This window comes from Erythrolamprus reginae, chromosome 9 (genome assembly GCF_031021105.1).
Source record: "Erythrolamprus reginae isolate rEryReg1 chromosome 9, rEryReg1.hap1, whole genome shotgun sequence".
NCBI classification, from domain to species: Eukaryota; Metazoa; Chordata; class Lepidosauria; order Squamata; family Dipsadidae; genus Erythrolamprus; species Erythrolamprus reginae.
This window is the reverse complement of record NC_091958.1, coordinates 47,969,617-48,113,795: the sequence shown is the minus strand read 5'-3', so window position 1 is coordinate 48,113,795 and position 144,179 is coordinate 47,969,617. Positions and strand designations below refer to the sequence as shown.

Here is a 144,179-nt window from a genome sequence, read left to right as displayed (position 1 = left end):
TGTTTTCTGGACTTTGTTTGTTGATTTTTCATGCCTTTGAAACCAAAGCAGAGCAATGCGTGTGTGTGTGTGTGTCGCTTCGTTGGAAGAAGAAGGGGTGTGAAGTTTCTACACAGCTGTTAGCTAAGTACTTAATGACTTCTTAAGGGAAATTGTACAGACTACCCGGTTGTTTTGGGACGAGTGCTCTTTGCAATACAAAAAGAGTGCTTAGTTTATTTTGACTTTTGTGATAAAGAACATTGTTTTGAATTTTCAAATGTGTGTGTGTCTGAAATTTGTACCCTTGAATTTTCTGGAGGCTCCTACCAGAGAGCCCGGCAGAACATTTACAAACATTTCTATTTAAGAACCTGGTCACAGAACAAATTAAGTTCTTAAGCAGAGGTACCGATGTATTTCTTCTCTCAAAATTCACATAGGACAGGGCTGGATATGGGTGGGACACTGATGCTTCTGTAGATACCTGGAAGCTGAGCCAAGGAGATAAAAACCAACTCTTTGAATTGGATCCAGAAACTGCTAAATCTGCAGCTCCCAGGAAGCAAACAAGCCCTTCTGTTTTGAACTGAAGGAAACCCTCGAGGCATCTTCAAAAGCAACCCTACGGAGAGCTCATCGCTATAATCTAACCATGACAAGACAAAGGCCAGTTTGAGAACCCACACACAAGTTGTGTTTCCTTCCAATAAACCATCATCAAACAACACACCTTCTCCCAAGTGGAGGTTTTTACAAGGGCTTTACCAACAGCTGAATTTATCTAGCTTCAAGGAGGAAGCAAACACACCAGGATTAAGTCGTAAAACCCAACCAAATATCATAAATGCAGACAGGAAGACTCGGCAGAAATTTCAAGAAGCCTCGTAAATTCATGTTAAACCACGGAATCATTACCTAACAGGGTGATTCCAGCAACCATACCAAGCCATGTTTGTTCTCTCTTTTTTAAAATCTTTTTAAAAAAAATATTTTTATTGATTTTATAGATATGGTTACATAAAACAAACATAAAACAGTGCACAGTGCGTGTGCCCATCACCCGACTGACAATAACCATCACCACCACCACCAATTGCGGAGGGTTCAAATATTTACTAGTTTATATATACAGTGATCCCTCGATTATCGCGAGGGTTCCGTTCCAAGACCCCTCGCGATAATCGATTTTTCGTGATGTAGGGTTGCGGAAGTAAAAACACCATCTGCGCATGCGCACCCTTTTTCCATGGCCGCGCATGCGCAGATGGTGGAGTTTGCGTGGGCGGCGGGGAAACCCCGATCTTCGTCTGCTCGCTACTGCTGCGGACGCCCAGCAGCTGATCTGCTTGGCGGCAGCAGCGAGGAGCCGAATCGGGCTTTCCCCTTTGCGTGGACGGTGGGGAAACCCCGATCTTCGTCTGCTCGCTGCTGCTGCGGCCGCCCAGCAGCTGATCTGCTCGGCAGCGCAGCAGCAGCGAGCAGATGAAGATCGGGGTTTCCCCGCTGCCCACGCAAAGGGGAAACCCCGGCTCCTCGCTGATGCCCCCGCTCGCCCCGCCCGCCCGCCACCCGCCAGCAAGAGGGGGAGAGATAGAGAAAGAGAGAGAAGGAAAGAAAGAGATGAGAGAGGGAGGAAGAGAGTGTGAGAGAGGAAGAAGCAAGATAGAGAAAGAGAGAGAGAGAGAGAAAGATGAGAAAGGAAGGAAGAGAGTGACGTCATCGGGTGGGAAAAATCGCGATATAGCGATCGCAAAAATCGAAGGATCACTGTATATATATTTCCTTGGCTCTACTTTGCATTTGTTATTATTGAAAGAGAGATTGGAGTTTATTTTTCACATTTGCGTCACAGATTCTACTCAGCATATAACCTTTCACCTTATTCCATCGTGCCATCAGCTTCTCCAGTTTATTTTCATCCAAGTTGTTTAATCTTATTTCCATAATTTCAAAATGAATGTGATCCACCATGTACCAGTACCAGTTCTGTAGTGTCCATTTTATAGACTCTTTCCAACCCAATACCACTACCGCTTGAGCGCTTTCCAATGCTGCAGTTTTTATTTCTTTAAAATCTCTTAGTTCTCTTTGTTTAATTAATATCGCTGTTTCTTTTGTAATTATCCAATTAATATTTAACATTTTATTTATTTCGTTCTGCACTTCCTTCCAAAATTTCTGAATTTCTACACACTCCCAGAACATATGCATGAAAATTCCTTTCTTTTGGCAACCATGCCAACAATTACCTTTCTATTTCCCCTGGAAGTGTGCAAGTTGTGCTGGTGTATAATATCATTTATGTAAAATTTTTCTTCATGTTTGTTCTCCAAAACTACGGTAAGTGGCTTCTGGCCCCACCCAAACACCTTCATTAAATGACACTGAAGGATAATAAATGGAATTAATTTATTGAACTTTTAAACCGCCCAATTCCTTGCGGAATGTTAATGTTGGTTAGTTAATCATGCCCAAATCCCTGGAGATCTTGCTGTCACATTAAACAATGATTTGTTAGGTACCATACAATAATAAAACCGACTGTTATTTTTAGGGAAGGACAAACAGCGATCAGCAAACAGAAGATGGGGTACGTGGGTGGCCCTTCTTTGAGATGCTACATGAAAGGGGTACGGTTAGGTGCTTAGTTGTAGAACTAATATTGTATTAATATATTAATTGGTATTCATAAGAACCTAAGAAGAGCCATTTATTTATTTATTGGATTTGTATGCCGCCCCTCTCCGCAGACTCGGGGCGGTTAACAACAATGATAAAAAACAACATGCAACAATCCAATTTAATAAAACAACTAAAAACCCTTATTATAAAAACCAAACATACTATACATAACTTGTAATGGCCTAGGGGAAGGAATATCCTAACTCCCCCATGCCTGGCGACAAAGGTGGGTCTTGAGTAATTTGCAAAAGACAAGGAGGGTTGGGGCCGTTCTAATCTCTGAGGGGAGTTGATTCCAGAGGGCCGGGGCCGCCACAGAGAAGGCTCTTCCCCTGGGGCCCGCCAAACAACATTGTTCGGTCGACGAGACCCGGAGAAGGCCAACTCTGTGGGACCTTATCGGCTGCTGGGATTCGTGCGGTAGAAGGCGGTTCCGGATGTATTCTGGCCCAATGCCATGTAGGGCTTTAAAGGTCATTACCAACACTTTGAATTGTGACCGGAAACCGATCGGCAGCCAGTGCAGGCCGCGGAGTGTTGCAGAAACGTGGGCGAATCTAGGAAGCCCCACGATGGCTCTCGCGGCTGCATTCTGCACGATCTGAAGTATGGTCTTCTTAGGCCAAAGCCCATCGAGTCCAGCATTCTGTGCCACACAGTGGCCCACCAATTGTCCATGGGGATCTTGAGCAGAAAGAGAAGGCAAGAACCTCCCTTTCCCTTGACCCCCAACAAATGGTACTCAAGGGAATCCTGCCTGCCTCAACCAACATAGAGGTGGCACTTGGACATCCGTTCAACCATGGGTAGTCATACTTTAGCCCAACATTTCTGTTGGCAAGCAAGTGTTGGGGAACAGGCTGTTTCCAGCCTCCAGAGGGTGTCTGGGGGGGAGCTATTTTTGCCCTCCCCAGGCATTGAATTATGGGTGTGGGCACTCACGCATACGCGATAACACACTTTCGGCACCCAAGGAAAAAAAGGTTTGCCATCACTGATCTACTATATAAACTATATGTGTATGTACATACACACACAACTCTTCTAAAATTATACACATTCAACCTCATTTACTGCAATAGGAAAAACATACCCAGAGCCCAGAAGGGGAAAAAAAGAAAAAGAAATTCAAATTTTTTCTACCGCTTCTGTGTACCTAACCACATTTTTCCTACTGGTTCTGGGTACCTGACCGTACCCGTAAGAGCCCACCCCTGCTTTTGCCCCTGGGCAGCACAACTGGCGTGAGAAAGCGCCTGTCACGCTCCAGAAAAGACCTGTCCATCACTGCAGAAAGATCAGCTTTCTAAGAGGTGGGTGTGAAAACCCAAAAGCCCAGTTCCCTCAAAACACCGGCAATGAAAAAACCAACATGCATCGGAGTCATTTCCAATGCCGAGTTCTTCTGAATTATTCAGGAGCTCTCCTTCTCCCCACCTCTCCACTCCACCCCCCACCCACCCCATTTTAATTCACCTCCCTTTCTAGTTTCTCATCAAAACCAGCAGCAGTTTGCAGAGTTTTTAAATTGTCTTGATAACCCTCCGGGAAATGTACCAGCCGGGTGGCAACGGAATACAAATGGGAAAGGGGGTTTGCATCAAGCATAGATCCGCCATAGATCATCGGATACCCGGCCTTTTTTTTTGGGGGGGGGTGTTTGGGAAGGATACGTTGTGGAGCAAGGGCAGTGAAGGGCTGCAAATTTTTTTACTACAACACTGTTGGGTGTGGCTTATTTTGTGGGTGTGGCTTGCTGACCACATAAGAAGGTTTGCCTATTTGCCGATGACTCTAAAGTGTGCAATAGGGTTGATATTCCTGGAGGGGTCTGTAATATGGTAAATGATTTAGCTTTACTAGATAAATGGTCAAAGCAATGGAAACTGCAGTTTAATGTTTCCAAATGTAAAATAATGCACTTGGGGAAAAGGAATCCTCAACCTGAGTATTGCATTGGCAGTTCTGTGTTAGCAAAAACTTCAGAAGAGTAGGATTTAGGGGTAGTGATTTCTGACAGTCTCAAAATGGGTGAGCAGTGTGGTCGGGCAGTAGGAAAAGCAAGTAGGATGCTTGGCTGCATAGCTAGAGGTATAACAAGCAGGAAGAGGGAGATTGTGATGCCCTCATATAGAGCGCTGGTGAGACCACATTTGGAATACTGTGTTCAGTTCTGGAGACCTCACCTACAAAAAGATATTGACAAAATTGAACGGGTCCAAAGACGGGCTACAAGAATGGTGGAAGGTCTTAAGCATAAAACGTATCAGGAAAGACTTCATGAACTCAATCTGTATAGTCTGGAGGACAGAAGGAAAAGGGGGGACATGATTGAAACATTTAAATATGTTAAAGGGTTAAATAAGGTTCAGGAGGGAAGTGTTTTTAATAGGAAAGTGAACACAAGAACAAGGGGACTCAATCTGAAGTTAGTTGGGGGGAATGATCAAAGGCAACGTGAGGAAATATTATTTCACTGAAAGAGTAGTAGATCCTTGGAACAAACTTCCAGCAGACGTGGTTGGTAAATCCACAGTAACTGAATTTAAACATGCCTGGGATAAACATATATCCATCCTAAGATAAAACACAGGAAAGGGCAGACTAGATGGTCCATGAAGTCTTTTTCTGCCGTCAGTCTTCTATGTTTCTATGTTTCTATAACCAGGTGGGAGTGACTTGACGATCATGTGACTGCGGGGTGGCTTAAAGGTCATGTGATTGGCTTAAAGGTGGCCAACTTGATGTCACTCACGTCAAGGGTTTGGGTTAGGATTAGGGTGCCTGGCCTCTCCTCGTAAGACGAGCCATGCTGAATCAGGCCAAAGCCCATCGAATCCAGCATTCTTTTTTAAAATTTTATTTATTTATTTATTTATAAAAGGCTTTATTTAAACAGTTAAAACACAGAATCCATAAACATACTTACAATCATATATAGGCATAGATTAAATAGTAAAGAAATAGATTGTCTAGGAATTAATTTTATTAATTAATTGTCTAGGAATTAATTCATTTTGTTTATCAAGTATTTGTTCATAAGATAGTATTTTGGGGGGTCTAATGCGTTTGGATATGTTACTGCCTCTACTGGAGAGAGCCATTTTGGTAACCAAATTATACTAATTTTTCCTAATCTGTAACCATACATCAATCAAACTGTTCCTTATATAATGCTGTTTAAAGTATTTGAGTCCAGCATTCTGTGTCACACAGTGGCCCACCAATTGTCCACGGGGATCTTGAGTAGAAAGAGAGGCAAAACCCTCCCTTTCCCTTGACCCCCAACAAATGGTACCCAAGGGAATCCTGCCTGCCTCAACCAACATAGAGGCGGCACATGGACATCCATTTCAATAACCACCAATACACTTGGCATCCATGAATCTGTCTAATCCTGCCTTGAAGCTATCCAGGCTGACAGCTGTCATGACCTCTTCTGGAAGTGAATTCCATAAACCAACGACCCTCTGGGTGAAGAAATATTTCCCTTGACTTGTCCTCACTTTCTTACCTGTGAGCTTTAGGGAGGGCCCCCTCGTCCTAGTATTGTGTGATAGAGAAAATATTTTTTCTCTATCCACCTTTTCTATCCCATACATGATTTTATACCTTTGCCGTCAGACATGGGGGAATTAAGACATCTCCCCCTGGGCATGTTTAAATTGTGTATGGTATGCTTGTGAGTGTGTCTGTTAGTATATGGGGTTTTCTTTTAAATCTTAAATGTTTTAAACTTGCTCGGATTATTTATGATTTGTTTTCTCTGCTGTGAGCCGCCCCGAGTCCTCGGAGAGGGGCGGCATACAAATCTAAATAATAAATAAATAATAAATAAACTTCGATCAAGTCACCTCTTAAATGCCATCTTTCAAGGCTGAAGAGACCAAGGCGTTGCAACCTGGTTTCATAAAGGAGGTGCTCCATTTCCTTGATCATACTTGTTGCCCTTTTTTGCACCATTTCCAGTTCCATTATATCCTTCTTGAGGTGTGGTGACCAGAACTGTACAGAGTACTCCAAGTATGGTCTCACCATCGATTTGTACAGAGGCAATACAACACTTACTTCCTTGCCTCAAAAAGATGCAATTCCCCTATCTATTTACAATTACTGAACATCCAAAATATACTATTTAATTCTATGTATATATGCCATATGTAATACATACATATTACACACAGGCACACAAAAATATACATTGTTTTTTTCATTTTCTTTTTTAAGTAGAGTTTTATTTATAAACATATTTGTGTAGCAATTTTTTTCCAACACCCTGAGCTACAAATATTCTATCTATGGAGAGAAAGTTCAGCTGAGCACCAATCCTTCTTAGAAACATCCATTCTACCGTGCTATGTCCATCTACGACGTTTCTGCAACACTCCGCGGCCTGCACTGGCTGCCGATCGGTTTCCGGTCACAATTCAAAGTGTTGGTCATGACCTTTAAAGCCCTTCATGGCTCTGGACCAGAATACCTCCGGAACCGCCTGCTACCGCACGAATCCCAGCGGCCGATAAGGTCCCACAGAGTTGGCCTTCTCCGGGTCCCGTCGACCAAACAATGTCGTTTGGCGAGCCCCAGGGGAAGAGCCTTCTCTGTGGCGGCCCCAGCCCTCTTGAATCAACTCCCCCCAGAGATTAGAACAGCCCCCACCCTCCTTGTCTTTCGCAAATTACTCAAGACCCACCTTTATCATCAAGCATGGGGGAGTTAAGATATTCTTTCCCCCTAGGCCATTACAAGTTATGCATGGTATGTTTGTGTGTATGTTTGGTTTTTATAATAAGGGTTTTTAGTTGTTTTATTAAATTGGATTGTTACATGCTTTTTTTTAATCATTGTTGTTAGCCGCCCCGAGTCTGCGGAGAGGGGCGGCATACAAGTCCAATAAATAATAAATAAATAATAATAATACTTCTCTAAGGTAATGGTATCTTCTTCAAGTTGACCTTGTCTTCTGCTGAGTCCGTCTTCTTCAAAACAATATGGACCATGTTGTTCTTCCATGGATCATGTTTGGTTTTCCTAGCCTGACCTTTGACCCCGGGGTTCCCAGACAAGTCTCCCCTCCAAGTACTAACCAAACCTGACCCTGCTTAGCATCCACGCTCCAACCAGGTCCCTGAAGCGCTCCCACCTGCAGGGACATGAGTCAGCAAAGAATAATATTTACAGATTGCCACTTTCCGGCTGATTCCACAATGGATAAAAGCAGGGGGTCTTACCGGCAAGGTCAAACACACCTGAAATTCCAATGAGGGGAAAGCAAAATGTGAGAGCTGCAGGGCCCAGGGAGACTTTTTAAAATGTCAAGGTGTGAGGAAGATAAATGAAAGCTCTCAAAATTGAAGGCAAAACACATCAGCAGTTGTCTACAAGTCAATACTTGCTCATGAATAATATATTCTCTCTCCCTTTCTGTCAGGGGAGGGGGAGGCCTTTCGCAATCAGGGCTGTTTTCAATCAACAGGGGCATAAGCCTTAACCAGCAGCTTTTGCAGGCAGAGCATGGGGCTGACTACAGAGGGAGGGGGAGGGAGGAAGAGAGAGAGAGAGAAGGAGGGATGGGATGTGGGAGAGAGAAAAATGGGAGAGGGAGAGAGGGAAGGAAGGAAGGAGGGAGAAGCTGAGGCAGGGGCAGAGGGAGGGGACAAGGATAGAAGGAGGGAGACAGGGAGAGAGACAAAGAGGGAGAGAGAGGTGGAGAGAGAGAAATGAGAGAGGGAGAGAGGAAAGGAGGGAGAAGTAGAGGGAGGGGTGAGAGAGACACAGGGAGAGAGACAAAGAGGGAGAGCGAGGGGGAGAGAGAGAGGGAGAGAGGGAAGGAGGGATAAGTAGAGGGAGGGGTGAGAGGGAGACAGGGAGAGAGACAGAGAGAGAAGGAGGGATGGGATGGGGAGAGAGAAAAATGAGAGAGGGAGAGAGGGAAGGAAGGCAGGAGGGAGAAGGAGAGGGGGCAGAGAGGGAGGGGATGGGGATAGAAGGAGGGGAGAGAGAGACATAGGGAGAGAGACAAAGATGGAGATAGAGGGGGATAGAGAGAGAAATGAGAGAGGAAAAGAGAGAAGGAGGGAGAAGAAGAGGGAGGGGCGAAAGGGAGAGGGAGACCAGAGAGAGACAAAGAGAGGCGGGAGAGAGAAAAATGAGAGAGGAAGAGAGGGGAGAAGGAGAAGGAAGGGGAGAGAGGGAGGGAAAGGAGAGACAGGGAGAGACAGAGAGAGGGAAAGAGGGGGGGGAGAGAGAAATGAGAGAGAGAGAGAGAGAGAGAGGGAAGGAGGAAGGGAGTAGAGGGAAAGGCAGAGAGGGAGGGAGAGAGGGAAGGAGGAAGGGGGAAGAGAGAGAGAAATCAAGGATGTCTGCATTCATTCACAGTAACTACAGGGAACTTAGAGAAGAGAAACCGCCAACAGAAAACCCAATAATTCCAGGCTGTCTGGTGATAGCAATCAAACCAACCACTAGATAGACTCCGTTATCACCCTGGCGTCCCCAAGCCCACTGGCAAAATCCTGTCTGCAGGGCTTTCAGAAGTATCAAGTGTTGGTCCATCTTATCTCTGCAGGGATGATGCATCCGATCAGGTAATCAACTCCACCTAAATGAACGAACCGTGTTGGGGCAGAGTGAGTTTTGCGCACACCGGAAGATGACCCAACCAGCTAGCCACAGTTAACCACTATACCTAACCGAAGTCTTCAATGAAACACAGCAGCAGGCTTTCATGTAAATATATATATATATTACTTTTCTTCTTATCAAACTGCTTCTCTAAATAAACTATCACTTACATTTAACCACTCTACTGAACTATCCACAATATTAGTATATAACTCTTATAACTTCTACCAATGCAACCATTAAGCACTAACCACAAACTATTATTACAAAACCACCCACTGTATAAAACCACTCTCTGTAACAAACCACTCTACATTTGAGATTGGTTTTGTGTCGAAGGTTGGTTTTGAGGTGGTTAGAGGAAGTAAGGCGCGCGCTTTCCTATTCTTTGTTTGAGGAGGTAGGGATGTCCATTTGTTGTTGTGGGGTGGTGGTCTGGTAGGTGTCAGTTTGTTGAGGTGGTGGGTTTGGAGGAGAGGGATGGTTGATGTTGGATGTTAGACCGGAAGATGTAGGGAGGATTATGGGTTTTGGGTTTGATGCATTCCATGCGGTAATCTATGTAGAGGTTTGTTTCACCAAGTTCATAGCGTCTCTTGAATTCTGCCCGTAGTTCGCGAGAGCGATATGTTGGAGGAGAGAAAGGTCTGGTCTGGATCAGTGTTCCCTCTAATTTTTTTTGGGGGGGGAAGTATAGTGTCTGAGCGGCAGTCCCTTCGGGACTGGGCGGCACAGAAATAATAAATACATAAATAAATAAATAAACAAACAAAAAACCCACCCTGTTTTGCCTCCGAGAATTTCAAAATAAAATCCTGTACTGTGTGTCTATAACAGTGAGCTCATAATAGGGCAACTCTATCAATATCAAAATGCCACTTAAATAGTTGAGCTAGTTTCAAACTAGATTTTGATTTTCTTTCTCTCTTCCTTACTCCCATTCTTTTTCTTTCTCTTTTCCTTCCTCTCTTTTTTCTATCTGTTTCTCTCTCTTCCTCTCTCTCTCCTTCCCTCTCACTCTTTCCCTCTCGGCTTCTGGGCAGGTTTGGAAAACTCTGAGTTGATGACGATTTTTAAGTGAGCGATTGCTCACTGCTCAGCTTAGAGGGAACTATGGTTTGGATCTGAGTTTGTTGAAAGATTTGTTATTTCTGGCAATGTGGTTAATGGTTTTGATGAATTGCTGTTTTATTTGTTCGTTTTTGCATACCACTCTGCAGAAGCGGGGGGCTATTGAGCCATCGTTATACCTGTGCTCAAGTCCATTTCTAGTGACTTCCAAAATGTCTACTATAACAAACCACTGTATTACAAACCACTCAGTACAATCCACACCCATGTGTTGTGGTTAGCTCTGGCCCAGCTCCTGCCCCAAGGACTGTGGATGTGGGGGAGACATCCACATGCTGCAGGCCTGTTTTGCCCCCGGTGGAATCTGCTGATGAAGGCTCCTCTGACCAAGAAGACATGAGTGACAGGGAGGAGGAGAGTGGGGCAGACAGCTCAGAAGGAGATCAATTATCTAGCTCCTCCTTGGATTCAGAACAAGAGTTAATGATACAGCCACACATGCGGAGAGCGGTGCATAGGCAACAACTACTGAGAGATTATTATTAAAGAAATTGAGGCCACCTGTTGTTGGGTGGGGCTGTGGTCATTAGTGAGGCTGCTATAAAGAGCAGCCTGTGGGTTTGGCCATTGTGGAGGATTATCTGATCGTTGTGTTTCATGCCTGCTTTGCTGACTTTGACCTTTTGGGTGCTGATTTTCCCCCGCTTTGAAACTCAACCAGAGCAAAGTGTGTTTCACTTTGTGAAAGAAGAAGGACTGTGAATTGCCTCACAGCTGCAAGCTAAGTATCACAGAACTGATAAGGGACTTGTACAAATTACCAGTTTGTTTGGAGACGAGTGCTCTTTGCTATACCAAAAGAGGGCTTAGGTTAAATGAATTTTCATTATAAAGAACAGTGTTTGGAATTTTCAAACATATGTGTGTCTGAAATTTGTACCTGTGAATTTTTGGGAGGAGTCTACCAGAGAGCCCGACAGAACACCCATGCAAGGGTGTTACTTCTTAAATATAGGTTACAGCCAATCAGGTTGCAGCACAATTAGCAAACCCATCATTCCATGCTGATTATGGCTTATATCAGCCTCTCCCATGGTTACAAACCATTTACAGTGATACCTCATCTTACAAACGCCTCGTCATACAAACTTTTCGAGATACAAACCCGGGGTTTAAGATTTTTTTGCCTCTTCTTACAAACTATTTTCACCTTACAAACCCACCGCTGCTGCTGGGATGCCCCGCCTCTGAACTTCCATTGCCAACGAAGCACCCGTTTTTGTGCTGCTGGGATTCCCCTGAGGCTCCCCTCCATGGGAAACCCCACCTCTGGACTTCTGTTGCCAGCGAAGCGCTCGTTTTTGCGATGCTGGGATTCCCCTGCAGCATCGCACAAAAACACAGAAGTCCAGAGGTGGGGTTTCCTATGGAGGGGAGCCTCAGGGAAATCCCAGCAGCGCAAAAACGGGGGCTTCGGCCTGACAAAAGGGGTGAATTTTGGGCTTGCACGCATTAATCGCTTTTCCATTGATTCCTATGGGAAACATTATTTTATCTTACAAACTTTTCACCTTAAGAACCTCGTCCCGGAACCAATTAAGTTTGTAAGACAAGGTATCACTGTACTTGCATTGTGATATTACCTTCCGAAATAAACCTATTCTGACAAATTTTAGGCTATCAAGAAAGGTCAACTGACTTCGTCCAACCGGTCCATGGGATGATCAGGTCACCACTCCACCTGTATGAACGAACCGTCCATGAAACCTTGCAGCACGAACTCAGCTTTCCATGCGGATAATATAAATGACTTCCTTTAATTGCCTTCTGCGGGTGTATCACTGAACTGTTTTGACTTGCCCAGAACTCATCATCTGTCAAAAAGATATTTTGCAGCCAAGCAGATAGCTTAATTGGATATTTAATTTAACTGTTGAAGCTTTGTTCTTTCCTATTTCACATTTTGTTCCTTAATTTCTTAGGTTATTTTTCCCCCCGTCTCTTTCCTGAGCTCGTCATTTTACTCTTTTGCTTTTTCACAAATGATTCAGGACTTGGAATGAAAGATGCTTGCGTTTCTAACTCATTTCGGAGACCATAATTTTCTCCTGCCTTTCTCCACTATACAAGGCACAAATGAGAAATGTCAAATTAATTATATTCGTCTTCATTCATCAGGCTCTCAAATGAATCCTCAGGCGATACGATGGGGCTGTTAAAACAAAGTTAGAAGGGCGAATCTCTCGAGGCCAATCGCTCAGTTGAACGTACAAGGTGACTAATAATATTTTAGCAAACACCTTGTAAAATGAAAGATATAAACAAGGCACTTAAAAAACTCTTCCCCGCTAATAATAAAACTGTTAACATTTAAAAGCCCGGCTAAATCTCATAGCTGTTCTTGTCAAAAAATAATAATAATGTATTATCAATAAAAAAGGATATAGTGATGAAAAACAGCCAACAGGAAAACAGTAGATTGAAACCATCAAAAGATCCATCAACCCTTCAATAATAAAAGAGGGGGGAAACTTTGCAACTTAATGTTCAGAAGGGAAGTGTTTTTAATAGGAAAGTGAACACAAGAACAAACAGGCACAATCTGAGATTAGTTGGGGGAAAGATCAGAAGCAACGTGAGAAAATATTATTTTACTGAAAGAGTAGTAGATGCTTGGAACAAACTTCCAGCAGACGTGGTTGGTAAATCCACAATGACTGAATTTAAACATGCCTGGGATAAACATATATCCATCCTAAGATAAAATACAGGCAATAGTATAAGGGCAGACTAGATGGACCATGAGGTCTTTTTCTGCCGTCAATCTTCTATGTTTCTATGTGAAGTGCAGATTTCTTAGCAGAAGCTTAAAGCATTTTTTTAAAAAATTTGCACAGAAAATCCCTTGGCAGGGGTATCATGGTTTAATGTCTTCATAAAGGCCTTTCTGGACTGGATTTGTCAGACAGTGTTGGGATAAGCAATAGCACTTAGACTTATATACAGCTTTATACTGCTTTACAGTGGTTTCCAGAGTCAGCCTCTTGCCCCCAACAGTTTGGGTCCTCATTTTACCGACTTTGGAAGGATGGAAAGCTGAGTCAACCATGAGCGGGTCATAAAAGGAAGGAAGGAAGGAAGGAAGGAAGGAAGGAAGGAAGGAAGGAAGGAAGGAAGGAAGGAAGACAGGAAGGAAGACAGGAAGACAGGAAGACAGGAAGGAAGACAGGAAGACAGGAAGGAAGACAGGAAGACAGGAAGGAAGACAGGAAGACAGGAAGGAAGACAGGAAGGATGGAAGGAAGGAAGGAAGACAGGAAGACAGGAAGGAAGACAGGAAGACAGGAAGGAAGACAGACAGGAAGGAAGGAAGGAAGGGTAATATCAATATATTCAATACTGTATATACTGCTCAAAAAATAAAGGGAACACTCAAATAACACATCCTAGATCTGAAGGAATGAAATAGTCTCATTAAATATTTCGTTTGCACAGCTATTCCATTTGCACAACAGCATGTGAAATTGATTGTTAATCAGTGATGCTTCCTAAGTGGACAGTTTGATTTCACAGAAGTTGGATTTACTTGGAGTTATATTCTGTTGTTTAAGTGTTCCTTTTATTACTATTTTCTTTAGCAGTCTATATCAATATACCATTTCACTGTGTTTTTACAGCCCTTTCTAAACCATTTACAGAATCAGCTTATTGTCCCCAACAATCTGTCTGTCTGTCATCCATATATCTATCTATCATATATCATCTGTCTATCTACCCACCCCTGTCTGTCTGTCTGTCTGTCTGTCTATCCATCCATCTATCTATCTATCTAATAAATAAATAAATCATCTGTCTATCATCTGTCTATCTTTTTAATTAAAAAATCTTTATTATTTACATTAAAAGAAATACCAAAGAAAGAAAAGGGGGAAAAAAGAAACCACAAAAAGGACATAAACAAAAACGAAGACAAAACATGATCTATATAAACATATAAATAACATCATAGTTACAATTATATCTTGAACACTCAATGTTTTACACACTTACACACAACCTACTTGCTGGTATTGCTGCTACAGCTTTCTAATTTTAGTTTTGTTTTATCAGCCTATTAATTTTACATTTGCATTGGTATTGTCTTTGTTTTATATATTGGACATACAGAACAGTGTATTTAGTATCTATCTATCTATCTATCTAATCTATCTATCTAATCTATCTATCTAATCTATCTATCTATCTATCTAATCTATCTATCTATCTAGTCTGTCTATCTGTCTGTCTACCTATCTATCTATCATCTATCTATCTATCTAATCTATCTAATCTATCTATCTATCTATCTATCTATCTATCTATCTATCTAATCTATCTATCTATCTATCTATCTATCTATCTATCTATCTATCTATCTAGTCTGTCTGTCTATCATCTATCTATCTATCTATCTATCATCTACCTACCTACCTACCTACCTACCTACCTACCTATTTGATTTTTATGCTGCCCAACTCCAAGTATGGGTTTCCTTTGTTCCCAGAAACCTAAATTCTCTCGTCTCAGCAATGCTTGGCTTCAAACTTACAAGATCACGGACACACACAAACACAACCATTTGTTAGACAGGAGTTGTGAGGAGTGTGGCAAAGGGGCAGAGTGTTTAAGAATATATCACTCATGGGCGGGGATACGGATTTTCTGCCTGTTTGCTTCCTGGGATTTCGGTGGGAGTCCGAAGTTTTTATTTAGGTTCTTTTACACCGTTCAGCACATTTGGGGGCAAACACATTGTGTGTATGTGTGTGTGTGTGTCCTGACTCCAACATGATGGGAAACCGGAAGACTGATTTTCAAGCCAGGAGAATGGAGAAGAAATACCGGAGCCACTAAAAAGAAAGAAAGAGCTTCAAGGTTGACTGGCCCTGTTATAAATATCCCCATCGACGCTAGGACTTGATTTTAATTTATTTTATAGCATGTATGTGTGAGATCAGCACATTGGCAACGGAGGAAAACACACGGAATGTACACAGGATATTTATATCCCCTGGCATATGGCAAATGGGATAAAGAGCATATGAAATTGAATAAATTACTCCAAATGGGGTACTTGTGGTTTTATTGTCAACTTTTCTCATAAAGCAGCTGCTCCTTTTTTGAAGTCACGCGACCGCTCACCGCATTCCCCATTTGCCATCCGATCTGCACACAACCCTGGGCTTTCCATTGTGTAGCCGATTCAATATTTGTCCGCTTGTATTCTCTGACATTTCAATATTTATCATTATTTTTATTTATTTATTCATTTGTCCAATAGACAAATACATAGGAAGAAAAACAGACATGTAGTAATATATACAGGGGTAAAAGTGAACTTAGAGGAGAGGATATATGAAAGAAAGAAAATATATATGATAAGTGAGAAAAAGGAAAGACAATTGGACAGGGGACGAAAGGCACACCAGTGCACTTATGTACGCCCCTTACTGGCCTCTTAGGAACCTGGAGAGGTCAATCGTGGATCGTCTAAGGGAGAAATGTTGGGGGTTAGGGGTTGACACAATTGAGTCCGGCCATGAGTTCCACGCTTCGATAACTCGATTGTTGAAATCATATTTTTTACAGTCAAGCTTGGAGCGGTTCGTATTAAGTTTGAATCTGTTGCGTGCTCTTGTGCTGTTGAGGTTGAAGCTGAAGTAGTCATTGACCGGTGGGACATTGCAGCATATGATTTTGTGGGTAATACTCAAATCGTGTTTTAGGCGCCGTAGTTCTAGGCTTTCTAGGCCCAGGATTGTTAGTCTATTTTCGTAGGATATTCTGTTTCGAGTGGAGGAGTGAAGGGCTCTTCTGGTGAAATATCTTTGGACATTTTCAAGGGTGTTGATGTCTGAGATGTGGTATGGGTTCCAGACAGATGAGCAGTAGTCTAGGATGGGTCTGGCAAAAGTTTTGTAGGCTCTTGTGAGTAGTGTGAGATTGCCTGAGCAGAAGCTGCGTTTGTCTGCTTGTATTCTCTTCTTAGAACACCATACGAAACTAGACTTACAATCCTGGGGCTAGAAAACTTAGAAGTAAGACGCTTTAAACATGATCTAAGTATTGCCCGCAAGATTATATGCTGCAATGTCCTGCCTGTCAACGACTACTTCAGCTTCAACCACAACAACACAAGAGCACATAACAGATTCAAGTTCAATATTAACAAACTCCAAAAGGAAAACCAGGAAGTACAATAGATTCTAATAGATTCTTTGCAATAAGTGGCACTTTCTTTGTTGTTTTTTAATAGCTCAAGTCCTTCATTTCCAGCAATGACTAGATTATTAAAAGGCAGTTGAAGAGGAGAATTTGTTTATGTTCACCCTTGCTATGTACCATAACCCTCTGACCCACCGCCGCGGTTTTATATTTATAGCAATCGGTTCTCTTTATTAATATTCATGGCTGTCCATTTTCTCCAAGCGTTTCACAATTCAACACACCAATCCAGCACGTGTCGGGTCTGCATCTCATCTATATTTTAGCATGAACAAATAGCATCGCATCTCAATTTTAAGCCTCGATCCTAACATTTTTTCCAAAAGTAGGGGAGGCGGGAGAGGAGCGGTTTTGGATGGAAGCTCAAACGTTGTTCCGGATCGTTGGCATGGAATTCAAAGTCGCTCATAAAGCCAATCTTTTTTATTTTATTTATTTATTTATTTTTAAGCCTTGAGAGATGGAAGACCTCCTTTCTACAGAGAGTGGTTTGAAAATTTATTTGTTTATCCAAAGAAGGAATCCAGAAGAGATTTCTGCCCAGGGAAACCATAAGGGGTGATAGATAATTCACTTCTTAATGCATCCAAAGGATTCTGAGAAGAAATAAAAGGGGGGGGGGAAAGAGGATGATAGAGGAAGAAGAAGAAGAAGAGGAAGAGGAGGAAGAGGAAGAAGGAAAAGGAGAAGGGAGGAGGAGGAAGAGGAAGAAGAGGAGGAGGAAGAGGAAGAAGGAGGAGGAGGAGGAGAAGAAGACGACGACATAGGATATAGATACATAGAATTAAATAGTATATTTTGGATGTTCAGTAATAGTAAATAGAGAGGGAAATTCTATCTCTTTGAGGTGAGGTGAGGCCAGGCACCCTAACCCAAACCCTTGACGTGAGTGATGTCAAGTTGGCCACCTTTAAGCTACTCACGTGATCTTTAAGCCTTCCTCGGTCACATGATTGTCAAGCCACTCCCACTCGGCCACAAGCCACACCCACAAAATAAGCCACACCCACAGTGTGATAGTAAAAAGTATTTTGCTGCCCTTCACTGATGTGGAGGCTCAAGGAGGCGAAAAATGGACCTACCAAAAGTTTGGGAAGGCCAGAGCTTGGGGAGGCCGTTTTTGCCCTTTGGAGGCTCGAGAAAAGCCTCCGGAGCCCAGGTAGGGCAAAAATGCCCCTACACACCATGGTGCAGGAGGCTGACTAGGCCACGCCCACCATGACCACGCTCACCCAGCAACCGGGCAGAGAACCCCTTGCTAAAATTTTTGAAGCCCATCCCTGGTGTATTTGTCTTTCTATATCTCCCCCTCCTCTCCCGATTTACAAATATTCCAAACACACAGCTTCTTGGGCTGCAGGAAAAAAAAAAGTCATTAATTTGTTTACAAATAAGATAAATCATAACAAGGAAAGCAGAGAAATCTGAGTCTGTTCTGCTGGAGGATAAATGAACGGGGATTTCATTCAGACAAGCTTTAGAGAAACAATGAAATCTGCACAGCCTGGATTAAAAGCAATTACGAGGCAAATTGGTTTTGCTGGCGATCGAGCTAATTAATCCAACACCCTTAACTCAAATTGGTTGACTTTTTAATTACCAGATAATCTCACCCATAAGGCAAGTGTTTCTTATTCAGTCTTGTCTTTGACAGGCTTGTCTGTTTAGAGCAAAAATAAGAGACCCCGATACCCTCCAGATGTTTACAGTGCAGCTCCCATAGGCCTTTGATCATTGGCTTTGATTTGAAGCACAACCCAAAAATATCTAGAAGGCTGTTGTGGTCTTATAAGGGATTCTAGTTGTAATTCTGTGTCATGGATAAGCCACTGAGAAATGTTGTGCCATTCACAATCACGGGATGAAAGCATTAGAAGAGACCTCGGAGGTCTTCTAGTCTAAGATTAAGAATTCTTTATTGGCCAAGTGTGATTGGACACACAAGGGATTTGTCTTTGGTGCCTATGCTCTCAGTGTACATAAAAGAAAATATACATAGAATAGAATAGAATTTTATTGGCCAAGTGTGATTGGACACACAAGGAATTTGTCTTGGTGCAGATGCTCTCAGCGTACATAAAATAAAATATACATTTGTCAAGAATCATGTGGTACGACACTTAATGATTGTCATAGGGGTCAAATAAGCAATGAAGAAGCAATATTAATAAAAATCTTAGGATATAAGTAACAAGTTACAGTCATACAGTCAACATGGGAGGAAATGGGTGATAGGAATGATGAGAAAAACTAGTAGAATAGAAGTGCAGATTTAGTAGAAAGTCTAACAGTGTTGAGGGAATTATTTGTTTAGTAGAGTGATGGCGTTCGGGGAAAAACTGTTCTTGTGTCTTGTTGTCCTGGTGTGCAGTGCTCTGTAGCGACGTTTTGAGGGTAGGGGTTGAAACAGTTTATGTCCAGAATGTGAGGGGTCAGTAAATATTTTCACAGCCCTGTTTTTGACTCGTGCAGTATACAAGTCCTCATTGGAAGGCATGTTGGTAGCAATTGTTTTTTCTGCAGTTCTGATTATCCTCTAAAGTCTGTGTCAGTCTTGTTGGGTTGCAGAACCAAACCAGACAGTTATAGAGGTGCAAATGACAGACTCAATGATTCCTCTGTAGAACTGGATCAGCAGCTCCTTGGGCAGTTTGAGCTTCCTGAGTTGGCGCAGAAAGAACATTCTTCGTTGTGCTTTTTTGATGACGTTTTTGATATTAGGTGACCATTTTAAGTCTTGAGATATGATTGAACCTAGAAATTTGAAGGTCTTTACTGTTGATACTGTGTCTAGTATTGTGAGAGATAGTAGGATGGAAGGGTTTCTCCTAACGTTTCTACATTTTTGAGTGTGTTCAGTTCCAGATTGTTCCAGTCGCACCACGAACGAGCCCAGTTGTTGAACCTCCCGTTTGTATGTGGTTTCATCACTGTCTCGAATGAGACCCATCACTGTTGTATCGTCTGCAGACTTCAGTAGTTTGGCGGGGCCTAGGGGAAGAGCCTTCTCTGTGGGGGCCCCGGCCCTCTGGATTCAGCTCCCCCGGGAGAGTCACACTGCTCCCACCCTCCTCGCCTTCCGTAAAAGTTTAAAGACCTATCTGTGCCACCTGGCTTGGGGCCATTAGACCCTATCCCCCTGGCCGTTGAGTGTAGTATGTCTTGCTGCGTGAATGGGAATGAATGGTTTTAAAGGTTATTAGAGTTTGTAAACTTTTTAGCTGTATTAATTGGATTTTTTAGATATGTATATAGAAACATAGAAGTCTGACAGCAGAAAAAGACCTCATGGTCCATCTAGTCTGCCCTTATACTATTTTCTGTATTTTATCTTAGGATGGATATATGTTTATCCCAGGCATGTTTAAATTCAGTTACTGTGGATTTATCTACCACGTCTGCTGGAAGTTTGTTCCAAGGATCTACTACTCTTTCAGTAAAATAATATTTTCTCACGTTGCTTTTGATCTTTCCCCCAACTAATTTCAGATTGTGTCCCCTTGTTCTTGTGTTCACTTTCCTATTAAAAGCACTTCCCTCCTGGACCTTATTTAACCCTTTAATATATTTAAATGTTTCGATCATGTCCCCTCTTTTCCTTCTGTCCTCCAGACTATACAGATTGAGTTCATGAAGTCTTTCCTGATACGTTTTATGCTTAAGACCTTCCACCATTCTTGTAGCCCGTCTTTGGACCCGTTCAATTTTGTCAATATCTTTTTGTAGGTGAGGTCTCCAGAACTGAACACAGTATTCCAAATGTGGTCTCACCAGCACTCTATATAGCGGGATCATAATCTCCCTCTTCCTGCTTGTTATACCTGTAGCTATGCAGCCAAGCATCCTACTTGCTTTCCCTACCGCCTGACTGCACTGCTCACCCATTTTGAGACTGTCAGAAATCACTACCCCTAAATCCTTCTCTTCTGAAGTTTTTGCTAACACAGAACTGCCAATGCAATACTCAGATTGAGGATTCCTTTTCCCCAAGTGCATTATTTTACATTTGGAAACATTAAACTGCAGTTTCCATTGCTTTGACCATTTATCTAGTAAAGCTAAATCATTTACCATATTACAGACGCCTCCAGGAGTATCAACCCTATTGCACACTTTAGAGTATCGGCAAATAGGCAAACCTTCCCTACCAAACCTTCCCCTATGTCACTCACAAACCTATTAAAAAGAATATACAATATATTGTATATTGTTTTGATATCTTGTGAGCTGCCCCGAGTCCTAAATAAATAAATAAATGAATGAATAAATAAATGAATAAATAAAAATAATAATAAATAAATAAATAAATGTGCTCTTTTAAGTTCAAACGGACTCCAAGTTTTACTTTCCTAGATCCTGAAGGGAAGCAGATCCGATGTGGGCTGGATCCAACCACATCATAGGTCGGATCCAGCCCATGGGCCTTGTGGTTGACACCCCTGCTCTAATATATCAGGAGAAATCAGTTAGGGTTTTTTGGTTAATTATCATCTTCTGCTAATCCTAGGTTAAATTCCCCTTACTCCCCAACACTATAGTAGCTAACACTAGTACGTAAGCAATTTCTCATTTCTTCTCCTTCCGAGATTCAGTACTGAAAGGTTCAGTATTTAACACATACCACTCTACTACGCCCTGGTCCGACCACACCTGGAGTACTGTACTCAGTTCTGGTCACCACACTTCAAAAGAGACATTGAAATTCTGGAGAAGGTGCAAAAAAGAGCAACCAAGATGATTAAGGCATTGAAAACCAAGACTTACGATGTGAGACTGAGGGAACTGGGCATGGACAGCCTAGAGAAAAGGAGGGCCAGAGTGGACATGATAGCAGTCTATAACTATACAAGGGGATGTCATAGAGGGAGGGGGGATTACTTTATTCTCCAGGGCACCAGAGGGCCGGACGAGGAACAATGGCTAGAAGCTGACCAAGGAGAGATTCAACATGGAGATAAGGAGGAACTTCCTGACGGTCAGAGCGATCAACCAAAGGAACAACCTACCAGCGGGCATTGTGAACTCCAACACTCTGGACGTTTTTAAGAGAAGATTGAACTGCCACTTGACTGGTGCACTATAGGGTTCCTGCTTGGGCAGGGGGTTGAACTCGATGGCCTTCATGGTCCCTTTCAACTCTAACAATAAATAAAATAAAACCTTAAATTACGAATCTCTGAAAACTGATACCTTTCCTGAGAGCAGAATTGTGTCACCACCATCTCGATGACCAGCAGAAATCATAAAATAAAATCATGTTTTTCCTGCTCTAGCAGACTGCTGAGATCCTAAGCCAATACGCATGTTGAACTGAGTGATTTTTATTTTTTTTTTGCAACACAACAATGGCACAAATTGATCTGATTCAGCCAAATCCCCAGTAGTGTCAAAAACCAAGCCAGGATTAATAGCCAAAGATTTGGGGACAGCAACAAACTTAGCTAGAGGAATTTATCTCTGTTGAAGTTCTTCCATTTAGAAGACAAACGCTCAGCTCTCAAAATTGGATGGTCTCACTTCTCTACAGCCAACTTAAAGCTTTTAATATTTCCCCAGTGTGATGTTTTGTTGAATTGCCAGTACAGTTGGCTGGATGCATTTACCCGTCTCCACAGCCAATTAAAAAAAAAAGTAATATAGTGGTACCTCTACTTACGAACTTAATTTGTTCCGTGACCAGGTTCTTAAGTAGAAAAATGTGTAAGGAGAATCAATTTTTCCCATAAGAATCAATGTAAAAGCAAATAATGTGTCTGATAGGGGACCCACAGGGAGAGTGGAGGCCCTGTTTCTTCCCAGGAGATTCCTAGAGAGGTCCCACGGAGGCTTCTCCCTGCCTTTTCCGGCCCTATTTCTTCCCAGGAGATTCTTAGAGAGGCCTCATGGAGGCTTCTCCCCGCCTTTTCCGGCCCTGTTTCTTCCCAGGAGATTCCTAGAGAGGTCCCACGGAGGCTTCTCCCTGCCTTTTCCGGCCCTATTTCTTCCCAGGAGATTCCTAGAGAGGTCCCACGGAGGCTTCTCCCTGCCTTTTCCGCCCCTGTTTCCTCCCAGGAGATTCCTAGAGAGGCCCCACGGAGGCTTCTCCCTGCCTTTTCCGGCCCTGTTTCCTCCCAGGAGATTCCTAGAGAGGCCCCACGGAGGCTTCTCCCTGCCTTTTCCGGCCCTGTTTCCTCCCAGGAGATTCCTAGAGAGGCCCCACGGAGGCTTCTCCCTGCCTTTTCTGGCCCTGTTTCCTCCCAGGAGATTCCTAGAGAGGCCCCACGGAGGCTTCTCCCTGCCTTTTCTGGCCCTGTTTCCTCCCAGGAGATTCCTAGAGAGGCCCCACGGAGGCTTCTCCCTGCCTTTTCTGGCCCTGTTTCCTCCCAGGAGATTCCTAGAGAGGCCCCACGGAGGCTTCTCCCTGCCTTTTCTGGCCCTGTTTCCTCCCAGGAGATTCCTAGAGAGGCCCCACGGAGGCTTCTCCCTGCCTTTTCTGGCCCTGTTTCCTCCCAGGAGATTCCTAGAGAGGCCCCACGGAGGCTTCTCCCTGCCTTTTCTGGCCCTGTTTCCTCCCAGGAGATTCCTAGAGAGGCCCCACAGAGGCTTCTCCCTGCCTTTTCTGGCCCTGTTTCCTCCCAGGAGATTCCTAGAGAGGCCCCACAGAGGCTTCTCCCTGCCTTTTCTGGCCCTGTTTCCTCCCAGGAGATTCCTAGAGAGGCCCCACAGAGGCTTCTCCCTGCCTTTTCTGGCCCTGTTTCCTCCCAGGAGATTCCTAGAGAGGCCCCACAGAGGCTTCTCCCTGCCTTTTCTGTTTACAGTTTCAGAGGCTCAGAATACTATCATATAACTCTTATTACTGCAAGTACTAAGCACTAACCACTAACTACAAACCACCCAGCACAAAACCATTCTGTAACAAACCACTCTATAATAAATCATTCTCTACTATATAGGTTACAGCCAATCAGGTTGCAGCACAATTAGCTAACCCATGATTACATGCTGATTATGGCTAACATCCGCCTTCCCATGGTTACAAACCATTTCCTTGCATTGTAATATTACCTTCGGAAATGAACTTATTTCTGACATGGCACAGAGATAACGCAAACAGCTGGCCATTCAAACTGGCCCATTCTGTGCTCCAAATCTCCCCCGAACAAACCTCAAACAGCCTCTGGTTGCAATTAGTCCAACCAAGGCTGCACGGCAATAAAGCCCAAATTTATCTAGCAAAACAAGCACAAAGCAAGGAGTTCAGGGGGCAAAAGATACAGATAAACAGTCCAGAATGCCACACAGGAATGCGAGGATTCTTGGCAAGTTCAATCAGGAATTCAACCTTTGTTCCTGACGAATGCCCCTCCCCATAGCGTCTCCTTAAGTCTCTTTCCCCAGGTGTGGCTGGGGAAGCTGGGCGGGGCACTCTCCTCATGAGTTGCCTCCTCTGTCTGAGCTGATCCCTACTCTTCTGCCCTCTCCAAGCCCCTGTATGGGGCTTGTATGGTGGATCATGCTTTTCGGATGAGCTCTGTTCCTGCCTGCCTGGATGGATGGATGGATAGATAAGATAGATAGATAGATAGATAGATAGATAGATAGATAGATAGATAGATAGATAGATAGATAGGATAGACAGACAGACAGACAGGATAGATGGGTGGTTGGGTTGGATGGATGGATGGATAGATAGATAGATAGAGACTAGATAGATAGATAGATAGATAGATAGATAGATAGATAGATAGATAGATAGATAGAGACTAGATAGATAGATAGATAGATAGATAGATAGATAGATAGATAGATAGATAGAGACTAGATAGATAGACTAGATAGATAGATAGATAGATAGATAGATAGATAGATAGATAGATAGATAGATAGATAGATAGATAGAGACTAGATAGGTAGGTAGGTAGGTAGGTAGGTAGAGACTAGATACAGACAGACAGACAGGATAGATGGGTGGGTAGGTGGCTGGGTGGGTGAATGGATGGATGGATAGATAGACAGATAGACAGACAGACAGACAGACAGACAGACAGACAGACAGACAGACAGACAGGATAGAGAATGATAGCTGGAAAGAAGGAAGGAAGGAGAGAGAGAAATAAATAAAGAAAGAAAGAAAGAAAGAAAGAAAGAAAGAAAGAAAGGACTTCCTGTATTCCCTCTACCTTTAGCAAGCCATCCAATTCAGATTTAGCAATTATTTCAGCTTTCAATGTGATGTCTACCACCAACCCGCCTCTCCAAGCTGACTGCTAGGGTCCCCTGTACATGTTTATTTTAGACTCCGGATGAATCATTTATTAGCGCTCTGCCAACCAACTCACATTTTTAGCATCACCCAGAGAGCCCAGCTCGGTCCCTGTAACTAAATGAAGAAAGGATAGAATCCGAAATGGCGGGCTTAACTAAAATTAGCCCCCTAATTATATTTTATCTTGGCATACATCTAATCAAAATCAATAGCGAGTGGCACATTTACAGCCAGGCCATTTAACGGGAGGTAGTAATCTCTCCCTTTTGTAAATAATATTTATTTATTTATTACTTTCGGGAGTTATTAATGAGGGAAAGGCAAGACCCCTATTCTGAACAGTTTTCAGTGTTTCGATCCATGTACAAGAAGAGAATAGAGAATAGGGAATGCCCTCATCACCTCGAGGCTCGACTACTGTAATGCTCTCTACATGGGGCTACCTTTGAAAAGTGTTCGGAAACTTCAGATCGTGCAGAATGCAGCTGCGAGAGCAATCATGGGCTTCCCAAGGTATGCCCATGTTACACCAACACTCCGCGGTCTGCATTGGTTGCCGATCAGTTTCCGGTCACAATTCAAAGTGTTGGTTATGACCTATAAAGCCCTTCATGGCACCGGACCAGAATATCTCCAAGACCGCCTTCTGCTGCATGAATCCCAGCGACCGGTTAGGTCCCACAGAGTGGGCCTTCTCCGGGTCCCGTCAACTAAGCAATGTCGCCTGGCGGGACAGAGGGGAAGAGCCTTCTCTGTGGCGGCCTCGGGAATCAACTCCCCCCAGAGATTAGAACTGCCCCAACCCTTTTTGCCTTTCGTAAACAACTTAAAACCCACCTCTGCCGCCAGGCATGGGGGAATTGAGATCCTCTTTCCCCCTAGGCCTTTACAATTCTATGCATGGTATGTATGTATGTATGTTTGGTTTTTATATTGATTGATTTTTAATCATCAATACCAAATGACTATTGTACACTGTTTTTATTGTCGCTGTTAGCCGCCCCGAGTCTCTGGAGAGGGGTGGCATACAAATCCAATAAATAAATAAATAAATAAATAAATAGAGAATAGGGAGAGAAGAGAAGAGGAAGAAAAGAGAAAATAGAAGAGAATGGATAAGAGAGAAGAGAGAAGAAGAAGAGAAGAGAGAAGAGAAAAGAGAGGGAAGGGAAGAGAAGAGAAGAGAGAAAATAGAACAGAATAGAATAGAATTCTTTATTGACTGTCTGACTGGACACACAATGAATTTGTCTTTGGTGCAGATGCTCTCAATGTACCCCTCAATTTCCGGTCATAATTCAAAGTGTTGGTTATGACCTTTAAAGCCTTTCATGGCATCGGACCAGAATATCTCCGTGACCGCCTTCTGCCGCACGAATCCCAGCGACCGGTTAGGTCCCACAGAGTTGGCCTTCTCCGGGTCCCGTCGACTAAACAATGTCGTCTGGCGGGACCCGGGAGAAGAGCCTTCTCTGTGGTGGCCCCGGCCCTCTGGAACCAGCTCCCCCCGGAGATCAGAACTGCCCCCACCCTCCTTGCCTTTCGTAAAGTTCTTAAGACCCATCTCTGCCGTCAGGCATGGGGGAACTGAGACATCTCCCCCGGGCCTATACAGTTTATACATGGTATGTTTGTGTGTATGCTTGCTTTTAATAATGGGGGTTTTAGTGTTTTTTAAATTATTAGATTTGTTCTTACATTGTCTTTGTTATTGTTGTGAGCCGCCCCGAGTCTACGGAGCGGGGCGGCATACAAATCTAATAAATAAATAAAATAAAATAAGGCTAGTTGTTCAACCTCCCGTCTGTATGTGGTTTCATCATTGTTTCGAATGAGACCAATCACTCTTGTATCATCTGCAAACTTCAGCAGTTTATCAGATGGAGAAGCCTCCATAGGGCCTCTCTAGGAATCTCCTGGGAGGAAACAGGGCTGGGAAAGGCAGGGAAAAGCCTCCATGGGGCCTCTCTAGGAATCTCCTGGGAGGAAACAGGGCTGGGAAAGGCAGGGAAAAGCCTCCATGGGGCCTCTCTAGGAATCTCCTGGGAGGAAACAAGGCTCGGAAAGGCAGGGAAAAGCCTCCATGGGGCCTCTCTAGGAATCTCCTGGGAGGAAACAGGGCTGGGAAAGGCAGGGAAAAGCCTCTGTGGGGCCTCTCTAGGAATCTCCTGGGAGGAAACAGGGCCGGGAAAGGCAGGGAGAAGCCTCCATGGGGCCTCTATAGGAATCTCCTGGGAGGAAACAGGGCCTCCACCCTCCCTGTGGTTTCCCCAATAATAATAATAATAAGCTCCCAGCTGCAGCCTCCCAGGTGCAGGGACAAGATGTCCTTTAACCTCCGAGATAGATATGTTATTATGACTATATATCTCCCATGCTCTACACAATTCCCCCTCCCAATTTCCCACAGTGGCAAGTCGAAAGACCCAATTCAAAGGAAGGCTTCCTGGCCCGACAAACAATATGGTTCATGTTCTCAATGGTGATGACATTGGACTGAGAAGCTGAAATTTGCTGAAAACTGGACACTGCATTTAAAATTTTCCATTTCTTGGTGAGAAAAACAGCTCCATGTTTTTCCTTTGCTCTGCGGTGGAAGGCATAGCCAAATCGAAAGAAGAAGATTTACAAATGCACAGAGTGTCCCAGGTGTGACTCAGTGCTCACATATCTGACATACAGAAAGCTCTCCGTTCCATAATTCATCTTTCAGCCTCCAGGAAAATTATCCAAGAGTGGGAATTTTGCATCTTTGGGGACAGGCCCTGAGAGAACTATAAATTTTTATTTATTTATTTCATTTGCAGAAAGCAGACACGGTATTAAATCTAGTCTCGGTGGCATGGCATCGGGATAGACTGTAGATATTTTTATTTTTACGCAAACAGAATAACAGAGTTGCAAGGGACCGCAAAGGTCTTCTAGTCCATGTTAAATGTTAAAAAATGGGGGTTTTTTTTAAAAAAAATTCAAACTGCAGTGGTTCCAAACACCAAATACAGTCATACCTCGTCGTACAAACGCCTCATCATACAAACCTTTCGAGATACAAACCCAGGGTTTAAGATTTTTTTGCCTCTTCTTACAAACTATTTTCACCTTAAAAACCCACTGCCACCGCGTTTTTGCGCTGCTGGGTTCCCCCTGAGGCTCCCCTCCATGGAAAACCCCACCTCTGGACTTCTGTGTTTTTGTGATGTGCAGGGGAATCCCAGCAGGGGAATCCCAGCAGTGCAAAAACGGGTGCTTCGCTGGCAACGGAAGTCTGGAGGTGGGGTTTCCCAGTGAGGGCAGCCTCAGTGAAATCGCAGCATCGCAAAAACACAGAGGTCCGGAGGTGGGGTTTCGAGGACTTCGGTGTTTTTGCGATGCTGCGATTTCACTGAGGCTCCCCTCACTGGGAAACCCCACCTCTGGACTTCTGTTGCCAACGAAGCGCTCATTTTTGCGATGCTGGGATTCCCCTGCAGCATCGCAAAAACACAGAAGTCCGGAGGTGGGGTTTCCTATGGAGGGGAGCCTCAGGGGAATCCCAGCAGTGCAGAAACAGGCGCTTCGGCTGGCAAAAGGGGTGAATTTTGGGCTTACACGCATTAATCGCTTTTCCATTGATTCCTATGGGAAACATTGTTTCGTCTTACAAACTTTTCCCCTTAAGAACCTCGTCCTGGAACCAATTAAGTTTGTAAGATAAGGTATCACTGTATCTCTTTCACAATATACTGTATTTTTCAGAATATAAGACACACCTTTTTCCCTCTCAAAGAGGGTGGAAATGTCGGTGCCCTAACCCCACCCCCCACCCCCGCGTGATTTGATTTGATTTGAATGCCACCCCTTTCCTTGGACTCAGGGCAGCTCACAATATGTCACAACAAACAGTATACAAATTACAATTGGATCCAATTACTATAAATATTTATTATTTATTATTTATTTATTATTTAGATTTGTATGCCGCCCCTCTCCGAAGACTTGCTAGTTTAAAGCATTATAAAAGCTAAATATCAAAAACAATTCATTCATTCAATACAAACCAAGCATAGTAAGCATTCAGTGGCTTTTTTGTAACAAACGGGCCCATTTTTCACAAAAATGGGCTGTGCAGAGAGTTTGGGAGGCCTGCAGAATGCTCCTGCGGTTGGGAGAAGGCAAAAACACTCCGGTTTTTGCAAAACAAAATGTGCAAAAAACCAGGCCAAGTATCCAAAATGAACACAACGTAATATACAGAACTAAAGAAAACAACCACGCAATTCTACACACTAGATACAAATACCTAATATTAGGTCACTTGATAGTGATAGTCAACAATATGGTTGACAAATTATGTCTTCTATATAACAAATAAATATATGTATATAGTGAAAAAAAATATTAACTGGAGATGTAACTATTTATGTGCATATATAGAACACCACTGAAACTGAATATGTTTTATATGTTGTTTAGGTTTATATGCTCATTTGTCTGTCTATCTTGTTTTTTTCTCTCTGTTTTTTCCTTTGTATGTTCTGTTTGTTTAAATTGTTTTTCTTTTCTTTCTATTTTTATATGTAGAAACTTAATAAAGATTATTTTTTTTTAAAAAAAGAAGTCAAATAAACAAACAAACAAACAAATAAGAGAGAGAGGGAGAGAATTGTTACAGCGACCAGTTAGGTCCCACAGAGTGGACCTTCTCCGGGTCCCGTCAACTAAACAATGTCGTTTAGCGGGACCCAGGGGAAGAGCCTTCTCTGTGGTGGCCCCGGCCCTCTGGAACCAACTCCCCCCAGAGATTAGAATTGCCCCCACCCTCCTTGCCTTTCGTAAGCTTCTTAAAACCCACCTCTGCCGCCAGGCATGGGGGAACTGAGATATTCTTTCCCCATAGGCCTTTACAATTTTATGCATGGTATGTTTGTATGTATGTTTGGTTTTATAATAAGGGTTGTTTGTTTGTTTTTTAGTTGTTTTAATATTGGATTGTTACATGCTGTTTTTATTACTGTTGTTAGCCGCCCCGAGTCTACGGAGAGGGGCGGCATACAAATCCAATAAATAAAATAAAATAAATAATAAATAAATAAATAAAATGGGGCAAAGCTCCCTAAACGCCTGCCTCTCTTAGCAACGGAAATTTAGGGCCCCAATTGTGGCTGTAAGTTGAGGACCACTTTTATTTATGACTTTATACAGTTTACCGGCTCTTCCAATTTAATTTTTAAAAAATCATTCTGATTTTATTGTACGTTGCCCAGAGTCACATTTATGAGACGGGTGGCTGTGTAAATTTGACGAATAAACCTATCGAAGAGGCAAGCTTTCGGCCGTGGTGAGGAAGGGGAGAGCAACAGCTGTGGCCAAGACTGTAAAATAAGCTTAGCATCATTTTTGGAGGAGCAGGGGGGAGGGAGAAAGATGTCTGTAGCAGAGATCAAGAACGGCTTTTGATCCCCAGAGGTTTTTCAAGAGCAGTAACAAATTGGATTTCTTTCCTTTCCTCTATTAAGCTAGTAGAATCCCTGGGCTGCTGCAGTCAATAATAAATTTGTCCATTCACAGACCTGGTTATCCTGGTGTTCGGAGCTGAGCCGTGGGAGAAATCATCTGCTTACACATTTGTGCACTCACAGACACACGCACATCAAATCCGGGGTTTTTTTATGGGCCTCGGCCAGCGTAGGGTGTCATGATCTCAGGGGGAACCTCATTCCAGAGGGCAGATGCTGCAACAAAGGAGGAACATTTCCTGGATCCCAAAAGGTGCCACTGTTTCATCAAGGGGTGTAGGGGAGGGACTGTCTGAGCCAGGGGGAGGAGTCAAGAGGTTTAGAGTCTCTACATCAGAGGTCTTCAAACATGGCAACTTTAAGACTTGTGGACTTCAACTCCCAGAATTCTCCAGCCAGCATAGCTCTAGTCATAGCTGGCTGGAGAATTCTGGGAGTTGAAGTCCACAAGTCTTAAAGTTGCCAAGTTTGAGGACCTCTGCTCTACATAGTCACAAGGTGGAGGGGAGGGGAGAGGAGGAGAGTGGAGAGGAGAGTGGAGTGGAGTAGAGTAGAGTAGAGTAGAGTAGAGCAGTGTTTCCCAACCTTGGCCACTTGAAGATATTTGGACTTCAACTCCCAGAATTCCCCAGCCAGTGAATGCTGGCTGGGGAATTCTGGGAGTTGAAGTCCAGATACCTTCAAATGGCCAAGGTTGGGAAACACTGCAGTAGAGTACAGTAGAGTAGAACAGAACAGAACATGGATTAGGGTAGGGTCAGGTCGGGTCATGTTGGGTAGGGTAGGGTAGAGTAAGAACATAAGAAGAGCCACGCTGAATCAGGCCAAAGCCCATCGAGTCCAGCATTCTGTGTCCCACAGTGGCCCACCCATTGTCCATGGGGATCTTGAGCAGAAAGAAAAGGAAAAACCCTCCCTTTCCCCTGACCCCCAACAAATGGTACTAAGGGAACCCTACCTGCCTCAACCAACATAGAGGCGGCACATGGACATCCGTTTCAATAACCACCCATACACTTGGCATCCATGAATCTGTCTAACCCTGCCTTGAAGCTATCCAGGCTGACAGCTGTGACCTCTTCTGGAAGGGAATTCCATCAACCAAGGACCCTCTGGTTGAAGAAATATTTCCCTTGATTTGTCCTCACTTTCTTACCTATGAGCTTTAGGGAGTGCCCCCTTGTCCTAGTAAGAGTAGAGTAGAATGGAGTGGAGTGGAGTGGAATATAATATAATATAATATAATATAATATAATATAATATAATATAATATAATATAATATAATATAATATAATATAATATAATATAATATAATATAATATAATATAATATAATATAACAATATAATAATATAATATAATATGAACATGAACATGAATAGGAATAAAATAGAACAGAATAGAATAGGTCAATCGGAGAGACTGCAAATGACAATGCACTTGAGATAGAAGACAAAACAGAAGACAGCTGGAAGGACTATAACAATCATACCCAAGCCTTTTCTGTTTGTTTAACTTGATATAAGACACATCTTTATCCCCCCCTAAAAGAGGGTGAAAATTTGGGTGGGTATTATACACCCAATGTAGCCCTGGCCAGCCTCTCAAACAGAGATTTCAGAGGCTGAAAACAGCCTCTTGAGACGCTGGCCAGGGCTACAATAGAGGTTTCACAGGCTGGGAAAAAAACCCTCTGAAATGGAGGTTTCCCAGGCTGAAAAAGCAAGGCACAAAATGCACCACCAACGAACTTGTTGCTGAAGTTCACCTCTGAGAACAGCTGATTGAGGGTATTCAGGGAAGCTATCTACCACCACCACCACCCATCAGCTTAGAAACATAGAAACATAGAACACTGACGGCAGAAAAAGACCTCATGGTCCATCTAGTCTGCCCTTATACTATTTCCTGTATTTTATCTTTGTTCTGTCTGGGTCACTCCGGAAGCCAATACCAACCCAAAAAGAGAATCCAGACACACCGGTAAAAGGCAAAGGCAGTTTATAAAATTCAAGAAAAACACAGGTAACAGAAAAAGTCCTTACAAACAGGAAAACGCTGTATCTTCAAATGTATCCACGAAGGCAAAAGTCCATGCAGCAATACAGGATTCTTGCTGCCAAGACGAGGCTGTAGATAGCAGACCTACACCTCCCCCAGGTCTTCCAAACTGCTGGGCCAAAAGCCAGGAACAGAGACGGCGAGAACAAAGCAGGACACAGTAAATCCAACTGATAACACTCCACATGGCTTCAATGGCTTGCCTGCCTTTTAAACCCTGCTAAGGAGGACCACACCCAAGCCCAGCTGTTCCTAATTCAGTGCTGATAATACTTCTTTAATTGCTCCTTTCTTTGATCTGAACGTCTCTGTCACATGTCAATGACGGCTTGTGCTTCATCACCTAATGACTCCAAGCCTACTGGCTGGGGAGAGCCCCCTCCCCCCCCGGGGCTCTCATGCTGTTCTCCTTCGTCCCATTCCTGACTTTCCTCTCCCTCGTCCGACTGTTCAGCCCCCTCCTCTTCGCTGTCATCCTCCTCCGGGCATGGAGCTAGCAGAGACACAGCCGGTCCCTGAGCAGCCTCAGGCTGAACCACAACAATCTTACAATGGATATATGTTTATCCCAGGCATGTTTAAATTCAGTTACTGTGGATTTACCAACCACGTCTGCTGGAAGTTTGTTCCAAGGATCTACTACTCTTTCAGTAAAATAATATTTTATTTCTTATTTCTTATTTTCCTCTCCAAAAACTAAGGTGAGTCTTATACACCGATGCATCTTATAGTCCAAAAAATACAGAAATTTTACAGTCATGGGTGATGAGAAAAAGGATGGAGGCGCCTCTGTTTTGTGATTTTGACTTCGTAAAGTGGAGGGTTGCCATATTTTTCCCCCTTTTTATCTCTGAAAGGTTGCTGAAGATAGAGAAGAGTATATGTGCCGCGTCCTTAACATAAATTTCGCTCTCTGTATCACTCATGAATTACAGACAGTTTAATGTCAATTCATCATGGCCTTTAGCGGTAAGAAATTCATCTTGTCTTTGTAATTGGGGGAAGCTGTAAATAATCATCATCATCATAAAAAAGAATGAACTCTGGGAGAGTGAAAAGTACGCGGTTAAGGAGGAAGGCGCCAACAACACACTGGGTTATTTCTGCGGTTGTCTACTAGGACCTGCTGTCTGCCCGAGTGTGACTCACAACACGGTCAACTCAACAGCTTTCTTTGTAGTAATTCATTAAAAAACACGATTACAACACAACAGAGTTGGAAGGGACCTTGAAGTTCATCTAGTCCAACCCACTGCTCAGGCAGGAAACTCTATACCAGTGATGGGAAAACTTCTTTTCGTTTATGTAAAAGCAATGGAAACTGCAGTTTAATGTTTCCAAATGTAAAATAATGCACTTGGGGAAAAGGAATCCTCAATCTGAGTATTGCATTGGCAGTTCTGTGTTAGCTAAAACTTCAGAAGAGAAGGATTTAGGGGTCGTGATTTCTGACAGTCTCAAAATGGGTGAACAGTGCAGTCAGGCGGTAGGGAAAGCAAGTAGGATGCTTGGCTGCATAGCTAGAGGTATAACAAGCAGGAAGAGGGAGATTATGATCCCACTATATAGAGTGCTGGTGAGACCACATTTGGAATACAGTACTGTGTTCAGTTCTGGAGACTTCACCTGCAAAAAGATATTGACAAAATTGAATGGAGTCCAAAGACAGGCTACAAGAACGGTGGAAGGTCTTAAGCACAAAACGTATCAGGAAAGACTTCATGAACTCAATCTGTATAGTCTGGAGGACAGAAGGGAAAGTGGGGACATGATCGAAACATTTAAATATGTTCAAGGGTTAAATAAGGTCCAGGAGGGAAGTGTTTTTAATAGGAAAGTGAACACGAGAACAAGGGGACACAATCTGAAGTTAGTTGGGGGAAAGATCAAAAGCAACGTGAGAAAATATTATTTGACTGAAAGAGTAGTAGATCCTTGGAACAAACTTCCAGCAGACGTAGTTGGTAAATCCACAGTAACTGAATTTAAACATGCCTGGGATAAACATAGATCCACCCTAAGATAAAATACAGAAAATAGTATAAGGGCAGACTAGATGGATCATGAGGTCTTTTTCTGCCGTCAGTCTTCTATGTTTCTAAGTTTCTATGTACACTGAGAGCATCTGCACCAAAGACAAATTCCTTATGTGTGCAATCACACTTGGCCAATAAAGAATTCTATTCCATTCCATTCCATTCTATTCTTTTTCCTGTTGCTGTTCCTATTCCTATTCTAGGGGTGGCGCAGCAGGTAGAGTGCAGTACTGCAGGCCACTGAAGCTGTAGATCTGTAGGTAAGCGGTTCAAATCTCATCACCGGTTCGAGGTTGACGCAGCCTTCCATCCTGGGTAAAATGAGGACCCGGATTGTGGGGGCAATATGCTGGCTCTGTTAAAAAATGCTATTGCTAACATGTTGTAAGCCCTGAATCTAAGGAGAAGGGCGGCATAAACATGGAATAAATAAATACAGTAATCCCTCGCTACTTCATGGTTCATCTTTCGCGGATTCCCTATTTCACAGGTTTTCCAAGGGGGCTTAAACCCATTGAAAATTTAAAATCCATTAAAAATCCATAAAATTCTTCTACAGTACTACTGCACTCTATTAAAGAAACTGGTAGGATATCACATGTAGTTCCAGCTGAGAAACATTATAGAATGACTGTTTAAGGCAAAGGGCGGGTTTTAAAAGTCCAAATACTCATTACATATATTAAAAAATATATGTACTCTACTTCACGGAAATTCGTTTTTCACGGGTGGTCTTGGAACGCATCCCCCGCGAAAAACGAGGGATCACTGTAAATAAATACAGTGATACCTCGTCTTACAAATGCCTCGTCATACAAACTTTTCGAGATACAAACCCGGGGTTTAAGATTATTTTGCCTCTTCTTACAAGCTATTTTCACCTTACAAACCCACCGCCGCCACTGGGATGCCCCGCCTCCGGACTTCTGTTGCTATCGAACCACCCGTTTTTGCGCTGCTGGGATTCCCCTGAGGCTCCCATCCATGGGAAACCCCACCTCCGGACTTCCGTGTTTTTGTGAGGCTGCAGGGGAATCCCAGCAGGGGAATCCCAGCAGTGCAAAAACGGGTGCTTCGCTGGCAACAGAAGTCCAGAGGTGGGGTTTCCCAGCAAGGGGAGCCTCAGTGAAATCGCAGCATCGCAAAAACACAGAGGTCCGGAGGTGGGGTTTCCCATGGAGGGGAGCCTCAGGGGAATGCCAGCAGTGCAAAAACGGGCGCTTCGGCTGGCAAAAGGGGTGAATTTTGGGGTTGCACCCATTAATCGCTTTTCCATTGATTCCTATGGGAAACATTGTTTCGTCTTACAAACTTTTCACCTTAAGAACCTCGTCCCGGAACCAATTAAGTTTGTAAGACAAGGTATCACTGTATTCTATAGATATGGCCGGAAGTGGACAAGCCTTTCAACGTGAGCCCAAGCAAGGGAGCTGCGTTGCCAAGTGCTTCTTGCAGGAACAATTTTCCAAATTTATTTCGGGGGTTGGCATTTCATGCCTAGCCCACTCTGCTCCCTTATTAACTCACTATAAATAAAACATTAAAAAAAAAAAAAGAATAAAGAAAGAAAGCATCCCTCTGTTGTTATAATGCGTGGCTGGCCATCCATCAAAAATTTGCTCCTGGAGTTATTAAAATCCATCGCGGAAGCAAATCTACGTAAGAACCTGTCTGGTGGACCGCCAAGATGCCCACCTCACAGGAACACCTGCTATATTTAGTGGTCTTAAGATGCTTCTTTTTCTATCTCTCCCCTCCTCTGTTCGTGGGTTCTATTTTCGGGCACGGCTAAAAACTTTTATTGGGATAACCAGTCCATGGTACTTCCGGAAAAAGAAGAGTCCACATTGGTAACAATAACAATAACAACAACAACAACAATAATAAGCACATACATACCAAACATGAAATAATATTATTATTATTATTATTATTATTATTATTATTATTATTATTATTATTATTCATTAGATTTGTATGCCGCCCCTCTCCGAGAACTCGGATAAACACAAGAGAAGTACAACTCTTGTGTTTATTAGGGGTACAATTAAAGTGTTGGTTATGACCTATAAAGTCCTACATGGCATCGGACCAGAATATCTTCGGGACAGCTTTCTGCCGCACAAATCCCCGCGAGCGATTAGGTCCCACAGAGCTGGCCTTCTCCGGGTCCCATTGACTAAACAATGTCGTCTGGCAGGACCCGGGGGAAGAGCCTTCTCTGTGGCTGCCCCGGCCCTCTCGAATCAACTCCCCCCAGAGATTAGGACTGCCCCCACTCTCCTTGCCTTTCGAAAGCTTCTGAAGACTCACCTATGTCGCCAGGCATGGGGAAATCAGTATACCCCTAGCTACTATGGTTTTATGTATGGATTGTTAGTTTGTATGATTGTTTTTCTTTTTATAGTGAGGGTTTTAAATTGTTTTTTAATACAGTGGTACCTCGAGATACGAGTTTAATTCGTTCCGGACCTGGGCTCTTAAGTCGAGCAGCTCTTATCTCGAACGACTTTTCCCCATAGGAATTAATGTAAATAATTTTAATTGGTTCCAGCCCTCAAAAAACTCACAAAGTTAGTCTAAATTATGCAGAAAGACATGTTTTTAATGAAGAAATGTACATGTACATATAAATGAATAATGAAGTTTCTTTCACTTAACTTGTAAACTTTCTTAAACTTTTAAATTTACATATGTTCAACTTCTCTGCCACCCAATCCTGTAGGACAGAGGTCCCCAACCCTTTTTGCACCAGGGACCGGCTTTAAGCGATCAAGAGAGGAATGGGTGAATGAATGGACGGAGGGTGGGAAGGAAGGAAGGAAAGAGGGAAGGGACAGGAACAGAGGAAGGAAGCAAGGAAACTTATGAAAGGGGAGAGTAAGAGAGGAATGAGTGAAGGGAGGGAGGGAGGGAAGAAGGTGGGAAGGAGAAAGAAAAGAAGAAATAGAGGAAGGGAAGGTAAAAGAGAGAAAGAAAAAGAGCAAGAAAGAAAGCAAGAAAGAAAGAAAGAAAGAAAGGGGGAAGGGACAGGAACAGAGGAAGGAAGCAAGGAAACTTATGATAGGGGAGAGTAAGAGAGGAATGAGTGAAGGGAGGGAGGGAGGGAAGAAGGTGGGAAGGAGAAAGAAAAGAAGAAATAGAAGGGAAGGTAAAAGAGAGAAAGAAAAAGAGCAAGAAAGAAAGCTGCAAGCACCTCCCCGAGCCCCCCAGGCCGGCTGCAACCTTTTAAAACACGCGCGCCGCTTCGCAGCTGTCTCCTGAAGCCGAACGCGGAAGTTAGCGTTTGGCTTCAGGAGACAGCTCCTTGGCGCTTGTATCTCGAATTTGGGCTTGTAAGTAGAACAAAAATATCTCTCCCCTCCCAGCTCTTATCTCGAGTTGCTCTTAAGTAGAGCAGCTCTTATGTCGGGGTTCCACTGTATTAGATTTGTACATGTTGTATTTTTGTTTTGTCCTCGGATAGGGGCGGCATACAAATCTAATAAATAATAATAATTATTATAATTATTATAATTATTATAATTATTATAATTATTATTATAATAATAATAATTATTATTATTATTACAAGGGTTCAGGGGTTAAAGATGCTGAGGTTGTCGGCTTTCCAGCGTTCGAGGCCCAAATGCCACACGTTGGCGTGAGCTCCCATTCCTTGTCCCCTTGTCCCCTTATATAGAGCGCTGGTGAGACCACATTTGGAATACTGTGTTCAGTTCTGGAGACCTCACCTACAAAAAGATATTGACAAAATTGAACGGGTCCAAAGACGGGCTACAAGAATGGTGGAAGGTCTTAAGGATAAAACGTATCAGGAAAGACTTAATGAACTCAATCTGTATAGTCTGGAGGACAGAAGGAAAAGGGGGGACATGATCGAAACATTTAAATATGTTAAAGGGTTAAATAAGGTCCAGGAGGGAAGTGCTTTTAATAGGAAAGTGAACACAAGAACAAGGGGACACAATCTGAAGTTAGTTGGGGGAAAGATCAGAAGCAAGGTGAGAAAATATTATTTCACTGAAAGTAGTAGATCCTTGGAACAAACTTCCAGCAGACGTGGTTGGTAAATCCACAGTAGCTGAATTTAAACGTGCCTGGGATAAACATATATCCACTGTAAGATGAAATACAGGAAATAGTATAAGGGCAGACTAGATGGACCATGAGGTCTTTTTCTGCCGTCAGTCTTCTATGTTTCTATATTTCTATGCCCACCTAGCAGTTCAAAAGCGTGGAAATGCAAGTAGATGGATAGGTACCACTTCAGTGGGAAGGTAACAGCATTTTGTGGTAGTATATCCATGCTGGCCACATGATAATCTCTGGCTCCCTCAGCTAGGAAACAGAGTTTAACAACACTTTCCAAACTCTGGAAAAAGTACAGAAGAGAGCAACCAGAATGATAAAGGTTCTGGAAACCAAAACATACGAGGAACCTGGTTGCAAGAACTGGGCATGGATAGTCTAATGAAGAGGAGGTCGAATGGGGGACATGATAGCAGTCTTCAAATAATAATATTAATATTAATATTAATATTAATAATAATAATAATAATAATAATAATAATAATTATTATTATTATTATTAATTAGATTTGTATGCCGCCCCTCTCCGAAGACTCGGGGCGACTCACAACAGTAATAAGAAACAGTGTAACAATGGGACAAATCTAATAATAAAAAATATATAAAAACCCCAACAATTAAAAAGCATACAGCACATACATACCAAACATGAAATATAAAAAGCCTGGGGGAGATGTCTTAGTTCCCCCGTGCCTGGCGATACAGGTGGGTCTTGAGTAACTTGCGAAAGACAAGGAAGGTGGGGGCCGTTCTAATCTCCGGGGGGAGTTGGTTCCAGAGGGCCGGGGCTGCCACAGAGAAGGCTCTTCCCCTGGGGCCTGCCAAATGACCTTGTTTGATCGACGTGACCCGGAGAAGGGACCTTATCAGCCGCTGGGATTCGTGTGGTAGAAGGTGGTTCTGGAGGGGTTGCGACAGTGAGGAGGGGGTCACACTGTTTTCCAAAGCACCAGAGGGCCAGACAAGGAGCAACAGATGGAAGCTGACCAAGGAGAGATTCAACCTAGAAATAAGAACTTTCTGACGGTGAGAGCGATCAACCGGTGGAATGGCCTGCCTGTGGAGCTTGGGAACGCCCCAACACTGGAGACCTTCAAGAAGAGGCTGGACTACCATATGTCTGGGATGGTATAGGGTCTGCTGCACCAGCAGGAGGCTGGACTATAAAACCCACAGGGTCCCTTCCAATACAAATTATAAACAAATAAACACCCCCTAGAGTTGGACACGATTGGGCAAAAAAGATGCATCTATGATGTGCAATACTTGGAACACGATCGAAACGCCATCGAGACGGTCACAAAATCTGTTTTTGTACGGTCCACTGTTAATTCCTTCCATCAAGCCCTTTCATTGTTTCCCCTTCCATCTTTCTCTCCACTTTGGCCCCAACTTTGAAAGTGGGTGGGAGTTGGAGGGAGAAAGCGGTAGTTGCTTTCCATCCATCCATCAATGCTCCTGAAAGAAACATCTACTAACCGTCAGAAGGTATCGACCAGGCATCAATAAGTCATCAGAGCCATTGGCGAGCCATCAAATTAGGGAGGAAAGAGCTTTGACACAATGCTAATAATGGAATTATTGTTAGTGGTTGCGGAAAATGTCAAGGCACATTTTTTGACTTAAGCAAAACGGGCTCCCTGAGTGGGAAAGAAATGTTGATTATTTATGGCTCTTGGAAGGCAGTTAGGCTAATTTCTGTTTAAATGACAAGCCACTGTCAGACCCCATTAAAGTTGTTTATTGATATTTCTATTACACGTTTCATTTTTCTTCGCAGTTCAGGGTGGCAGAAGTGATATATGGGGTTCCTAGCCAGTGGTGGGTGGGGCTTGGTGGGCATGGCTGGGTGGGCGTGGCAGGGGAAGGATACTGTAAAATCTCCATGCCCACCCCACCCCTGGGGGAGGATAATATAAAATCCACATTCCCTCTCCACTACTGGGGAAGGATACTGCAAAATCTCTATTCCCTCCCCCCTCCAGGGGAAAGATACTGTAAAATCTCCATTCTCTCCCCACTCCTGGGGAAAGGATATTGCAAAATCTTCCTTCCTTCCTTCCTTCCTTCCTTCCTTCCTTCCTTCCTTCCTTCCTTCCTTTTTATTTTTATATTTATTTTTTATTTATTTATTTTTATTTATTTATTTTTATTTTTTAATTTTAATTTTAATTTTATTTTTTTTATTTTTTTATTTATTGTTAGAGTTAAAAGAGACCATGAAGGCCATCGAGTTCAACCCCCTGCCCAAGCAGGAACCCTATAGCACACCAGTCAAGTGGCAGTTCAATCTTCTCTTAAAAATGTCCAGAGTGTTGGAGTTCACAACGTACGCTGGTAGGTTGTTCCATTGGTTGTTCCATTCTCACCCATTCTGGGGAAGGATACTATAAAATATTCATTCTCTCCCCACTCCAAGGGAAGGATACTGCCAAATCTCCATTCCCTCCCCACTTCTGGGGAAAGGATATTGCAAAATCTCCATTCTCGCCCATTCTGGGGAAGGATACTATAAAAACTCCATTCCCTCCCCATTCCAGGGGAAGGATACTGCCAAATCTCCATTCCCTCCCCACTTCTAGGGAAAGGATATTGCAAAATCTCCATTCTCACCCATTCTGGGGAAGGTTACTGCAAAATCCCCCTTAACGTTTCTTGGCGCCGAATATTTCTTCCAACACATACATACATCATTTCCCCAAAGCCTAACTTCTCCGATCCTTAATCAAATAAATGGAATTTAGCTCCTCTACATCAGGTGCTTACAGGTCTGTGGACCGATAGGAGGTGATTCTCTGATAGGATCTGACATTTGGGCACTGAGTCACAAATGGCTGGATTTAGCCGTGATTTTAATCACCTGCCTCATCCCCCAAACAGGATAACACCGAGATCTCGACAAAAATCAAAACAAGCACCGATCCGTTGGCTTCCTCTAATACCCCAGCCAGGAATTGAAAGGGGGGGGGGGTTTAACCCAGCAGCAATCTTGTCCAGGTGGAAGGAAGAATAAAAATAGTGCCAACTGTTAAGTACGCCGTTCCCCATCTCCGCTTCTTCATCAGATAACTTGCGCTTATGAATATTTGGGGTTGGGTTTTTTTTTAATTTAGCTGTGCGGTGATTTCCGCTGTTCGCTCAGCAGTTGTCTCGCTTCCCACTTCCGTCAAAAGCCGCTAATGCTGGCTGCCGCCTTCCGAAAATCAGAGTCGGGCTTTATTATGATTTTTATCTGCACCTCGACTCAATATTCTGCAGCTCCTGGAGCGCTCAATATAATAATCTAATCCTCGGATGTACTAAGATGCATTTACATCCCCTGGTGTTCCAAGAGGTATTTGCATCTCAGGGAAAAGAGAAAAAAATAATATTCCATTTAGAGGAGGCTGAAAAATCTGGATCCAATTTTTGTTTTACCTTTGGGGTAAAACAGAAGGCTATCAGAAGGCTTTCAGAAGGCTTTGAAAATAGATTTTAGGAGTTCAGGCCTGCCTAGATCTAAATGACCACTAAAGGACAGCAAAGAGGTAGGGATTTCTGCGTTGCTTTGCTGCCATCTGGTGGTCATAAAGAGTTTTGCAGGTCAGAATTGGTAACACGTTCCCAGGAATGGGAGAGACGGCTTGAAACCCCATTTGGCCATTCAAAAATCCACGAAATAAGAAAAGATCTCAGGTAATTGACCCTTCCTGCTTGGATAATTTTTGACTATATTCCCAACCTCATTGCTTTTTACCCTCCAGGTGGAGAAGAAGATGCATTCAGAATATTTATTATTTTTATTTATTTATTTATTCATTCATTTGTCCAATACACAAATACATAGGAAGAAAAATAGACATGTGATAATATAAAAGAGGGTGAAAGTGAACTTAGAGGAGAGGATATATGAAAGGAAGAGAATATATAAGATAGGTGAAAGAAAGGAAAGACAATTGGACAGGGGACGAAAGGCACATCAGTGCACTTATGTACGCCCCTGGAATACTGCATTCAGTTTTGGTCTCCACGATGCAAAAAGGTTATTGAGACTCTAGAAAGAGTGCAGAGAAGAGCAACAAAGATGCTTAGGGGACTGGAGGCTAAAATATATGAAGAACGGTTGTAGGAACTGGGCTTGGCTAGTTTAATGAAAAGAAGGACCAGGGGAGACATGATAGCAGTCTTCCAGTATCTCAGGTGTTGCCAGAAAGAAGAGGGAGTCAACTTATTCTCCAAAGCACCTGAGGGTAGAACAAGAAGCAATGGGTGGAAACTAAACAAGGAGATAAGTAACTTAGAACTAAGGAGAAAATTCCTGACAGTCAGAACGATGGATCAGTGGAACAGCTTGCCTCCAGAAGTTGTGAATGCCCCAACACTGGACGTTTTTAAGCAGATGTTGGATAACCATCTGTATGAAGTAGTGTAGGACTCCCTACCCAAGCAGAGGGTTGGACTAGAAGACCTCCAAGGTCCCTTTGAACTCTGTTGTTATTATATTGAGATGAGAGGGATCTTGGAATCTTAGTGGTAAAGGTAAAGGTTCCCCTCGCACATGTGCTAGTCGTTCCTGACTCAAAGGGTGTCAATTGCAAACACAGAGGAGGGTGTCAATTGCAAACACAGAAGAGGGTGTCAATTGCAAACACAGAGGAGGGTGTCAATTGCAAACACAGAAGAGGGTGTCAATTGCAAACACAGAGGAGGGTGCCAATTGCAAACACAGAAGAGGGTGCCAATTGCAAACACAGAAGAGGGTGTCAATTGCAAACACAGAGGAGGGTGTCAATTGCAAACACAGAAGAGGGTATCAATTGCAAACACAGAGGCAGGTGCCAATTGCAAACACAGAAGAGGGTGTCAATTGCAAACACAGAGGAGGGTGTCAATTGCAAACACAGAAGAGGGTATCAATTGCAAACGGGGGTCACAGAGTTAGCCGTTCCAGGGGAACGAGAGACCGTTGCTTAATAACGGTCCCTTGTTCCAACTCTGTGAGCCCAATCTTGGGTACTGGTGATGAGTGTAACTCTGGCCCTGGACTCAGGTTGCTGCTCCTTAATGCCAGGTCGGTGGTAAATAAAGCTCTCCTCATCCGGGATTTGATCCTGGATGAGGAGGCCGACCTGGCATGTATCACTGAAACCTGGCTGGGCCCGGAGGGAGGTGTTCCTCTCTCCGAAATTTGCCCAGCTGGGTTTCAGATATGGCATCAACCTCGACCCCAGGGAAGGGGGGGAGGAGTGGCTATTATAGCCAGGGAGAGCCTTTGCCTACGTGGACTCATTGCTCCGGAAATTGCGGGTTGCGAGTCACTCTTGATGAGGTTGGACTTAGGGGTTCAGGTGGGCTTATTTCTCACGTACCTGCCTCCCAGCTGCGTGTCAAAAGCCCTGCCTGTGCTACTCGAGGAGGTAGCCGGGTTGGCGGTGGAGTTCCCCAGACTCATTGTCTTGGGGGACTTCAACCTGCCGTCACTCGGCGAAACCTCGGGGTTGGCACAGGAGTTCATGGCCACCATGACAGCCATGGACCTGACTCAAGTAGTACGGGGTCCAACTCATGAGGGGGGGCACGCACCTGACATGGTATTCCTTTCCGAGCAACTGAGCAATGGTCTGAGACTAAGGGGCTTAGAAGCAGTGCCTTTGTCATGGTCAGACCATTTTCTACTACGGCTTGACTTCCTGGCTCCAATCCTTCCCCGCAGGGAGGCGGAACCAATGAAGATGTTCCGCCCCAGACGCCTAATGGATCCAGAGGGTTTCCAGACGGCGCTTGGGGTTATTCCAGAGGCACTCATCCACAGTTCGGCAGAGTCTCTTGCGGAGGCCTGGAATACGGCTGCTGCGGAGGCTCTCGACCGGATTGCGCCTTTGCGACCTCTCCGTGGCGCTAGACCCCGTAGAGCTCCATGGTTCAACGAGGAGCTCCGGGAGTTGAAACGCCAAAAGAGACGTCTAGAGAAGCGATGGAGGAAGAGTAGGTCTGAATCTGATCGAACACTTGTAAGAGCTTTTATTAAGACTTACAAAGTGGCGCTCAAGGCGGCAAGATGCGCGTACCATGCCGCCTTGATTGCATCAGCGGAATCCCGCCCGGCCGCTCTGTTTAGGGTGACCCGCTCCCTTCTTAACCAGGGGGGAGTTGGGGAGCCCTTGCAGAGTAGTGCCGAGGAGTTTAACACGTTTTTCGCTGATAAAGTCGCTCAGATCCGGGCCGACCTCGACTCCAATTGTAAAACAGAGTCGGCTGACAACGAGTCAGTCGAGGTGACTGGGGCACGTACTTGTCCACCTGTCTGGGAAGAGTTTGATCTGGTGACACCTGATGAAGTGGACAAGGCCATTGGAGCTGTGAGTTCCGCCACCTGTTTACTGGATCCGTGTCCCTCCTGGTTGGTCTCGGCCAGCAGGGAGGTGACACGGAGCTGGGCCCAGGAGATTACCAACGCTTCCTTGGGGAGGGGAGTTTTTCCATCACTCTATAAAGAAGCGCTTGTGCGCCCCCTCCTCAAGAAGCCTTCCCTGGACCCAGCAGTACTTAACAACTATCGTCCAGTCTCCAACCTTCCCTTCATGGGGAAGGTTGTCGAGAAGGTGGTGGCACTCCAGCTCCAGCGGTCCTTGGAAGAAGCCGATTATCTAGGTCCCCAGCAGTCGGGCTTCAGGCCCGGTTACAGCACGGAAACCGCTTTGGTCGCGTTGATGGATGATCTCTGGCGGGCCCGGGACAGGGGTTTATCCTCTGTCCTGGTGCTCCTCGATCTCTCAGCGGCTTTCGATACCATCGACCATGGTATCCTTCTGCACCGGTTGGAGGGGTTGGGGGTGGGAGGCACTGTGCTTCAGTGGTTCTCCTCCTACCTCTCTGGCCGGTCGCAGTCGGTGTTAGTGGGGGGTCAGAGGTCGACTCCGAGGTCTCTCCCTTGTGGAGTACCCCAGGGGTCGGTCCTCTCCCCCTTGCTATTTAACATTTACATGAAACCGCTGGGTGAGATCATCCAAGGACATGGGGTGAGGTATCATCAATATGCCGATGATACCCAGCTTTACATCTCCACCCCATGCCCAGTCAACGAAGCGGTGGAAGTGATGTGCCGGTGCCTGGAGGCTGTTGGGGCCTGGATGGGTGTCAACAGACTCAAGCTCAACCCGGATAAGACGGAGTGGCTGTGGGTTTTGCCTCCCAAGGACAATCCCATCTGTCCGTCCATTACCCTGGGGGGGGAATCATTGACCCCCTCAGAGAGGGTCCGCAACTTGGGCGTCCTCCTCGATCCATCTGACATTAGAGAACCACCTTTCGGCTGTGGCGAGGGGGGCGTTTGCCCAGGTTCGCCTGGTGCACCAGTTGCGGCCCTATCTGGACCGGGACTCATTACTCACAGTCACTCATGCCCTCATCACCTCGAGGTTCGACTACTGTAATGCTCTCTACATGGGGCTACCTTTGAAAAGTGTTCGGAAACTTCAGATCGTGCAGAATGCAGCTGCGAGAGCAGTCATGGGCTTACCCAGGTATGCCCATGTTTCACCATCACTCCGCAGTCTGCATTGGCTGCCGATCAGTTTCCGGTCACAATTCAAAGTGTTGGTTATGACCTTTAAAGCCCTTCATGGCACTGGACCAGAATATCTCCGAGACCGCCTTCTGCCGCACGAATCCCAGCGACCGATTCGGTCCCACAGAGTGGGCCTCCTCCGGGTCCCGTCAACTAAACAATGCCGGTTGGCGGGCCCCAGGGGGAGAGCCTTCTCTGTGGCGGCACCGGCTCTCTGGAACCAACTCCCCCCGGAGATCAGAACTGCCCCTACTCTTCCTGCCTTCCGTAAACTCCTCAAAACCCACCTTTGCCGTCAGGCATGGGGAAACTAAATATCTCCCCCTGGGCACGTTGAAGTTATATATGGTATGCCTGTATGTGTGTATGTTAGTATTGGGGATTCTCTTAAACTTGTAATATTTTAATTAATTAGATTGTATTGGATTGTTTTTCACTTGTTGTGAGCCGCCCCGAGTCTTCGGAGAGGGGCGGCATACAAATCCAAATAATAAATAAATAAATAAATAAATAAACACAGAGGCGGGTGCCAATTGCAAACACAGAAGAGGGTGTCAATTGCAAGCACGGAGGAGGGTGTCAATTGCAAACACAGAGGAGGGTGCCAATTGCAAACACAGAGGAGGGTGCCAATTGCAAACACAGAGGAGGATGTCAATTGCAAATACAGAGGAGAGTGTCAATTGCAAACAGAAGAGGGTGTCAATTGCAAACATAGAGGAGCATGTCAATTGCAAACACAGAAGAGGGTGTCAATTGCAAACACAGAGGAGGGTGTCAATTGCAAACACAGAGGAGCATGCCAATTGCAAACACAGAAGAGGGTGTCAATTGCAAACACAGAAGAGGGTGTCAATTGCAAGCACGGAGGAGGGTGTCAATTGCAAACACAGAGGAGGGTGCCAATTGCAAACACAGAGGAGGGTGCCAATTGCAAACACAGAGGAGGATGTCAATTGCAAATACAGAGGAGAGTGTCAATTGCAAACAGAAGAGGGTGTCAATTGCAAACATAGAGGAGCATGTCAATTGCAAACACAGAAGAGGGTGTCAATTGCAAACACAGAGGAGGGTGTCAATTGCAAACACAGAGGAGCATGCCAATTGCAAACACAGAGGAGGGTGCCAATTGCAAACACAGAGGAGGGTGTCAATTGCAAACACAGAGGAGGGTGTCAATTGCAAATACAGAGGAGAGTGTCAATTGCAAACAGAGGAGGGTGCCAATTGCAAACACAGAGGAGGATGCCAATTGCAAACACAGAGGAGGGGCCAATTGCAAATACAGAAGAGGGTGTCAATTGCAAACACAGAGGAGGGTGTCAATTGCAAACACAAAGGAGGGTGTCAATTGCAAACACAGAGGAGGATGTCAATTGCAAACACAGAAGAGGGTGTCAGTTGCAAATACAGAAGAGGGTGTCAATTGCAAACACAGAGGAGGGTGTCAATTGCAAACACAGAGGAGGGTGTCAATTGCAAACCACACCACAAACTCTTAGGAGTAAAACTGAGCGACCTGGTACTCTAGCCTCCTCAAAACAGAAGGGATTAATCTCAGTGCATTTTGTTTTCATTACCAAATAATTCAGGCGCATCATTATAAGTGCAGCCCGACGCCATGCGCGCAGGGCCCGAGCAGCACATTTCAGCTGAGATATGCTAATGACCCACTTGAGAACCAAATGTTGCTTTTCCTCCCTTATCATTTTTGCTTCTCCCGGCTCTCATAACTCGGATGATTCTGTGTACAAAATATTTGCAAACAGGAGGGCGAGTATTGGGAAATCACAGCACTGACATTCAATGCATTGTTTGCTCCTAGTTGCTGTAGCTTTTGCTTGCTTGCTTGATAAAACACGAATCGAGTATCGGGGCTGCTAAATTAGCCATTTTGCAAATAACTGAAAAAGGCGAGATAGGGATTAGCGTCTCCCTGCTAATTCTGCATTTCAAAGATAAACAAGACAATGCAAATATTACCAATTAGACAGTGTTCAAAAAGTAAACACTCCTGAACATTGAGGAATATGGAAATGAGCTGAGAACTGGAAGGAAGTGGGGTGGTTTAATCCTTTGGGATTAAAAACAAAGTGTATCCTGCAATATTTGTCATACTTAGAAACCCAGGAAGATTAAGACTGGGGATAATTGAGACAAGAAAATTTACCATATGCTCTACGACAGTGTTTCCCAACCTTGGCAACTTGAAGATATCTGGACTTCAACTCCCAGAATTCCCCAGCCAGCATTCGCTGGCTGGGGAATTCTGGGAGTTGAAGTCCAAATTCAATTCAATTTATTAGATTTGTATGCCGCCCCCCTCCGAAGACTCGGGGCGGCTCACAACAATAATAAAAACAATATTCCAGTGAAAACAAATCTAATATTAAAAAGCACATAAAACCCTATCATATTTTTAAAAAGCAAACAACATATACATACCCAAACAAAAATATAAAAAAGCCTGGGGGAAAGGTGTCTCAACTCCCCCATGCCTGGTGGTATAGATGGGTCTTGAGTAATTTACGAAAGACAAGGAGTGTGGGGGCAGTTCTAATCTCCAGGGGGGGAGTTGATTCCAGAGGGCCGGGGCTGCCACAGAAAAGGCTCTTCCCCTGGGGCCCGCCAAACGACATTGTTTGGTTGACGGGACCCAGAGAAGGCCAACTCTGTGGGACCTTATTGGTTGCTGGGATTTCTTGCGGTAGCAGGCGGTAGCAAATATCTTCAAGTTGCCAAGGTTGGGAAACACTGCTCTATGATGTTACAGGAACTGGGCACGCTAGCAAAACCTGGCTGTTTTCAGTGGTAGAGGGCAACAGGAGGTCATCGTGACCAAAAAAGGAGCCTCGATGAGTGATGTCAAACTGGCCACGCCCACTCTCCCGAGGTCAAACACAACCCTGATGCGGCCCTCCATGAAATCGAGTTCGATGCCCCTGATCTACAGCTATAATCTAATTTGAAAACAGATTTGTTGGGTTGCTTGTTTGGTTGAATGCTTGGCTGCATAGCTAGAGATATAACAAGCAGGGAGAGGGAGATGGTGATCCCGCTGTATAGAGCGCTGGTGAGATTCCACATTTGGAATACTGTGTCCAGTTCTGGAGACCTCACCTACAAAAAGATGTTGATAAAATTGAACAGGTCCAAAGATGGGCTACAAAAATGACAGAAGGTCTTAAGCATAAAACGTATCAGGAAAGACTTCATGAACTCAATCTGTCTAGTCTGGAGGACAGAAGGAAAAGGGGGGGACATGATTGAAACATTTAAATATGTTAAAGGCTTAAATAAGGTTCAGGAGGGAAGTGTTTTTAATAGGAAAGTGAACCCAAGAACAAGGGGGCACAATCTGAGGTTGGTTGGAGGAAAGATCAGAAGCAACGTGAGAAAAAAATATTATTTGACTGAAAGAGTAGCAGATGCTTGGAACAAACTTCCAGCAGACGTGGTTGGTAAATCCACAGTAATTGAATTTAAACATGCCTGGGATAAATATACTGTATATGCATCCTAAGATAAAATATGTCACATGCTTTGGCTGAATTTGCAAATTAAGGGAGACTAGGATAGATTTATTTCGGCCTTATTTTGGCCTCATCAGCTAGCCATACCATCACTCATATATTTATATATATATATTCGACACAAAAAACATGTAACCCTTCCCTGGTACAGAGCCAAAGAGATGTGTATAGGTGGGACCTGTTAGGAGATTTTTAAAGCTACTTCCGTTATTTACCTCTACTTGTAAAATAATTATTGATCAAAGCGAAGGCTAAAAATGAATTAAAACCATGCTCGGAATGCTTCTCTGCAGGACCGAATAGCTAATAGGGAAGATAGAAGGTAGATTTGGCGCGTGCGTGGACTTGCAGTGGTTTTTCCGCTCGGAACAATTTTAGCCAGCCTCAGTTGTATGAGAAAGCGATTTCACTGATGGTTTTTGCATGAACATGGAGTAGCCTTATGCTAACGACAGTGATTCATAGCCAAAAGTGGAGCGCAAGATATTGCCGGCTTCTGAGCCTTTCCTGGTATTAAATTATGTTTTCAAATGACACCGGCTCCCTTTGCAAAGCCGGGCGAGGAGGATGAATGAAGTCCCTTGCCAATTGTTTTATCTCGGAATGCAGTTTTGATAATGACACGATGACCTTGGCGGAGCCGAAGCAGAGGCAGAAAGCGAGTAATTTATATGTGCAAAGGAAACACGCAATATACAAATCCAGGCAAGAGATCAAGAGAACTGCAGATGAGCAGTGATTGTCGTCTGTGTGTGCGGGTGTGTATGCGGGGGTAAAATGCTACTGGTTTGGCTCAGTATACTGATACTGGTACCAGTAATGGTTTCCAGTATATCGGTATATTGGGTATACCTACTGTTCTGCCGGGCTCTCTGGTAGGAGCCTCCCGAAAATTCAAGAGTACAAATTTCAGACACACACACACGTTTGAAAATTCAAAACAATGTTCTTTATCACAAAATTCAAAAGAAACAAAGCACCCTTTTTGTATTGCAAAGAGCACTCGTCCCAAAACAACCTTGTAGGCTGTACAATTCCCTTAATCAGTCCTTAAGTACTTAGCTAGCAGCTGTGAAGAAACAGCCCTCCTTCTTCCAACGAAGTGAGATACACACACTTTGCTCCGCTTTGGTTTCAAAGGCGTGAAAAATCAACAAAGTCCGGAAACAGCAAGGCACGGTCCTGAAGTACTGCGATCATATAATCTTCCACAGGTGGCCTCTCTTATCTCCTGTAATATGTCCTCAATTGGTCTCTTCTACGCATAACTCTGCGCCTGCATGGGTCCAAGACTTCTGCATCTGAATCGGCCAAAGATAATGGAGATTGACTTCCTGGGCTGTGTGCCAAGCCCCCCTCTTCCAAGTCACTCCCACCTTCTTCGTCCGAGGAAACTGCACTACCTGACTCTGTCGGCAATAAAACAGGCCTATGACACGTTGATGTTTCCCCTGCCTCCACCTCCACATTCCTTGGGGCAGGAGCTGGGCCAGAGCCAACCACAACACCTATACTGGTACCAGTAATGGTTTGCAGCTGGTATGGCTGGGATTGGGACTCCGACAGCGGAAATGGAGATGCACATGCATTTCCCTGCCCCCGACGCATGCGCGCATGCGCCCACATGATGTCTGTCTTCTGCGCATGTGCAGACAGCAAAATCTTACGTGAGATCGCTCTTGTGCGCAAGATTTTAATTTATTGGGATTCGATTTGTTGTACGCCTTGTTTTATATTGTTTCTCGTGAGCCGCCCCAAGTCTTCGGAGAAGGGCAGCATACAAATCTAAATAATAATCGTTATTCTAATCCTTATCCTTATTTTGCTGATTTACAGGGGTTTTTTGCTTTTGCGCATGTGGGGAAGAAAATAAATTGCCAAAAATAGGTGAAATCTCATGCGCGAGAGCATTATATTTACCAATTAGACAGTGTTCAAAAAGTAAACACCCCTGAATATTGAGGAATATGGAAATGAGCTCAGAACTGGAAGGAAGTGGGGTGGTTTAATCCTTTGGGATTAAAACAAAGTGTATCATGCAATATTTGTCATACTTAGAAACCCAGAAAGATTAAGACTGGGGATAATTGAGACAAGAAAATACAGTACTGTATATCATATATACCAAAAAGAGCCGGGGTGGCGCAGCAGGTAGAGTGCTGTACTGCAGGCCACTGAAGCTGACTGTAGATCTGAAGGTTAGCGGTTCAAATCTTATCACCGACTCAAGGTTGACTCAGCCTTCCATCCTTCCGAGGTGGGTAAAATGAGGACTCGGATTGTGGGTGCAATAGCCTGGCTCTGTTAAGAAGTGCTATTGCTAACATGTTGTAAGCAGCCCTGAGTCTAAGGAGAAGGGCGGCATAAAAATTGAATAAATAAATAATAATAAATAAATTATGTGCGAGTCTACGGAGGGGGCAGCATACAAATCTAATAAATAAGTAAGTAAGTGAGTAAGTGAGTAAGTAAGTAAGTAAGTAAGTAAGTAAGTAAATAAATAAATAATCACATGAGATTTCGCTTGCTGTGCATGTGCCGAAGTGGAATCTCGTGTGGGCGCGGCCACCGGGTGCCCAAGCGCCCACAATGGTCCCAGAGAGCATATCGGTAGTGGCCAGTAAGTGCAACCTCCACCTGAATGGTACCACTGGCTGCTGGTGGTTTGGAGAACTGTTAGCGGGAGCAGCGCAAGGCTCCACCCGGACGCTGCTATTTTCTTTTTGAAACCCTCTGCATAGAGGTTGAAAAAGCCTGTGTGTGAATGGAGTAAGGGTCAAAAAGCACGCACACATGTGCGAGTGAAGCATGCACTTCCGAACCGGTAGGAAAGGTACATAGATTTCACAAGACAGTCTGGCTACTACATCATGTGCTGATGCTGGCATTCAAATCCCGTGCTGGCTTAAGCCACTCCAGGGGCAGGGTGGAAGGGAAATGAATTTTGCAGCGAGGAGCAATGGTGTGTTTTAAATTCGTAGGAAATAGAAAAGAGAAATATTATTTTGCAGTTGTGAAATCTGCCCGCCAAGCTAAAGCGGCATTCCCACAACATGCAATGGACAGTCGAAATTTGGGGAGTCCGTCCATCCGTCCGTCCGTCCGTCCATCCATCCATCCATCCATCCATCCATCCATCCATCCATCCATCCATCCGCTAATTAGGGAGCACCTGCAAGGAAGCAGGATTCTCGTGGACTTTCTAAAATGAGATTATGATGATTTCATTGAACCCAAATAGAAACATAGAAGACTGACGGCAGAAAAAGACCTCACGGTCCATCTAGTCTGCCCTTATACTATTTCCTGTATTTTATCTTAGGATGGATATACAGTATGTTTATCCCAAGCATGTTTAAAATCAGTTACTGTGGATTTACCAAACATGTCTGCTGGAAGTTTGTTCCAAGGATCTCCTACTCTTTCAGTGAAATAATATTTTCTTCTCACGTTGCTTCAGATCTTGCCCCCAACTAACCTCAGATTGTGCCCCCTTGTTCTTGTGTTCACTTTCCTATTGAAAACACTTCCCTCCTGAACCTTATTTAACCCTTTAACATATTTATATGTTTCGATCACGTCCCCCCTTTTCCTTCTGTCCTCCAGACTATACAGATTGAGTTCATGAAGTCTTTCCTGATACGTTTTATGCTTAAGACCCTCCACCATTTTTGTAGCCCGTCTTTGGACCCCTTCAATTTTATCAATATCTTTTTGCAGGTGAGGTCTCCAGAACTGGACACAGTATTCCAAAGGTGGCTTCAACAGCGCTCTATACAGCGGGATCACAATCTCCCTCTTCCTGCTTGTTATACCTCTACCTATGCAGCCAAGCATTCGTAAAGTTCTTAAGACCCATCTCTGCCGTCAGGCATGGGGGAACTGAGACATCTCCCCCAGGCCTATACAGTTTATACATGGTATGTTTGTGTGTATGTTTGCTTTTAATAATGGGTTTTTTAGTGTTTTTTTAAATTATTAGATTTGTTCTTACATTGTCTTTGTTATTGTTGTGAGCCGCCCCGAGTCTACGGAGAGGGGCGGCATACAAATCTAATTATTATTATTAATAATAATAATAATAATAATAATTTCTACTTGCTTTCCCTACCGCCTGACCGCACGGTTCATCCTTTTGGAGACCATCAGAAATCACTACCATTCCCATCTCATCCCAATTCTGGTCGTAACTGAAGGACTACTTATAGACAACTAAGCTAATCACGTTAAACATTTGATGCTAGGCTTCAACTTCTAGCAATGCAATCCTGGGGGTTTAGGAGCGTTGGGACTGCCCGCTTGTCGCTCTTCCCCATTCCTCCTCCCCAATATTCTGAGAAATTAAAACAGCAATTATCATCGCTTCTCGTTATCAAACCTCCAGTGCAGTGCAAAGCGAAGAGGACGGCTTTTTTCCAAACCCATCTTATTTCTAATCCTTTTATCCCTAATATTTTGCATATTGCTTCCTTCCTTCCCAGGAGCAAACCCTGATTTGTTTGTTTGGAACGAGCGCTGCGCATTAAGAGGCGATACGATTACCGCTGCCTAAAATCCACACGAGGCTGCTAACTAAAATGGATCTGTGAATTCATTTGTTTTCATTAAAGCCAGACAGCGGGAAAGTGATGTCACAGGAGGAAGATTAATTTGCAAACTGAATAAATGGGGAAAATGGAGGGAGGGAAGAGCAGGGAAGATAAATGCTCTGATTTGACTTACCCAATTCCTGCAACCGTTCTTCATATGTTTTAGTCTCCAGTCCCCTAATCATCTTCGTCGCTCTTCTCTGCACTCTTTCTAGAGCCTCAACATCCTTTTTGCATCGTGGTGATCAAAACTGAATGCAGTATTCCAAGTGTGGCCTTATCAAGGCCTTATAAAGTAGCATTAACATTTCACATGATCTTGGTTCTATCCCTTTGTTAATGCAGTCTAGAACTGTGTTGGCTTTTTTGGCAGCTGCTGCACATGGCTGGCTCATATTTATTTATTTATTCGATTTTTATGCCGCCCTTCTCCTTAGACTCAGGGCGGCTTACAACATGTTAGCAATAGCACTTTTTTTAACAGAGTTAGGCTATTGCCCCCACAATCCGGGTCCTCATTTTACCCACCTCGGAAGGATGGAAGGCTGAGTCAACCTTGAGCCGGTGATGAGATTTGAACCGCTGACCTTCAGATCTACAAGTCAGCTTCAGTGGCCTGCAGTACAGCACTCTACCTGCTGCGCCACCCCGGCTCATTAAATGGTCGTCCATTAGGACTCCAAGATCACTTTCACAGTTACTATTGTTGAGTAAGGTATCACATATACTGTACCTGTGCATTTTGTTTTTCTTGCCTAAATTTTACTTTTTTCAGCATTGAAAATGGTGTTTCACCCTATGACACCCTATGAAAATGTTCACCCTATGTGTTGTACGACATGATTCTTGACAAATGTATCTTTTTCTTTTATGTACGCTGAGAGCATATGCACCAAGACAAATTCCTTGTGTGTCCAATCACACTTGGCCAATAAAATTCTATTCTATTCTATTTCATTTTGTTCGATAGCACCCAATGTTCAAGTCTGCCAAGATTCTTCTGTTATCTGGAGCCTATCTCCTGGAGTGTTGGGTATTCCTGCCAGTTGGTGCTATCTGCAAATTTGATGAGTTCCCCAACTATCCCCTCCTCCAAGTCATTGATGAAGATGTTGAAGAGTACTGGGCCCAAAACAGAGCCTTGGGGTACTCCAATGCATACTTCCTTCCATGTAGATGCAGTTCCATTGATCATTGCATGTTGAGTGTGACTGGTCAGTCACTTACGAATCTATCTGGTGGTGTTGCTGTCTAACCCAGTCTTCGGAGAGGGGTGGCATACAAATCTAATAAATAATAATAATAATAATTATTATTATTATTATTATTATTATTTTCCTACTTTATCTAGTACTAGGTTATGGTTTACTTTATCAAATGCCTTACTAAAGTCCAAGTAAATTGTATCGGCAACATTCCACTAATTTTGCCACTTTGTCAGAGAATGCAATACGATTAGTCGTACGAGTTGCACGAGAAAGTCTGCGGAGAGGGGCGGCATACAAATCAAATAAATAAATAAATAAATAAATAAATAAATAAATGATTTGTTTTTGACAAACCTATGTTGGCTTTTGGTTATTTACTTTGTTTGTTACTAGGTATTTGCTGATTCCTTGCTTATGTTTTCCAGAATCCTCCCTAGTATTGAGATCAGGCCTGATAGGTCTGTATAGTTTCCTGGATCTATTTTTCCCATTTTTTGAAGATGGCCAGTACATCAGCTATTTTCCAGTCCTCTGGCAGTTCCCCAGTGCTCCAGGATCGTTTTTCAGGATCTTTTTCCTCCCACACAATCGTTGCAGCATCCCCATCGTCACATGATCAAAATTCATGTGGTTGACATCTGACTCATAGTTAAGATGGTTGCAGTATACTGGGGCGACATAATCCCCTTTTGCGAGAAGCCAAAGTCAATGAGGGGATAGACTCACTTAATAACTGAGTTACTAACTCATTCACTTGGTGGCTGTGGCACCAAAACATGGTACAACGGGGCAAAACACACTTAATAAATGTCTCACTTAGCAACAAAGACTGGGGGCTCAATTGTGGTCGTAAATTGAGGACCACCCGCATTCTCTAATCCTTCTCCTTCAAGATTTTATGTCAGCCCTACTGTTAGTATACTGTGTAGTATACTGGTTGGGTGTTGCTATACAGGAACTAACAATGTCGGTTTGTATAATGTAAAGACTGTACCTTTAAGAAAAGTTTGCAGGTTGGTCATAAGGAACCAAGACTGTTCCTCTTGGGGGGGGGGGAGTTATTTGTTAGAGATATATTTACTGTGTGCTATATTGTTGATGTGTGTGTGGTTTGTAAACTATTAGTCGTATTATACAGGGGATGGACAAAAAAATGGAAAAGGGTTCGGAAAAGTGGAAGTGTTCGGAAACTTCAGATCGTGCAGAATGCAGCTGCGAGAGCAATCATGGGCTTCCCTAAATATGCCCATGTCACACCAACACTCCGCAGTCTGCATTGGTTGCCGATCAATTTCCGGTCACAATTCAAAGTGTTGGTTATGACCTATAAAGCCCTTCATGGCACCGGACCAGAATATCTCCGGGACCGCCTTCTGCCGCACGAATCCCAGCGACCAGTTAGGTCCCACAGAGGTGGCCTTCTCCGGGTCCCGTCAACTAAACAATGTCGTTTGGCAGGACCCAGGGGAAGAGCCTTCTCTGTGGCGGCCCCGACCCTTTGGAACCAACTCCCCCCAGATATCAGAGTTGCCTCCACCCTCCTTGCCTTTCATAAAGTTCTTAAGACCCATCTCTGTCGTCAGACATGGGGGAACTGACACATCTCCCCCGGGCCTATACAGTTTATACATGGAATGTTTGTGTGTGTGTTTGCTTTTAATAATGGGGTTTTAAGCGTTTTTTAAATTATTAGATTTGTTTTTTACATTGTTCTTGTTATTGTTGTGAGCCGCCCCAAGTCTACGGAGAGGGGCGGCATACAAATCTAATAAAAGAAGAAAGAAAGAAAGAAGAACATGTTCAAACATTACGATGCCAAAAAGTCAAGTGTTTCCATTTTTTGTCCCCCTTTGTATGTGTATTGATTATTTTGCCCCTTGTAAATAATAATATAGTTATATATATTGATACTAAGTCTGATTCATTGTTCGACTAGCCCACATTCCTACATAAACTGTGTTTGAAAGTGTGTTGAAGGGTTAATACCTAGATATACTAACAACTACACACCCAGTCCAGAAAAGAGGCAAACCGATTTGTTATCTTTTGATTTGATCAATTGCGTAGGGACATTCTTTTTGAGTACGCCCGACGGTTATGTTGGACTAGGATCCGGTGACATGTTCCTGTCATTTTCAGCCCAACCAAACATAAAAGGAGAAAAACAGGCGCTATGTCATTTGTTATCAGGAGCTCCCCAGGTTTTTTATTCTTTCTAAAAAAATGCAGCTTAGATCCAAAATGTCACTCTCTGCATTTGAATAAAAAGTATCCACACACCCTGTCCTTGGCAGCGATTTTGAGCTCGATGTATCGCATCATCTCCCAAAAATTGCCGCAGCCAACCTGAACGGTCGCGAAGAATAAAACTCGTAACGGATTCGAAAACACAAAAGGCCTGTGATTTGATTCTCCGAGACAGCTGTCACGATTCGGTTCAACTGAATTTTGCAAATCGGTTTCAAGCTTGTAAGGATCATTCTGCCCATTGTGGCAGCGACAAAAGACCACAAAACCTCCGTCCAGTTTGCCGAGTCCGTTGTTTGAATCATCTCAACCTGACGTTTTCAAACAGCCGCCGGACGAGTGAATCACGCAATTTAAAAAAAAATAAAAAATAGGGTTCTTAAGAAACATAGAAGACTGACGGCAGAAAAAGACCTCATGGTCCATCTGGTCTGCCCTTATACTATTTCCTGTATTTTATCTTAGGATGGATATATGTTTCTCCCAGGCATGTTTCAATTCAGTTCCTGTGGATTGACCAACCACGTCTGCTGGAGGTTTGTTCCAAGCATCTACTACTCTTTCAGTGAAATAATATTTTCTCACGTTGCTTCTGATCTTTCCCCCAACTCACCTCAGATTGTGCCCCCTTGTTCTTGTGTTCACTTTCCTATTGAAAACACTTCTCTCCTGAACTTTATTTAACCCTTTAACATATTTATATGTTTCGATCACGTCCCCCCTTTGCCTTCTGTCCTCCAGACTATACAGATTGAGTTCATGAAGTCTTTCCTGATAAGTTTTATGCTTAAGATCTTCCACTATTTTTGTAGCCCGTCTTTCGACCCCTTCAATTTTATCAATACAGTATCTTTTTGTAGGTGAGGTCTCCAGAACTGGACACAGTATTCCAAATGGAGTCTCATGTAGCGGCATCACAATCTCCCACAAACTGATTCTTCTCCAGATTGGCGATTTTTTGTTTTGACAAGACTTGGGAGGACATGATTGGCATTCCACATGCATTCCTCCCAGCCTCCTCCATCTACCAAGATTTATGTACTCACAGTATGATTCAAAAACAGCAGAAATGACTGTAAAATAACACAGAATGAACTTGCTCGCTCGGGAGCTGAACAAAAACACCTTTCATTTTTAGCACTACAACATTGAAACTCCACCCTTCTTCCCCACTGGCCCCCTGACGTACCAAATACATCACTTCAGTATTTAACCCATTCCTCCCCTTAATATCTTCTTCCAAACACCTGTTCCTTACATTTTTGGACCCTTCTGAATTTAGGATTCACCCAGTGAACGTCTGATTCTTCCTCACTAGATTCTGGACTCATAGCAACATCCTCTGTGTGGCTGGCCTCCCACCTATTCTACTACCTGTAACCCAGGGCCACACTATCTGTATCAGAGTCCTCAAGTTCTTCATCATCCTCCAACTGACCAGGAGTATGTACAACGATAACCAGTGATGGGCTACCAAACTTTTTACTACCACCCTGTGGGTGGGGCTTATGCATTTTGTTTCAACAGCTTCCAGTGCAAACTGGGTGGAAAGAAAATTATAAATATGCAAATGAAGCAAATTAGGAACAAGTAAGAACGAGAATGCCTGAAAATGAAGACTCGAACCAGACCGAGTTGGAAGGGAAAACGAATTTAATTGGCCATCGTTCTTTCAAACCTGACCATAATTTATGGCCTCCCAACACTGCTTTTGATGACCGAGGCTTTCTCTTCAAGGGGCTTCTGTGACATTCAAGATACTCCTTGTAAAAAAATTATACCCGTGATAAACCAACTCCGAGTCAAGGTGTCCAGTGCAAAGCATTTCTTTGCTGTAACCCAGAGTCTCACTTTAGCAGCCAGGCGAAGAGAGGAGGAGTGAGTAAAACCAACGCAACTGAATGGGACATCCGTTCTCACGTCCGTCTGGTCTTCTGTTTCTTGGCTTGCCTCTTGATATCCTCGAGGCCTCCTGTGTCGGCCCCGGCTTGTCCCAGAGCACAAACCCCCTGGAGACGGCTGGTTAACTGAAGCAGCAAAGGAATCAACTGGGGGAAGAGAAAACAGGCTACTTTTCGGACCAGGGAAAGAGGAATTCTGTTGGGACTCTGACAGTATTCGAACTGGTTCAGTTCGAATGCTGCATGACTGAAGTTCAGAAATTTTGGAAGGATGTGCGGAATGAAATAAACAAAATGCTAAACATTAACTGGATAATTGCAAAAGAAATAGCGATATTAATTAAACAAAGAGATTTTAAAGAAATAAAAACTGCAGCATTGGAAAGCGCTCAAGCGGTAGTGGTATTGGGTTGGAAAGAGTCTATAAAATGGACATTACAGAACTGGTATTGGCACATGGTGGATCACATTCATGGAAATAAGATTAAACAAGTTTGATGGAAATAAATTGGAGAAGCTGATGGTACGATGGAATAAGGGGAAAGATTATATGTTGAGTAGAATTTGTGTCGAAAATGTGAAAAATAAACTCCAGTCACTCTTTGAATAGTAAACAAATGCAAATTAGAGTTTAGGGAATTTTTTTTAAAAAAGAACATAATTTAGTAAATATTTGAACCCCCTGCAATTGGTGGTGGTGGTGATGGTTATTGTCAGTCGGGTGATGGGCACACGCACTGTGCACTGTTTTATGTTTGTTTTATGTAACCTCATGCGCAAAACCAATTATATATATTATATAAACCAATTAAATATATTATATATTATATATATTATATAATTATATTATATAAACATACACACAGTAATACCTCATGATACGAACTTAATTGGTGCAAGGAGGAGGTTCGTAAGACGAAAGGTTCGTAAGACGAAACATTGTTTCCCATAGGAAACAATGTAAAGTCAATTAATCCGTGCAACCAAAAACCCCCCCACAAAAAAACGGCTTTCGGCGACTGCTGGGAAGCCGCGCGGCTGTTTTAAAAGGTGACAGCCGGCCTGGGGTGCTGGCAAGCCCCCCAGGCCGGCTGCGACCTTTTAAAACAGCCGCGCCGCTTCCCAGCTGTCTCCCGAAGCCGAACGCGGAAGTTCGGCTTTGGCGTTCGGCTTCAGGAGACAGCTGGGAAGCGGCACGGCTGTTTTAAAAGGTCGCAGTCGGCCTGGGGGGCTTGCCAGCACCCCCCCGAACCCGGGGTTCAGAAAAATTTTGCCTCTTCTTACGAACTTTGTTCGAGTTACGAACCGGCGTTCGGGAGGCTTCTGGGAAGCCCCGCCGCCCGGCTGTCACCTTTTAAAACAGCCGCGCGGCTTCCCAGCAGTCTCCGAACGCCGGTTCGTAACTCGAAAAAAGTTCGTAAGAAGAGGCAAAATTTTTCTGAACCCCGGGTTCATATCATGAGTTGTTCGTAAGACGAGGGGTTCGTATCTTGAGGTACCACTGTATATATATATAAAAAGAATGCTGCATGACTGAACGGAACATTGCAGATCCGTTTTACTAAAGCGCGATGTGCAATTAAACACAAAGAGTGTTGTGAAAACTATGGTTTGAAGATGTAAGGTCTTATACACTGCTCCAAAAATTAAAGGGGACGCTTAAACAACACAATATAACTTCCAAGTAAATCAAACTTCTGTGAAATCAAACTGTCCCCTTAGGAAGCAACACTGATTGACAATCCATTTCACCCGCTGTTGTGCACATTCAACTTTGCACAGAACAAAGGATTCAAGGAGAATATTTCGTTCATTCAGATCTAGGATGCATTATTTGAGTGTTCCCTTCATTTTTTTTTTGAGCAGTATATATTGAGCTACCCCAAAGGGGAGAATGTTAGGACTCTGTCCAAAATAATTGGGTTGGCAATATATATAAAGCAACGATATGTGTTATAACTGAGCTATGTCTATTTAGATGAGGTGTTGCAGACTGCCACAAGAGGGAGGTAGAGTTCATAGCTTATTTCTCTGAGTCACGCTCTCTGATTCTCTTTGTCTAAGCTACTCACTGTTAATGGCTATTCACTGTTTGCTTTGCTCTGCAATTCTCTGCATGCTCTGTATTGTAGTCATGTATTACAGCTAAAATGTATTTAAGCTAGACACCTTTGTTTGCTGATTATGACAACTATGTACTTAATATCGGCATCAGACCAGAATATCTCCGGGACCGCCTTCTGCCGCACGAATCCCAGCGACTGGTTAGGTCCCACAGAGTGGGCCTTCTCCGGGTCCCGTCGACTAAACAATGTCGTCTGGCGGGACCCAGGGGAAGAGCCTTCTCTGTGGCGGCCCCGACCCTCTGGAACCAACTCCCCCCGGAGATTAGGATTGCCCCCACCCTCCTTGCCTTTCGCAAACTCCTTAAAACCCACCTCTGCCGTCAGGCATGGGGGAATTGAAACATCTCCCCCTTGCCCAGGTAGTTTCTGTGTATGATTCGATTGTGTGCTTGTTTTTTATATATTGGGGTTTCTTTGGATTTTTAACCTAAAACTGTAATTTAGATTGCTAAATATTAGATTTGTTACTATGTATTGTTTTTTACCATTGTTGTGAGCCGCCCCGAGTCTGCGGAGAGGGGCGGCATATAAATCCAATAAATCTAATCTAATCTAATAAGATTTGGATTGTTATTCTGACTATTGTGTGCATGACTTTAGATTGTTCATATGAATATGTTATTTCTCAAAATAAACTTTAATTCAAGTTAGTATATCTGTGTGTGGCTGAGTAGTTATTCACAACTAATCTAAATGGTTGTGTGTGTGCACAACCTTGGTAAACAAGGATTATTCTGCTTCATACATTAGCAAATTCCACCCAAAAGACCAACATGATACTATGATACAAGTCACCCACCCACATCACAAAGCAGTGAGAAAGCTCCTTCAGGTGTATTAGAATGTGGGGTCCTTGGTGATATCTGAACTTGATTGCTCTCTTGCAGACGTTTCATCGCCCAACTAGATAACATGATCAGTGCCGCAGAGGATAAGAAACAGAGCAAACTCACGCTGAGATTTAGCCGGTGCCTGCGATTGGCCAAACCCACCAAAGACAATCATCCCAAGCACAGTTCATCTAGCCAAAACTCAACCCCAGCATCAAAATGTTTGTAGCTTGGTACAAAACAAAGGGAAGCCATGCTAGCAAAGTGATGTTCATTGGGTCCCCAAGAAGGGCCAGCAACTCAGCGCAAAGCCCCAAGCACACTGACATAAGTCACACAAAAAAACCTCAATATTACCTTCTCGTGGTTGTAACCAGCTAACAAAAGCAGCAGAGTCAACGGAAGAGCGATGTAGGATCCTTGGGCAATATCCTGCTCTGGAAGTTTTCTCTGAAAAGGAAAGCAGCTGTAGTTTTAGAATACTTTTGGTACCGTGTTTCCCCGAAAGTAAGACAGTGTCTTACTTTCTTTTTACCCCCAAAAGCCCCACTACGTCTTACTTTCGGGGTATGTCTTACATTGGAAAAAAATTGAAAGGGTTGCGTTCCCGAAGGTATCTCCCCAGAGTCCAGAAGGGCAGCCGCGGGACAGGAGCCTCATGAGCCCTTTTCCAAGTTCAACCTCAGGGCTCCAAGCGGCGTGCACGCGTGGAGCCGCAGACGCATGTCGGGGAAGCGTGTGTCTGGAGGGGAGGAGCCGCTCTGCGCAGTTGGGCAGCCCCACCTGCCTGCCGGAAAGGAGGCGGGCGAAGGAGGGCGCAGCTCCGGCCGCTTGCCTTGGAGCCGGTCGGCCTCGCTGGCCGCTTGCAGCCGAGCCTCGGCAGGACTCGGTTGCTGGAACGAGCGCCTTCGCTGCAAGCCGCCGCCCGCTCGGCTCGCTTCGGACCAGCGCCGTCCTTCCTCTTTGCCAAGCCGGGGAAGAGGCGGTGGTGCCGCGGCGAGGCGAAGACGAGGGGCACGCGGGGTGCTTGGAAGCGACGTCATCGGGCTCCCCCCCCCCCCGGCAATACCCCCGTGTTTCCCCAAAAGTAAGACATATGTCTTACTTTCGGGGTACGGCTTATATTAGCCGACCCCCCTGAAACCCCCGATACGTCTTACAATCAGGGGTGTCTTACTATCGGGGAAACAGGGTAGTTAAGGGTCCAGAAAAATCCCAACCTTGACAAAGACAGTAGAAATCAACAAAGACATCGTATCTGTCTGGGGCAAACAATCAGGACTATCAGTTAAGGTGCAATTCAGAATATTTATTTCTTAAGTACAGTGGTACCTCGTGACACGAACCCCTCGCCACACGAACAATCCGAGATACAAACCCGGGGTTCGGAAATTTTTTGCCTCTTCTTCCGAACGTTTTCCGTCTTATGAACCCGCCGCCCGAACGCCGAACCCAGAAGTTCGGCAAAAGTTCGGGTGGCTGCCAAGAAGCCCGGCCGCCCGGCTGTCGCTTTTTGAAACAACCGGGGGGGCTTCTCGGCGTCCTCCCGAACCCGAACGCCAAAACCCCGAACTTTTGCCGAACTTCTGGGTTCGGCGTTCAAAAGAACGCCGAGAAGCCCCCCGGCTGTTTCAAAAGGTGACAGCCAGGCGGCGTGGCTTCTCGGTGGCCACCTGAACCCGAACTTTTGCTGAACTTCCGGGTTCGGCATTGGGAGAACGCTGAGAAGCACCCGGCTGTTTTAAAAGGTGACAGCCGGGCGGTGGCGGGTTTTTTTCTTGCACGCATTAATTCGTTTTACATTGTTTCCTATGGGAAACAATGTTTCATCTTACGAACTTTTCGCCTTACGAACCTCCTCCGGGAACCAATTAAGTTCGTAAGACGAGGTATTACTGTATATATGCAAGAATCTATTCAACTAAAGTTCAATATTAAATTAGCACCAGATAAGGGTCAAAGGAATTCAAGAGAGGATTAGACTTGAACCATTTTGTGAGAACGTAATGACGGTAGGCTGATGACAAGCTTAACTCCACCACCACCCCAGCTCTGCCTGCCCTTCTACAATTATGATATTGACTTTATTTGCCTGAATAAGACATGGATCCATTGGCTACGTTCATTTACCATGGCGAGCCACTAATTCTGGGAGTTGAAGTCCACAAGTCTTAAAGTTGCCAGGTTTGGGAACCACTGCTATAGAGCAGTGTTTCCCAACCTTGGCAGCTTGAAGATATCTGGACCAGCGAGCCCACCAGGGGCAGGTTGCTCTTACCTGCCTACCAGTGTGCTGTGCATGCATCATAACAATTCACACATCCTCATACAATTTTTCTTCTGCACATGTGCAGGAAGCAAAAAAACCCGCCTAAATTTCATGGGGGGGATGTTCTTGCGTGCGCGATTTCAGTGAATTAATTCCGTGCAAAATTGCCAAAATCGCACACACACGAGTGTCCCTCGTAAGATTTTGCTTTAGCGCATGCAAATTTAAAAAGAGAGATGGCGCCACAGGACAGAACGGTAAAGACAGTACCGGAGACGTTGTGTGCAAATTGCACAATCTGCGGGCCGCTACTAGAACGGAGCCCCGAGGCGCACCAGAGGGAACCCACCACAGCCGGGGCTGACTTCCAGTTCTCTTTCCTCCTCCTCCCTTCCAGAAATTTGCAGAACCTTACCGCAGGATTAAAAACCAAGGTGATGTGCTTGTGGTATCCAATGGTGGTGAAGGAAACTTGAGGTAGGGTGTAGTCATACTGGGACTTGGACAGCGTGGAATCTAAAAGCACCATATAATTCTAGCAGAAAAAGAACGAGAGAGGAATAATAAAAACAAAACAAAATCCACTTAACAAAAAAGAAAGGAAGACCACAGAATCTGAATCACAGATGTTCTTCTTTTTTTAAAATTATTATTATTATTTTAAATTTTTTGTACATAAATAATAAAACAGAGATACAAATAGACAAGTAAAAACAAAACAAACTTGACTGTAAAAAATATGAGTTGTCGAAGCGTGGAACTCATTACCGGACTCCATAGTGTCATCCCCAAACCCCCAACACTTTACCCTTAGATGATCTACGGTTGACCTATCCAGATTCCTAAGAGGTCAGTAAGGGGCGAGTACAAGTGCACTAGAGTGCCTTCCGTCCCCTGTCCTTTTGCTCTCCTATATCTCCTACACCTTTCTTCTATTCCTATATCTCTTCTTCTATTGTTTCATTGATATGTTCTATTCCTATATCTTCTTTTCTATTCTTTCTTAGATATATTTTACTATGAGTATCTCCTCTATAACTTTCATCATGTATTTTACTATATGTATATAGATATATATACCCAATTAAACCCTCATTGTGTATTGGACAAAATAAATAAATAAATAAATAAATAAATAAATAAATAAATAAATAAATAAATAAATAAAGTAAAAACAATAAATGAAACAAAACATATAATTAATTACAGACATTTGGGAAAAATAATTTCCCCACTTTTTGAGACTATTTGATCAGAGAAATTTTTCCTCATAAGTTGATATTCTTTTGTTAACGTACTGCTTTGCTTTACATATAATTTTCTAACTTGTAATTTATTTATTTTATCATTGTCCTTTTCCCTAGCCAATTGTAAAGATTTCCCCATATCTTATAGTATTCTGTGTCTTCTTTTCCTTCTAATTTTTTGGACATTCTGTCCATCTCTGCACATTCTAGTAGCTTTCTAATAATTATGCCTTCTTCTGGTATTCTATCAGCTTTCCATTGCTGGGCATAGGGTATCCTAGCAGCTGTCAATATATTTATTTATTTATTTATTATTAGATTTGTATGCCGCCCCTCTCCATAGACTCGGGGCTATGGATGGCCAAATACCTAATTTCTTTTTTAATTTTTGTATTAAAGATGCCCAATAAATATAGTTCTGGGGTTTTTTTTTCAAATTCTTGCGATGTTATTTCTTTTAACCAATCTGCTATATTATTCCAATACAGTGATACCTCGTCTTACAAACGCCTCGTCATACAAACTTTTTGAGATACAAACCTGGGGTTTAAGACTTTTTTGCCTCTTCTTACAAACTATTTTCACCTTACAAACCCACTGCCGCCGCTGGGATGCCCCGCCTCCAGACTTCCGTTGCCAGCTGTTTTCGCACTGCTGGGATTCCCCTGAGGCTCCCCTCCATGGGAAACCCCATCTCCGGACTTTCGTGTTTTTGTGATGCTGCAGGGGAATCCCAGCAGGGGAATCCCAGCAGCGCAAAAACAGGTGCTTCACTGGCAACAGAATTCCGGAGGTGGGGTTTCCCAGAGAGGGGATCCTCAGTGAAATTGCAGCATCACAAAAACACAGAAGTCCGGAGGTGGGGTTTCCTATGGAGGGGAACCTCAGGGGAATCCCAGCAGTGCAAAAATGGGCGCTTCGGCTGGCAAAAGGGGTGAATTTTGGGCTTGCACGCATTAATCACTTTTCCATTGATTCCTATGGGAAACATTGTTTCGTCTTACAAACTTTTCACCTTAAGAACCTCATCCCGGAACCAATTAAGTTTGTAAGACAAGGTATCACTGTACTTCTTAACCTCTGGGCAAGTCCACCATTGATGGTAAAATGTTCCTTTTCTTTTTTTACATTTCCAACACAATGGTGAGACTTTCGGGAACATTTTAGAAATTCTTTCCGGAGATAAATGCCACCTATAAAACATTTTGTACTGGTTTTCCTTGAACGATGTTCTTCTAAGTACCCTGTTTCCCCCCAAAATGAGACATTCCAATTGGGCTTTTGAGCGCATGGCAATCTCCCATTTAAATATATTTTAAAAGACAACTGAGATGAAAACAGAAGGAAATTATTCCTGCTTCCCTCTGCAGAGACGGGTCTATTCCTCAATAAAAATTTCTTACAAATCCCCCCCCCCCCCCCCTTTCTTCATTATGTATGGCAATTATTACCTCTCCATCACGGAGCAGAGGTGGAAAATGAAAGAATAAAGACTGGCCAAGTGAGACCGTGTGAACGGGATTGTCCAAGTTTTCGCTTTTGTAAAGTTTCACCTGGGGGGGGAAAAAACACACACACACACGCACACACAAACACACACACGGTTATTGTTAAATGAGAAGTAGGGGGTAGCCAAATGCTAACACATCAGCTGAAATGAGCATCGACACAATCATAAAGCCAGGGTTGAAATTCATTATGTTCGGACAGGTTCAATAATTCAATTTAATTTGTTACATTTATAAGCCGCCCAGAGTCCAACAGGAGTTGGGAATTTAAATCACGTAAATTAAAACAATAAAAATTAAAACAATATAAAACAGTTTAAAAACCCCTATGAAACATTCATCATTTTTAGGTCGGAGCTAGATACTTTTGCTCAATCACGCCAGGCCTGCTGGCAAAACCAGGCTTTTAAGGCGTTCTGGCAAGCCAGGAGGGAGGGGGCAGTACGGATTTCCGGGGGAAGCTGGTTCCCGAGACCTGAAGCCACCACAGAGAAGGCCCTCCCACACGGCCCCTCCACTCAACATTGTTTAGCCAAGAGGGCCTGGAGAAGGCCAACCCAAATAGAACCTATACTCCGCCAGCTGCACTGGCTTCCTATTGGTCTCTGGACACAATTTAAGGCTTTTGTTATTACCTATAAAGCCCTACGTGGCTTGGGGCCTGACTATTTACAGGACCATTTTACCATACAGTTTATGCATGGCATGTTTCTGTTTGTTTTTGCTTTTTAATAAGGGGTTTTTAGTGACTTTTAAATTATTAGATTTGTTATACCTTGTTTTACTGTTGTTGTGAGCCGACACTCAAAGAGACACAAAGGTCCTAACTGGAAGCTCCCCGTTCAATTCTGGAGCCGACGGGAAGTAAAGTTCCCCCACCATAGAGTCTCCTCCTATCATGGTGTCCTTCATCATCCGACCGGAAATCGGAAATCTGGTTCCCCCCCCATCATAGTTTCCTCCTAGAACAGCATCTTTTCCTCTGCTGACTGGTAGTCTGGTTCCCCCACCACAGAGTCTCCTCCTAGTGTGGCATCCTTCCTCATCCAACCTGAAATCTGATTCCCTCCACTATAGAGTCTCCTCCTAGAGTGATATCCTTCCTCATCCGACTGGAAATCTGGTTCCCCCACCACAGAGTCTCCTCCTAGTGTGGCATCCTTCCTCATCCAACCTGAAATCTGATTCCCTCCACTATAGAGTCTCCTCCTAGAGTGATATCCTTCCTCATCCGACTGGAAATCTGGTTCCCCCACCATAGAGTTTCCTCCTAGCATGGCATCCTTCCTCATCCAACCTGAAATCTGATTCCCTCCACTATAGAGTCTCCTCCTAGAGTGACATCCTTCCTCATCCGACTGGAAATCTGATTTCCCCCCCCACCATAGAGACTCCTCCTAGCGTGGCATCCTTTTCCCTCTGCTAACTGGTAGTCTGGTTCCCCCACCATAGAGTCTCCTCCTAGCGTGGCATCCTTCCTCATCCAACTTGAAATCTGATTCCCTCCACTATAGAGTCTCCTCCTAGAGTGACATCCTTCCTCATACGACTGGAAAACTGGTTCCCCCACCATAGACTCCTCCTAGCACAGCATCCTTTTTCCTCTACTTGTCCTAATGGAAAACCCCATCAGTTATGGAGCCGACTGGCGACAGAGAGCCACAGCAGAGGGATGAAAGAGCCACATGTGGCTCCAGAGCTGTGGGTTGCCGACCCCTATGCTAGCTATAGCTAACCGCAGCTCCTTAAAGAAACTTCATATTTTTCCTTCCAATCTCTAGTAGCAATTAGCAAGTTCAGTGAATGCTCCCATGCAGCAAATAGCTGAATATATTTATTCCCAGTTTAGTTCAGTGTTATTATTTTTTTTGTCCTTTCTACACTTTGGGGGAAAAAACCCTAGACAATTCCACTCGTACTTAACTCACCCATAAAGTAGGGAGGTACTCGGAAGGGGTGATCACATTTCCACTCAGATCAAATTGGTTGATTTGGCGAAAAGCCACAATGTTCACATTGTCAACGTCATCGCTGCCGACCTACAATTTGGGGGAGGAAAGGGGAAGGGAGAAAGGATTATGGGTCAAGAAGGGGAAAGACTCACGAGAAGAGGAACCCCGGTCAGGTTGCACTCGCCTCACCAGGTTTGCAATCAGAAAGAGTATCTCAACTCCTTGGCGGTTTGTGGGGGAAATGCCCGTCCCAATAAAACCCCTTTTATTTAATTTACAATGAGTCAATGAGTTCCTTTCCAGACAACAGTTTTTCAAGATCTGTATAGAGGGTTGGGGAGAGCACATTTGGAATAATACTGTGTCCAGTTCTGGAGACCTCACCTACAAAAAGATACGGATAAAATTGAACGGATCCAAAGACGGGCTACAAGAATGGTGGAAGGTCTTAAGCATAAAACGTATCAGGAAAGACTTCATGAACTCAATCTGTATAGTCTGGAGGACAGAAGGAAAAGGGGGGACATGATCGAAACATTTAAAGATGTCAAAGGGTTAAATAAGGTTCAGGAGGGAAGTGTTTTTAATAGGAAAGTGAATCCAAGAACAAGGGGGCACCATCTGAGGTTAATTGGGGGGAAGATCAGAAGCAACGTGAGAAAATATTATTTGACTGAAAGAGTCGTAGATGCTTGGAACAAACTTCCAGCAGACGTGGTTGGTAAATCCACAGTAACTGAATTTAAACATGCCTGGGATAAACATAGATCCATCTTAAGATAAAATATAGGAAATAGTATAAGGGCAGACTAGATGGACCACGAGGTCTTTTTCTGCCGTCAATCTTCTATGTTTTTATCTTTCCCAATTACAGACCTTTATCAGGGTTTGAGAGCAGCCAAGCCAATATCTTTCAAACTCCACACTATAACAGACCATAATTGGCATGAATGCAGGAACAGATCTTCACCCAAATGAACTAATTGTCTCCTGCAAACACCCCCTCCACAGGGAGGGTGGAGGCCCTGTTTCCTCCCAGGAGATTTCTAGAGAGGCCCCACGGAGGCTTCTCCCTGCCTTTTCCGGACCTGTTTCCTCCCAGGAAATTCCTAGAAAGGCCCCACGGAGGCTTCTCCCTGCTTTTTCCGGACCTGTTTCCTCCCAGGAGATTCCTAGAGAGGCCCCAGGGAGGCTTCTCCCTGCCTTTTCCGGACCTGTTTCCTTCCAGGAGATCCCTAGAGAGGCCCCACGGAGGCTTCTCCCTGTCTTTTCCAGACCTGTTTCCTCCCAGGAGATCCCTAGAGAGGCCCCACGGAGGCTTCTCCCTGCCTTTTCCAGACCTGTTTCCTTCCAGGAGATCCCTAGAGAGGCCCCACGGAGGCTTCTCCCTGCCTTTTCCAGACCTGTTTCCTTCCAGGAGATACCTAGAGAGGCCCCACAGAGGCTTCTCCCCGCCTTTTCCGGACCTGTTTCCTTCCAGGAGATCCCTAGAGAGGCCCCACAGAGGCTTCTCCCTGCCTTTTCCAGTTACAGTTTCAGAGGCTTGGGTTTTTAAGTGGAAAATGGTTCTTGAGAAGAGGCAAAAAAAATTCTTGAACGCCCGGTTCTTGTCTAGAAAAGTTCATCGCTCTTAGGTAGAGGTACCACTGTATAAGTCTAAATGCTATTACTATTGGTATTGAGTCTGAAAAATGGAAATTATATCTCTTTTGGAAGGGCCGTGGTAATTGAAATGATTGCTAAGCGAGCAGTTTTAAGTTCAGAACGACCTGTAACTGAAACATAGAAACATAGAAGACTGACGGCAGAAAAAGACCTCATGGTCCATCTAGTCTGCCCTTATACTATTTTCTGTATTTTATCTTAGGATGGATATATGTTTATCCCAGGCATGTTTAAATTCAGTTACTGTGGATTTATCTACCACATCTGCTGGAAGTTTGTTCCAAGGATCTACTACTCTTTCAGTAAAATAATATTTTCTCATGTTGCTTTTGATCTTTCCCCCAACTAACTTCAGATTGTGTCCCCTTGTTCTTGTGTTCACTTTCCTATTAAAAACACTTCCCTCCTGGACCTTATTTAACCCTTTAATATATTTAAATGTTTCGATCATGTCCCCCCTTTTCCTTCTGTCCTCCAGACTATACAGATTGAGTTCATGAAGTCTTTCCTGATACGTTTTATGCTTAAGACCTTCCACCATTCTTGTAGCCCGTCTTTGGACCCGTTCAATTTTGTCAATATCTTTTTGTAGGTGAGGTCTCCAGAACTGAACACAGTATTCCAAATGTGGTCTCACCAGCATTCTATATAGTGGGATCATAATCTCCCTCTTCCTGCTTGTTATACCTCTAGCTATGCAGCCAAGCATCCTACTTGCTCTGTGCTGTACTTCTGGAACGTTCTTTTGAACAGCGATGATGATTTCCTAAACCCATTCATTCACTCACTCAGTCACCCATTCCGTTCCTCCATCAATTTATAAAAAGAACAGAATACCTGAATAGCAGAATACTGTGGGAGAGCTCTTTCGATGTGGTCATTGCCCTCGGCTTTCAGTTGAATGTGATACAGGCAGGACGGCTTTTTATGTATGAAATTAAGGAAAAACAACAACACAGATTAACATTCCCAAGGTTAAGCATTGTCACAAGGATGTACACAACGGCTTTCGCACCAGCCAGGACTTAAAACTGCATCACAACTTACTTACTTACTTACTTACTTTATTTATTTATTTGTATGCCACCCCTCTCCGAAGACTCGGGGTGGCTAACAACAATATAAAAGGACAATGTAAACAAATCTAATATTAAAAGACAATCTTAAAAACCCCAATTTAAAGAACCACTCATACATACAAGCATACCATGTATAAATTCTATAAGCCTAGGGGGAAGGGAAAATTTCAATTCCCCCATGCCTGACAACAGAGGTGGGTTTTAAGGAGCTTGCGAAAGGCAAGGAGGGTGGGGGCAACCCTGATATCTGGGGGGAGCTGGTTCCAGAGGGTCGGGGCCGCCACAGAGAAGGCTCTTCTCCTGGGTCCCGCCAAACGACATTGCTTAGTCGACGGGACCCGGAGAAGGCCAACTCTGTGGGACCTAACCGGTCGCTGGGATTCGTGCGGCAGAAGGCGATCCCGGAGATATTCTGGTCCGATGCCATGAAGGGCTTTATAGGTCATAACCAACACTTTGAATTGTGACCGGAAATTGATCCGCAACCAATGCAGACTGCGGAGTGTTGGTGTAACATGGGCATGCCTTGGGAGGCCCATGATTGCTCTCACAGCTGCATTCTGTTGAACACAATGTTAAGTTGCTGGATTCCCCTGATGCTAATCTACAAATCCACATTTTGTCATATATACGTTGTTAAAACAGGTCATAATCCATATCTATTACATTTTATATTTGCCATTTCTTACACTTTGTGTTATATTAAACTATGTACATTCGCATATGTGAAACAAACATGATTCTATAGAGCAGTGTTTCCCAACCTTGGCAGCTTGAAGATATCTGGACTTCAACTCCCACAATTCCCCATCCAACATTTGCTGGCTGGGGAATTCTGGGAGTTGAAGTCCAAATATCTTCAAGTTGCCACGGTTGGGAAACACTGCTATAGAGTATAGTAATTAATCATAAATCTTTTTTTCATTTATCAATATAGTATTATTATTATTATATTATTATAAAATGCTTGTTTTTATCTATACTGCTGAAAAAAATAAAGGGAACACTTAAATAACACATCCTAGACCTGAATGAATGAAATATTATTGAATATTCCATTTGCACAACAGCATGTGAAATTGACTGTCAATCAGTGTTGCTTCCTAAGTGGACAGTTTGATTTCACAGAAGTTTGATTATATTCTGTTTTTTAAGTGTTCCCTTTATTTTTTTGAGCAATGTATACATACACTGATGCTCTCTATTGTTATGTTTTGTTTTTATTCCAGATCCATTTGTTTTCTTTACTTTTTATTCCCTTGATTGTGTTCGTCATTTCGTCAATTTCCGCGCATCTATAGATTTTTTCCATAATTATTATTATTTATTATTATTATTATTATTATTATTATTATTATTATTATTAATTAGATTTGTATGCTGCCCCTCTCCGAAGACTCAGAGCGGCTCACAACAAGAAACAGTACAAATCCAATACATTAAAACAATTTAAAACCCTTAATATAAAAAACAATCATACATCTCATACAGACCATATATAAAGCGGAAATTATTTATTTATTTATTTGTTTATTTGTTTGTTTATTTATTTATTTAGATTAGATTTGATTTGTATGCCACCACTCTCCGGAGACTCGGGGCTGCTAACAGCAATAACAAGACAGCATACAATAATAATCCAATACTAAAAACAATTTAAAGCCCATTATTATAAAAACCAAACATACATACAGACATACCATTTTCAGGTGGGGTCTGATCTTTTTGCCACATTTGTGCAATTGAGTTTCTTACCGCAGGTGAGATTATATGCGTCGTATGAGAAAAGTGTTCGCTTGCTATTTTTAAGAGACTCACCAGCAGACCCCGCAGCCGGAATCTCCCCTCTTCATCGGTGACAGTGTCTTCTCCGTAGATGGCACACTCCCCCTGTCCTACTGCTTCCACCGCAATCCCTTGCTCGGGTTCCCCGTTCAGAGAAGCAACGGTGCCGTAGCAGCTGGAGAAAAGAGAGGAAGGTAAGGCTCAGGTAACACCCTTGAATTCAAAACTTGGTGCGGTGGTTAAGGTGCTGGTCTAGAAACCAGGAGACATTGAGTTCAGCTTTACGCTTGACTTTGAGCCCTGAACTGGCAGAAGCTCACGTTCACTGACCTGTAAGCCGTACGGTAACCAACGATGGAGATTTTAAGATTCTGGCCTTCCTGAACTTCAATCATCTGGGATGAAGGTTCAAAGCGAAATTCTTTCATCATTGGCTTGAAGTAGTACTGCCCAGGACTCTGCGAAAGGAGAACCATCTGTTGATTATTATTCCCCTCCTAACCTATTTACACCGCAGAATCAGGGAGGTGTTTTTTAAAAATATATTTTTTATTAAATTGTGTTAAAAAGTATAATCAAAAACGTATATACATTTGTATATTTGCAATATTTGCAATACACAAAAAAACGAAAGAAAACACAAAAACATGAACATCAAAATCAAAACGAGAAAAATACGAAAATGTACAACAAACAATTACAAAAATACAATTACAAAAATACAAATAACATTAAAAAAATATCTCATCAATATTCTCTTGAGAGGAGGAAATTTACAATCTTTTCTGATATCAAATTATTTTCTGGTGAGTAAAAACCATCGGCATTCACTATTGTTCTTTTTGGTTATCAATATCTTCTTTGTTGTTGTTGTTTTTTTAACAGCCTTCTGTACACTCTTTGTTAATTAATTTAGTTACATAAAGATTTTGTCTCCACAAAAACAGTTGTATATACATCATATCTCATTTTTCTGTCAATAAATACATATCTTAACACATTGTTATTACAGTGTTCCCTCGATTTCCACGGGGGATGCGTTCCGAGACCGCCCGCGAAAGTCGAATTTCCGCAAAGTAGAGATGCGGAAGTAAATACACTATTTTTGGCTATGAAAAGTATCACAAACCTTCCCTTAACACTTTAAACCCCTAAAGTGCAATTTCCCATTCCCTTAGCAACCATTTAGATCATTATTCACCATGTTTATTTATTAAAGTTTATTAAAAAAAATATTTATTAAAGGCGGACGAAAGTTTGGCGATGACATATGACGTCATCAGGTGGGAAAAACCGTGGTATAGGGGGAAAAACACCCGAAGTATTTTTTAATTAATATTTTTTGAAAAACCGTGGTATAGACTTTTCGCGAAGTTTGAATCCGCGAAAATCGAGGGAACACTGTATTGTATTTTAATTTAAACTTCTATTTCTCCTCTTAAACCAATCATAAAATGAGTTCCATGTTTCATAATAATCGGAGTCTTCTTTGTTTTTTAATTTTAAAGTTAAAGCATCAAGTTCTGCACAATCCAATTTTTGAATGAATGAATGAATGAATGAATGAATGAATGAATGAATATTGCTACTTTTCACCATCTCCTAACTTAAAAATCTATCTGGCTGGAGGTCATGACCGCCTGGGTCAACCTTTCAGAAGGAGAAGCAACTGGTGGATTTTCCCCACCCTTTGATGACCGAGTCAAAACTACACATATAAAAGCCATACCAAGTTGGCGAAAGTCAGCATGCCGTTATCCTGAGTCAGGAGGTTGGAGCGAAAGGTACCACCGCTGAGCGAAAGGAGAACTCCTGCAAGGGGATGACCATCTTCAGATTTAATCTGTCCAAACGAAAAACGTAAGCGACAGGCTATCAAAGTTGGCTCAGGGCAACCTAAGCGGTTCCAGATTAAAGGATTAAAAAGAAAGAAAGAAGGGAGGGAGGGAGAGAGGGAGGAAGGAAGGAAAAGAAAGAAAGAAAGAAAGGAGGGAGGAAGGAAGGAAAAGAAAGAATGAAAGAAAGAAAGAAGGGAGGGAGGGAGGAAGGGAAAGAAAGAAAAAAAGAAAGAAAGAAGGAAGGAAGGAAGGAAGGAAGGAAGGGAGGAAGGAAGGGAAGGGAGGAAGGGAGGAAGGAAAAGGAAAGGAAGCATACTGCTCCTTTATTTACTTCTTGGCGCCTCTGGGGGCCATACCCACGGCAGTTAATTTTTTATAGATGGCGACAAACTATATTTCTATATGTGTAACATTTTTTTTTTTGCTAATAACGAAAAAGGAAGGGAGACTGGTATAGATCTATTTCAAGCTATTTTGCTTTCATCAGCTAGCCGTACCCTTACCGGGATTTGAACCTGGGGATTCTTCCTGTAAGATATGTAATATAAAACAGACAGACATATATAGATACAGATATAGATATTTAAAATTTGATTTGATTTGAAGCAGGAGGGGGGAAAGGCAAGCAAGGTTTTCCTCAGATCTGGACAAGATTTACCTCAAAAGTAACCCCAGCAAGAGCAAAAGCTTTGAAATCTCCAACGGTCTCCTCCACAGCGCTCAAAATGAAGCCTTCTTTCTGAGCGGTCACGGTGTATTCCAGGTCACTGTGAAGCGGTCCCACACTTTGGGGGCACGGGGGGGGGAGGGCAGGGTTGGGAAAGAGGAAGACAAAGCAGAGAATTCTCAACTGAGGAGGGAGGAAACAGCTATCCAAAAAAAACCATCGTGAGGCAGGCAACACAATTTCCCCAAAAGTCTTCCCGGTGAGATCTTTATTATTATTATTATTATTATTATTATTATTATTATTATTGTTGTTGTTGTTGTTGTTGTTATTATTATTACTACTATTATTTATTGGATTTGTATGCCGCCCCTCTCCGCAGACTCGGGGCGGCTAACAACAGCAGTAAAACAGTACAACAAAATCCAATACTAAAAAAAACAGTTAAAAACCCATTATATAAAAACCAATCATACATACAAACATACCATGCATAAAATTGTAGAAGCCTAGGGGGAAAGTGTATCTTGGTTCCCCCATGCCTGGCGGCAGAGGTGGGTTTTAAGCAGCTTACGAAAGGCAAGGAGGGTGGGGGCAATTCTAATCTCTGGGGGGAGTTGGTTCCAGAGGGTCGGGGCCGCCACAGAGAAGGCTCTTCCTCTGGGTCCCGCCAAGCGACATTGCTTGTTTGACGGGACCCGGAGAAGACCCACTCTGTGGGACTTCCTAATCCTGTGATGGTGAAACTAGCGCACGCGTGCCGGAAGTAGCATGTGAGGGAGTTCTAAGTTCGCTTCCTTCAGCACTTTGTAAGTACAGGGGGTGGACAAAGAAATGGAAACACCTTGAAAATCCTCCAGATTTGTGAAGCTCCCTTCGAACAGTTTTTGTGGAAACTGGGTTCTGTACGTGTCTATTGAGCTATGCAGTGATTTTAGGAGCTGCGGTCTTGCGATCCGCTCTAACAATTCACTTTAGAGTCCGACGGTCTCTCTCAGACAACTTCGACTTTCGACCAGACCTGTGCTTGGCTGAGGAGGTTTTCCCTTCTCTTTCAAAAGCAGTCATGACTTTTGAGACGTTATCTCTTGAAACGCCAAATATTTGGGCCCTTTCTGTTACACTAGCGCCTGCCATTCGAGCGCCAACAATTGGGCCTCTTTGAAAGTCTGAGAGCTCTGCCATTTCTAGAAGGTTATAAACAATTTCTATAAATTTCTGTTTAAAAAAAAGGTAGTTTAAAAAACCATATCAAATAACAGAATTTTTTAAAAAAACATTAAAATATGTAAAGTTTTTGTTGATTTGAACATGTTCAAACATTATGCCAAAAAGTCAAGTGGTTCCATTTTTTTGTCCACCCCCTGTACTCATTCATTCATTCATTCATTCATTCATTCATTCATTGGATTTTTATGCCGCCCTTCTCCTTAAACTCAGGGCAGCTTACAACATGTTAGCAATAGCACTTTTTAACAGAGCCAGCCTATTGCCCCCACAATCCGGGTCCTCATTTTACCCACCTCGGAAGGATGGAAGGCTGAGTCAACCTTGAGCCGGTGATGAGATTTGAACCACTGACCTTCAGATCTACAGTCAGCTTCAGTGGCCTGCAGTACAGCACTCTACCTGCTGCGCCACCCCGGCTCTATATACGGTGCCGAAAAATAAAAATAAAAAATCCCCCTCCCAAAACAGCTGAAAACAAGATGGCGACACATACAGAGTGCCAAACACCCCCCCCCAAAAAAAAATCCAACACAAAAAAAAAAAGATGGTGGCACCAACCACACACCGGCACCCACAGAACTGGCTCCATGATGTCATCGTGACATCACTGGTAGGTTGCTACTAGTTTGGGCAAACCGCTCCAAACAGGATTTAGGCCCAGCTACAGCAAGTCCTCGTCCGTCCACTTGGGCGTCCTCCTCGATCCTCAGCTCACATTAGACAAACACCTTTCAGCTGTGGCGAGGGGAGCGTTTGCCCAGGTTCGCCTGGTGCACCAGTTGCGACCCTATCTGGACCGGGACTCACTGCTCACAGTCACTCATGCCCTCATCACCTCGAGGTTCGACTACTGTAACGCTCTCTACATGGGGCTACCTTTGAAAAGTGTTCGGAAACTTCAGGTCGTGCAGAATGCAGCTGCGAGAGCAATCATGGGCTTCCCCAAATATGCCCATGTTACACCAACACTCCGCAGTCTGCATTGGTTGCCGATCAATTTCCGGTCACAATTCAAAGTGTTGATTATGACCTATAAAGCCCTTCATGGCATCGGACCAGAACATCTCCGGGACCGCCTTCTGCCGCACGAATCCCAACAACCAGTTAGGTCCCACAGAGTTGGCCTTCTCCGGGTCCCGTCAACTAAACAAAGTCGTTTGGCGGGACCCAGGAGAAGAACCTTCTCTGTGGCGGCCCCGACCCTCTGGAACCAGCTCCCCCCAGATATCAGAGTTGCCCCCACCCTCCTTGCCTTTCGCAAGCTCCTTAAAACCCACCTCTGTCGTCAGGCATGGGGGAATTGAAATTTTCCCTTCCCCCTAGGCTTATAGAATTTATACATGGTATGCTTGCATGTATGATTGGTTGTTTAAATTGGGGGTGGGTGGGTTAAGATTATTTTTAATATTAGATTTGTTCACATTGTCTTTTTTAAAAAATTGTTGTTAGCCGCCCCGAGTCTTCGGAGAGGGGCGGCATACAAATCTAATAAATACAAATACAAATTTACCTGTAGGATCCTTTATCATCCGTGAAGACCGTAATCAGGGGGGAAGGCGCTCCTTTTTCAGAAATTATTATCTCAACCCCCTCCAATTCGGGGTGGATCTGTCCTTCCAGGAAAAGGCCTGCTTTGCCGTGTATCTCTATCATCTTCCCAGGGCAGCTCTCTGAAACAAAGGCAGAGAGAACGATGGCGGTGGAGCAGTAAAAACCTACGGCAGGCACTAATAAGAGTGTCAAATAAGAATTACTAAGCTTCACTTACTGTTGAAACACACTGAAAGTTCATTGGGGAGAAGAGGGGCGTTGCGCTAGATGTGGAGGCCGAAAATGAGGCGCGGGGAGATGGCAATAAGCTACGGCAATCCCTGCAGCCCGAAACAGCTGATTGCCGGGAGAACAATCCAACCGACAATCAGCTGCTTGTGTTAATCAGGCTGTGCTGAAAGTGAAACAGGCTGTTTGCTGCAAGAAGGCAAATTGCTGGGTGGCAGAGGCAGATTTTCCACAACCCCCTTGTTTTCCTCCCCAAAAACTACGTGCTTCTTATACTTCGGAGTGTCTTATATTCTGAAAAATACAGTAATTACTCGCTTGATTCCACCTCTTGGCTCTGCCTGCTCTTCTCCTACAAGCGTTGAACTACAGTTCCAATTGCCTTACGGACAGCTTGGCCGAAGTAGAGGGATGCTGGGAGCTGTAGTTGCAGGTGGAATATAGCCTAGATTCCCAGGAGGGAAGAATTGCATACCAGAGGAACAATATATAAGAGAAAGAAAATGAAGTTTGGCAAAAGTTCAGGTTTGGGTGGCCGCCGAGAAGCCCCGCTGCCCGGCTTTCACCTTTTGAAACAGCCGGGGGGCTTCTCGGCGGCCTCCCGAATGCCGAACCCGGAAGTTCGGGTTTGGCGTTCGGGTTCAGGAGGACACTGAAAAGCCCCCCGGCTGTTTCAAAAAGTGAAAGCTGGGCAGCAGGGCTTCTCAGTGGCCACCCAAACCCGAACTTTTGCCGAACTTCCGGGTTTGGCGTTCGGGAGGCCGCCGAGAAGCCCCGCCGCCCAGCTGTCACCTTTTGAAACAGCCGGGGGGCTTCTCGGTGGCCTCCCGAACGCCGAACCCGGAAGTTTGGGTTTGGCGTTCGGGTTCAGGAGGACGCTGGGAAGCCCCCAGCTGTTTCAAAAAGCGACAGCTAGGCGGCGGGGCTTCTCGGTGGCCTCCCGAACCCGAACTTTTGCCGAACTTCGGACGCTGGGAAGCCCCCCGGCTGTTTCAAAAAGTGAAAGCTGGGCAGCAGGGCTTCTCAGTGGCCACCCGAACCCGAACTTTTGCCGAACTTCCGGGTTTGGCGTTTGGGAGGCCGCCGAGAAGCCCCACCGCCCAGCTGTCACCTTTTGAAACAGCCGGGGGGCTTCTCGGTGGCCTCCCGAACGCCGAACCCGGAAGTTTGGGTTTGGCGTTCGGGTGCAGGAGGACGCTGGGAAGCCCCCAGCTGTTTCAAAAAGCGACAGCTAGGCGGCGGGGCTTCTCGGCGGCCTCCCGAACCCGAACTTTTGCCGAACTTCGGACGCTGGGAAGCCTCCTGGCTGTTTCAAAAAGCAACAGCCGGGCGGCGGGGGCGGGTTCGTAAGACGGAAAACGTTCGGAAGAAGAGGCAAAAAATTTCCAAAACCCGGGTTCGTATCTCAGGTTGTTCGTATGGCGAGGGGTTCGTATCATGAGGTACCACTGTATTATTAAAATGCCAAGTTTATAAGAACAAAAGAGAAAGTTTTAATATGAAATATAAACATATATTTTCTTGCACGATAAGATTTGTAAAGTTTTTTCACTGGAAACTTCTGACAAGAGTGGTAGGAGCTCCTATATTTGTGGTATGTTTGTTGGTGTTTTGAAAATACTGCAGAATGACTGCCAAGACTTACCACTGCTGACCACAGTTTCGATGGAAGGAGGGTAGAAAAGAAGCTCTTTAGAGGATGGCGTCACTGTGATTTTCTCTCCAGATCTACAAATCACACAATGAGAAGGTAGGCCTTTAAGACTATTGAATCCAAAATTTCCAAAGACTTGTTGTACAACTCCTAAATTCATAGCTGGTGAACATGAGTTTATTCATTACCTTTGAAATTGCATAGCCCCCCAAATTTAAATGGCAACAGCATTTGGAGCCTCATACCAGGTTTACTATAAAACCAGTGATGGTGGAGTGTTGTGGTTAGCTCTGGCCCAGCTCCTGCTCCAAGGACTGTGGATGTGGGGGAGACACCCACATGCTGCAGGCCTGTTTTGCCCCCGGTGGAATCTGATGATGAAGGCTCCTCTGACCAAGAAGACATGAGTGACAGGGAGGAGGAGAGTGTGGCAGACAGCTCAGAAGGAGATCAATTATCTCTCTCCTCCTTGGATTCAGAACAAGAGTTAATGATATAGCCACGCATGCGGAGAGCGATGCATAGGCAGCAACAACTGAGAGATTATTATCAAAGAAAATGAGGCCACCTGTGGTTGGGTGGGGCTGTGGTCATTAGTGAGGCTGCTATAAAGAGCAGCCTGTGGGTTTGGCCATTGTGGAGGATTATCTAATCGTTGTGTTTCATGACTGCTTTACTAACTTTGACCTTTTGTGTGCTGATTTTTCCCCGCTTTGAAATTAAACCAGAGCAAAGTGTGTTTCACTTTGTGAAAGAAGGACTGTGAATTGCCTCACAGCTGCAAGCGAAGTATTTCAGAACTGATAAGGGACTTGTAAAAATTACCAGTTTGTTTGGAGACGAGTGCTCTTTGCTTAGGGCTTAGGTTAAGTGAATTTTCATTATAAAGAACATTGTTTTGAATTTTCAAACGTGTGTGTGTCTGAAATTTGTACCTGTGAATTTTTGGGAGGATTCTACCAGAGAGCCCGACAGAACACGGAGTGCCCAAATTGCGCATGCATGCCCAAACTGAAAGGTGCGCGCACTCAGGCAAAGTCATGTACGTACATGCATGCCATAGGTTCATCATCGCGGGTCTAAGCTGTCATTCCAAGGCAATTTGAAGGAACCCAATTTCAACTGCTCTGGGGAAGCTCCTTCACAATCAACAGAGACAATGAATGTAAGAGACCATGAGTTTAGCCCCACCTTAGCTGTGAAAGTTAACTGGGTGACTTTGGGCCAATCACTGGACGACAGTGAGTTCAAGTCCCAACCTTAGCTATGAAAGTTAACTGTGTGATTTTGGGTCAATTAGCAGGAAACTGTGAGTTCTTGGTCCCAACCTTGGCCATGAAAATTAATTGGGTGACTTTGGGCCAATCAGCAGGAGTTCTAGTCCCAACCTTAGCTATGAATATTAATTGGGTGACTTTGGGTCAATTAGCAGGAGACTGTGAGTTCTAGTCCCAACCTTATCCATGAAAATTAATTGGGTGACTTTGGGCCAATTAACAGGAGACTGTGAGTTCTAGTCCCAACCTTATCCATGAAAATTAATTGGGTGACTTTGGGTCAATTAGCAGGAGACTGTGAGTTCTAGTCCCAACCTTATCCATGAAAATTAATTGGGTGACTTTGGGTCAATTAGCAGGAGACTGGGAGTTCTAGTCCCACCCCTAAACCAATTGAGGAGACCTTGGGCCAGTCACTTTCTCTCTCTTTCAGCCCAACTCTCTCACAGGGTTGTGGTTGTTGTGGGGACAACAGGAGAAAGATTTCTGTTGGATATGTTCAATATACACTGCTCAAAAAATGCAAGGGAACACTTAAACAACACAATATAACTCCAAGTAAATCAAACTTCTGTGAAATCAAACTGCCCACTTAGGAAGCAACACTGATTGACAATCCATTTCACATGCTGTTGTGCACATTCAACTTTGCTCAAAACAAAGAATTTCATTCATTCAGATCTAGGATGTGTTCTTTGAGTGTTCCCTTCATTTTTTTGAGCAGCTCTCTACATGGGGCTACCTCTGAAAAGTGTTCGGAAACTTCAGATCGTGCAGAACGCAGCCGCGAGAGCCGTCGTGGGGCTTCCAAGATTCGCTCATGTTTCCTCAACACTCCGTGGCTTGCATTGGCTGCCGATCAGTTTCCGGTCACAATTCAAAGTGTTGGTCATGACCTTTAAAGCCCTACATGGCATCGGACCAGATTACCTCCTGAACCGCCTGCTACTGCACGAATCCCAGCGACCGATAAGGTCCCACAGAGTTGGCCTTCTCCGGGTCCCATCGACTAAACAATGTCATTTGGCGGGCCCCAGGGGAAGAGCCTTCTCTGTGGCGGCCCCGACCCTCTGGAACCAACTCCCCCCGGAGATTAGAATTGCCCCCACCCTCCCTGTCTTTCGTAAACTACTCAAGACTCATTTATACCGCCAGGCATGGGGGAGTTAAGATATTCCTTCCCCCTAGGCCATTACAAGTTATGCATGGTATGTTTGTGTGTATGTTTGGTTTTATAATAAGGGTTTTTAGTTGTTTTATTATTGGATTGTTACATGCTGTTTTTTATCATTGTTGTTAGCCGCCCCGACCCTACGGAGAGGGGCGGCATACAAATCCAATAAATAATAACAATAAAAATAATAATATTTGTAAAAAAAATTGTAAAAGGCAGAATATCAACAACCAAATCCACAAGAGGGTTTTCTTCAATACAAGGGCAACATACCTTGCCCAATAGGAAAAGTCATAGTGGAATGGACCCAAGAGCTCCTCCACCACTTCCTGAACTGGTGGCTTAGATCCTTCTTCATCTGATCCCTTCTTCTGTCTCTCCTGCCGGCGGGTTTCTATCTCAGCCCGTTGCTGCTCTTGACGTAGCTCTTGTTGGGATTTCAATGGCCCAAGCACCAAGTCAGGTTCACTGTCGATTGAAGACCTGAGAGGGGGAAATATTGCTGTTAGGGTTCCAAACGGCCCAATGAAGTAATACTCCAAGGCTGGAAGTTGCTCAAAGTTCTACTTTATTAGATATTTCATGTTGGAAACATCTAGGAAACCCAAATCTGAAAGCTTCCAGGTTTTCCCCAGCCAGTTGAAAGTTCATGACCCTGCCCCACATGTATTATAACAATAACAATAAAAATAACAACAACAGAGTTGGAAAGGACCTTAGAGATCTTCTAGTCCAACCCACTTGCTTCAGCAGAACCCATTCCATTCTGGACAAAATCTGGTTGTGCAATCTCATAATAATAATAATAATAATAATAATAATAATAATAATAATAATAATAACAACAACAACAACAACTACTACTACTACTACTACTACTACTACTACTACTACAACAACAACAACAACAGAATTGGAAGGGACCTTGGAGGTCTTCTAGTCCAACCCCCTGCTTAGGCAGGAAATCCTACACCACTTAAGGCAAATGGTTATCCAACATCTGCTTAAAAACCTCCAATGTTGGAGCATTCACAACTTCTGGAGGCAAGCTGTTCCACAGATTAATTGTTCTCACTGTCAGGAATTTTCTCCTTAGTTCTAAGTTTTCTCTCCTTGTTTAGTTTTCACCCACTGCTTCTTGTTCTATCCTCAGGTGCTTTGGAGAATAGGTTGACTCCCTCTTCTTTGTGGCAACCCCTGAGATATTGGAAGACTGCTATCATCTGACACTCCTAGGTTCTATTAACTTCTGTTAGGTCCCACAGAGTTGGCCTTCTCCGGGTCCCGTCGACTAAACCAGTGTTTTTCAACCAGTGTGCCGTGGCACACAAGTGTGCCGCGAGACATGGTCAGATGTGCCGCGAAGCTCAGAGAGAAAGAAAGCAAGAGAGAGAGAAAGCAAGAGAGAAAAAAAGCAAGAGAGAGAGAAAGCAAGAGAGAAAGAAAGCAAGAAAGAGAGAGAGAGAAAGAAAGCAAGAGAGAGAGAGAGAGAGAAAGCAAGAGAGAGAGAGAACAAGAGAAAGAAAGAGAGAAAGAGAGAGAAAGAGAGAGAGAGCAAGAGAACGAAAGAAAGAAAGAGAGAGAGGGAAGGAGAGAGAGAGAAAGACATAGAGGGAGGTAGGGAGGCAGAGAGAAAGAGAGCAAAAAAGACAGGAAGGAAAGAAGAGAAAGAAAGAGGGATGGAGAGAGAGAGAAAGAGGAAGGGAGAGAAAGAGTGAAGGGGAGGAAGAGAGAGAAAGAGAATTTTTTTGTCCAAACTTTTTTTAGCTGCCCCCCACCCCCACTCAATCTGCCCCAGGGTTTTGTAAATGTAAAAAATGTGCCGCGGCTCAAAAAAGGTTGAAAATCACTGGACTAAACAATGTCGTCTGGCGGGACCCAGGGGAAGAGCCTTCTCTGTGGGACCTAACAAAAGTTAATAGTTAATAATTAATAATTGAGAAGCACTGTATCGCATGAAGAAAACAGGCTTGACATCTAGAGAGATAAAGATACCAGAATACAGTGGTAGCTCTACCTAAACAAAGAGGAGCCTCTACTTAAGAACTTTTCTAGATAAGAACCGGGTGTTCAAGATTTTTTTGCTTCTTCTTAAGAACCAGTTTCTACTTAAGAACCTGAGCCTGGAAACATTTCCCAGGAAATTTGAGAGCGGCACGAAGGCCTGGCTAGTTTCCTGCCGTTCCCCCTGGGTTTCTCTCTCTGGCGCCGTGTATGGGAGGCGTGTGCTCCTCCTCGCTACCTCAGAGTCCCTCCCCCTTTTTTAAGCCTTATATTTTTGAATTTTTTTTTATTCCTCACACCTCACCTTCTTCCTTCGGCAGCGACTGTCCTCCTCCTCCTCCTCCTCCCACCCAAATTCCGAGCTTTTATTTCTTTCCTAATGGGTTTGCATGCATTATTTGCTTTTACATTGATTCCTATGGGAAAAAATTGCTTCTACTTACAAACTTTTCTACTTACGAACCTGGTCACGGAACATAGAAACATAGAAACATAGAAGTCTGACGGCAGAAAAAGACCTCATGGTCCATCTAGTCTGCCCTTATACTATTTTCTGTATTTTATCTTAGGATGGATATATGTTTATCCCAGGCATGTTTAAATTCAGTTACTGTGGATTTATCTACCACGTCTGCTGGAAGTTTGTTCCAAGGATCTACTACTCTTTCAGTAAAATAATATTTTCTCATGTTGCTTTTGATCTTTCCCCCAACTAACTTCAGATTGTGTCCCCTTGTTCTTGTGTTCACTTTCCTATTAAAAACACTTCCCTCCTGAACCTTATTTAACCCTTTAATATATTTAAATGTTTCGATCATGTCCCCCCTTTTCCTTCTGTCCTCCAGGAACGAATTAAGTTCCTAAGTAGAGGTACCACTGTATATCTCAATTCCTCCATCCTGGTCTATATTCAAGAACCACCGAAGCTGGGCCCAAATTGAAAAAAACATTTCGAGGACAGCCTTCCGAAATCCACCAGACTCTTACCGAATGGCAACCATGACATCCATCAGTTTGTCCGTGGTAATCGTTCCGAGCACGTGGTGACGAATTGCAGTCAAGGTCAAGATACTGGGAGCAGACCTGGATAAATAACCCAAAACAAAAGCGGGATGACAAAAAAAACTTAACTCAGGATTGGCTCACACCAGAGTTTGGATACAAGAAACCATGAACCTTATTTTGTCAGGAAACCCCTGTAGCCTAAGTGGGTCACAACCACACCCCTACAGGTTACAGAAATAACCAACAGGTTTGTTAGTTAATTAGTTAGTTAGTTAGCTAGCTAGCTAGTTAGTTATCGGATTTATATGCTGTCCCTCTCTGAGGATTCAGGACGGCTTACAACATATAAAGGAATAATATAGCATCCTAAATCCAATTAATTAAAACCCACCTTTGCCGCCAGGCATGGGGGAATTGAGATATCTCCCCCGGGCCTATACAATTTATGTATGGTATGTTTGTATGTATTTCTGATTAATAATGGGTTTTTAAAAATGTTTTTAAATTATTAGATTTGTTATGAATTGTTCTATTGCTGTTGTGAGTCGCCGCGAGTCTACGGAGAGGGGCGGCATACAAATCTAATAAATAAATAAATAAGTAAATAAGTAAGTAAGTAAGTAAGTAAGTAAGTAAGTAAGTAAGTAAGTAAGTAAGTAAGTAAGTAAGTAAATAAATAATCTAAAAAACCTAAAACCAATTTAAAAACTCTCATTCCAATTCAGTCAACTAGCTCAGAATACATTTATCAGCCAGTGGGCAGTGTAGTGGCCCAAAACCTGGGCGGCATAAATGAGTCTTGCGGAAGGCGAGGAGGGTGGGGGCAGTATGGATGATTCCAGAGGGCCGGATGATCCCGTCCAAACCACCACCACCCATCAATTCAATTCAATTCAATTCAATTTATTAGATTTGTATGCCGCCCCTCTCCGAAGACTCGGGGCGGCTCACAACAATAATAAAAACAATATTCCAGCAAAAACAAATCTAATATTAAAAAGCACATAAAACCCTATCATATTTAAAAAAGCAAACAACATATACATACCCAAAGATAAATATAAAAAAGCCTGGGGGAAAGGTGTCTCAACTCCCCCATGCCTGGCGGTATAGATGGGTCTTGAGTAATTTACGAAAGACAAGGAGTGTGGGGGCAGTTCTAATCTCTGGGAGGAGTTGATTCCAGAGGGCCGGGGCTGCCACAGAGAAGGCTCTTCCCCTGGGGCCCGCCAAACGACATTGTTTGGTCGACGGGAGCCGGAGAAGGCCCACTCTGTGGGACCTTATCGGTTGCTGGGATTCGTGCGGTAGCAGGCGGTTCCGGAGGTACTCTGGTCCAATGCCATGCAGGGCTTTAAAGGTCATAACCAACACTTTGAATTGTGACCGGAAACTGATCGGCAGCCAATGCTTACGTGTCATAGGTGTAATATTCGTGTTCAAATCGGTGGCAGGAGCGGGGTGTTACTTCATACACGCCTAAAGAGGATGAAGAAAACATTGCCTCATATTTCAAAATCATTCCAAGCCCAGAATAAGCCGGCAAAGGAGTTGGACCAGTTTTTTTAAAAATGCAGCAGAGGTAGAGGCCGTGGGAAAGTAAATGCTCCCGAGACTCTGCCTCAACAGGCAGTTCCCCCCTCCCCAGCTTTTGAGATTTATCATATTTTTCAGAATATAAGACACACACACACACACACCAAAAAAAGAGGGTGGAAATGTCAGTGCATCTTATACATTGTTTTTCTCAGCCTATAGTAATGATATGAATGCGAATACAGTGTTCCCTCGACTTTTGCGGGGGATGCGTTCCGTGATCGCTTGCGGAAGTCGAATTTCCGCGAAGTAGAGATGCGGAAGTAAATACACCATTTTTGCCTATGGACAGTATCACAAGCCTTCCCTTAACACTTTAAACCCCTAAATTGCCATTTCCCATTCCCTTACCAACTATTTACTCACCATTATTACTGGTACTCATCATTGAATAAGACACTTAGTGATCCTGATATTTATAAACTTTATTTATCTATCTATCTATCTATCTATCTATCTATCTATCTATCTATCTATCTATCTATCTATCTATCATCTATCTATCTATCTATCATCTATCTATCTATCTATCATCTATCTATCTATCTATCATCTATCTATCTATCTATCATCTATCTATCTATCTATCATCTATCTATCTATCTATCTATCTATCATCTATCTATCTATCTATCTATCTATCTATCTATCATCTATCTATCTATCTATCATCTATCTATCTATCATCTATCTATCTATCTATCTATCTATCTATCTATCTATCTATCTATCTATCTATCTATCTATCTATCTATCTATCTATCTATCTATCTATTAGATGATTTGTATGCCGCCCCTCTCCGTAGACTCGGGGCGGCTAACAACAGTAAAAAGACAATGTAAACAAATCTAATATTAAAAAAACAACAACTAAAACCCCCAATTTAAGAGATCAGTCATACATACAGTCATACCATACATAAATTTTATACGCCTAGGGGAAGGGAATATTTCAATTCCCCCATGCCTGACGACAGAGGTTATTTATTAACAATATTTTTTTTTGTTATTTATTTATAAAAATTATTAGTTTCGGGCGGGAAAAACCGTGGTATAGAAAAAACCCCGCAAAGTACTTTTTAATTAATATTTTTTGAAAAACCGTGGTATAGCATATTCACGAAGTTCGAACCCGTGAAAATCCAGGGGTATAGCCATTTTTTCCCTCTTGAAGCCTCTCCCCTAAATCCAATTTTTGCAAAAAATGGGCCTGTTTTTGCAAAAACTGGGATGGACAGAGGATCTGGGAAGCCTGCAGAGAGCTCCTGGATGTTGGGGAAGGCAAAAATGCCCCAATTTTTGTGAAAAAACAAGCAAAAAACAGCCAATGTTTTTGCAAAAATGGGGGTGTTTTTGCCTTCTAATTATCCCACATAGCATGACTGGAGGAGGAATTCTGGGAATTGAAGTCCACTAGTCTTAAAGCTGTCAAGTTTGAAGACCCCTGGGTTAGAGGTTAGGGGTGCAAGAGTCTTCAAACTTGGCAACTTTAAGATTCCTGAGCTAGCATGACTGGAGGAGGAATTCTGGGAGTTGAAGTCCACTAGTCTTAAAGCTGTCAAGTTTGAAGATTGTAAAAAGTGTACATGATTGTAAAAGGTATACAGTGGTCCCTCGATTTTCGCGGGTTCGAACTTCGCGAAACGGCTATACCACGGTTTTTCAAAAATATTAATTAAAAAATACTTTGCGGGTTTTTTCCCTATACCACAGTTTTTCCTGCCCGATGACGTCATACGTCATCGCCAAACTTTCCTCCCCCTTTAATAAATATTTTTTAAAATAAACTTTAATAAATAAACATGGTGAATAGTAATCTAAATGGTTGCTAAGGGAATGGGAAATTGCAGTTTAGGGGTTTAAAGTGTTAAGGGAAGGCTTGTGATACTATTCATAGCCAAAAATAGTGTATTTACTTCCGCATCTCTACTTCGCGGAAATTTGACTTTCGCGGGCGGTTTCAGAACACATCCCCCGCGGAAATCAAGGGAACACTGTACATGGTTTTAAAAAGTATTCTGCTACATTGGTATTTTATTAAATAATACATTACTGCACCCTTTGGTTCAGAATACGTTTTTCCTTGTTTCCCTCCTCTAAAATCCGATGCGTCTAACACTCCCAAAAATACAGTATATTTTTACCCTAACCTTTTCTGAAATCCACCCGGTTCTTGAGTTTTGTCGGCTATACAAAGACAGGGTCAACTGTCCGACTAACAAGCAAACATTCTCAGGAGGTCGTAAAGAAACAAAAGAGGTCTGGTTTTCCCGCACAAATCCTTGCCTGCTTAAACAATGGTTTCCCCCTTGGGTGACCACACTGTCCAATAATGAGACGTCCTTTTGTTATGGGGGTGTTTTTGCCTTCTGATTACCCCATCTAGCATGACTGGAGGAGAATTCTGGGAATTGAAGTCCATAAGTCTTAAAGCCGTCAAGTTTGAAGACCCCTGGGTTAGAGGTTAGGGGTGCAAGGGTCTTTAAAGTTGGCAGGTTTAAGATTCCTGAGCTAGCATGACTGGAGAAGGAATTCTGGGAATTATGATCCTGCTATATAGAATGCTGGTGAGACCACATTTGGAATACTGTGTTCAGTTCTGGAGACCTCACCTACAAAAAGATATTGACAAAATTGAACGGGTCCAAAGACGGGCTACAAGAATGGTGGAAGGTCTTAAGCATAAAACGTATCAGGAAAGACTTAATGAACTCAATCTGTATAGTCTGGAGGACGGAAGGAAAAGGGGATACATGATCGAAACATTTAAATATGTTAAAGGGTTAAATAAATATGTTAAAGGGTTAAATAAGGAGGGAAGTGTTTTTAATAGGAAAGTGAACACAAGGACAAGGGGACACAATCTGAAGTTAGTTGGGGGAAAGATCAAAAGCAACATGAGAAAATATTATTTTACTGAAAGAGTAGTAGATCCTTGGAACAAACTTCCAGCAGACGTGGTAGATAAATCCACAGTAACTGAATTTAAACATGCCTGGGATAAACATAGATCCATCCTAAGATAAAATACAGAAAATAGTATAAGGGCAGACTAGATGGACCATGAGGTCTTTTTCTGCCGTCAGACTTCTATGTTTCTATGTTTCTAAGTCCACTAGTCTTAAAGCTGTCAGGTTTGAAGACCCCTGGGTTAGAGGTTAAGGGTGCAAGGGTCTTTAAACTTGGCAAGTTTAGGATTCCTGAGCTCCATCTCCTTCTCAAGCAGCTGCACTGGTGACCTTGATGTCTTCCACGCTCCCACAATCTCCCTTCCCTCCCTTCAGATCATTGGCAACTTGAAAGCATTCGGTTTTGAAAAGAAGCCAAGCGGTTCACCGCTATTTCCCAACTATTTCAACCCACAGGTTCTTCTGCTGTTTTCCGGTTCTTAAATATGGCTCGTTCATCCAGGTATTGCATTGCGCGATAATTAATCTAATCCAGGTTAGCTCAGAAACCTGCATCCCCTTTTCTTTGAGATTAAGATAAACAGAAGGACTTCTGCCTTGTCTTCTTTTTGACCACCACTCCTTTTTGGTCAACTCTCATCTTAAACAGAAGTCATCAAGTCAAGTTCAACGATGTACAGATCAATTCACTTTTTCTCTTTTTCTATCACCTAAACCAGAATATCTGCTGAATTAATAGAAACATAGAAACATAGAAGACTGACGGCAGAAAAAAACCTCATGGTCCATCTAGTCTGCCCTTATACTACTTCCTGTATTTTATCTTACAATGGATCTATGTTTATCCCAGGCATGTTTAAATTCAGTTACTGTGGGTTTACCAACCACGTCTGCTGGAAGTTTGTTCCAAGGATCTACTACTCTTTCAGTAAAATAATATTTTCTCACGTTGCTTTTGATCTTTCCCCCAACTAACTTCAGATTGTGTCCCCTTGTTCTTGTGTTACACTTTCCTATTAAAAACACTTCCCTCCTGGACTTTGTTTAACCCTTTAACATATTTAAATGTTTCGATCATGTCCCCCCTCTCCCTTCTGTCCTCCAGACTATACAGATTGAGTTCATTAAGTCTTTCCTGATACATTTTATGCTTAAGACCTTCCACCATTCTTGTAGCCCGTCTTTGGACCTGTTCAATTTTGTCAATATCTTTTTGTAGGTGAGGTCTCCAGAACTGAACACAGTATTCCAAATGTGGTCTCACCAGCGCTCTATAAAAGGGGATCACAATCTCCCTCTTCCTGCTTGTTATACCTCTAGCTATGCAGCCAAGCATCCTACTTGCTTTTCCTACTGCCCGACCACACTGCTCACCCATTTTGAGACTGACAGAAATCACTACCCCTAAATCCGTCTCTTCTGAAGTTTTTGCTAACACAGAACTGCCAATGCAATACTCAGATTGAGGATTCCTTTTCCCCAAGTGCATTATTTTACATTTGGAAACATTAAACTGCAGTTTCCATTGCTTTGACCATTTATCTAGTAAAGCTAAGTCATTTACCATATTACAGACCCCTCCAGGAATATCAACCCTATTGCACACTTTAGAGTCATCGGCAAATAGGCAAACCTTCCCTACCAAACCTTCCCCTATGTCACTCACAAACATATTAAAAAGAATAGGACCCAGAACAGACCCTTGTGGCACACCGCTTGTAACCTGTCTCTGCTCAGAATACTCGCCATTAACAATAAGTCTCTGATGTCTATGCTAAAGCAGAATATCTGCTGAATTAATCAAACGACAAACTGTCGCATTTCTCTCTCTCTCTCTCAAAATATCACAAACCAACCTGTGCTTTAGGAACACAAAATATGTGCCCCTCATTTTTCTGACTATCCTTTTTATCCGCAAAAATATCTTCCCCTGTTGATCCTTATCTCCAAAATGCGCTGCAAAGAAACTTCTCTTGTTTTCAACTTGTCTCCTAAGGATTCCTCACCTGGCTTAGAGAGGCAGAACCTGTTCACACCTTTGGACAGGTTGTAAACACCAACATTTTCCGGTCCGTTTCCATCTTGGTAGAATTCCTAAAGAGCATTAAAATCTCAGTCAAAAGATACCAAGATCAAAAGATGCAAAAAGAGACAAAGGCTTCGAAGGATACTAAGCAAGATGACATTTATGAATAGGTAGTCCTCGATTTACAATTGAGACCAAAATTTCTGTTGCTAAATGAATTTTGCCCCATTTTATAACCTTTTCTGACATAGAATTTGGTAAACCGTCATTAAATTACCCTCAAAACGATGCTATAGAGACACAAGAACAGTTTTTCCCCAAACGCCATCACTCTGCTAAATAATTTATTCCCTCAACACTGTCATACTATTTATTAAGTCTGCACTATTATTAATCTTCTCATCGTTAACCAAATAATTATACTGTTATATACATTATTTGCCACCACTAAGATTTAAAGTTACATCTATCATATTTTCCCTTTTTATTCTTTCATTTTTATCTTAATTCACATGTTAATTTTTCTTTTCAAGCCAATCTTACTATTTCTCCCATATTTTATGGTACTCCTTTTCCTCTCTCTCAATTCTATGGTTAGTTTACTCATCTCAGCACATTTTTTTACAATCATAGCATTCAAGGGGTTCTTTTCTCTTTTCCAATTTTGTGCAAATTCTTACTGCCGTTATTATCCGTGGGATGATGTAGTAAGTGTAATGTTTTTATATTTTTGACTTGTTCACCCCCACAGGGCCCTCGGTAAAAGAGATGAACGGGTGCCAAAAGTTTAATGAATTTGTTTTGGTTACTTACCAAGGTAATGGCATGGGAGAGAGAACATCGCAGCATGTAACCGGTTTGGCGGAATTCGATGCCCGATACATCTTCTTCCACGACTTCTATCTCCAAGGATTTATTCTTCCAACACCAATCTTCTTGGATGATGCTCACTTTAAATTAAAGGGGGGGAAATGGATCATGGAAAAAGAAGCCTCAGGAATTGTTCTATCGAGCTCTCTGGTCGAATCCTCCCAAAAATGCACAGGTACAATTTCAGACACACACACGTTTGAAAATTCAAAACAATGTTCTTTATAATGAAAAGTCACTTAAACCAAGCCCTCTTTTGGTATAGCCAAGAGCACTCGTCTCCAAACAAACTGGTAATTTGTACAAGTCCCTTATCAGTTCTGTGATACTTAGCTTGCAGCTGTGAGGCAATTCACAGTCCTTCTTCTTTCACAAAGTGAAACATCCTTTGCTCTGGTTTAGTTTCAAAGCAGGGGGAAATCAGCACACAAAAGGTCGAAGTTAGCAAAGCAGGCATGAAACACAACGATCAGATAATCCTCCACAATGGCCAAACCCACAGGCTGCTCTTTATAGCAGCCTCACTAATGACCACAGCCCCACCCAACCACAGGTGGCCTCATTTTCTTTGATGATAATCTCTCAGTTGTTGCTGCCTATGCATCGCTCTCCGCATGCGTGGCTGTATCATTAACTCTTGTTCTGAATCCAAGGAGGAGAAAGATAATTGATCTCCTTCTGAGCTGTCTGCCCCACTCTCCTCCTCCCTGTCACTCATGTCTTCTTGGTCAGAGGAGCCTTCATCAGCAGATTCCACCGGGGGCAAAACAGGCCTGCGGCATGTAGATGTCTCCCCCGCATCCACAGTCCTTGGGGCAGGAGCTGGGCCAGAGCTAACCACAACAGGAATCAACCTGGTTTCTAAATAACCGACATTGCACACCTGAAGATCAGACATTTGAAACAGAGTAATTCTGAATTACTCAACTGCTTATAGTTTAATGGTTTTCTAAGTCGCAATATATGTCTGTGAAAGTTGGACCATAAGGAAGGCTAAGCGCCAAGGAATTGAGACCTTTGAAGAACTCTGGTGCTGGAGAAGACTCCTGCGTGTCCCTTGGACTGCAAGGCGATCCAACCGGTCAGTGCTAGAGGAGATCAACCCTGACTGCTCTCTAGAAGGCCAGATCCTGAAGATGAAACTCAAAGACTTTGGCCACCTAATGAGAAGGAAGGACTCACTGGAGAAGAGCTGAATGCTGGGAGAGATTGAGGGCAAAAGAAGAAGGGGACCACAGAGAACGAGGTGGCTGGACTCCAGGGGATGGTAGAAGACAGGAAGGCTGGAGTAACATTGTCCACGGGGTCGCAATGGGTCTAACATGACTTAGCGAGTAACAACAACAAATGTGAGTATATTTTTAGGCTGCATATGCTTCAAAACTGAACCCATATAAGCTCACCCAATAGTCCGCAAACATATAAACCATAGTTGAGCCCCAAATTTATGTTGCCGAGTGAGATATTTGTTAAGTGAGTTTTGGCCCATTTTAAGACTTTCCTTCCCACGGTTGTTAAGTGAATCCCTGTAGTTGTTAAATTAGCAGAATGGTTGTTAATTGAATCTGGCTACCCTGTTGACTGTGCATGTCGGAAGGGGATCGCATGACTGTGGGACACTGCGATAAATGTGAGTCAGTGCTCAAGCATCCGAATGTAAATCCCATGGGCAAGGGGATGCTTCCACATAAAGGTCAATAAGATCGCCAACATGGTCACCAACATCTGATGATGGATATGGAAGAAGAAGAAGAAGAGGAGGAAGAGGAAGAGAGAGGAGGAGGAGGAAGAAGAGGAAGAAGAGGAAGAGGAAGGAGAGGTAGAAGAGGAAGAAGAAGAGGAGGTGGAAGAAGAGGAAGAAGAGGAGGAAGGAGAAGAAGGAGAAGAAGAAGAAGAGGAAGAGAGAGGAGGAGGAAGAGGAGGAGGAAGAAGAGGAGGAGGTGGAAGAAGAGGAAGAGGAAGGAGAGGTAGAAGAGGAAGAAGAAGAGGAGGTGGAAGAAGAGGAAGAAGAGGAGGAAGGAGAAGGAGAAGAAGAGGAAGAGAGAGGAGGAGGAGGAAGAAGAGGAGGAGGAAGAAGAGGTAGAAGAGGAAGAAGAAGAGGAGGAGGTGGAAGAAGAGGAAGAAGAGGAAGAGGAAGAGGAAGGAGAGGTAGAAGAGGAAGAAGAAGAGGAGGTGGAAGAAGAGGAAGAAGAGGAGGAAGGAGAAGAAGGAGAAGAAGAAGAAGAGGAAGAGAGAGGAGGAGGAAGAAGAGGAGGAGGAAGAAGAGGAAGAAGAGGAAGAGGAAGGAGAGGTAGAAGAGGAAGAAGAGGAGGTGGAAGAAGAGGAAGAAGAGGAAGAAGGAGAAGAAGGAGAAGCAGAAGAGGGAGAGAGAGGAGGAGGAGGAAGAAGAGGTAGAAGAGGAAGAAGAAGAGGAGGAGGTGGAAGAAGAGGAAGAAGAGGAGGAAGGAGAGGAAGAAGAGGTAGAAGAGGAAGAAGAAGAGGAGGAAGGAGAAGGAGATGAGGAGGAGGTGGAAGAGGAAGAAGGAGAAAAAGAAGAAGAAGAGTGAAAATGTCACTTAAACAATAGCAATAGTGCTTAGACTTATATGCCACCTCACAGTACTTTCCAGCCCACTCTAAATGATTTACTAAGTCAGCCTTTTGATCCCAAACAATCTGGGTCCTCATTTTACCAACCTCGGAAGGATGGAAGGCCGAGTCAACCTCGAGCTGATCAGAATCGAACTCCTGGCAGTGAGCAGTGAGTTAGCCTATAATACTACATTCTATCCATTGTGCCACCTCCAGCCATAGTAGCCCAATATCTCTGTTATTTATTGAAACTGACCTATCAATAATGCAACTGCTTTAGATTTATTCACGCACATATTTTTCACAACCGGCCAAATGATGCAGCTGCTTTAATGAGCCACAGAGAGAAGCTGTACTGCCGAATTCCTTCAATTGCTGTATACACAACCTGGGCTTCAACGAAATCTCAAGATAGAAATAAGCAAAAAAGGTGTCTGGTAGAAGCACTGTGCTCAAAAGATGTAAGGTCATACTCGATTCTTACTTTTGTATTTGCCCGGCAGGACATTTTCAAAGGTAAAGGCCAAGGAAGTTGACTTGGCTGTAAGTTGGAGGCTTCGTTTTTCTCCTGGTCGAAGGATGGACTGAAGAATCACCATCAATTCCCCACAAGCATCTGCAGGAAAGAGAAATTATTATTATCATTATTATTATTATTATTATTTAGATTTGTATGCCGCCCCTCTCCGCAGACTCGGGGCGGCTCACAGCAGGATACGACAATTCATGACAAATCTAAATATAATTTAAAATATTTTAAAAACCCCATTTACTAAGCAAACATACACACAAACATACCATGCATAAATTGTACATGCCCGGGGGAGGTGATTCAGTTCCCCCATGCCTGACGACAAAGGTGGGTTTTAAGGAGTTTACGAAAGGCAGGGAGAGTAGGGGCAGTTCTAATCTCTGGGGGGGAGTTGGTTCCAGAGAGTCGGGGCCGCCACAGAGAAGGCTCTTCCCCTGGGGCCCGCCAACCGACATTGTTTAGTTGACGGGACCCGGAGAAGGCCCACTCTGTGGGACCTAATCGGTCGCTGGGATTCGTGCGGCAGAAGGCGGTCTCGGAAATATTCTGGTCCGGTGCCATGAAGGGCTTTAAAGGTCATAACCAACACTTTGAATTGTGACCGGAAATTGATCGGCAGCCAATGCAGACTGCGGAGTGTTGGTGAAACATGGGCATACCTAGGCAAGCCCATGACTGCTCTCGCAGCTGCATTCTGCACGATCTGAAGTTTCCGAACACTTTTCAAAGATAGCCCCATATAGAGAGCATTACAGTAGTCGAGCCTCGAGGTGATGAGGGCATGAGTGACTGTGAGCAATGAGTCCCGGTCCAGATAGGGCCGCAACTGGTGCACCAGGCGAACCTGGGCAAGCGGCCCCCTCGCCACAGCTGAAAGATGGTTCTCTAATGTGAGCTGTGGATCGAGGAGGACACCCAAGTTGCGGAAACTAGGAATGAGAACAGATGAGCCTTAAAGCAGGTGACCAGGTTAATTTACTCACTTCATCTGGATTTCTGTCTACCTTGGGATTCCAGCTGCCTGGACCAGGGGTAAGCAAAGTTGGCACTTCTATGATTTGTGGACTTCGACTCCCAGAATTCCTGAGCTAGCATGAGTGGCTCAGGAATTCTGGGAGTTGAAGTCCACAAGTCATTGAATAGCCAACTTTGCCTACTCCTGGCCTAGACCAACGGAAGGTGACCATCAAGACAGTGAACTGCCCAGTGTAGCAGAAACCAATAGAATAGAATAGAACATAATATAGAATGGACTGGGAATAGAATGTAGAATAGAATGGAATGGGAACAGGAATACGATATGGTAAAGTGTTAAAGTGTTGGTTATGACCTTTAAAGCCCTTCATGGCATTGGACCAGAATACCTCCGGAACCGCCTTCTACCACACGAATCCCAGCGGCCGATAAGGTCCCACAGAGTTGGCCTTCTCCGGGTCCCGTTGACCAAACAATGTCGTTTGGCGGGCCCCAGGGGAAGAGTCTTCTCTGTGGCGGCCCCGGCCCTCTGGAATCAACTCCCCTCCCGGAGATTAGAATGGGCCCCACCCTCCTTGTCTTTCGCAAGTTACTCAAGACCCACCTATATCGCCAGGCATGGGGGAATTAAGACATCTCCCCCAGGCTTTCTTCTATTTTATGTGTACTGTATGGTTTTTTAAATTGTTGGGTTTTTTTATATAATTTCATTATTAGATTTGTTCCATTGTTATACTGTTTTTATTATTGTTGTGAGCCGCCCCGAGTCTTCGGAGAGGGGCGGCATACAAATCTAATAAATTGAATTGAATTGAATATGGAATGGAATGGGAAAAGGATGTAGAATGTTCAATGCAGAATGGAATAGGAATGGGGTGTAGAATGTAAAATATGGAATGGAATGGGGATGAGATGTAGAATGGAATGGAATGAGAATGGGAGGTAGAATGTAGAGTGGGATGTAGGATATGGGATGGGGAATAGAATAGAATGGGATGGAATAGAATAGAATATGGAATGGAATTTTAATAGGAAAGTGAACACAAGAACAAGGGGGCACAATCTGAAGTTATTTGGGGGAAAGATCAAAAGCAACGTGAGAAAATATTATTTCACTGAAAGAGTAGTAGATCCTTGGAACAAACTTCCAGCAGACGTGGTTGGTAAATCCACAGTAACTGAATTTAAACATGCCTGGGATAAACATCTATCCATCCTAAGATAAAATACAGGAAATAGTATAAGGGCAGACTAGATGGACCATGAGGTCTTTTTCTGCCGTCAATCTTCTATGTTTCTATGAATGGAATACAATTCTTTCTTGGCTAAGTGTGATTGGACACGCAAGGATTTTCTTCTTTGGCGCATGAGCTCTCAGTATATATAAAAGCTGTAAGCGATAAATCATGACCCTAGCCATCATAAAAATACTTTCATCGCAAATCATAAGATACCACGCTTAGTGATGGGATCAACATAAATCGTACTAGGAAACTAAATAAAACTATATCAATCGTAAAGATACAAGCAACAAAGTTATAGCCATACAGAAGGACAGGTCACATTCTGTGTCTTTCATGGAACAGGGGGGAGGGGGGAATAGCTTACCCAAACAAGTGATCTTCCCAGAAACCGAAGCCAAGAACTGAGAGAAGATCACATCCAGCACTGGCTTGGAAGCCACTGTAACAGGAAAAACTTTGGGCTTTAAAGCAAGTCCTGCTCTAACTTCGGCGTCAGGAACAATGACCTGCAAGAAAGAAAGTCTTACATGGCTTAGGACTAGATTATTTATGGGACCATATACTGCCTCACATATCTCTGGGCCCCGTCAGCCAAGCAGTGTCACCTGGCGGGGCCCAGGGGAAGGGCCTTCTCGGTGGCAGCTCCGGCCTTTGGGAATCAGCTCCCCCCTGGAGATATGTGTTGCCCCCACCCTCCTGGCCTTCCGTAAGGCCCTAAAAACACATCTCTGCTGGCAGGCTTGGAGCATCGCCTTCAAGCTCTGGCCGACGGAATGAATGAATCATCATGTATGAATGTTAGTTAAACGCTTTTTAATTAGGTGGGGGTTTCGACTAGGTTTTTATATTGTTTTTTCTTAGGTTTTACATTGGGTTTCTCAGATTTTAAAAGTTTATCTGCCTTGGAATATGGACCCTGGTGGGGCCAAGAGGCAAAAAGGAAGTTGTATGCTCCTCCCATATATCAGGACGACTCGACAAAAATCACACATAACCCTTCCCTGGTACAAGCTGATAAGGAGGCGAGCCTGTAGCCTAGAGGCTAAGGCCACTGCCTTACAAGTCAGAGGTCCAGGTTCAAATCCCAGTAAGAGTCTGGCTGCACGATGAGAGCAAACAAGCTCGAAATAGATCTATAGTAGTCTCCCTTTTCATTATCAGCAAAAATATGTTACACTTAGAGAATATAGTTGTCGGCTATAAAAATGTCCATTTACAAGGTAGAAACAAGCAATTCCGCAGTCTGCATTGGTTGCCGATCAGTTTCCGATCACAATTTAAAGTGTTGGTTATGACCTATAAAGCCCTTCATGGCACCGGACCAGATTATCTCAGGGTCCGCCTTCTGCTGCACGAATCCCAGTGACCAGTTAGGTCCCACAGAGTGGATCTTCTCCGGGTTCTGTCAACTAAAGAATGCCGCTTGGTGGGACCCAGGGGAAGAGCCTTCTCTGTGGCGGCCCTGGCCCTCTGGAACCAACTCCCCCCAAAGATTAGAATTTCCCCCACCCTCCTTGCCTTTCGTAAGCTCCTTAAAACCCACCTCTGCCGTCAGGCATGGGGGAATTGAGATCCTCTTTCCCCCTAGGCCTTTACAATTCTATGCATGGTATGTATGTATGTATGTTTGGTTTTTTTATATGAATGGGTTTTTAATTGTTTCTAACATCAGACTACTATTGTACACTGCTTTATTGTTGCTGTTAGCCGTCCCGAGTCTCCAGAGAGGGGCGGCATACAAATCCAATCAATCAATCAATCAATCAATCAATCAATTTCATTGTGCAGCATTGCACTAAATAAATAAATCAATAAATAAATTTTATTGTGCAGCATTGCCCTAAATAAATAAATCAATCAATAAATAAATTTCATTGTGCAGCATTGCCCTAAATAAATAAATCAATAAATAAATTTCATTGTGCAGCATTGCACTAAATAAATAAATAAATAAATAAATTTCATTGTGCAGCATTGCCCTAAATAAATAAATCAATAAATAAATTTCATTGTGCAGCATTGCCCTAAATAAATAAATCAATAAATAAATTTCATTGTGCAGCATTGCCCTAAATAAATCAATAAATCAATAAATAAATAAATTTCATTGTGCAGCATTGCCCTAAATAAATCAATAAATAAATAAATTTCATTGTGCAGCATTGTCCTAAATAAATAAATAAATAAATAAATTTCATTGTGCAGCATTGCACTAAATAAATAAATAAATAAATAAATAAATAAATTTCATTGTGCAGCATTGCCCTAAATAAATAAATAGATAAATAAATAAATTTCATTGTGCAGCATTGCACTAAATAAATAAATTTCATTGTGCAGCATTGCCCTAAATAAATAAATAAATAAATAAATTTCATTGTGCAGCATTGCCCTAAATAAATAAATAAATAAATAAATTTCATTGTGCAGCATTGCCCTAAATAAATAAATTTCATTGTGCAGCATTGCCCTAAATAAATAAATAAATAAATAAATTTCATTGTGCAGCATTGCCCTAAATAAATAAATCAATAAATAAATTTCATTGTGCAGCATTGCCCTAAATAAATAAATCAATAAATTTCATTGTGCCGCATTGCCCTAAATAAATAAATAAATAAATAAATAAATAAATTTCATTGTGCAGCATTGCCCTAAATAAATAAATAAATAAATTTCATTGTGCGGCATTGCCCTAAATAAATAAATAAATAAATTTCATTGTGCAGCATTGCCCTAAATAAATAAATAAATAAATAAATTTCATTGTGCAGCATTGCCCTAAATAAATAAATAAATAAATAAATTTCATTGTGCAGCATTGCCCTAAATAAATAAATAAATAAATTTCATTGTGCGGCATTGCCCTAAATAAATAAATAAATAAATTTCATTGTGCAGCATTGCCCTAAATAAATAAATAAATAAATAAATTTCATTGTGCAGCATTGCCCTAAATAAATAAATAAATAAATAAATTCTCAATTATTATTTTTTTTTTTTAAACTTTCCTGTTTCTAGGATAAAAATCCCAAGACGACAAGAGCAAATGTGTTTGTCACAGGAAAGGGGGAAAAAAGAACAGAAAAGCGAAAGTAAAGAAACAAAGAACAGATTGCAAATACCTGGAGAACGTATAAGCCTGGTCTCGCCTTGAAACAAAACCCGCCCCGAGCATCTGTTTCCGCTGTCATCAGCACGGCTTTCTCCTTATCCTGTGGCCACATGTTCACTTTGTATTTGGTGATCTGCTTGATCGAGTCGGGGAAGCGGGTCACGGAGATCTGCCCACAGACGCTGAATCTGTGTTGGTTGGTTGTTTTTAAAGGAAGAAGAAACAAATGCAACATTCACAATTTGGCCTGAAAAATGGCCCATTCAGTTTAGGCAGGAACTACTCTTAGAAACATAGAAGATTGACAGCAGAAAAAGACCCAGTGGTCCATCTAATCTGCCCTTATACTATTTCCTGCATTTTATCTTAGGATGGATCTATGTTTATCCCAGGCATGTTTAAATTCACTTACTGTGCATTTACCAACCACGTCTGCTGGAAGTTTGTTCTAAGCATCTACTACTCTTTCAGTCAAATAATATTTTCTCACGTTGCTTCTGATCTTTCCCCCAACTAACCTCAGATTGGGGGCCCTTGTCCTTGTGTTCTTTCCTATTAAAAACACTTCCCTCCTGAACCTTATTTAACCCTTTAACATATTGAAATGTTTCGATCTTGTCCCCCCTTTTCCTTCTGTCCTCCAGACTATAGAGATTGAGTTCATTAAGTCTTTCCTGATACGTTTTATGCTTAAGACCTTCCACCATTCTTGTATCCGCGCTCAATTTTATCAACATCTTTTTGTAGGTGAGGTCTCCAGAACTGAACACAGTATTCCAAATGTGGAATCTCACCAGCACTCTATACAGCGGGATCACAATCTCCCTCTTCCTGCTTGTTATACCTCTAGCTATGCAGCCAAGCATTCTACTTACTTACTTACTTACTTACTTACTTACTTACTTACTTACTTACTTACTTACTTACTTATTTATTAGATTTATATGCCGCCCCTCTCCGTAGACTCGGGGGCGGCTAACAACAATAATAAAAACAGCATATAACAAATCTAATATTTAAAATAACTAAAAAAAACCTTATTAAAAACCAAACAAGCACACACACAAACATACCATGCATAAATTGTATAGGCCTAGGGGGAAAGGATATCTCAGTTCCCCCATGCCTGACGACAGAGGTGGGTTTTAAGGAGCTTACGAATGGCGAGGAGGATGGGGACAATTCTGATCTCTGGGGGGAGCTGGTTCCAGAGGGCCGGGGCCGCCACAGAGAAGGGCTTTTCCCCTGGGTCCCGCCAATCGACATTGTTTTGTCGACGGGACCCGGAGAAGGCCAACTCTGTGGGACCTAACTGGTCGCTGGGATTCGTGTGGCAGAAGGCGGTCCCGGAGATACTTGCTTTCCCTACTGTCTGACCGCACTGTTCACCCATTTGGAGACTGTCAGAAATCACTACCATTCCCATTCGTAACTCATCCCAATTGTGGCCGTAACTCAAGGACTATTTACAGACAACTAAGCTAACCAAGTTAAACATCTTTCCTGATAAGTTTTATGCTTTTAAGACCTTCCACCATTTTTGTCGCCCGTCTTTGGACCCGTTCAATTCCTCTTAAGGGACACTCATAGAAACATAGAAGACTGATGGCAGAAAAAGACCTCATGGTCCATCTAGTCTGCCCTTATACTATTTCCTGTATGTTATCTTACAATGGATATATGTTTATCCCAGGCATGTTTAAATTCGGTTACTGTGGATTTACCAACCACGTCTGCTGGAAGTTTGTTCCAAGGATCTACTACTCTTTCAGTAAAATAATATTTTCTCATTATTTTATATTGAAAATAAAATAACTCACTCGGTTACTATGATATCAGCCAGCTGTGGGGTGTTGGGAGCGATCTTCACCGTGATGGTATCGAAGAAGAGGTTGTCTTTGTGAGCCTGGATGGTGTATGTGCCGGTAGTGATGTTTTCAAGGCGGAAAGAACCATCTGACCGGGTAGTAACTAGAATCAGAAAAAAACGAACAAGTGTGAGAAAGTAAAGGTCATCTATCCATCGCCAAAGAAACCGGGACTTTAAACTTCAGAATTCCTACTGACTTTCCTGGCTACAGGTCGGTAATTCCAAAAGATCTTAGCAATTCTAATCTCTGGGGGGAATTGGTTCCAAACATGTGAGCAACAGCACTATTTTAACAGAGCCATCCTATTGCCCCCACAATCCGGGTCCTCATTTGACCCACCTCGGAAGGATGGAAGGCGGAGTCAACCTTGAGCCGGTGATGAGATTTGAACCGCTGACCTGCAGATCTAGCCAGCTTTAGTGGCCTGCAGTACTGCCCTCTACCCACTGAGCCATCTCGGCTCATAAATCCCCGATTCCAGGTTAATATCAAAACAGGGTACCCACCTTTAATCTGGCTATTCAGGATCACGGGTGGCATACGGTACCCCTTCACCCTCGGGGCTGTTCAAAATCCTGCCCGTGACGGAGAAGCCCATGACATGGAAGACCGGCTGAAAAAGAGGAAGAGAATTTGAACCCTGTTGGACTCTGATCGTCTCTCCCCTTTCTGAAACAGTTCTGAACGTCCATTTCTCCCAAAGGAGGGCCTTTGCAATGCACTGGCTGCCGATCGGTTTCCGGTCACAATTCAAAGTGTTGGTAATGACCTTTAAAGCCCTACATGGCACTGGGCCAGAATACATCCGGAACCGCCTTCTACCCCACGAATCCCAGCGGCCGATAAGGTCCCACAGAGTTGGCCTTCTCCGGGTCCCGTCGACCAAACAATGTCGTTTGGCGGGCCCCAGGGGAAGAGCCTTCCCTGTGGCGGCCCCGGCCCTCTGGAATCAACTCCCCCCAGAGATTAGAACGGCCCCCACCCTCCTTGTCTTTCGAAAATTACTTAAGACCCACCTTTGTCGCCAGGCATGGGGGAGTTAGGATATTCCTTCCCCTAGGCCATTACAAGTTATGTATGGTATGTTTGTGTGTGTGTTTGGTTTTTATAATAAGGGTTTTTAGTTGTTTTATTAAATTGGATTGTTACATGTTGTTTTTTGTCATTGTTGTTAGCCGCCCCGAGTCTGCGGAGAGGGGCGGCATACAAATCCAATAAATAATAATAATAATAATAATAATAATAATAATAATAATAATAACAATAACAATAATAACAATAATAATAAATGTATGAAAGGACGCTAATACAACGTCCAGGGAGAACCTACCTCAATTTTGAGACTGTCGTGCTCCACAACAAAATCCAGTTTAGAAGGGGCGACATCGAACGTGATTCTCTCCCCCCTGTAAAAGGGTATCTGGAAGGAGACAGCAACCCAGAGCTTAAAATGTCTTTTAACATTTTAAATCCAGTCTTAGTTCCTCCCCATCCTATTGAAGACATCTGTATAGAAAGCTCAAACTGCCCAAGGAGCTGCTGATCCAGTTCTACAGAGGGATCATTGAGTCTGTCATCTGCACCTCCGTAAGTGTCTGGTTTGGTGCTGCAACCCAACAGGACCGACACAGACTTCAGAGGAGAATCAGGACTGCAGAAAAAACAATGGCTGCCAACCTGCCTTCCATTGAGGACCTGTATACTGCACGAGTCAAAAAGAGGGCAGTGAAAATATTTACTGACCCCTCGCATCCTGGACATAAACTGTTTCAACTCCTACCCTCAAAACGTCGCTACAGAGCACTTCACATCAAGACAGACAATTAGACACAAGAACAGTTTTTTCCCAAACGCCATCACTCTGCTAAACAAATAATTCCCTCAACACTGTCAAACTTTTTACTAAGTTTACTTCTAATTTCTAGTAGCTTTTTCTCATCATTCCCTTTCACCCATTTCCTCCCATTTAGGACTGTATAACTGTAACTTGTTGCTTGCATCCAAGATTTTTATTAATATTGTTTCTTCGTTGCTTATTTGACCCCTATAACAATCATTAAGTGTTGTACCACATGGCTCTTGACAAATGTATCTTTTTCTGTTATGTACGCTGAGAGCATCTGTACCAAAGACAAATTCCTTGTGTGTCCAATCACACGGCCAAATAAAATTCTATTCTATTCTATTCAAAGAGCCACAAAGGTAGGGGTAGCACAGCTCATTCCAGGGTGTCCAGGGGAAAGCATTTTGAAATTCCCTGATATTTCCCTGACATTTCCTTGTAACTTGAGATCTAGTTAAAACGCAGGTAGATGACGTCATAACAAATAGCTAAGCCGTGGAGAAATATCGGTAGCTGAGAAAGCAAGTTGTTTCCACAGTTATGCTCATTTTTGCTTGACTCTGTTAGGTAGTACAATCTGGTGGGGGGTTTTTTTACATGATTTTTTTCCTTATAAACAAGGATCTACTACTGACTTATAAACAAGGATCTACTACTCTTTCAGTGAAATAATATTTTCTCATGTTGCTTTTGATCTTTCCCCCAACTAACTTCAGATTGTGTCCCCTTGTTCTTGTGTTCACTTTCCTATTAAAAACACTTCCCTCCTGGACCTTATTTAACCCTTTGACATATTTAAATGTTTCGATCATGTCCCCCCTTCTCCCGCGCAAGGCAGGGTTTAGAGCAGACTGCATGCTGGAAGCACCATCGGAAACCGCTGAGATGTTTTTGGGGAAAAAACCCTTCTGGCAGCTTTACTCACCACGGCGTATTTGCCACTCGGCAAAGACTGGAAGGTAAAAGTACCGTCCTCTTTGGAAATGACGTTGCAGAGGTAGGCGAGGGAATCGTCCCTTGCAGGAAAGCCATCGACTGGAGAAGAGTTGCATCCCATAATGTCCTGCACAGAGAGATGAAATTAATCCCTATAGGGAGTTCTTGAATTCTGGCATTAATCCCAATGGTGTTCTTCCAGTTACGACACTAATCCTTACAGGTAGTCCTCAAATTACATTAATCCCTACAGTTGGTTCTTGAGTTATGAGATTAAGGCCTACAGATAGTTCTCAAATTCTGATATTAATCCCTACAGGGGGTCCTGAAATTACAACATTAATATCTACAGTTCATCCTTGAGTTATGACATTAATCCCTATAGGGGGTCCTCAAATTACGACATTTAATCCTTACAGTTGGTCCTTGAGTTATTACATTAATTCCTCCAGGTGGTCATCAAATTATGACATTAATCCCTATAGTTGGTCCTTGAGTTATGGCATTAATCCCTACAGGTGGTCCTCAAATTACAACATTGAATCCCTACAGGTAGTCCTCAAATTATGACATTAATTCCTCCAGGTGGTCCTCAAATTATGACATTAATCCCTAAAGGTGGTCCTTGAGTTATGACATTAATCCCTACAGGGTGGTCCTCAAATTATGACATTAATCCCTACAGGTGGTCCTCAAATTATGACATTAATCCCTACAGGTGGTCCTCAAATTATGACATTAATCCTTACAATAGGTCCTTGAGTTACAACATTTATCACTACAGGTAGTCCTTGAATTGTGACATTAATCCCTACAGATAGGCCTCAAATTACAACATTAATTCTTACAGTTAGACCTCAAGTTATGACATTAAACCTTACTGGTGGGCTTCAAATCACAACATTAATCCCTACAGGTAATCCTTAAATTACAACATTAATCCCTACAACAGGAGTCAACAATTAATTGGTTCCTGAACCGACTCAGCTCGAGAACTCTTCTTTCATGGATCTGCCTTCATCAAGTACCGCGAGGACGACAAGGCAGAGAAAGGAAACTATCGACGACGGAGCGAATTAATACAAATGGTTCTGATTCATAACACCTTGACTGACCTCCTTTGCCACGGAAGAGGAGAAAAGGAGAAACATGACGCCTTTCATTGGCTCGCCATCGCTTCGGACTGATCCAGACACATTGTACCCGGCTACGATGAGTGAGCTGGAAGCGTACGCATTGGAGCTGGTGACGCGAACAGTAGTGGTGGCCTGAAAAATGAAGAGCCAAAAGGTTTGAACCCAAAACGATACAAGATATATCGCTGTATCAAGTAGTTAGAAGACTCCTCCGCAGTCTGCATTGGTTACCGATCAATTTCCGGTCACAATTCAAAGTGTTGGTTATGACCTATAAAGCCCTTCATGGCGTCGGACCAGAATATCTCCGAGACCGCCTTCTGCCGCACGAATTCCAGCGACCAATTAGGTCCCACAGAGTCGGCCGAAACGTGACCTCCAGGAAGGACGTCTTCATGACATCAAAGCTCCGCCCATGGAATTCCCTATTGGGATTCCCCACCTCCGTTTGAGCCTCCAGATCGGCTGAAAATGCCGCCCCCGATCGCAAAAACGGCGCTCCGCCTGATGCCGGCGCCCAACTGCAACCTTCTGAAACAGCCGGGCGCTTCTCGGCGGCCTCCAGAACCCGAACCTGAACCCGAACTTTTCCCGAACTTCTGGGTTCGGGAGAATGCCCAGAAGCGCCTGGCTGTTTCAGAAGGTGACAGACGGGCGGTGGCACTTCTCCCGAACGCCGAACCTGGAAGTTCGGCAAAAGTTCGGGTTCTGGAGGCTGCCGAGAAGCGCCCGGCTGTTTCAGAAGGTTACAGCCGGGCAGCACCGCCCAGCGGAGCGCCGTTTTTGCAATCGGCGGCGGGTTCGTAAGTCAAAAAAAGTGCGTAAGAAGAGGCAAAAAATTTCCGAACCCCGAGTTCGTATCTCGAAAAGTTCGTATCACGAGGGGTTCGTATCACGAGGTACCACTGTATTTGTATTTTATATTTGTGTTTTTTAACATTGGAAAATTAATTAAAAAGAAGAAAACATGAAAGGCGGAAAGGTCTATGAGGTTTTTTTAAAAAAAAAATCTAAAAATATGGATAACGTCTCCTTAACCATCCACTCCAGAGTGTAATAATTGGCTCCAGGCCAATAAAGACCCAGAAAAGTGTCATGTAAACAAGGTAGTGGGTCTCTTCCATTATCAGGGAAAATATCCACCACTGCATTGGTCCACAGGAAGGCAGTTAGGAACAACATTGAAAAATCTCTACCTTGACAATGGCTGGGATAAACTGGCTCGATAGGCCAAAGTAGTTTACGCTGCGGGAATTTTTGCAACCTGGTTTGCTTTCGTTTCAATAAATCTTGCTAAAAGCAACTTGCAGCTGCGAGAGCAATCATGGGCTTCCCTAAATATGCCCATGTCACACCAACACTCCGCAGTCTGCATTGGTTGCCGATCAGTTTCCGGTCACAATTCAAAGTGTTGGTTATGACCTATAAAGCCCTTCATGGCACCAGGCCAGATTATCTCAGGGACCGCCTTCTGCCGCACGAATCCCAGCGACCAGTTAGGTCCCACAGAGTGGGTCTTCTCTGGGTCCCGTCAACTAAACAATGTCGGTTGGTGGGGCCCAGGGGAAGAGCCTTCTCTGTGGCGGCCCCAGCCCTCTGGAACTAACTCCCCCCAGAGATTAGAATAGCCCCCACCCTCCTTGCCTTTCGTAAGCTCCTCAAAACCCACCTCTGCCGTCAGGCATGGGGGAATCAAGATAATCTTTCCCCCTAGGCTTCTACAATTTATGCATGGTATGTTTGTATGTATGATTGGTTTTATAACAAGGGTTTTTAGCTGTTGTAGTATTGGATTTTTACATTCTGTTTTTTGTCACTGTTGTTAGCCGCCCCGAGTCCACGGAGAGGGGTGGCATACAACTCCAATAAATAAATAAATAAACTTGGAAGAGCCAAGCTGGTTAAAGAATCACTTTCCCCTTTGGGAATCGGCTAAAGAGGCCAATACAGTCAAGCTTATTACCTCTTTCAGAGTCCAGGTGGGATGAGAAGCAAAGACTTCATATTCTCCAGGAAGCACTTTTAAAAAGGCATACCTGGAAAAAAAGAAAAGACCCCCCCACAAAATAATCCAGGTGGAACATTCCTATCCATTGAAAAAACCCTCAATGGATAAAATTCCTCCTCCAGTTTTGGACCCAACAACATAATAAAATCAATGTTCCCAGTTGGATATTCTCCAGAAAAACTCAAATTATTACCCATGCATTCCTATCAGAATGTTTACAGAATACCCTACGAAAATAGACTGACAATCCTGGGTCTAGAAAGCTTAGACCCACAACGCCTTAAACATGATCTAAGTATTGCCCACAAGATCATATGCTGCAATGTCCTGCCTGTCAAAGACTACTTCAGCTTCAACCACAACAACACAAGAGCACACGACAGATTCAAGCTTAATATTAACTGCTCCAAACTTGACTGTAAAGAATATGACTTTAGTCATCCGGTTGACGAAGCGTAGAACTTATTACCAGACTCTATAGTATAATCCCCTAACCCCCAACATGTTACCCTTAGACTATCCACGGTTGACCTCTCCAGATTCCTAAGAGGTCAGTAAGGGGCATGCATAAGCGCACTAGAGTGCCTTCCATCCCCTGTCCTATAGTCTCTCCTATATCTCATATTTCTTCTGTACTATATCCTCTATAACCTTCATTGTGTATTATTGTGTATTGGACTAAATAGACAGATGGATGGATGGATGGATGGATGGATGGATGGATAGATAGAACATAAGAAGAGCCATGCTGAATCAGGCCAAAACCCATCGAGTCCAGCATTCTGTGTCACACAGTGGCCCACCAATTGATCATGGGGATCTTAAGCAGAAAGATAAGGCAAGACCCTCCCTTTCCCTTGACCCCCAACAAATGGTACTCAAGGGAATCCTGCCTGCCTCAACTAACATAGAGGCGGCACATGGACATCCGTTTCAATAACCACCCATACACTTGGCATCCATGAATCTGTCTAATCCTGCCTTGAACCTATCCAGGCTGTCCCAACCTCTTCTGGAAGTGAATTCCAAAAACCAAGGACCCCCTGGGTGAAGAAATATTTCCCTTTATTTGTCCTCACTTTTTTACCTATGAGCTTTAGAGAGAGCCCTCTCGTCCTAGCATTGTGTGATAGAGAAAAGGATTTTTCCCTATCCACCTTTTCTATCCCATGCATGATTTTATACACTTCGATCAAGTCACCCCTTCAACGCCGTCTTTCAGGGCTGAAGAGACCAAGGCGTTGCAACCTGGTATCATAAGGGAGGTGCTCCAAGTAAGTAAGTAAGTAAGTAAGTAAGTAAGTAAGTAAGTAAGTAAGTAAGTAAGTAAGTAAGTAAGTAAATAAATAAGCAAGTAAGTAAGTAAATAAATAAGTAAATAAATAAGTAAGTAAGTAAGTAAATAAATAAGTAAATAAATAAGTAAGTAAATAAGTAAATAAATAAGCAAGTAAGTAAGTAAATAAATAAATAAATAAGTAAATAAATAAGTAAGTAAGTAAATAAATAAGTAAATAAATAAATAAGTAAATAAATAAGTAAATAAATAAGTAAGTAAATAAGTAAATAAATAAGCAAGTAAGTAAGTAAATAAATAAATACGTAAATAAGTAAGTAATTAAGTAAGTACGTAAGTAAGTAAGTAAATAAATAAATAAATAAATAGGATACTGTTCAACGTTTGAGGCATCGGGTTGACTGCAAATTCTTCTGAGATCTCAATAAAGTTCACACTCACTTTCCTCCGAGCTGAGTGGTTGTGCTCTGTAAAATCACTCCTGTGCTGGGGCTTCGGAGAACAACAAGAACGCCGGCAGGACCCAGAGACTGGCCTTTGCTCAGAACCTTCAAGAGATGAACAGAACCACGTTCAGCTTTCAAGAGAAAGGCACGACGTTCAACCAGGCTTAAATTTAAAAACGAAATGCGTTATCACCCAAGCGGAGGACACTACAAAAACATAGGAGCCTTCTACATATGAGATTCCCTTGGAGAATCGTGAGGTTTCATTGCACAAGGCGGCAGGATATGTTTCTAGACTGGCCTTGCGAAAGACTGGCTCTCTGTGAAAGAGAGCTGGCACCTGGATTGCTTAGGAAGTCTTCCAGAGGCTGGTCTTGACCAAATGTCATAAGGCTACTTAACACAAGAGAAGCAACTTGACCAGTAGTATCTCGAAGAATTTGGGGTAGAAAGAAATACTACACCTTGGAATGTATATATTACCTATAAAATGTTAGCTATTCTTTATAATTTCCCCATCTCCTCCTCCCTTAGATAAATGTTGCTGCTGCTTTTCTGCAACAAGATTTATCATGTACTCTTGTTTAATTTTAACGATGGAAAACTGTTGACTCCAATTATGCACATTCTTGAGAAGGGATATGCAATAGAAAGAATCAGTGTAGTCTTAAACTAAAATGGACTCACTTGTGTCTATTAAAATTTGGAAACTGTTGAACTCTTTAAAAAAAAAACCCCCCAAAAAAACCCCATAGGAGCCTTAATGATAACCTTCAAGCACAAGTTACAGATTCAAGCAGGTCTGCACAGCGTAGTAAGTTGGCACCCCACTCTCTCCTACAAGAATGAAATACTTTGAGAAATATACTGCTCAAAAAATAATAATAAAGGGAACACTTAAACAACACAATATAACTCCAAGTAAATCAAACTTCTGTGACATCCAACTGTCCACTTAGGAAGCAACACTGATTGACAATCAATTTCACATGCTGTTGTGCGCATTCAACTTTGTAGAGAACAAAGAATTCAATGAGAGTATTTCATCCATCCAGATCTAGGATGTGTTCTTTGAGTGTTCCCTTTATTTTTTTGAGCAGTGTAATTTGAGAAATATTTAAAAAGGCAGAATATTATATTTCCCCTAAAGAAAAGAATTAGAAATCTTAAGGAAAACACAAAGCCACAGTTCCCGGCCTCCAAGAAGATACTAAGCTGAGGCCGGTTTTTAGAGCCGGGGTGGCACAGTGGTTAGAGTGCAGCACTTCAGGCTACTTCAGCTAACTGCTGTAGTTCAGCAGTTCAAATCTCTCCACTGGCTCAAGGTTGACTCAACCTTCCATCCTTCTGAGAAACATAGAAACATAGAAGACTGACGGCAGAAAAAGACCTCATGGTCCATCTAGTCTGCCCTTATACTACTTCCTGTATTTTATCTTACAATGGATCTATGTTTATCCCAGGCATGTTTAAATTCAGTTACTGTGGATTTACCAACCACGTCTGCTGGAAGTTTGTTCCAAGGATCTACTACTCTTTCAGTGAAATAATATTTTCTCACGTTGCTTTTGATCTTTCCCCCAACTAACTTCAGATTGTGTCCCCTTGTTCTTGTGTTCACTTTCCTATTAAAAACACTTCCCTCCTGAATCTTATTTAACCCTTTAACATATTTAAATGTTTCGATCATGTCCCCCCCTTTTCCTTCTGTCCTCCAAACTCTACAGATGGAGTTCATGAAGTCTTTCCTGATACGTTTTATGCTTAAGACCTTCCACCATTCTTGTAGCCCGTCTTTGGACCCGTTCAATTTTGTCAATATCTTTTTGTAGGTGAGGTCTCCAGAACTGAACACAGTATTCCAAATGTGGTCTCACCAGCGCTCTATATAAGGGGATCACAATCTCCCTGAGGTGGGTTAAATGAGGATCCAGATTGTAGGGGATAAGACGCTGACTATATAAACCGCATAGAGAGGGCTATAAATGCACTGTAAAGTGGCATATAAGTCTAAGCGCTATTGCTAAACATTGAAAAAGAACAAGCGTTACCTTCCCATTTACTGAGAAGCCGGTGAAAACAAAATTGATATCGCCGCCTTTAGTGCAAATGTCGTTGACGCCATCAACATGGATGTCCACACTCGTTGGCTCTGGAAAGGAAGATCAAAACCCTCAAATGTGTGATTATTTCCTGCTAAAGACTATTTGTTGTTGTTTTCAAATGATCCAATTTAAGAGTTGTTCTGTCTGGGTCCCCCCAGACGCCAACACCAACCAAAAAGAGTAGCCAGACACACTGGTCAAAAGCAAAGGCAGTTTATATACTGGAAAGCAAACACAGGTAACAAAAACTGTTCTTACAGACAGGAACACGATGAAGCTTCACAGAGGTTTCACGAAGGCCAGGCAATAAAACAGGATTCTTGCTGGCAAAAACAACACTGGAGATAATAAAACCCACGCCTCCCCCAAGTCTTTCAGCCTTCTAGGCCACAAGCCAAGATCAGAGATGCCAAGAATCGAAGCAAGGTCACAGGACTCCCAGTTGATAACTCTCCACAAGACTGTAAGGGCGGGCCTGCCTTTTCAACCCTGCTGAGGAGAACCACACCCAAACCCAGCTGTTGCCAATTCAGGGATGGAAATACCTTGCTAATTGGCCCCTTCTTTGAGCCGCACGTCTCTGCCTCATGTCTATTATAGCCTGTGCGTCTTCATCCAATGAATCCAGGCTACTAGCTGGGGAGAGGCCCCCCCTGGGGGTCTCAGGCTGCTCTCCCTCCTCCTCTTCCTGACGTTCCTCTCCCCCATCTGCCTGGTCCTCCCCCTCCTGGTCACTGTCCTCCTCTGGGCATGGATCCGGCAGAGCTCCAGCCGGTCCCTGAGGAGCCTCAGGCTGAATCACAACAAGAGTTCAGATGTTTTATTATCCAACTCATCAGTGCTAGAAGGGAATGGGATTTGTAGGTAGAAGGAAGAGGGCTGTGAGGTCCTTGGTGCTCTCTAAGCTTGGCTGTTTGCTGGTAGAAGTCTCATTACCCAACTAGGTAACATCATCAGTGGAAGGGAGGATGGGGTTTGCTCCCAGTTTATACCCATGAACCATCTGCAAGCAAAGGTCTATAAATGCTTTTCTATTGCTGTGCAAAAAACAATGTCATTGTGTGCAGAACAATGGAAAAGTGAAAGCATACCAACTGAAAATGAATCATTAGAAAAAAATATGATCTGTGCAAAAATGGATTAGTTAACAATGGAAATAAAAGATGAAGATGAATCGGAATATAATCAAGGTGGGAATAAATCTTACGCTTGGTTGGAAAGTCAGGAAAAACAATAAACAAAATACAGACAACCAATTAAATAATCAACTAACTTAAATAATAGGGAAAGAAAGGAAAAGAGGATCAGTTGAAAAGAGGAATAAAAAGGGATACTGATGTAAGACCTATGTAAAATAAAATGTATATAGTATTAGAAATATTAAACAATGGTAATATAGAAATAGCACTATAGAAAATAAGAAACTGGACTGCCACACATTATTCAATGTTTTTAAATGTTTTGTTTATGTATGTTTATAATAAAATAACATTTTATATTAAAAAAATAAAGTATTAAAAAGGTCTATAAATGAAACATCTATAAATATCTATTTGTCTATAAATGAAACATCTACAAGCGAAACACCAAGAATTCAGAGTTCAACCCTGAGTTACACAGTGATTCAGAAATGGTAATATGAAATTAAGTAAAAAAAAATCAGCAGCACCACTTTGTCTCTTTCAATGAAGTGTGAATACACAATCACAGCCAGTGTTCCCTCTAATTTTTTGGGGGGGTGGGCGGAAAAGTATAGTGTCTGAGCGGCAGTCCCTTCAGGACTGGGTGGCACAGAAATAATAAAGGAAGGAAGGAAGGAAGGAAGGAAGGAAGGAAGGAAGGAAGGAAGGAAGGAAGGAAGGAAGGAAGGAATAAACAAACAAACAAACAAATAAAAAACCCACCCTGTTTTGCCTCAGAGAATTTCAAAATAAAATACTGTACTGTGTGTCTATAACAGTGAGCTCATAATAGGGCAACTCTATCAATATCAAAATGCCACTTAAATAGTTGAGCTAGTTTCAAACTAGATTTTGATTTTCTTTCTCTCTTCCTTACTCCCATTCTTTTTCTTTCTCTTTTCCTTCCTCTCTTTTTTCTATCTGTTTCTCTCTCTTCCTCTCTTCCTCTCTCTCTCCTTCCCTCTCTCTCCTTCCCTCTCGGCTTCTGGGCAGGTTTGGAAAACTCTGAGTTGATGATGATTTTTAAGTGAGCGATTGCTCACTGCTCAGCTTAGAGTGAACTATGATCACAGCCCTTGAAAAACTAAATAAACGATCCCAAATGCTTTAGACTTCAGATATTGGGCAGATCAGAAAGTCAATAAACAACAACTATAATGAACAACTATGTTTATAAACAAATACACAACTGTGAATAAGTTTCAAAACAACTGGAGCGTTTTCTATAAACATAGCAAACTTACCAAACAACAACTATAATGAACAACTATGTTTATAAACAAATACACAACTGTGAATAAGTTTCAAAACAACTGGAGCGTTTTCTATAAAAATAGCAAACTTACCAAAGCTCCACCCTAGGGGAGGCTCAATTTTAAGGACAAAATCCCCCTAAAAGAAGAAAAACGTGGAAAAAATGTAGTTATACACTTCTGAGATTCAATCCTTTATCATAAATACCGAGAGGCAACATTGTGGTTAAGATTTTGGACAGGGACAAATAAAATTACCAGCGGAGTCCCTACTCAGTCACTGACCTATTACAATCACGAACTCTAAATTTCAACCCATTTTGAAATCTTATTATTTGTCTTTAAAAAAAAAGAAAGAAAAGAAATCTAGCTTTCATGAATGTCACAGTGGATTTTCACCGCCCCCAGGAACTCATCCATCATCCATCAATATGCCAATGATACCCAGTTATACATCTCCACCCCATGTCCAGTCAACGAAGCAGTGGAAGTGATGTGCCGGTGCCTGGAGGCTGTTGGGGCCTGGATGGGTGTCAACAAACTCAAACTCAACCCTGATAAGACAGAGTGGCTGTGGGTCTTGCCTCCCAAGGACAATTCCATCTATCCGTCCATTACACTGGGGGGAAAATCATTGACCCCCTCAGAGGGTTCGCAACTTGGGCGTCCTCCTCGATCCACAGCTCACATTAGAGAAACATCTTTCAGCTGTGGCGAGGGGGGCGTTCGCCCAGGTTCGCCTGGTGCACCAGTTGCGACCCTATTTGGACCGGGAGTCACTGCTCACAGTCACTCATGCCCTCATCACCTCGAGGCTCGACTACTGTAACGCTCTCTACATGGGGCTACCTTTGAAAAGTGTTCGGAAACTTCAGATTGTGCAGAATGCAGCTGCGAGAGCAATCATGGGCTTTTCCAAATATGCCCATGTTACACCAACACTCCGCAGTCTGCATTGGTTGCCGATCAGTTTCCGGTCACAATTCAAAGTGTTGGTTATGACCTATAAAGCCCTTCATAGCACCGGACCAGATTATCTCCGGGACCGCCTTCTGCCACATGAATCCCAGCGACCAGTTAGATCCCACAGAGTGGGTCTTCTCCAGGTCCCATCAACTAAACAATGCCGCTTGGCGGGACCCAGGGGAAGAGCCTTCTCTGTGGCGGCCCCGGCCCTCTGGAACCAACTCCCCCCGGAGATTAGAATTGCCCCCACCCTCCTTGCCTTTCGTAAGCTACTTAAAACCCACCTCTGCCGCCAGGCATGGGGGAACTGAGATACCCTTTCCCCCTAGGCCGTTACAATTTTATGCATGGTATGTCTGTATGTCTGTTTAGTTTTTATTATAATGGGTTTTTAATTGTTTTTAGTATTGGATTATTATTATATGCTGTCTTATTATTGCTGTTAGCCGCCCCGAGTCTTCGGAGAGGGGCGGCATACAAATCCAATAAGTAAATAAATAAATAAAATAAATCCAAAGCCAGCAGAGTGGCAAATATTAACTTGGAAGAAACCAGTTGCAGTAAGGTTTTCTTTTAAAGACACACCTGAAATGTGATGCCACCTAATTTAAATGATTACATCGCCTCTCACCTTATCATACAGAGGAATCATAAAGTAACCATTATTTGGAGCGCAGTCGGTTTGATACTTCAGAGTGCCATGCTTGGTGTACAGTTTAATCTGCAGAAGAAAACATTGGAAGGAAGAAGAAAAACATATTAATTATTCCGGAAAAGCTGTGGATTTATGATGCTTAAGTCCTGCTGCCATAGAACACAACTCTTGGCCAGGCCAATAGACGGTACCTTGCCAGATTATAGTAATCTTCTACAATTTGAAACCCATTCCAAAAAAAGTAATCTTCAATTAATTGGAGACCCTCATCTAAAAAGAAGCTAGTGGTTTAATTTAATTTTATTTAACTTAATTTAAATTATAGGCCGCCCAACTCCTTCCAAACTTCTTTTGCTGTAAATGGAATAAATCTTGGGTTGTGTAAGCCCTGTTGCATTTGAACTCTTGTGCAAACCAGCCACTGGGTGAAAAAACACACCAGGGTTTATCCCTTTGCAATTTGTGAAAGAAAGAAAGGTCATATAAGATGAGGGGGAAACTCATTTAACAACTGTCTCGCTTAGTGAGAAGTGAAGGACTACATGTGAAGGTAGTCAATTACAGTTCAATCCATGCAACCAGAAATTGACCAGAGGTTAAAAACTATGGATGATTTGAGGTCAAAGACATATTATTATTATTATTATTATTATTATTATTATTATTATTATTATTATTACTTTATTCACAAAAAATAGTAATATACTGTACAGCAAATGAGATTTATATGCTGGATTTCGTATCATAACATCACAAGTTGAACACTTCCCAAACGTCTAGGACTGTGTGATGTTTTTTCATACATTTGATGCGCGCAGATCCAAGTCCAAATCTTGTGATGTATATTACTGGGGGGTTTTGTGAATAATAATAATAATAATAATAATAATAATAATAATAATAATAATAATAATAATAATAATTAAAATAAAAGCCCAGTGGCCTTTTGCAACTGACAGATCATGATTTTTGTTTAATTATGTTTATTATTATTTAATTATTATTATTATTATTATTATTCACAAAAAACCCCCAGTAATATACATCACAAGATTTGGACTTGGATCTGCGCGCATCAAATGTGTGAAAAAACATCACACAGTCCTAGACGCTTGGGAAGTGTTCAACTTGTGATGTTATGATACGAAATCCAGCATATAAATCTCATTTGCTGTATATTACTATTTTTTGCTGGATTTTGTATCATAACATCACAAGTCAAACACTTCCCAAGCATCTAGAACTGCGCGATGTATTTTCCTATGATGCGCGCAGATCCAAATGTACGGTGAACTGACACATCGTGATTTTGTCAATGTTCATTGTTTTCAAATGCCGGCTGAGGTCTTTTGGCACAGCACCCAAAATGCCGATTGCCACTGGAACCACCTGTACTGGTTTATGCCGGATTCGCTGTAGTTCGATTTTAAGATCCTGATATCGGATAGGTTTTTCTTGTTGTTTTTCATCAATTCGACTGTCACCTGGTATGGGGACATCAATGATCCACACTTTTTTCTTCTCCACAATCGTGAGGTCTGGTGTATTGTGTTCTAAAACCGTGTCAGTTTGAATTCAAAAATCCCAAAGTATTTTGGCATGTTTGTTTTCAACTACTTTCTCAGGTTTATGATCCCACCAGTTCTTTACCACTGGTAGGTGGTAACTGTGGCACAGATTCCGATGAAGCATGTGTGCCACATAGTTGTGCCTGTTTGTAGTCCAATTATTATTGTTGTTGTTATTATTATTGCCTAGCTTAAGGCAATTATTATTATTATTATTATTATTATTATTATTATTATTATTATTATTATTTATAAGATTTGTATGCCGCCCCTCTCCATAGTCTCGACAGGCATATGCAAAATGTATAATATTCGTTTATTTGTACCTTCCCTTTACTATGTTTACAAATAACTCAAGACAGTGAACATATCCAACATACTTTTCTCCTCCTATTTCCCCCCAAACAACAACCCTGTGAGGTGGTTTGGGCTGAGAGAAAGAGGATTCAAAGTCACCCAGCTGGTTTTCATGGCTAAGGCAAGACCTTAATAGTCTTTCCTATACCTTATAATAATGTTGCTGCTCCATGGAAACTATACCTGCTACAGAAAAACTATATATATTTTTGAAATCAGAACAAAAAAAAAAGACATTTTGAGGATAGGGGTTGAAATAGTTTATGTCCAGGATGCGAGGGGTCAGCAAATATTTTCACCACCCTCTTTTTGACTCGTGCAGTATACAGGTCCTCAATGGAAGGCAGGTTGTCAACAATTGCTTTTTCTGCAGTTCTGATTCTCCTCTGAAGTCGGTGTCAGTCTTGTTAAGTTGCAGAACCCAACCAGACAGTTATAGAGGTGCAGATGACAGACTCAGTGATTCCTCTGTAGAACTGGATCAGCCGCTCCTTGGGCAGTTTGAGCTTCCTGAGTTAATTGAACTGAGCAGGGTTTGCAAAACTTTCGCCAGACCAATCCTTGAATACAGCTCATCTGTCTGGAACCCTCCCCGCATTTCGGATATAAACACTCTAGAAAATGTCCAGAGATATTTTACCAGAAGAGCCCTCCACTCCTCCACGTGCAACAGAATACCCTACGCAACCAGACTTACAATCCTAGCTTTAGAAAGCTTAGAACTACGTTGCCTTAAACACGACCTAAGTACAGTCCATAAAATCCTCTGCTACAACGTCCTTCCTGTCAATGACTACTTCAGCTTCAACCACAACAACACATGAGCACACAACAGAGACAAACTTAATGTAAACTTGATTGTAGGAAATACGACTTTAGTAACCAAGTAGTTGATGCATGGAACTCACTACCAGACTCTGTAGTATCATCACCTAACCCCCAAAACTTTCCCCTTAGACTAGTGTTTCCCAACCTTGACAACTTGGAGATATCTGGACTTCAACTCCCAGAATTCCCTAGGCAGCATTCGCTGGCTGGGGAATTCTGGGAGATGAAGTCCAAATGTCTTCAAGTTGCCAAGGTTGGGAAACACTGCCTTAGACTATCTCCTGTTGACCTCTCCCGATTCCTAAAAGGTCAGTAAGGGGCGTGTATAAGTGCACCAGGGTGCCTTCCGTCCCCTGTCCTAATGTTTCTCTTTTACTAGTATTATGTATAAAATTGTTATATCTTTGTATATAAACAAATTAAAATAAAATAAATAAAAAGCCACTTCTAATTTAACTTTTAATATTATTTTTTACCGTTTTTTAAAAGATGCCCTTCATCTTTCCTCGCTCCCTCCGTCCAAGACCTTCCCACCACCCCACCGTCCTACCTAGCAGGGCGGGCGCTCACCTCGATCAGCGAGTAGTTGATCTCGACGTCGGACCGGACGAAACCCCCGCAGCCCACCACGATGTCCTCGGAGCCCCCGGCCCCGGCCCAGAGGGCTCCGCACAGCGACCACCACCAGCAAACCCACGCCGGCGACGACGCCCCCCGTCGCCGCAGCATTGCCGAGCCGTCCGTCGTTAACACGCGGAGCAGCAGCCGTGGAAGGCTCGGCCCAGCGCTGACTCAAGGAAGAGCCCGGGCGCATGCGCGCGCCGCGCTCGATGGTTTTTTTTTTTTGTTTTTTTTTCCTTCGTAAGAGGGGCAGAGCGGCAGGACGGAAGTGAGGCCGCGCCGAATCGGAAAGTTACTTTTTCCGGGCCGCGCTAGGCGAAAGGCGCTTTCATCTTGTTTGCTACGGAGGTTTCAATGGGGGGGGGGATTACACAGGAGTTTGGCCTTTTGCAATTTATATATATATATTTATTTGTTTATTATGTTTCTACAAAGCCTTGGGCTTTTACCATTTATGTATTTATTTATTTATTTGTTTGTTTGTTTATTAGGTTTCTACAAAGCATTGGGCTTTTGCAATTTATTGATTTATAAGAGTCAAAAAGCACACATTTGTCTATGCTTTTTATTCTCTTTTTTTATTTATGAGGTAAATTTATGAGTTAAAGAGCAACAAAGATTATTAGGGGACTGGAGGCTAAACATGAAGAACGGTTGCAGGAACTGGATATGTCTAAGGAAAGACCAAGGGAGACATGATGGTGTTCCAATATCTGAGGGAATGCCACAAAAAAGAGGGAGTCAAGCTATTCTCCAAAGCACCTGAAGATAGGACAAGAAGCAATGGGTGGAAACTAAACAAGGAGAGAAGCAACTTAGAACTAAGGAGAAATTTCCTGATAGTTGGAATAATTAAATGCTCCAACACTGGAAGTTTTTAAAAAAGATGTTGGATAACCATCTGTCTGAAGCAGTGTAGGGTTTCCTGCCTAAACAAGGGGTTGGACTAGAACAGTGTTCCCCAACCTTGTCAACTTGAAGATATTTGGACTTCAACTCCCAGAATTCCCCAGCCAGCAAATGCTGGCTGGGGAATTCTGGGAGTTGAAGTCCAGATATCTTCAAGTTGACAAGGTTGGGGAACACTGGACTAGAAGACCCCCAACGTCCCTTCTAACTCTGTTATTATTATTATTATTATTATTATTATTATTATTATTATTATTATTATGTAAATATAATTAAATAAATTAGAGTTAAAAATAAACTTGACATAATGAAAAAGTTAAAAAAGCAAAAGGAGGACCCACAGTTTTGCTGGTCTGCAGTTTTTCTCACACCCTAGCTGGGTTTGCACTGTTCACATTTATACTGAATAGGGTGCAGTTGCTTCCCTCCGCCTAATAATCGAGTCATTGCTTAATTGTAGTTTACTGTTGAACTCACTGCTAAGGAAAGAAATTGAAGAGCATTCAGCGGGGTTGCCAGTTGAAGGTGGCTCACTTCCAGCTGTTCCTGAAGAGAATCGATGGGCGGGATAGATCAATAGCTGGATGTGCAGGAACAGATAATAGTGACAGAGTTTATGGGGAAATACCCATCAAATGCAGAAGGAGACTGCACTGTGCAGGTAGGCTGAGTTCATACAAGCAGCCCATTTTGTCAATTTGCAGAATGTGGTGAACTATAATCCAATGGGTTGCGTTTAGGACATGGATGTTGTAACCAAAGAGATTGTGTTGATGTTGCAACAAACTGGTCTCTGGGATGATGTGAAGCTTCATGATGTCATGCATGATGTCAGGTTGCAATGCTGGAGTTTTTGCATCTATTGCAAATCTATCCCTGTAAACAGTGAAGGGCTAGCAAAAGTTTTACTACCACACTGTGGGCGTGGCTTATGCAGGACGCCCGGCATTTTCTTTCAACCTCTTTCAGTGCAAATTGGGTGCTATGGGATGGAGCTCCATTTTCACTACCTCACTGCGTCCGTCCCCCGCCCCCCCGTCCGGGCAGTAGCCCACCCCTGCCTATAACCCATATTTATAATGACATCTACAGGGCTGTTTTATTTGATCATCCCCCCTCCCTTTATTGGGTGAAATTTATTTATTTATTTTATTTATTTATTGGATTTATATGCCGCCCCTCTCCGGAGACTCAATAAAACAGTAACAATAAAACAGTGTACAATAGTAATCTAATACTAAAAACGATATAAAAACCAAACATATATACATACATACCATGCATAGAATTGTAGAGGCCTAGGGGGAAAGAGGTGGGTTTTAAGTAGCTTGCGAAAGGCAAGGAGGGTAGGGGCAATTCTAATCTCTGGGGGGAGTTGGTTCCAGAGGGCCGGGGCCGCCACAGAGAAGGCTCTTCCCCTGGGTCCCGCCAACCGACATTGTTTAGTTGACAGGACCCGGAGAAGATCCACTCTGTGGGACCTAACTGGTCGCTGGGATTCGTGCGGCAGAAGGCGGTCCCTGAGATAATCTGGTCCGGTGCCATGAAGGGCTTTATAGGTCATAGCCAACACTTTGAATTGTGATCGGAAATTGATCGGCAACCAATGCAGACTGCGGAGTGTTGGTGTAACATGGGCATATTTGGGAAAGCCCATGATTGATCTCGCAGCTGCATTCTGCACGATCTGAAGTTTCCGAACATTTTTCAAAGGTAGCCCCATGTAGAGAGCGTTACAGTAGTCGAGCCTCGAGGTGATGAGGGCATGAGTGACTGTGAGCAACACAATGGAGCACACAAAAAACCCCTATGCACTTTTATTATTTTTTATAAATAACTCAAGGCAGTGAACATACTTAATACTCCTTCCGCCTCCTATTTTCCCTATAACAACCCACATAACATGCGAGGTGGGTGGGACTGTAAGAGAAGGACTGGCCCAAAGTTACCCAGCTAGCTTTCATGCCTAAGTGGGACTAGAACTCGCCAACATCTGGTGATTGGACCAAGATCACCCTATGAGACTAGACTTTCAATCCTGGGCCTAGAAAGTTTAGAAATAAGACGCCTTAAACAAGATCTAAGTATTGCCCACAAGATCATATGCTGCAACGTCCTGCCTGTCGCCGACTACTTCAGCTTCAACCACAACAACACAAGAGCACACAACAGATTTAAACTTAATATTAAGCGAGTACAAGTGCACTAGAGTGCCTTCCGTCCCCTGTCCTATTGCTCTCCTATATCTCCTATACCTTTCTTCTATTCTTATCTCTTCTTCTATTCTTTCATTGATATGTTCTATTACTATATCTTCTTTTCTATTCTTTCATAGATATATTTTACTATGAGTATCTCCTCTATAACCTTCATCGTGTATTTTACTATGTGTATATTGATATATATTCACTAAAACCCTCATTGTGTATTGGACAAAATAAATAAATAAATCTCCTGGTCTCTAGTGCCTTCACCAGGAGACCAAACTGGTTCTTAATAGCCACTTATGTGGCTGAGAGATTTACTAGCACAAACTTAGTTGAATCTGAGTTTTCCTGCCATGGTTTTGGTTCAGCCACCACTTCTTATTGATGTTCAGTTCAACACAACAGTTTTTCAGACTTTCCGTTTCTTATTGATGTTCAGTTTGACATAACTGTCTTTCAGACCTTACCCATGTCTTAGCCAGATGGTGACTCTAGCAGGATTTACATTCTCAGCACACATAGTTGATTTATCAACTAAAGCCGGTATCTAAGCCATGGCATCAATCCTAGACTGCTTTTCAATTTAAGAGAATCATTCACCAGTCTGGTTTATTGATTAGTTTACAGCAAGCTAGCCAGGCATCTAAACTTCAGTGGACTTTACTACTAAATTCCCAAAGCACACTTTGTTTGAAACAGCCCATCCCCACGAATGCCCTTCAATGTGATTTATTTAATTAGCATTTCTGGTTTTCAATAAACCCTCCCTCACCATATATTGTAAACCAAGATTTAGAACTCCAGAAGTTGTGGATGCTCCATCACTGGAGGTTTTTAAATAAGAAGGATGTTGAGACTCTAGAAGAAGTGCAGAGAAGAGCAGCAAAGATGATTAGGGGACTAGAGGCTTAAACATATGAGGAATGGTTGCAGAAACTGGCATGGCTAGTTTGATGAGGAGAAGAACCAGGGGAGACATGATAGCAGTCTTCCAGTATCTCAGGGGCTGCCACAAAGAAGGAGTTAAACTATTCTCCAAAGCACCTTAGTGTGGAATAAAGAAGCAATGGTTGGAAACAAATCAAGGAGAGAAGCAACTTAGAACTAAGGAGAAATTTCCTGACAGTTAGAACAATTAATCAGTGGAACAGCTCGCCTCCAGAAGTTGAATGCTCCAACACTGAAAGTTTTTAAGCAGATGTTGGATAACCATCTGTCTAAAGTAGTGTAGGATTTCCTGCCTAAGCAGGGGGTTGGACTAGAAGACTCCAAGGTCCCTTCCAACTCTTGTTGCTGTTGTTATTATTATTATTATTCATTCATTCATTCATTCATTCATTCATTCATTCATTGGATTTGTATGCCGCCCCTCTCCGGAGACTCGGGGCGGCTAACAGCAACAATAAAACAGTGTACAATAGTAATCTGATACTAGAGATGATTAAAAACCCATTAATATATATAAAAAAACATACATACATACATACCATGCATAGAATTGTAAAGGCCTAGGGGGAAAGAGGATCTCATTTCCCCCATGCCTGACGACAGAGGTGGTTTTTAAGTAGCTTACGAAAGGCAAGGAGGGTGGGGGCTATTCTAATCTTCGGGGGAAGTTGGTTCCAGAGGCCCGTGGCCACCACAGAGAAGGCTCTTCCCCTGGGGCCCGCCAAGTGACATTGCTTAGTTGGCAGGACCCGGAGAAGATCCACTCTGTGGGACCTAACTGGTCGCTGGGATTCGTGCGGCAGAAGGCGGTCCCGGAGATAATCTGGTCCGGTGCCATGAAGGGCTTTATAGGTCATAACCAACACTTTGAATTGTGACCGGAAACTGATCGGCAACCAATGCAGACTGCGGAGTGTTGGTGTAACATGGGCATATTATTATTATTATTATTATTATTATTATTATTATTATTATTATTAGGTTGCACAACCAGGTTTTGTCCAGAATGGAATGGGTTTTTCTGCTCAAACAAGGGGGTTGGACTAGAAGACCTCTAAGGTCCTTCCCCACCCTGTTATTCTATGTTCTAAATCCCCGCCCCCTAGAAGGGGCAGAAGTCCAAACAGAACCAAAGAAGATAAATATTGCAGAATGACAGCAGGCAGCAATCCGATCTGCACAAGGCAGAAGCCTCATCCGCTGATACGATGACTTGGGCGCCTGCGTTATGCAGTTCTCAGCAGAATCCAGCAGCTGGACTGGCGGTGAGTAGAAAAAAAATTCTCATTTCTGACTGTTGATTGATATATGGGTTTCACTGTGGGTAAATTTAACATGCAGAGACAGTGGATAAGTCCGGTCCAAGCGAAGGGCAAATGAGCATTCTGCCCTGATCATATTCCACATACAAATTTATGCATGCCCACTCACCATAAGGTGTTATCTTTCTCAAAAAGTTTTTTTCTTTTTTAAAATCTTCTTTCAGTTTATATTTCCTAGTTTCTTCCTCTGGTCAGATTTGTAGGTAAGTAACAGAACAGAAAACCGAAACTGTCTTTTAGACTGAATGCAAGAGAGGAGGGGAAAAAATAATAAAAATCGAGACACTTTGGACTTCTGGACGTTTTTCTGTTTTCTGGCTAAAACTGAGAAAGAGGAGGAGTTAGAGGGCCATATCAAGAGAGACAGAGGTCAGAAGGGTTCCAGCGGTGAATGAAACAAGAAGCAGATGGAAACTGCAACCCTTTTAATTAAAAAATAAAACTGGACATGACAGTTTCTTAGACTAGAAAAGCAGCAAAAAAAAAGCCTGGATGTTTGACCATTTAAATGTTTAAATGTGCAGCTGCGAGAGCAATCATGGGCTTTCCCAAATATACCCATGTTTCTCCAACACTCCGCAGTCTGCATTGGTTGCCGATCAGTTTCCGGTCACAATTCAAAGTGTTGGTTATGACCTATAAAGCCCTTCATGGCACCGGGCCAGAATATCTCAGGGACCGCCTTCTGCCGCACGAATCCCAATGACCAGTTAGGTCCCACAGAGTGGGTCTTCTCTGGGTCCCGTCAACCAAACAATGTCGCTTGGCGGGACCCAGAGGAAGAGCCTTCTCTGTGGCGGCCCCGACCCTCTGGAACCAACTCCCCCCAGAGATCAGAATTGCCCCCACCCTCCTTGCCTTTCGTAAGCTGCTTAAAACCCACCTCTGCCGCCAGGCATGGAGGAACTAAGATACACTTTCCCCCTAGGCCTTCACAATTTTATGTATGGTATGTTTGTATGTATGATTGGTCTTTATATAATGGGTTTTTAACTGCTTTTTTAGTATTGGATTTTGTTGTACTGTTTTACTGCTGTTGTTAGCCGCCCCGAGTCTGCGGAGAGAGGCGGCATACAAATCCAATAAATAATAATAATAATAATAATAATAATAATAATAATAATAATAGTACTGCATAGGTCTTATCTGAAAAATACGTATAATTTTCCCACATTCCTTTTGAACTTTTCTGTTAATAAATTCCATTCATGGTTGGTTTGGATTTTAAATTGGCATTGCTTTTTTGTAATGAGTTGAACCGGTTCAACTGCATTATTAAATTGCCTTTCAGGGTGGAAGCTGGACAAATAAGAGAGTACACATTTTGAGCTCAGCAGTTATAATTTTGCACTTTTGCAATCTTGTATTTTCGTAGAACCAGAACCAGACATGGTGGACCGATCTCTCAGGCTTTGCAGCCTGTTTTCAAGACACCGTTGCAGTTTGGATCCCTTGCATCTATCTATGGATTTCTTTCCCCTTCTATTATCTTTACCTTCAGAAAAACAGCAGGGGATATATCAGGATGTCAGCTATCTTCAAAGCAAAAATGGTAAGCTTCAAGTCTGCACCTCTATTTCTACTAGTTTTTTCTCATCATTCCTATCACCCATTTCCTCCCACTCAGGACTGTATCGCTGTAACTTGTTGCTTGTATCCTGTTGTGGTTAGCTCTGGCCCAGCTCCTGCCCCAAGGACTGTGGATGTGGGGGAGACATCCACATGCCGCAGGCCTGTTTTGCCCCCGGTGGAATCTGCTGATGAAGGCTCCTCTGACCAAGAAGAGAGGAGTGACAGGGAGGAGGAGAGTGTGGCAGACAGCTCAGAAGGAGATCAATTATCTAGCTCCTCCTTGGATTCGGAACAAGAGTTAATGATACAGCCACGCATGCGGAGAGCGATGCATAGGCAGCAACAACTGAGAGATTATTATCAAAGAAAATGAGGCCACCTGTGGTTGGGTGGGGCTGTGGTCATTAGTGAGGCTGCTATAAAGAGCAGCCTGTGGGTTTGGCCATTGTGGAGGATTATCTGATCGTTGTGTTTCCTGCCTGCCATGCTGACTTCGATCTTTGTGGGCTGTTTTTTCCCTGCTTTGAAACTAAACCAGAGTCAAGTGTGTTTCCCTTTGTGGAAGAAGAAGGACTGTGAATTGCCTCACAGCTGCAAGCTAAGTATCACAGAACTGATAAGGGACTTGTACAAATTACCAGTTTGTTTGGAGACAAGTGCTCTTTGCTATACAAAAAGAGTGCTTAGTTTATTTGCATTTTTGGTATAAAGAACATTGTTTTGAATTTTCAAACACATGTGTGTCTGAAATTTGTATCTGTGAATTTTCGGGAGGATTCTGCCAGAGAGCTCGACAGAACATATCCTAAGATTTTTATTAATATTGATTGTTTCTTCATCTGGATCCCAGATTTTTCTGACTGTGCCTTTTTTCCTTCTGTTAGATTCTTGGCTTCGCCTTGTTAGTGCTGTGTTTCTCCACCATCTTGTACCTCCTTTGGAAAGCTAACCAAGGGGTTGCGCCAGCACCTGGGCTCATCATTAGCCCTACAATTCAACTGGTCACCATGGTGAGAACAATTCGTTTGTCTCTATTTTTCACACACACTTGTTTAAACATAGAAGTCTGACGGCAGAAAAAGACCTCATGGTCCATCTAGTCTGCCTTTATACTATTTTCTGTATTTTATCTTAGGATGGATATATGTTTATCCCAGGCATGTTTAAATTCAGTTACTGTGGATTATCTACCACGTCTGCTGGAAGTTTGTTCCAAGCATCTACTACTCTTTCAGTAAAATGATATTTTCTCATGTTGCTTTTGATCTTTCCCCCAACTAACTTCAGATTGTGTCCCCTTGTTCTTGTGTTCACTTTCCTATTAAAAACACTTCCCTCCTGGACCTTATTTAACCCTTTAAACTTACAATCACCTGAAGGAGAAACTGCATTCCTGTCAAACAGGCAACAAATTGTCAAAATTGGTAGCGCCATCTCCACCCCTGCCCCTGTCATAAGCGGCGTTCCCCAGGGAAGCGTACTAGGTCCTACTCTCTTCATTCTCTACATCAATGACCTCTGTGACCATATCGAAAGCAACTGTGTTCTTTTTGCCGACGATGTGAAACTTTTCAACACCACTGATAACACACTCACTCTCCAAAAAGACCTGGACTTTGTCTCAGACTGGTCTAACACCTGGCAACTTCAAATATCAACCAACAAATTCTCTACCCTCCACATCGGCAAAAAGAATCCAAACCGCACATACGAACTGAATAAACAATCTCTCACTGCCAACCCACACTCAGTAAAAGACCTTGGAATACTAATATCGAATGACCTAAGTGCTAAAGCCCACTGCAACAATATCGCCAAAAAAGCTTCTAGAGTTGTTAACCTGATCCTACGCAGCTTCTGCTCAGGCAATCTCACACTACTCACAAGAGCCTACAAAACTTTTGCCAGACCCATCCTAGACTACTGCTCATCTGTCTGGAACCCATACCACATCTCAGACATCAACACCCTTGAAAATGTCCAAAGATATTTCACCAGAAGAGCCCTCCACTCCTCCACTCGAAACAGAATATCCTACGAAAATAGACTAACAATCCTGGGCCTAGAACTACGGCGCCTAAAACACGATTTGAGTATTGCCCACAAGATCATATGCTGCAACGTCCTACCGGTCAATGACTACTTCAGCTTCAACCGCAATAACACAAGAGCACGCAACAGATTCAAACTTAATACGAACCGCTCCGAACTTGACTGTAAAAAATACGATTTCAACAATCGAGTTGTCGAAGCGTGGAACTCATTACCGGACTCAATTGTGTCAACCCCTAACCCCCAACATTTCTCCCTTAGACTCTCCAGGTTCCTAAGAGGGGCGTACATAAGTGCACTAATGTGCCTTTCGTCCCCTGTCCAATTGTCTTTCCTTTCTTTCACCTATCTTATATAAACAATGTCGGTTGGCGGGCCCCAGGGGGAGAGCCTTCTCTGTGGCGGCACCGACTCTCTGGAACCAACTCCCCCCGGAGATCAGAACTGCCCCTACTCTTCCTGCCTTCCGTAAACTCCTCAAAACCCACCTTTGCCGTCAGGCATGGGGGAACTAAACATCTCCCCCTGGGCACATTTAATTTATACATGGTATGCCTGTGTGTGTATCTGTTAGTATATGGGTTTTTTTAAATCTTTAAATATTTTAACTAATTGAATTATTTATGATTTGTTTTACACTTGTTGTGAGCCGCCCCGAGTCTTCGGAGAGGGGCGGCATACAAATCCAAATAATAAAATAAATAAATAAATAAATAAAAAATATTCTCTTCCTTTCATATATCCTCTCCTCTAAGTTCATTTTCACCCTCTTTTATATTATCACATGTCTATTTTCTTCCTATGTATTTACGTATTGGACAAATGAATAAATAAATAAATAAAAATAAATAAATAAATTAGCCATAATGCCGGCAAGCTCCATTAGCCCGGTGTGTCTTGCCCAATTAGAATACAAGCCAGAACTTTTGTTTTTGCTTGGAAACCGTTCTTTTCTCCTCCATTTTAGGTCCTGGTAATTTTTCTCACTCAGACGGAACGGATGCGAGGGGTCCAATCTTCAGGCGTATTGATGATCTTTTGGCTGCTGTCTGTCATCTCTTCTAGTGTCTCCTCCAGCTTCAAATTGCACCAAGCGATGGCAGGGGTAAGTCTGCCGCTGTCAGTCTTGTGAGATAGTCCGGAAAGAAGCGCAACAGCAGAGGTGGTCCTCAACTTATGGCCAGAATTGAAGCCAGGATTTCCATTCTTAAGCAAAGCATTTGTTTAATAAGCCATGCCTATGTTTATATTAACAAAATCTTACAAGTTTGAAAGTACCGGTAGCGCTCAACTTATGGTTTGATATGATTTATTAGATTAGTATGATTTATTAGATTTGTATGCCGCCCCTCTCCAAAGACTCGGGGCAGCTCACAACAACAACAATACAAAATACAAAGTACAAATCCAATATAAGTTAAAACAAAATGAAATTTAAAACACATAAATATTAAAAACAATCATTACTACACAATCACACCTTTCTCATATATTACAGTCAGAAAAAAGGTGGTGGTGGGGAAAAAGATAGTTATTCCCCCCATGCCTGGCAAAATAGATAGGTCTTCAACATCTTGCGGAAGGCGGGAAGAAAAGGGGCAGTTCGAATCTCCGAGGAGGAGTTGATTCCAGAGGGCTGGGGCCGCCACAGAGAAGGCTCTTCCCCTGGGTCCCGCCAGATGGTATTGTTTAGTCGATGGGACCTGATTGGCCGCTGGGATTCGTGCGGCAGAAGGCGGTCCTGGAGGTATTCTGGTCTGATGCCATGTAGGGCTTTATAGGTCATTACCAACACTTTGAATTGTGACCGGAAACTGATCGGCAACCACAATCAGGGGTGGATTGCCATTACCGCTGCTACTGGTGTGCTGCACATGTAGCTTTGGTTCACTTGCATGCGTGTGGCATGTTTTTGCTTCTGTGCATGCGCAGACAGACAGACAGACAGACAGACAGACGATTTATTTATTTTATTTATTTTATTTATTATTTGGATTTGTATGCCGCCCCTCTCCGAAGACAGACAATGATAGATAGATAGATAGATAGATAGATAGATAGATAGATAGATAGATAGATAGATAGAGATGGATAGATAGATAGATAAAGACTAGATAGATAGATAGATAGATAGATGATAGATAGATAGATAGATAGATAGATGATAGATACATAGATACATAGATACATAGATACATAGATACATAGATACACAGACAAATGATAGATAGACAGACAGACAGACAGATGATAAATTTTGAACTGTCACTATTCTGTCTCACATGGCAGCCAGCCAGTAATTAGCCCCAAATTAACTCAAACAAAGTCCCAGTTGGGGGCTACAAATACCCAATTGGGCTTTCTCTAGCCTCTGTAGGCTCCTCACACCCAGACTCTCCCTCCTCCTGCTCCTTACTATCTGTCTCCTCTGACAGTCACACAGGCCGACGGTGCTCGGAGAGCCCCAGTTCATCAGGATCAAAGTCCGTTGCTGGAGGGCCTGGCTGTGAGCCAACCACAGTCACTAAATATTATTATTATTATTATTATTATTATTATTATTATTATTATTATTATTTATTGGATTGCCTGCTCTGCAGCTCCTCCTCCTGTGTCCCCAAAGCTATGGCCATAGACCCACTCCAGGGTTATTAATAGAGATACCTGCAATTGGTGGTTGTTGCAAAAATAAGAATGGTGGCAATTAAAACATTTCTTTTAACACAGGGATTCCAGAAAGAGCCTTTTCGGCATCTGGCTTCATACATTTACTTTGCTCTGGTTTTATTGGAACTGGTCCTGTGCTGCTTTACCGATCCGCCGCCTTTCTTTTCCAAAATTAACAATGACTCAGTAAGTAATCTGAATTGTGGATTGTTCCTTTATAGAGTTTGGGATACATTTTAGTCTTGTTGGTACATTTTAATTTCATTGACTCTGTCATATGCACCTCTGTAACTGTCTGGTTTGGCTCTGCAACCCAACAAGACCGACACAGACTTCAGAGGAGAATCAGAACTGCAGAAAAAACAGTTACTGCCAACCTGCCTTCCATTGAGGACCTGGATACTGCACGAGTCAAAAAGAGGGCAGCGAAAATATTTACTGACTCCTCACATCCTGGAGTTTATTTATTTTATTTATTTATTTTGTCCAATACATAATGCACATTGAAGAGAATAGATATGTAATAATATAAATAAAGAAAAGAATAGAAGAAAAGTTATAAAAGTATAGGTGAACATATTTGAAAGGAAGAAAAGATAAATGAGATAAGGAGAGACAATTGGACAGGGGACGGAAGGCACACTGGTGCACTTAGGCGTGGCCCTTACTGACCTCTAAGGAACCTGGAGAGGTCAATCGTGGATAGTCTAAGGGAAAAATGTTTGGGGTTAGGGGTTGACACTACTGAGTCAGGTAATAAGTTCCACGCTTCAACAACTCGGTTACTGAAGTCATATTTTTTACAGTCAAGTTTGGAGCGGTTAATATTAAGTTTGAATCTGTTGCGTGCTCTTGTGTTGTTGCGGTTGAAGCTGAAGTTGTCATTCAAAGGTAGAACGTTGCAGCATATGATCTTGTGGGCAATACACAGATCGTGTTTTAGGCAACGTAGTTCTAAGCTTTCTAGACCTAGGATTGATAGTCTGCGTTCGTAGGGTATTCTGTTTCGAGTGGAGGAGTGAAGGGCTCTTGTTTCAACTCCTACCCTCAAAACGTCGCTACAGAGCACTGCACACTAAGACAACTAGACACAAGAATAGTTTTTTTCCTGAATGCCATCACTCTACTAAACAAAGAATTCTCACAACAGTGTCAAACTTTTTACTAAGTCTGCGCTTCTATTTCTACTAGTTCTTTCTCATAATTCCTATCACCCATCTCCTCCCACTTATGACTGTAGGACTATAACTTATTGCTTGTATCCTAAGATTTTTATTAATATTGGTTGTTACTTCATTGCTTATTTGACCCCTATGACAATCATTAAGTGTTGTGCCACATGTTTCTTGACAAATCTATTTCTTTTACGTACACTGAGAGCGTAGGGCACCAAGACAAATTCCTTCTGTGTCCAATCACACTTGGCCAATATTCTATACAGTGGTACCTCGACATACGAGTTTAATTCGTTCCAGACCCGAGCTCGTATGTCGATCCACTCGCATCTCGAACGAATGCCTTTAGACTTTGTTTTTTGCGCTGAGATAACTGGAAGCAAGGAATTATTGTGCCACCTAGTGGAAGCTCGCCTCATCTCCCGAATTTGAGGTCAGGTGTTGAACAGAAATTTTGGTCGCGTCTCGGCTCGTAACTTGGAATACTCACATGTGGAGCAGCTCGTATGTGGAGGTACTACTGTATTCTATATAATGATTCTTAGACCAGTGATGGCAAACCTATGGCATGCGTACCACAAGTGGCACACGGAGCGATATTGGTGGGCATGTGAGCTCAGGTCTGGTGAGCATGCATGTTGCAGCCTGCTGAATTTCAAGCCTCCTGATCCCACTGGGAGTCGGGAAACAAAGCTCCAGAGCCTTTCTGGGGGCCTGGGGAGAGCGAAAAACGGGCGTGCCATTGTGTGCCAGAAGCAGGGGCATACGTGTAGGCCCCCCGCATGGAATTATTGATGTGGGAAGGCACGCGTGCTTTCCCCCCTTTTTGGCACATGAACCAAAAAAGGTTCACCGTCACTCCAGAGGCTTTCCTGGAGCCTGGGGAGAGCGAAATGCCATCCCCTGCCCTCCTGATGCCCTCTGGTGGCCGAAAATGTCCTCCCAGAGCCTCTGCACGAGCCAAAAACCATCTGACCAGTGTGCACATGCATGCTGGAGCTGAGCTATGGCAACAGTTCGCATGTCAGCAGATATGGCTCCACATGCCACCTGTGGTACATGGGCTGTAAGTTCGCTGCCACAGGTACAGTAGTACCTCTAGATATGAGCTGCTCCACATGCGAGTATTCCAAGTTACGAGCCGAGATGCGAGCAAAATTTCTGTTCGACACCCGAGCTCAAATTCAGGATACGAGCCGAGCGTCCACTAGGTGGCGCAAGAATTCCAGTTATCTCGGCGCGAAAAGCAAAATCTAAATGCATTCGTTCGAGATGCGAATTGATCGACATACGAGCTCGGCTCTGGCACGAATTAAACTCATATGTCGAGGTACCACTGTATATGATCTGCTTGAGCAGAAGGTTGGATTAGAACAGTGCTTCCCAACCTTGGCAACTTGAAGATATCTGGACTTCAACTCCCAGAATTCCCCGCTGGCTGGGGAATTCTGGGAGTTGAAGTCCAAATACCTTCAAGTTGCCAAGGTTGGGAAACACTGGATTAGAAGACCTCCCCGGTCCCTCTTATTGATCGATTGAATCAGTGAAGGGCTGCAAAAAGTTTTACTACCACAGTGTGGCCATGGCTTATTTTGTGGGTGTGACTTGCCGACCATGTGACCAGATGGGAGTGGCTTGACAATCATGTGACTGGGGGTGGCTTAAAGGTCATGTGACTGGCTTAAAGATGGCCAACTTATACTATTTAATTCTGTGCACACTGCTCAAAAAAATAAAGGGGACAAAAAAAATAAACAACACAATATAACTCCCAAGTAAAGCAAACTTCTGTGAAATCAAACTGTCCGCTTAGGAAGCAACACTGATTGACAGTCAGTTTCACCTGCTGTTGTGCACATTCAACTTTGCAGAACAATGTATTCAATGAGAATATTTCAATTCATTCAGATCTAGGATGTGTTATTTGACCATTCCCTTTATTTTTTTGAGCAGTATATATATGCCATATGTGTACATACATATTACAGATAGGCACAGAAAATGATACATTATCTACTATATAAAGTGTATGTACACACACGCAGGCACAGCTCTTCTAAGATTATACACATTCAACCTCACTTACCGCGATAGGAAAAACATACCCAGAGCCCAGAAGGGAAAAAAAAGAAAAAAAAGAAAAACATTTCTACCGGTTCTATGTACCTAACCGTACCCGTAGGAGCCCATCACTGAATTGAATCCAATCTGACCGGGTATCATAGGCTGCTTCGAGGATGAATTTTGAAGATAGGTTTGAAAAACCCCTGAATCTCTTGCAAGCTGTTTGAATTTCTTTCAACTCAAGCCCTGTTTGTTTGTTTGTTTGTTTGTTTGTTAGTCTATCTATCTATTGGTATTTGTATTTGTATTTATTAGATTTGTATGCCGCCCCTCTCCGAAGACTCAGGGCGGCTAACAACAATATAAAAAGACAATGTAAATAAATCTAATATTAAGACAATCTAAAAAACCCCAATTTAAAGAACCACTCATACATATAAGCATACCATGTATAAATTCTATAAGCCTAGTGGGAAGGGAAATTTCAATTCCCCCATGCCTGACGACAGAGGTGGGTTTTAAGGAGCTTGCGAAAGGCAAGGAGGGTGGGGGCAACTCTGGTATTTGGGGGGGAGCTGGTTCCAGAGGGCTGGGGCCGCCACAGAGAAGGCTCTTCTCCTGGGTCCCACCAAATGACATTGCTTAGTCTGTCTGTCTGTCCCTCCGTCCGTCCGTCCGTCCGTCCGTCCGTCCGTCCATCCATCCATCCATCCATCCATCCATCCATCCATCCATCCATCCATCCATCCATCCATCCATCCATCTATCTATCTATCTATCTATCTATCTATCTATCTGTTTGATTTGTATGCCGCCCCTCTCCGTAGACTTGGGGCGGCTGTTGCCTAACATTGCAAGAATTTGGCTTTCCCCCCACTGTTTACTGCCATTGTTCTCTGTGTTGATGTGTACAGTTTTGACAATTGTCCTTTCTTTTAAACATTCACAGAATCCTTGTCCTGAATCCGGAGCCTCTTTTGTTTCCAAAATCACATTCTGGTGGTTTGCTCGGTAAGAATTCCAACATTCTTACCCCCAGGCTTTTAAGTGACAAGCAATGGCTGTCCGATCCATCTGTTCGACTGGGCAAAGCATTTTGCCAAGACTTTTCCCCTCTCCAAGTTAAACCAGGCTGCCTTCTGCTGTTAATCAAAGCTGCTCTCGGACGCCAATGTCATTATGGGAAGTTGACAGTTAATATTATGCCTTTGCAAAGAGGCCGTTTGCAGAGAAATCTGGGGCAACAAAGGCCTTAAATTAAGGAGCTGCAGCCAAAAAAAAATTGTTTTTATTTTTTATTTTCTTTTTATGGCTGAAACAGCCTAAGAACACAGTGCAAACATAATTTCAACATTTGACAGAAGGTAACAATGCTCCATGGTACTTCAACAGACTTTGCACTTTTTAAAAAATATATATTTTTATTGATTTTTATAATATAAAAACACACACACAACATATGACATATAACATGTGCTCAGTGCACTTTTGGTAACCAAAGCATTGCAATCTTGCTCCCGCAAACTCAAGAGATGTCACATATTGGAAGGCTTACAATGGTCCTTGACAGTGGTAAAATCACCTCGAGGCTCGACTACTGTAATGCTCTCTACATGGGGCTACCTTTGAAAAGTGTTCGGAAACTTCAGATCGTGCAGAATGCAGCTGCGAGAGCAATCATGGGCTTCCCTAAATATGCCCATGTCACACCAACACTCCGCAGTCTGCATTGGTTGCCGATCAGTTTCCGATCACAATTCAAAGTGTTGGTTATGACCTATAAAGCCCTTCATGGCACCGGACCAGATTACCTCAGGGACCGCCTTCTGCCGCACGAATCCCAGCGGCCAGTTAGGTCCCACAGAGTGGGTCTTCTCCAGGTCCCGTCAACCAAACAATGCCACTTGGCGGGACCCAGGGGAAGAGCCTTCTCTGTGGCGGCCCCGGCCCTCTGGAACCAACTCCCCCCAGAGATTAGAATTGCCCCCACCCTCCTTGCCTTTCGTAAGCTACTTAAAACCCACCTCTGCCGCCAGGCATGGGGGAATTAAGACTTCTTCTCCCCCTAGGCCGTTACAACTGTATACATGGTATGTTTGTATGTATGTTTGGTTTTTATATATTAAGGGGTTTTAATTTGCTTTTAATATTGGATTTTATTGTATATTGTTCATGATTGTTGTTAGCCGCCCCGAGTTTTCGGAGAGGGGTGGCATATAAATCCAATAAAACTTGAACTTGAAACTTGAAAATCCCATTTTTTTAAACTACCGGTTCTGTGGGCGTGGCTTGTTGGCCATGGCAGGGGAAGGATACTGCAAAATCTCCATTCCTTCCTACTCCTGGGAGAAGGATATTGCAAACTCCCCATTCCCGCCCCACTCTAAGGCCAGTCAGAGGTGGTATTTGCCGATTCTCCAAACTCAAAATTCCCACTACTGGTTCTCCAGAACCTGTCAGAACCTGCTGGATTTCACCCATGATTGGGTGACTTGGGTCAATCTGGATGGTCGATTCAAGGACAGAACTCAGGTGAACAAACAATTTTGGAAAGGACCAGATTGGATGGATTTAGGACTTTGATTTAAAGGGAATTTTCAGTTCAACTGCCATCAAACCAAAGTTTTGCATAATCTTGGTTGCAAAACCAAGTCCACTTAGTGTCTGTTTGAAATTTTGAGTAGTTCAGAGAAGCGGTATTTGCCACCTCTGGCTGCCCCCGCTCCCATCTATTCTCTGCCTCCTGAGTCCCAGCTGATTGGGAGGGAATGGGGATTTTGCAGTATCCTTCCCCTGGAGTGGGGAGGGAATGGAGATTTTGCAGTATCCTTCCCTTGGAATGAGGAGGGAATGGAGATTTTATTGTATCCTTCCCCTAGAATGGGGAAGGAATGGAGATTTTACAGTATCCTTCCCCTGGAGTAGGGAGGGAATGGAGATTTTTTTGTATCCTTCCCCTAGAATGGGGAAGGAATGGAGATTTTGCAGTATCCTTCCCCTGGAATGAGGAGGGAATGGAGATTTTATTGTATCCTTCCCCTAGAATGGGGAAGGAATGGAGATTTTGCAGTATCCTTCTCCTGGAATGAGGAGGGAATGGAGATTTTGCAGTATCCTTCCCCTGCCACGCCCACTAAGCCACACCAGCCAAGCCACACCCACAGAACCAGTAGTTTAAAATGTGGATTTTACCACTGCATTTAGTCCATGGTTTGTGGTGGATCCTGGATGATTCATGAACATCTAGTAACACCTGAACTTCAGCCATTCTTTATGTATAATCCAAGACCAAATGCATTAATGGATTAATCTGTTGGATACCAATTTTTCCTCTTTTGTGTCCCCCCCCCCTTATAGGCTAATATGGAAAGGCTACTGGACTCCATTACAGCCAGAAGTCCTGTGGTCCCTAGCAAAAGAGAACTCTTCTGAAGAAATCATGGACAAGGTCAAAGACGCTTGGGATAAACATTGTCCCAAAAGTTCACAGTAAGCTCCTTAAGGTTTTCTCCATATTTCTTACTGAGAGGGATGGCATAGACATCCAATGAATGAATGAATGAATGAATGAATGAATGAATGAATGAATGAATGAACAAACAGAGAGGGATGGCATAGACATCCAATGAATGAATGAATGAATGAATGAATAAACAAACAGAGAGAGATGGCATAGACATCCAATGAATGAATGAATGAATGAATGAATGAATGAATGAATGAATGAACAAACAGAGAGGGATGGCATAGACATCCAATGAATGAATGAATGAATGAATAAACAAACAAACAGAGAGAGATGGCATAGACATCCAATGAATGAATGAATGAATGAATGAATGAATGAATGAATGAATAAATAAATGAACAAACAGAGAGGGATGGCATAGACATCCAATGAATGAATGAATGAATGAATGAATGAATGAATGAATGAATGAATGAATGAATAAACAAACAGAGAGGGATGGCATAGACTTCCAATGAATGAATGAATGAATGAATGAATGAATGAATGAATGAAAGAATGAATGAATGAATGAATGAATGAATAAACAAACAGAGAGGGATGGCATAGACATCGAATGAATGAATGAATGAATGAATGAATGAATGAATGAATAAATAAATAAATAAATAAACAAACAAACAGAGGGATGGCATAGACATCCAATGAATGAATGAATGAATGAATAAATAAATAAATAAATAAATAAATAAACAGAGAGGGATGGCATAGACTTCCAATGAATGAATGAATGAATGAATGAATGAATGAATGAATGAATGAACAAACAAACAAACAAACAGTTCAAGGGAAGTATATAAGCGTTTAGGATAGTTATACGATGTTAAAAGTAGGTTGTAAGAAATAACAGTCAACAGGATGATTGACGTTCATGTTAATTGTTTCGTACTCAAGTTTTGATACAGATTTGTACATATTGAATTTTTGTAATGTGTTTGTCTTTTTATGTAAATATTTAATAAAGATGATTTTTTTTAAAAAAGGAAGACAATGAAACAATCAAAGATGCTCGCTGTTATGTGTTTCCTGCAGAATGATCAAATTTGCAAGATTTACAACCCAGAGAGAAAATGCGGATGAGACTGCCATCTTGCTCCAACCAGACGTTAGCAAGAGCAAAGAACTTCTAAAAACTTTCTGGGCTGTTTTTGGAACTTATTTTCTTCTGGCGACTCTCTGTTTGATCACTGGTGACGTCTTCTTGTTTTTGGTTCCAAAGACACTGAGGTATGTGGATGTTCAACTTTGTTTCCAAAGGTGGGTTAATAAAATTCTTTGAGGGTCATCTAGTCCCAAGTTCCATCTGGTGTAAAGTTTGACCCAGGAAAGTAGCTACCCATCACCCTCATCATCTCGAGGCTTGACTACTGCAACGCTCTCTACATGGGGCTACCTTTGAAAAGTGTTCGGAAACTTCAGATCGTGCAGAATGCAGCTGCGAGAGCTATCATGGGCTTTCCCAAATATGCCCATGTTACACCAACACTCCGCAGTCTGCATTGGTTGCCGATCGGTTTCCGGTCACAATTCAAAGTGTTGGTTATGACCTATAAAGCCCTTCATGGCATTGGACCAGAATATCTCCAGGACTGCCTTCTGCCGCACGAATCCCAGCGACCAGTTAGGTCCCACAGAGTTGGCCTTCCCCAGGTCCCGTCGACTAAACAATGTCGTCTGGCAGGACCCAGGGGAAGAGCCTTCTCTGTGGCGGCCCTGACCCTCTGGAACCAACTCCCCCCAGATATCAGAGTTGCCCCCACCCTCCTTGCCTTTTGCAAGCTCCTTAAAACCCACCTCTGCCGTCAGGCATGGGGGAATTGAAATTTTCCCTTCCCCCCTAGGCTTATAGAATTTATACATGGTATGCTTGTATGTATGATTGGTTCTTTAAATTGGGTTTTTTAAGATTATTTTTAATATTAGATTTGTTTACATTGTCTTTTTTATTGTTGTTAGCCCCCCCGAGTCTTCGGAGAGGGGCGGCATACAAATCTAATAAATAAATAAACAAATAAATAAATACTATCAAAGTAAATAATGGGTGAGAAAACAGTCACATGCCAGACACATCTTGGCAAACAAGATTTTGAGAAACAGTTGAAAGGATGGAGTAATGAAGGCTGGAAAAGATCATCTCCATTTGGGATTTTAGGGTGAAGCATAAAGAATCAGGAACTTAGGTTAAGTTGCAGTTGCAGTTAAGAAGATTTATTGCTCAAGCTTATATAGAACAGTCTAGCCAACTAATAATCATAATTAAATTGACGCTACATGAGACTCAACAGAATTCAAGATGGATTGGACTTGGATAATATGGGAACGTAATGATTCTAGGCTGATGACTCATTTAACTCCACCTCCCCAGTTGTAGCTGCTCTTTTCCTATATTTAGCGATCCCTAGCCTATGTTATGAAAATAAATTACATTCACCTAATACAATTAACTTGGTGGCTAATATTAACCCATTGCTTTGGCTTTGACCATTCATTGAACCATGCACAAATTTCCAAACCAACCAAGATTACATGTGCCACATTTTATAACTTAGATGCCACACTTAGGTCCTATTTCACTAGTCAAATTAAAACAAGTACAGGTCATAATCTAACTTGGCAGAAGAGAACTTTTTAAGACCCTAATGGCACACCATTATCCTAAAGGTTTATGAGTTGTTGCAGTTCTCATTCTAGGATAGTAGAATTACTTGGATTCTTCTTGTAGTCTTTTCCTAGATTTTATCAATGACCAAGCGGCTCCTCTTTGGATAGGTTGTTTCTATGCTGCGGCGATGTTCCTTTTGGCTTGTCTGCAGACACTGTTTGAGCAGCGCTACATGTATATGTGTTTCATGTTGGGCATGAGGCTAAAAACAGCTATCACAGGCCTTGTTTATCGGAAGGTAAATCCTGTTCTTTATTGACTATATTTTTTTAACTCTGTGTTGCTCCTGGGAAGTACATCTAGGCCAGTGATGGTGAGCCTTGTTTTACTCAGGTGTCAAAAGGGTGCATGCATGCACGATAGCACGCGCATGTGTGCCCACACCCATAATGCAATGCCCTCCCTTATGAGGAGAGCAACCTTTGGAAAAAGCTATGAAAAGAGCAACATTTGGGAAAAGCTATGAGGAGAATAATCTTTGGGAAAAGCTATGAGGAAAATAATCTTTGGGAAAAGCTATGAGGAAAATAATCTTTGGGAAAAGTTATGAGGAAAATAATCCTCATAGCTATGAGGAAAATAATCTTTGGGAAAAGCTATGAGGAAAATAATCTTTGGGAAAAGCTATGAGGAAAATAATCTTTGGGAAAAGCTATGAGGAAAATAATTTTTGGGAAAAGCTTTGAGGAGAGCAACCTCTCCTCAAGCTATGAGGAGAACAAGCTATGAGGAGAACAAGCTTTGGGGAAAGTTATGTGGAGAGCAATGTTTGGGACAAGCTATGAGGAAAATAATTTTTGGGAAAAGCTATGAGGAAAATAATCTTTGGGAAAAGCTATGATGAGAGCAACCTTGGGGGAAAGTTATGAGGAGACCAAACATTGGGAAAAGCTATGAGGAGAACAACCGGTCCAAGCCCAAAACACGCCGGTGGAATGTGAAAGCAGCTCAGATAACTCCTTAATTCACAAGTATAAGATTGGTATCAGACATACTAGATAAACCCAACTTAAACATCAGCTCCATGGCACTTGTATTAAGTGTTTGTAATAGGACAAGAGATTCCTATTAAGGAGATTTGGCTTCTGTTGTGTAGATCTTGGTCCTGTCCAATGCAGCAAAAAATTCGACATCTGTGGGCGAGATTGTCAACCTGGTATCTGTCGACGTGCAGAAGCTGATGGACTTAATTATTTATTTCAATGGGACTTGGCTTGCTCCTTTACGGATCATCATCTGCTTTGTCTTCCTTTGGCAGGTAAAAAACAACGACAAACCACAATTTTGATTGTCTGTGGAGATTCTCTGTCATCCAGGTGATGGTTGTCCCAAAGGTGCTTTTTTCAGGAGGCAACTGATCTTCCTTGTTTTTCCTTTGAAGGTGCTTCGCTTCTCATCCAAGCAGCTTCTTCAGCTCTGACTGGATCTTTCCATTCCCCACCTTTAGATCAGAGTTGAAGAAGCTTCTTGGACGAGAAGCGAAACTTCTTCAAAGAAA

General features: G+C 43.0%; 2 protein-coding genes across 2 annotated transcripts in view; one reads left to right on the top strand and one right to left on the bottom strand.

Annotated features, from left to right (window-relative positions):
- Nucleotides 1-59,310: 59,310 nt before the first annotated feature.
- Nucleotides 59,311-121,754, bottom strand: LOC139172230 (BOS complex subunit NOMO3-like). The gene is given in 32 exon segments (XM_070761134.1): nt 59,311-59,723; nt 62,890-62,982; nt 65,217-65,336; nt 67,500-67,601; nt 69,485-69,595; nt 72,011-72,094; nt 74,071-74,212; nt 74,368-74,495; nt 75,767-75,880; nt 76,534-76,660; nt 79,283-79,442; nt 81,197-81,279; nt 83,930-84,139; nt 86,648-86,743; nt 88,081-88,144; nt 93,177-93,264; nt 94,010-94,146; nt 97,122-97,253; nt 99,753-99,894; nt 102,514-102,691; nt 104,324-104,474; nt 104,881-104,905; nt 104,907-104,987; nt 105,705-105,794; nt 107,143-107,280; nt 108,269-108,421; nt 110,253-110,325; nt 112,036-112,142; nt 114,092-114,192; nt 116,673-116,718; nt 118,177-118,266; nt 121,524-121,754. Coding segments are annotated over 32 exon segments (3,657 nt in total). The 5' UTR covers nt 121,683-121,754; the 3' UTR covers nt 59,311-59,591.
- Nucleotides 121,755-126,846: 5,092 nt separating this feature from the next.
- The window catches only part of ABCC6 (ATP binding cassette subfamily C member 6), a 58,621-nt gene continuing 41,288 nt past the window's right edge, over nt 126,847-144,179 (top strand). The window contains exons 1-10 of the mRNA XM_070761133.1: nt 126,847-126,903; nt 128,336-128,512; nt 129,417-129,542; nt 131,552-131,689; nt 133,312-133,437; nt 137,440-137,501; nt 139,848-139,979; nt 141,052-141,246; nt 142,742-142,919; nt 143,778-143,939. Of these exons, the coding sequence (XP_070617234.1) occupies nt 126,847-126,903; nt 128,336-128,512; nt 129,417-129,542; nt 131,552-131,689; nt 133,312-133,437; nt 137,440-137,501; nt 139,848-139,979; nt 141,052-141,246; nt 142,742-142,919; nt 143,778-143,939 (1,353 nt within the window). The remainder of the gene's footprint in view (nt 126,904-128,335; nt 128,513-129,416; nt 129,543-131,551; nt 131,690-133,311; nt 133,438-137,439; nt 137,502-139,847; nt 139,980-141,051; nt 141,247-142,741; nt 142,920-143,777; nt 143,940-144,179) is intronic.